Source organism: Simochromis diagramma, unplaced genomic scaffold (genome assembly GCF_900408965.1).
Source record: "Simochromis diagramma unplaced genomic scaffold, fSimDia1.1 OVJJ01000596.1, whole genome shotgun sequence".
Taxonomy (NCBI): Eukaryota; Metazoa; Chordata; class Actinopteri; order Cichliformes; family Cichlidae; genus Simochromis; species Simochromis diagramma.
In genome coordinates this window covers 21,499,606-21,643,784 of record NW_024387245.1, presented here as the reverse complement: position 1 = coordinate 21,643,784, position 144,179 = coordinate 21,499,606, and the positions used below count along the sequence as shown (strand labels likewise).

Here is a 144,179-nt window from a genome sequence, read left to right as displayed (position 1 = left end):
GAATTATGTTAGTTTTTGTTTTTTTTAAAGAACAATTGACATCCACATACACTAAAAACTACATTATACCTCTTGATTAGTCTCATACGGGCTACTATATGCACAAAGAGGAGGCACGTCATAGGAAGAGACCCGAGACGTGCGGTTTAATTCTGTTGTTTCTCATTTCACACTGTTGTATACCGAATGCTGCTTGTTTCGTAACTGATGGTGTTACGACCATGGTTCCTAGCCCAAGCGTCTGCTGCGTCACTAAGACTCTCTTTTGTTTAAAGTACTGTAATGCTTTGTTTTTCTAACAGACACAAGCAGCCAACATCTATTCAGCTGTCAGTTGGCTTCTACAATGTTTTATTGAACTGTTGGGAACTGAACGAGTATTTGCTTAATGGCTAAGGACATCAAACTTAGATAGATCGAGGAACGGATTTCTAAATGTTAGGTTTTGAGAGGTCACTTTCCCGTCCACGAAAGTACAACATGTTGTATCTAACAGGGACAGAGATCTGTGTTTTGTTTGAAAATCTGGTGATGATCATGGTGTGTGGGAATTTTGGCAGAGTTCTCGATTGCTAATGAAAGTCATCTGTTGGACTGAGATAACCCCGCCAAATGCCTGCTGTTGCTCCTACAAGAGAAAGAGAGAGAGAGAGAGGATAGAGTCCGACAAAGAAAATGATTCAGCCATGGTGAAATTGCAGCTATGAGCTGGAAACATCAAAGGTGCTGAGTAGAGGAAACATACAAAAGCATAAGTGTAAGTGGCAAATATTGATGACCTTTGATTTTGTAAAGCACGTAACTGCATCATATGAAGCGAGGTGGTGAAAAATGTCTTCCTTTTTATGGTCCAACCAAGTGTAAAAGCATGCAGCGCAAGCATGCACGATACCAAGAGCTCAAACAGATCATGCAAACAAGAGAAAAAAATACCTGGAAGTTTTATAGGTTGGGGAGTTTATACAGTGGGTTTATTCTACAGAGATAAAGTTTTTAAAAAGTACAGCGACAGCTGGGCCTAAGTAAAAACAAAAAAAAGAGAGAAAAAAAGCCCACTGCAGATTGCTTCACTAGGAGTGTTTATATGTAGGTTAATTTGAACATGATGTCGGAGTTATTGCTTAACAAGAGCTGTGCAAGACTGCGTACCTCCACTGACACTGAAAATGACCTCCACATCATGAATGAATCGAGTCCCAGCATCCACAAGTGCAGTTATGTGAAAAATAAATTAGGAATTAAGCATCAGTCAGGTGCTGCTAATCAACTGCTCTTGATTAATTGATCATCAGCAAGTGTGAGCACCTCTAAAAAAGCAGATGTTTCAGCAGTTTGCTGGTCTGGGGCATTCAGGGGTGTGTTAACAAAATACCACGATCATCCCAGGAGTGGATGTCCCAGCAAATTCACCCCGAGGTCAGAGAAACTGCAAAACGGCTACATCTCAGACTCTACAGGTCTCGGTTAGCATGTTAAATGCTAAAGTTCATGACAGTAAAACCAGAAACACACTGAACATGTATGGCTTGTTTGGAAGGGTTGCTAGGAGAAGGACTCTTCTCTCTCTGTGTAGAGTGGCAGTACAGGCAGTACCTGAACAAACAACAGGGTTTCAGGAACAATATTCTTTGGACAGGTGAGACAATATTGTACAAACACCTCATACTGACTGTCAGTGATGGAGGAGTGATGATTTGCGCTTGTTTTGACACATGGTCTGGGCACCTTGCAGTCACAGAGTTGTCTGTGAACTGCTCTGTATACCAAAGGATTCTGGAGGACAATGATACCTGATGTCAGAAAAAGAAAAGAGTCAAATGTTGCAATGATCCAGTAAAAGTCCAGACCTCAACCCAAATGAAATATTCTGGGGTGTGGATCCTAAAGGAATTCCTACAAACCTCAATACTGAAGCAACATGGTAACGAAGAGTGGGCCACAATTCCTCCACAATCTTGTGAGAGTCTGATAGAAGTTACTCCTGCTTGAGGTGGTTCTTCATCCTACTAAGTCTTGAGGTGTATTTAATATTTCCACAGTCCTATGAACATAACCTTTTTCATATGTACTAGATTGTGGTATTTCCATAAGGACATCAAGACAGTGTCTTCCGGTCTTTAGTATTTCAATCAGGTCTTTAACTCAAAATGTCCAATTATGCCCTACATTACAAAATTCTTCCAAAAGTTCCTGTATTCAGATCTAGATGGGCTCCATCACTTCTAAGCTGGGCCAGGCCACCTCTTTATTATCCCTATCAGCAGATTTTCATGAACATTTATGGGCAGATTTGCATTTATTTTTAATCAAAAACAGACAAACCAAAGCAAGCACAGAACCTCGAACATTAAGATAATACAACTGAGAAGCAAGTCAGCTCTCAAGATGCTAAAGATAAACCAAAGAGACAAAACAGCTGGATTTCTTTAATGATTAACCTAGATGTGGAACATGTCTTCAAATTTATGATATGACTGACATTTCATGTAAAGTAAGAGAGGTTTAGAAGAAGACAAAACAAAAAAACTACAACTATTACCACTACTACTACTACAGTACTTTCACTTTTTAAAAAGACTTACTTCGAAGAATAATAGCTCCAGTCACAGCTGGGACATGTTAAGCTGGAATGGGAAAGTAGGTCTTGCAGGGTATCCTAAAAAGGACAATAAGAGTATCAGAGTCCACATAAGTGATGATGCAGTAGGTGTACTTGAACTGTTTATGAAAAGGATTGTTTCCTGGATTCAAACTGTTTTTGTTTGAGCTGCTCCCTGTAAGGGATACATAGAAAGCAATTCCTTTATTCCCATCCCACAAGAATGTTTAAACCCACCAAAAATGTTTCATCATTCAAACCTTCATTGGGGAGTTTTTTTTGTTTTTGTTTTGTTTTTGTTAAACATGACTATGGCATGAGAATAAAGGAATGTTAAATGTTATATAAAGAGTGCCTTGGTGCACTTTGACATTTTAGTTCTGACTGACTGTTGATCTGTAAGTAGCACTGGGAGACAAAAGAAATGTTTCAAACAATATCTTGAATGCTTAACAGACTGTCAATAAAAGATGGAGTGAGACATCACCCATTGGTTAGTGAAGCCCTCATTTGTATCATTATGCTGTTGCCAAGGAGTTAATTCAACTAAGAAACAGAAGAAAATGTATCACTAATACGGTAGAGATCAATAAGTCACAGACTAGGGCCCATGCTAAAGCACACCTTACACTATCCTTGGGGCCATAATTTTTTCAAAATGAACACCATGCACTAAGCAAGCAACTTCCAGGGATGGAAAAAGATCTTGGGGCCTTTTTCAGCTTGATTTGACAAATCCAGTGAAGAAACAACAGGAAAGCGGGGGCAGAGAGAGAGAAGGGGGAAGACATGCAGCAAAAGGTCACAGATCAGACTCAAACCCGGGCTGGCTGCTCTCAGCCATAAGGCACGTGGGTGCCTGCTCAACGTGCAGAGCTAAACCAGCACCCCATGGATGGAAAATTTTAACCCCAAAAATGGCAGTTTCTTTAATGACCACTTGAGGCAGAATCTAACAATGACTCAGTCTCTGTCGATTCCCATTTAAAAATATAGATCAAACCACAACAACCTTGAGGCGCTTTATATTGTAAGGTAAAGACCCTACATAATAATCATAATAGAGAAAACCACAACAATCAGACAACAATATGAGCAATCACCTGGAGACTGTGGGAAGGAAAAAAAATCCCTTTTGGTAGGTAGAAACCTCAGGCAGAACTAGGCTCAGGGAGGGGCAGTCAGCAGTGACCGGTTGGGGATGAGTGGAGTGAATCACAGATCGAGTATAGCCACTCTGACTAATATTTGCAAATTTAAGGAATTTCTAAACTACACTTTTCAGGTTAATTTTGTCACTTGACGATTATCCATATATAGTAAACAATTTCTGGACATACGTAGGTGTCTGAAATCACAAATTGTTTTTCTTTTACTTCCTTTCAGTAAAGTTTGCAGATGTTGTTCTGTTCAGTGATCAATTAGTCCACTTCTACTGTCCTCCCCATCTCCCTGATATCTATATTAAACTCTGATCGTACTGTAGAGCAGTTGGTAGTTCTAATTAGGGTAACAGAAAGATAGGTAAAGAGAGAAAAGGCTGTTTAAAACAAAATGACCTTTAAAGTGCTCAAACCATAAAAACAAAAAAGCCTGCAGTAGTTAGCCGTTTTGCACGTATAGGTTTATTGCATGCCACTTTATTTTTGTCCACCACCCTCCCCCAAAAGGTATTTTTTTAACAGGAAAAAAACTATGAAGTCATAGCAAGCTGTTTCTCATGCAGTATTCAGAGATTTTCAGGTTAGAGCCGTTGGCAAATATCTGGCTTTTTACATGTACCTTCAAAGTTTAAAAGCACAGAGAGTTTATTCTTTATTTCTTGCAGTGGAGAGCCAGGGAGCAGCGTCTGTCTTTGTGCCGCAGCTGAGTCGTATTGTCATTAGAAAGCACTCTCCTGCACTCTCCTCCTCATCATGATTCGAGGACGCTGCTCCCCCGCAGCATAAGGCGACACACGGCTCCATCATTGACATTCCTGCGGATGCACCATGCCCCCTGGTTCTCGCATAAGGAACTGGGGAGAAGTGCAGGGTGACATCAGAAGGAATTACTGAAGGGAAAGAGGCAGAGAGAAGGAGAGTGTCACCTTATTATAACCTGACCCTAGGGCACTGAATTCCTACCTGCGAGAGATCTGGAGCTGGTCACTTACGTGATGTAACACACATGCACATGCACACACATCTCTGTGCCTGGCTGGAAAATCTGGGTGGCTAAAGTGAATAGTTGAGCTGCCCTTAAGCAAGGCATTGAACTTCAAGCTGCCCCGTTGGAGCTGCTCAGAGGTGCTGAGAGCTGGGGGAAGCTGTATGAATTTGAAGGAGGATATGCCTCAAAAGGAAGGTATTCATTCAGAATTGCCTGTTTCTAGGTAATCAGTATATTTCTTTCAATAATTTCTCAGCTTTTTCCTTAAAAAAGGAAAAAAAAGCTTGTATGCTGTATGAATCACTCCAGCCTGTTTTCATCCCAGGGCATCAATTAGTGGCATGTTGTCAAAGCTGGTCGGTGGCGTGGCTCATTTGTTCACAAGGTGTCCTGAAACACTGAGTTATGGCATCGGTGAGACTGGGCTCTCATTTCCAATTTCTTTTTTGCCAAACTAACGTACTTTAACCAAAACCACTTTTTTTTAGTACCAAATCTAAGTGTTTAGGGAAAGCTAGAACAAAAACACTGGTGTCCATCAGTGCTACCCCTCAGCGTCCTAGTAGATAGATAGTAGATGGTATAAATTTGAAAATCACAAGATATTTTTAGAAAAGTTGACTGCTGACAGAGTAAAAAGCCAGTGACACTAAATCAGAAAAGACTAGGAAAAGCATAAAATACAAAAGGTCCATACAGGACAGAAGCAGTGGTCTCCTTACAAATGCATAATTCAGGCGCCGCACTGCTTTGCCAAAATTCCAGCCATCAAAACATAACTGTAATTAAAGTATGAGCACCGACCAAAGCAGCATCCTCAAAGGTTCTCCGAACAAAAGGCTCTCCAGTAGGGGTGGGTTTTGATTATCGATTTATCGATTCGAGCTTGGATTACATGATATCGATTCATTAAAATCCTGAATCAATTTTTTAATATAAATTTATTTTGCCCGAAAAGCCAGAATCTCAGGTTAAACCTCACAAAATTTCAACAACCACCAAACAGCTAAAACAGTAAATGAGAGCAGGAACACGGATTCTGCACAAAGACATAAACACAAAGTGCGGACCCGCCGACGGATCAGAATCAGTGAGATGTCGCCTTTCTCACCCGACGGCACGGACACGGTCGAGGCTGAAAGCCAACAGCTCACTGATTCTGATGTTTCGGTGGGTCCGCGCTTTGTGTTTACGTCCTTTTTGCGCTGATTCTGAAGCTGCAGGTTTTATCTCTCTCCAACCAAAATTCACTGAACCAGCAGCAAAAGAAGCAGCAAACTACGCTTCACATTTGATATAATCGTCATGAATTCCCTCTTACTTTTGCTGTTTTGCTTCCACCACAATAAAATCACACTTCATGCACAGCTCTCTCTCTCTCTCTCATCTAAAAATCTGTTTTCTGCATTATTCGCTTGCTTGTTATGCACAAGTCTCAAGTGTCAGCTTTCTTTTTATAGATATAAAAATATGGAAATGTACTGATGCATGATCTGAATTATAATATTTCTGACTGTCTGAGGCAAAATTTCCCCGATTCAAATCGAATCGTGGATCGAATTGATATGGGACCTTGTGAACTGGAATCAAATCGATTCTAGAAATCAGTGACGATACTCTCTAGCCAAGAAAGAGGGAACCAACCTCCAACAAAGCTTTACGCCAATTCAAAGCACATTAGGGGTGTTTACACCGAAGCTACCAGACCAAAACTTCCAAGTTACGCACTCATTGCCATTCTTACCATTGATATATTTACCAGTTATATGGATAATGGAGGTTTATGTGCGATGTTTTTGGATGTTTTACCGTTTTCCCTTGCTCTTTTCTTTTGCATGATGTATTTAACACATGCATGCTGTGAAACGTATTTGGATGGTTTTGTGCTGCCTAAGTTTTGTTTTTACGTCAATAAATACAAATAAATTAATATTTATTGTTTAAAGCATTCATACATTAGAGGTAGCTTGCTGTTCCCAGATCTGTTATCATCAAGCAGCAACCTCTGAGGCTGAAAAATAAAGCTGATGCATAAATGCCAAAAAATCGAGTCTAGCCACATAGACCCATTATGAAAGAGCCAAGTTCACAGCAGAAATAAACATGTTTACTACACTGCCTATTTGAGCAATTTGTTGATGCTAAATTGAGTCACTGGATCCCTCTTCTTGTTTATGCTGCCGGTACCTGTGGCGCCCTCCCACAAAGAAATCGCAGCCTGTAATTGGATGATATGGGAAGGTTGTCAGCTGATGCAGCTCACCTGGGATTTCCAGGCTCACTCTCTTTTCCACTCCACCTGGCATCGACCCCCTTTGGTGTTTACGTTAATAAAATATTATTTATAACAAAAGGCAAATCTCTTGTGTCGACTCCTTCCTTGTCACACCCGTTTTAAAGCATTAAGTCTGATTTCCTCTGCTGTTTATTGTACAAACCAAACAAGAACTTTTCAAGGGAAACATTTTTTTGCCATCCATAAGTTGATATTTCTGGTTATCATCTCAAAATTTTGACTTGCTAGCTCAAATGACATAAAAATAACTTGAAGTTTCGAGTTATTTAATCAAGATTTTCATATAGTAACTTGATATTTTGTCTTATGGATGGCTATTTTTTTTTTCAGTGGTGGAAACAAGTGTCCGTAGTTCTGGCCAGTGAAGTGTCAGTACTTTATTAATGTTAACACTAATTACTAGCTACCTGTATCTATGCAATGCATTCGTACAGTCTGTGAATGCAACTTAGGCTAAGCTATAATAATTTGTGGTTCCACAACATAGATTGTGATTGTCAGCATTCCAAAACATCCAAGTGGCAGTGTTGGGGAGTAACGGAATACATGTACCGGTGTTATGTATTCTTATTGAGTAACGTAATGGAATACAAAATACATTTTGGGGCATGTATTCTGTAATCTGTAGTGGAATACATTTTAAAAGTAACCTTCCCAACACTGCAAAGTGGACACTCCATCCATCCATTTCCTTCCACAAATGTGCGTCTGGGTTGCGTGGATCACAGTCTCAGCGGACATATTCTCCCTGATTACCTCCTCCAGCTGGTCCTGGGGGACAGATGGGCTTTTCCAAGCCATTTGAGAGATATCTCTGGCTGTATCCCAATTCAGGGTCTGCAGCCTTAAAGTACGCAGCCTCAACGATCCTCAAGGGCCGCGTACTCAAAGACCGCTAAGGCCGGAAGTGCGAGGCTTGTGAAATGGGACGGTCTAGCCTCCGTTGCGCTGCCCAGGTTGCCTAGCAACCATGATACTAACAGCTGGAAACGTGTCATACAGCTTTGTTTGACAGAAATGAAGGAGAAAATCTTTTGTTCATTTGTTTGTTTCTTTCTACATGAGCTTTGATCATTCTCTGTAAGATTAAGCTCAGCTAATGAACGGCGTATATTTTAAAGTAAAGGCTTTAAAACCAAGTTAGTACAAACGTCACTAATGTCACATAACTTTGCCGACATGTGGCCAACAGTAATGTTTTAATGTTCTTCGTTATTAAACATTTGCACATAAATAAGTGACATAATATTCAGTACTTACTTAAAGTTTACTCTTCGGGCGCCCCTCATCCGCCGTTTTTTTTACAGCAAAATTATCCACACCCACCGCCGCGCTATGAATTCTGGGATATGTTGGGCCACGAAGTCTACACTGCCACAGCCTTAAAATTCAGGGAAATGAAGGACGCATTTCAGGGCCACATTTCGAGCAGCCTTTGAATTGGGACAGCCTTCGGCGCGCCGCTGTGACGTAATCGGCCTTGAAATGCGGCCTTTAAGGCTGCAGACCCTGAATTGGGATACAGCCTCTGTCTCCATCAACTCCTGGGTCTGCCCTGGGAGCTCCTGCTGGTTAGAACACACCTGAAACAAACTCAGCTAAGAGGCATCAAGAAGGCATCCTAATCAGACACCTGGACCACCTTAACTGGCTCGTTTCAATGAGGAGGAGCATCTGCTCTACTCTCCTTCCTTCCTGAATGACTGAGCTTCTCATTGTGGTCTATGGTTACCACTTACATCACCTCAAAATCAAGAAGATATTTCGATTTCTACTTTTTCTTCTACTTAGGTAAAGTTTGTGCCTGCTCTGCCCAGCTCTGCAAATGGACCCAAAAATACCTTTGACAAAAAGTGTCCTGAACCGACACAGTTTAAAAATAAGAAATAAAAAATCTGTATAGTCCAAGTAACAACAGCCTCACAAGGACTTCTGAAAGGCAAATTATCCTTGATGATATGAGTGTGGAGCTGGCTTTAAGAATCAAATGACATTCATCGGCCGGAAGAGCAACTCTGAATGAAGAATGAGAGAATTGCTTAGCGAAAGCGCCGGGTGCAAATCCCCCCCAAAATACCAGAGGACCCTCTTTTTCTCTCCTCTCTAATCTCTGCCGCTCCACCTTTAAGCAACAGTAATTTGTGACTGAAGTCCACACACAAAAACACACACGGAGCTCTACATGTGTAAACGCATGAAGAAAACACTCATACATGCACAATGTCCTGCCGTTTACCTATCTCTGTTGCCATTAAGCTTACCCTGCGTGCTTCGTTTTTCTCACTGAATCACAACCACTTTGTGTCCTGTAGCAAGACAGAGGCTTTGAGCCCCGAGGCTGCAGAGCTTTATCTCCGGCCTGAGAGAAACTCAGTCAGCAGGGCTGATAAACTCAGACCTCTGAAAGCATGCACGTGCGCACAGATTCGCACACAAACACAACTGAAAGGCGCACACACACGGCAACCTAATGGAATAAATTCACCATGGTGCTACTGAGTGAAACGACTGTGGCCAAGTGTATGGCTACAGTGGAAAGATAACATTTATTTTTCTTCTGCTCTGTTGGTGGAAAATTTTGTTGAGGACTTGCTGAGGGGTCCTGAGGGCCATGCTGTTTTATTTTCATTAGACTGTCAAAGCTGACGAGGACCGCGAACACGTGTCCAGACGCCTGGCAACAGGCGAATGTTTCTTTCTGTAAAGAAAACTGCATGTGCGCTATTTGACATGATGATGAATCGCCTATGAAATAGTCATGTTTCCAGTTCACTGGTAGCCGTCCGATGAGGTAAACTCTGGGAAGAAATCACATTATGCCCGCTCATGCAACACCAAAGTCCATATGAAATGTTGCACCAAAAAAAAGAGAAAAGGGGAAGTCGCATTTAGAAGAAATTAGCTGTTGCTCTCATTTCTTTTGCGGCCGTCACATGTCGTCAGACTGTTTCAGTGCATTTTTGTTTTTACCCAAAGCGAGCAGTCGTGAATAATTACACGCTGTCTTTTTCACTTCCACCCACCCTTAGGTGAATAAAGGTAATATCAAATCTTGCTCTTGCTTTTATATCATAACACTCTCAAGTCATTTCCGAGGCTCTCCTGCTCTCTGACACTAACGCTTTGTAATGAGGGCTACAGCAGCTCCTCGCCATTTGTCATGTAATCTGCCTGAAACTGCTGACGGAAATGGAGCAGACTCTGTGGGCTCAGAGAGGACTCGCTGGACAGCGCAATCAGCCAACAGCAGCAGGATGTGGAAACCGGTTCATGAGGTGTTGCTGGACAGGGACAACAGCCTTCTGCTCATGAGGTCACCCACCGCTATTCAGTGGACAAGGCTGGGAAATGCTGGACGTGGGTTTGTGGTTACAAGTGGTCCTGGTTTTGGAAAAAGGTTAATACATGACTTTTCCACCTTGCTGGTATTTCATGATTAAGCTAAAATGCTCCCTTGAGGAACACGTGGGAGACTGTCTTTCCTCATAAAGGAGCACTTAGCCGTTTTCTGAAAGGTTTCCTCCATCTCTTAAACATATGGAGGGTTGGATGAACAAGGACGCCTGCAGCTCTCACCCTTACTGTGGAGCTTGACTCCAGGAACTGCGAAAGTTTTCCAGCATCTAAATCTGTAAATGTGAAATAACCGTCAGCCACAAGATAATTATGAGAGCTGATGAGCTGATTAATGAAAGAGAGAGTATTTCATGGTCCCAGTCATAATGTTTCTATTTCCGTTGATGTCATTTATTATCCAGCATGTCTGTTTGTATTTGCCTTCTACTTCTGTTTCTTAGGTTATGTTTGGGTTGGGTCGCTGTGTGTCTTTGTTCTGAAGTGCATAGTTATCTCCATCTTGTGTTCCCGTTCTGTTCCTCCAGTTTTGTCTCTGTGTTTCTTGTTCTCAGTTATGTCTCTTATTATGGTGATTGTTGATCTCTGTCTCTTGTGTTTAGTTTAACTCCTCCTCTGGCCCATTTTGTTAGTTACCCTCATCTTTTTAGTTATTTATGGTCCCAGCATTTAGTGTCCGAGTCTCCCCTTGGCCTTTGTTGTGTCCTCCCCGTGCGGTGTTTCCTGGGTTTTAGATTCCCTGCTCCTTATATTAGCCTTTTTTACGCTGTTTAAGAAACTGCATTTAAGTTGTTTTTTGAGTCCAAGTCCCACCTACCACAAAGCTGTTTTTATGACAGAGAATAATCTGGAAAAAGGGCTACAACCTCAAAAACAATCACATCAAGTCAAATAGTTCTAAGTCTTAAATGTTCAGCCCTTTAAGATCAACGCCATTACTCTTTATATCTTATAATGTTTGATTATATATTAATTTTTGGGCCTATTTTTGCTGTTTTTGAGAATCTTCAAAGCATTCTTCTTTTGGGTGCTCCCTTTAGCAATTGCCACAGAGGATCATCTGCCTCCATCTCACCTTCTTCATCTTTAGCATTCCCAAACCTTCCTTCACATACATCAATGAACGTCTCCATCTTCAGGATCCTTTGTCCATCATATTCACCGTCTCTCTTCTGCACACACCCAAACCATGTCATCCTCGCCTCTCTACCCTCGCTAGCTCAAAATAAGCTCAATACCTCAAAGTAAAAATCACAGTTTCCTATAATCTGTCAAGAGTAGGTTTGTATTGATAACACAATATTGTAAGAAATTATCAATAAACATTAACTGCAGTCTGGATTTAATGGATATCACTGAAGAGATTGGTAAAGGCCACGCCCATTTGCAATGATTTTCCTTTTACAAAACATTGCTTTGACTTCCTGTTGAACATATTTTCTACTTTGACATCATGATCATAGCATATCTAAAAGGCGGGTTGGGGAGGTTACACACATACACACACGGGCAAGCGCACGTACACATGATTTTCGCCCACCCGTTTTTCTGTCTGTGAAATGTATGCTGTCATGTCAATTCATCTCAGTCAATTCAGGGTCACTGGAGTCTGGAGCCTTTCTCTGTAGTGTTAAATAATATTACAGAAAGCTGTTGGTTTAATAACAAATGGAAAAAAAATAATTTGTACCTCCCAGATTTGGCCCATTCGCTTTCCACTGCAAACTGAGACATTGTGGTTCACTTCTTCCACTCAATAAAATTAAGCATATTTACTCTACTAGCTTTGCTAATTCAATGTTAAATCTTGATAAAGTTGCAAGGCTGTGATAGTTTGGACATGTGCAGAGGAGGAATAGTGGATATGCTGAACAAAGGATGATGAAAATGGAGCAGCCAGGCAGGAGGAAAGAGGAACACCACGGAGAAGAGCCATGGATGTAGTGCTGGAGGCGGTGCAGAGGGTTGGTGTGATAGAGGAGTTTGCGCAGAGATAGAGTGAGATGGAGGCACATGATCTGCTGCGGTGACTCCTAAAAGGAGCAGCCGAAAGAAGAAATCTGTTTTAAATCTTAGCCAGAGCTGCTTTGTAAGGACATCTTTGAATAGTTACTTCATCCAATCAGCCCGATGTGCAAAAACTCTTGTCTTTGTCAGTTTCACTAAAGTCCCGTTTTCTTTCCTGGATGCTTTTTCTCGAATGCTTGCTTTTCATTACTTTCGCCCACCTCTGATGCCTGCATTTCAGTCATCACCTCAATACCCACACCTGTATTTCATCTCAGTGCAGCATTTCATACAGTTGACCACAACATATTACTCAAACGACTGGAGAACTGGGCAGGTCTTTCAGGAACTGTAATAAACTGGTTCAAAACATACTTAGAAAACAGGAAATACTTTGTATCAATAGGTAACTTCACATCTGAGCAGACAAGTATCACGTGTGGCGTTCCCCAAGGTTCCATCTTGGGACCCCTTCTGTTTAACATTTACATGCTCCCACTGGCACAGATTATAAAGAACAACAAAATAAACTATCACAGCTATGCAGATGACACACAAATATATATCACAATGTCACCGAGGCTCTGGACAGGCTCTTGGTAAATGCATCGAGGAAATTAATGACTGGTTGTGCCACAATTTTCTCCAGCTAAACAAAAACAAAACTGAGGTAATAGTCTTTGGTGCCAAAGAAAAATGATTACAGGTCACCAGAGAACTTCAATCTATACATCTAAAAACCACAAACCAGGCGAGAAATTTGGGTGTAGTGATGGACGCAGACCTAAACTTAGAAAAACACATTAAGACAATAACAAAGTCAGCTTACTGTCACCTCAAGAATATATCAAGAATTAAAGATCTGATGTCTCAACAGGACCTGGAAAAACTAGTCCATGCATTCATCTTTAGTAGGCTTGATTACTGTAACAGCATCTTTACAGGTCTACCTAAAAAATCAGTCAGACAACTACAGCTCATTCAGAACTCTGCTGCTCGAGTCCTCACTAAGACCAAAAAAGTGGACCACATCAGTCCAGCTCTGAGGTCTTTACACTGGCTGCCTGTCCGTCAGAGGATAGACTTTAAAGTTCTGATGCTGGTCTATGAAGCTCTGAATGGTTTAGGACCAAAATACATCCGTGACCTCCTGACCCAGTATGAACCTTCCAGATCCCTCAGGTCATCTGGATCCGGTCTTTTATCAGTTCCCAGAGTCAGAACCAGACACAGAGAAGCTGCATTCAGCTTTTATGCTCCTTATATCTGGAACAAACTCCCAGAAAGCCTCAGATCAGCTGAAACACTCAGTTTATTTAAATCCAGGTTGAAGACTCACCTGTTCTCAGCTGCATTTGAATAAAACACCAAATCCACACTTTTAAGCTTAAATTTCAAAACTTGCATTTAACTACTGATTTTACCTGCTGTTCTGATTTTATCTATTGTTTTTTTTAATCAATTTTAAATCATGCTTTTTATTTGTTTTTGTTTTTTAATGTCTCTGTAAAGCACTTTGAATCACCTTGTTGTTGAATTGTGCTGTATAAATAAACTTGCCTTGCCTGTATTTAATTAAAGGAAAAAACTCAAAGATATATTAAATGGAAACCAGACACCACAACAACACCTGAACTTATTTATTTATTGACACATTAACAAAGTTTTCTTTTTAAAAAGTAAAAAGATCAATATTTTCATGTCAAGTGCAGTTGGAAACGAGCAAGTATAAAAGCTAAAAGTCAAGTATAAGCATCGTGAGACAGGCTGTGCACTTTAATGAGCCTTGAATATAATTAACATCAGTGTGCTGCAGGTGGTATATTCTTATCAGCAACACTCACGGCTCATTGTTAGCGAGAACGTATTAACAAAGATTTGCTCTGCACTAATGCCTGTAAACAGCCATGTCAGTTTCAGCAGATAAACCGTTTTAGGGAACAATAATAATAATAATAAATTTTATTTATAAAGAGCCTTTAAAGACACCCAAGGACACTGTACAATAGATAAAACACATAATAGAACAATGACACAATGAAGAACAAGATAAAATGAACAAACAGTGGGTTCACAGTGAATATGCAGATTTGAACAGATGGGTTTTGAGTTGAGATTTAAACTGGGGGAGAGAACCAATGTTTCTTATATCTGGGGGTAGAGCTCCACAGCCTGGGAGCAGAGCAGCTAAAAGCTCTGCTTCCCATGGTGCTAAGGCAGAAAGAAGGCACAGAAAGATTGAAGTTAGCAGGCAGAAAAGGTAGTGCTTAACAGGTCAGAAAGGTAAGGAGGTGCGGGTTCTGGGGTTCTGGTGATAATGTGAGCAGCAGAAGGACGTAATCTGTTAATGTTGCGTAGATGGAAATAGGCAGAACAGGTGAGATTATTGATGTGAGATTTACAGGAAAGTGAATTGTTTAGGATAACGCCAAGGCGCTTAACTTGAGGAGAAGGGAAAACTGTGGAGTTATCGATGGTGAGTGAGAAATGGTTCGCCTTCAAAAGGTTGGATTTGGTGCCAATAAGGAGGATTTCAGTTTTATCCTCATTGAGCTTTAGAAAATTAGAGCTAAACCAGAATTTTAATTCGGATAGACATTCTGTAAGGGAAGAAGGTGGGAGGGAGGAATCAGGTCTGCAGGAGAGATGTAACTGGGTGTCATCAGCAAAACAGTGAAAGTGAAGATCAAATTTGCGGAAAATGGTACCTAGAGGGAGGATGTATATTATGAAGAGAAGAGGGCCTAAGACTGAACCTTGGGGTACACCAGTAGTGACGGGGAATAGACGAGAGTGGAATGATTTCAGTTGAATAAACTGGGAGCGGTCAAGGAGATATGTTTGAAACCAGGCTAGGGGTGTGTCAGAGATGCCGAGAGAGGAGAGTCTGCTTAGAAGGACAGAGAGAGAGATGGTGTCAGGTCCAAAAAGACGAGAATGGTGAGAAGACCAGAGTCAGCTCCGATTAGAAGATCGTTAGTGACTTTAAGTAAAGCAGTTTCTGTACTGTGACATGAACAAAAACCTGATTGAAATCTGTCTAATGATAGCTATCTCCTCACGCTATCATTAATTAATTCATTTGATTTTATTTTGTATCCCTGTGACAGACTGGCGATCTGTCCATGGTGTACCTCGCCTCCTCTTCCTTGCCTGTGGTTGCTGGGATAGGCTCCAGCCCCTCCTCCGCGACCCTGGCAAGGATAAGCGGGAGAAAATGGATGGATTTTATTGTGCGAATGTATCTAAATATGTAACTGTATCTTTCTAATATAAAAACAGACTAAAGGTCAGTGACAGATGGAAAAGGAGAGCATAAAGAAAGATGAAAGGAAGACTGGGAATGCTGGAATGGGAAGAGGGAAGCAGACAAGCCAACGTCTCTCTGGACCAATCAGTGCAATGATCACTCCACTAATTAATTTGGTTTACAGAAATGGGAACAATGGTTTTGGTCTCTACAGCCACTGGTCACTTAATGGCCCATTGTTTGGACTGTGTGGACACAAAAAGATCCTTTTTTCCCCTTTTGTTTTTACCAAGTTATGATAAAAATCTTGGCGTAATGACAGAAGTTATTTTTAACACTGACTGAATCTCATAATTAAGGAAGATTTTAAAATGCTTCAACAAAACCAACTCAATTGTATAAAACAACCTAAATGCAGTCGTCTTTGTGAATTTGACTTCTTTCTGGTGTATGCCTTTTAACATGGGCACATTTAATGGAGGTGGGGAGACTCCAGACTGTGATTGCACAGCGACTTGTTTCTCATTTCGCCATGAGTGATGCAACTTTTCTGAGACATAACTTTTATAAATAGGGCGAGACATTGAAGTGGCTTTGTCAGAAAGTACATAGGACTTTAAAAATTATGTCTGTTCTGTTTTGAATTATGGACTATTGTGTAATGGTCTCTTTACACCCCCCTGCTTAAATTATTTTCTTGTCTCTGGCTTTTTTTAGATGCTCTGCAGACAAATGACCCAGGCTGGCTGCAAAGTACCTTATATGCTACAGCACAATATTATGGCATAATGCATTTACAGGACTATGCAAAGGTTTTAAGAACGAGGAGGCTTTCAGCAGTAATTCCAGGAATAGGCTTTATTAATGAGTAAACTAAATAGAAAAGAACAGTAAAAGAGCAGAACAGTAAGAACAGTCTGCATTTGGTATGAGAACACTTACCAAATGCCTTTAAGACGGCACCAAGCAACTTGTGGAACTGAAAAACTGAAGCCAACACAAAACTTCTGTCAATCCTCAAACTTCCAGATTAAAATGCCCAACTTTACAGCATGCTTTGGTGTATAGTTTCCACCTTTGTAACAACTGTTCATATTACCTTCAGTTCTGAAAACTCTAAATGCATTATACCATACACCTACGCTGTGGTGCAGAATATGATCAAAATCTATTTATATAACATATGTTAGTGTGTTCTACATCATTCTATATCATACCTTTTTAAAGACCTCACAGTATGTCATTATCCTAACACTGCACTTTCCTCACATGCTTACTTGTGGTTCCCAGAGTTTCTAAAAGCAGAGCCTTCAGCATTCAGGTCCGTCTTCTGTGGAACCAGCTCCCAGCTCAGATTCAGGAGGCAGACACTTTTTGGCAAAGCATACACTTCATGCTGGATCCGTTGATCATGAACCCTCCCTTTACTATGCTACATGCTGTGGCTGCTGGGGGTCTTCATGTGATGCACTGAGCAATTCTTCTCCACTGGCCCCTTCCCCATGTCCTTACTGTATATTCCACTCCACTACTCTAGAATCCAGTGGCAACGGGCTTTACTCCACTGCATCTGATGTGTTGCATTGCGCTTGGTAATTTAAGGCTTGGATCCAGCTGCTCAGGTATGAAAACCCATTCTGTGAAGCTCTCTACACACTGTTCCTGAGCTAATTTGAAGGCCACATGAAGTTTGGAGGTCTGGAGTGACTGGCTCTGCAGAAAGAAGAAGACCTCTGGGCAGGATCCACTTCGTGCCTGAGTTGCTGTCTTCCCAAATGCTTCCACTTTATTATAAAACCACTAACAGTTGACTGTGGACTATTTAGCATTAGGGACATTTCATGACTGGACTTGTTGCACAGGTAGCATTTTATCACATTACCACACTGGAATTCACTGAGCTCCTGCGAGCAACCTATTCTTTCATAAATGTTTGTAGCAGCAGTCTGCATGCCTAGGTGCTTGATTTTATACACCCATAGAAGTGACTGGGACTCATGAAATTAAAGATTTGAATGGGTGACTGAATACTCTTGGTATTTTAGCATATAGCGATAGAAATTATCATATATAGATGTAAACGTATCCAATATGTGGTATATGTAGCTATGACAAACCCTATTTATGAATTTAACATTATGTCAGCAAACCTCCAGTGCCTTTAAACATATGCATAGTACTGTGTATATGTGTCAATCCTGTTAGATTTTGACACCACTGTTCTGCTCTTCAGTGACATTTGAGCACAAAGAAGGATGTCACCTCACTCTAAGCGCTGAACACAAAAAACCGTCAGATTCCTGTCCTGATGTCACAATCCGAGCTTTGACATTTTCTAGCTGCACAAATACGACAGACAGATACGCCTTTGTCTTCGAAATGAAAACATACAGTAGCATAAAACAAAAAGGACAGTTCCAATTTGCTCCAAAGTCAATATGAGAGGGTCTCAGATGGTGAATAAAACATACAAGTGAGTGAGGCGGGAGGGGGGGGGCATGTCAGCATATGACAGTAGTCTCTAAAAAGTAAATCAAAGGAAATGCTGTTTTGTTTTTGTTTTTTGTCAGATGACATTGTCACAAAACGTCAAAAGCAACTGCCATTCAGGCAACAATCAAATCCCTGCGCACGTGCCACAGAAACCCATTTTTCTAATTAGTTATCACCCAATAAAACAGTGGGGAGTTTGCAGAAAACATGAAGCGCCAGCGATGACGTTTGTTTTTTCTTCATAATGACTACTTTGAGAGACAATTATATGAGATGAAGAAGAACAGATCTGCAGTGTGTTCAAAGGTCCCCAGAAGTGTCCAATTAAAGAAATGAAGCTGAGCACGTTTAGAAGTAAGAGCCCGTGACACCCAGCACCTCCTGTCTTGTAAAAATGGGTGGAAAGGTGCGAAGCAAACAGCCAATTTATTTAATTGGTTCTTTTACACTTTCAGGTGCAAAGAGCCTAATTTATCACCAATGTTGTCCGAATTTACGACTGAAATGAGGAAAAATGCTAATTTGTTTCTTCTTACGTTGAACTGTAGTAGTTCGAGGCATTAAAGTCATTATCCTGAATTTTAACTGTGTTGCTGAACCACTCAAAATGAAAGTCATTTACATGAGCCTTTGCAGTGCAAGACAGGTTTGTTTGAATCCTTTCCTAAAATCAACACACTAAAACAGCAAAATGCCACTCCTGGTTCCAGAGGAAACTGTAAAGAAAGATCCAACGTGATAGTCATAACACGCAAACCTGAGAGTGACAGTAAATTTTAAATTTTATCATGAATGGGTGTCTTTTTTAAACAACCTCCCCAGGAACAACATTAAATCTAACAAAGTGTTGTAATTTGTGCCATTTCAAAACCAAATTTTCAAAGGGTCACCAAGCCTTGTCAAATATTTTGTTTCAATTAGTTTTTTTTATTCCAAGTGAAAGGTTTGAAAGACTAAATGTTACATGTAAAATAACAGATTTTTTAAACAAATTTCTAAAGCATTAATATTAGAATCTTTTTGATCTTTAAAAATTCATATTTTTAATTAAGATCTTCTGAATAAAAAAACAAGGTTCAGGGAAGCAAAAAGTCAAACACTTTAACATTTCAAACTGATTAATTGTACAACGCAAAAAGGGAAACAACATCATCCAGTGCTGTCATTGTTTTTAATGGTTCAGAGTATATCAAGTGCTGCTTTTGCTTACAATTTTCAGCTGAAAAGAAAAAAGGGAAGTGACATTAGCTTTTGCTAATATGTGTTGAAAGCAACAGGAGAAAATATCTGTGGTTGAAGAACCACTGCTGTGCTCTTGGAACTTCTCTCCTGATGCATTTAGTATTTCAGTATTTATTTTAACAATGCTGCATTTAAACAAAATGCGACGACCACGATGTATGACTCCTAACTACTGTAGCTAGGCTTTTAAATCACAACATGTCAATACAAGTCTAACCTATACAGATATAAACTAAGAACGACAGTCATATAAGAGCTCAAAAGCAACAACTAAAGCGGAATGCTGTGCCTATAAGAAGACAACACTATGGACCATATGTGAACATCTATTTTTGAATTATATTTCCTCGTTGGTTACGTTATGATTGTGTTCACTTGTGTTTATAAATGTAAACCGGCTGACTTAAGTTGCTCTTACCAGTTTCTTATTTGATATATTCTAAATATAGTTTAATTCCACTTTTTAGTTGACATGAACTTTTTTTTTATTTATTTATTTTTTCAATGAGAAACACCTTTCAGTTTCCAGTTTGAGGTCAGTGTACTGAAAAATAATAACCTCTTAAGGGTGTGAACACAAGAATCCCCCCCCCCCAAAAGATCACTATCACATGTTTGGATCAGAGTTGTTTTATTAACCTCTATGGGTCAGCTACATGAATCAATATAAAACAGAGAAACACTGCGTTGATTAAATCAAACAGCGGGATGCAGCTGTCAAGTCCTATCATTTCCTGTGGGTCTCAAAGCTAAGGGGAAATTACTGCTGGTGAAACTGCAGGAGTGTCCAGTGTGTGTGGGTGGGTGTGTCAGTGTGTGTTGTGATGGGGGAAATACAAAAAAAATACAGTCTGAAGGTTTTTGACCTTCACATGTCAAAATAACCTTTGACATGATAACAGCTTAAAACATCTTCTAGCATCCAATCACAGAAAATTTTTCTTTTTCTTATAACTTCTAAAATACAGTCGCTGATATGATTATTTTATGTCAGTGGAATGTAAAATATCTCTCCAGGCTTTCTGAAGGTCTTTCCTGGCAGCTTTTTTTTTACTCACTTTCAGTCCAGTCCATGTACCTGCCCAGTTTCAAAGCAATGTATATTTGTTAGGGTACCTGATTACTTCTCCAAAAAAGTTATCCGGTGGAGGTTTGCCCGGTGCCGCAGCGGTCATATCAGTGGAGGTCCGGGATCCGGGGGTTTCTCTGTGAACTTCACATTCCCGTGGTGGTGTGCTAGGTGCTTGCTCAGATTTGAAGTTTAATTTTTCGCTGTAGAAAGAACATTTCTTCCCACGCAGCGTGTACAGCGGACGCTAATGCTTTTGTCACTTTTCACGGAATAAAACTCAAAGTAATGTCTGTACGTCCACGCTTTAAACGCTGCACGGTCGTACTCTCTCCCACAATCCAAATTATCCATTGTTGATCTACACACGTCTATTGCTGCCACGGATGTCACACATGCTTACGTCATTGTCATGAGACACTCTCACAAACAAAATCACGACGGTTTACTAATGCAGTGATGCAGCATGCTTACGGGAAAGTAACAGAAATCTGATTACTTCTTTTGCACCAGTAATCCCTTACATTACTCGTTACTTGAAAAAAATAATCAGATTACAGTACCGTGTTACAGCCCATCTCTGCTGACCAATGAATCATTCAAGCACAAAAAAGGCACTAAACTCAATCGATGTATCAATGTTTTGTCTACACACAAAGACAAGGAAGAAATCATTTAACACACATTTTAACACATTCAAAAACGTAATTTTTTAGAATCTATTAAAACAAAAACGGTCAAAGGTAACAGTTTGACAAACATAAAACAGTATTTTTAATGTATTTATAATGTGTTTTCCACAACAGTGTAATCCTTGAAAAAGAGGAGTCCTGATGTTAAAACAGTAGTCACATGTTAGACTGTTTTCAAAAGCCTGACCAACCTATGAATCGCAGGTTCTTCTTCTATTAAAGGACAAGAGCTCCTTACAAACCAGCTGTTATAATCTCTTCTTCGTGACCAGTTCCCCTTTTGGGGCCTCATCTGTCCTCTGCTCTCCACTCCTGTTCTGTCTTTTACTCACTGAAAATAGACAATCAGCATATACCACAAAACAATAACATCCAAAACTCACTGTTTAGAGCTGAAAAACAGTCCTTGTCCTCGTCTTTCTCTTTCAGTACACAAAATGTGCTCTGCTGAATATGAAATACTTGAAACGATGAAGTAGATCTGGGCTTGAATGATGCAAGCAAGGACCAAAACAAGCCATTTTAAAACTGCACAATAGTAATTTTTGAGACTTTAATATGTAATTAGAATGACAGATCAATAGACCTTGGACCGTTTTGTATTATATTTTAAGACCCAGGGTTATTCAAAAGAAAAAGAAAAAACAGCCCTGAATGCACAAGGCTAATGAGGTCTCTTCTGTCAATCATAATTAGATTAGGAGTGCAAATAGGAAAAAGAAATTTCAGTGCCTTCCTAAAAACATGAATGAGTAATGCAAGTTTGGCTGTTGATGGCAGAGAAGCAGGATTTTTATCTGCTGGGCTTTCAGGGGGATTAAACCAGGAGGTTTGTCAAGGGGGTAGTGTTTATTTTACCTGCAAAAGTTTCAGTTTTAGTCTTTTGACTAAAGTTTCATTTAGTTTTAGCCATAACGTTGACATCTAACTTCTTTTAGATTTAGTCTAGTTTTATTTGACTAAGATTATACTAGGCTAAATCAATTCAATCAATTCAGTTGACTGAAATATAAAGTCTAAGTCTGTTGTTTTTACCAGTGACAGTTGCTCCAGACGGCTTACAAATCATCTTCTTTTTCTTGACGTCAATTCAAAATGTGTCCGTATTTCTACTGTTGTTTTCCTCCCAACCATTGATATTTTGTCACATTTCATGAGGAAACAGGAAACATGACAGCTAGTTGTACCATCGCCCCAGAAAAAAAGTGCAGTCTGTACAAGAAGAATACTTCTGATTGGATCACTGACCACTGTATTCAAGATGGCCTGGGGAACAATGCGGCTTCCACAAACTGGTTTCTTGTCCTAATTTATTTTTAATGGATTATTTCTACATTTATGAGATGCATCTGTTTGTTAAAAGATTTAATTATACAATAATCAATGTATATTTGAGTGCAATACAATTTTTTTGAAATAACTTTAAAAAACAGCTGACTGTACCTTTAACACAAGCTCACATAATATGATTATGAGTAAAGAGTTCACAGTAAAATTTGAGTTTGCCAACACGTGTTCAATTTCCTTTCCACCAGGAAATGCCGCCTCATTCACTAAACTATTGTGCTTTTGGTCGTGCAAATTCTTTCTGCAATCTTAAATCTTGTAAATTTCTTAAATCTCATAATGTGTTTGTTTTTCCCAGTCCAGAGATATGCAGGTCCAACATCTCTTACTTTGCTACAGTCCATTATAATTGTATTATTCAGCTGCAGGCTATTACTGACAAACTGTAAGAAAGAGAAGAACCAAAAGTGTTGTTGCACTCAAACTGGGAATCATAACTGTTGGGTTGGGAAAAAAGAAATCATTAAACTTTACACACTGTTTTCAGCAGATTTCATCTATTAAACTGTTGATTCTCATTGTGCAGTTTTCAGGTGAACATTGAAGTTCAAATTATTTGCTTCAAAATAACTGCACACACAAATCACCTTCCATTTGGTATTTAGCTGCAAAGGGTGAACTTACTTCTAGCACTTTGGCTGTTAGTATCCTTCACTGACATCAAATGCTTTGGTTCAAATTCCACCCAGGTTGATGAAAATATTTTGGTAGAAATTCCTGTTGTTGGCTTTGTACTCATGAGTATCTCTTGTAGAGAATCACAAAGTCTGATTATCCAGAAAAGAGGCCGTACCTCCGTAATTTAAAACAAATCATAATCTATTTACTATTTAAATCTATCCATCCAAAAAAATCTTAATTTTAAAATCTAAAATTAATTTAAAAAAATAACCAAAATACATTTAAAAGGGACAGAAGCCATTGTACTAATCAAAGTATTATACAGTTTCATCTTCTATGCACACCTACTGGTGGAAAATTCATCACCCTTCTATACCTGTCAGCAGAATTCACAGAGGAATCATCAAGCTAAAACACGTGAAAATACAGCAGATGTTGGTTCACACATCAGGTTCACACACCTTGATGTAGCCCTGTGGCTTACTGGTTTGGATACCAATTAACACTGTAATCAAACCAGTTCTTTTCCAGTTAATTAGAAATTCACATCACCTCAGTTAAGGTGGTGCCTTTAAGGCTTTCTGACAGATTTTTTTAAGGTAATAAACAGAAGCTGTATGACTTCAAATCTTGTAATTTTTTTTTTTGTTTCCATCTTCTTCCTCCATAATTATGCAGCAGGTAGAGACCTTCTTCCTTGCAAGTAGTAATTCTGCTGAGAGGATAAACAGATTCAAAAAGCTCAGTCTATTTCAGTCTCTCTGTTGTTTGTAACAGTGTTAAAATTCTGCCCCAATTGCAAATTTTAAAAATATCCCATGCTATCTTTGATTTTACGCAGTTTCTGGGGTTTTTTGCCAATATATTCACCACTTTCCTTTTTTACAGACTTTAATGGTACCAACAGAATGAATAATACTGACTTTGGTCATCCACAGAAGTCCTTAAGTCCCACTAGCTCAAAAAAAATAAAGTTGTTTCTGACATATTTTTTTTGAAAATCCATAATGCCCATAGAGACAACCCTGCAGACTTAAGTGAAGTTCTAAATTTCTTTTAATACCAACAGCTAGGCATAAGTTTTGCCTATATTGTGTAATATCCCAACATCTGCTTAATGTAATGGCACAAAATCCAGTACAGACATGCTCACCAGGGAAAGCATCCTTGTGACTACAGTGACACTTGAGTCTTTCCCTACTCTCTGGATCTGTCCCACTGGCCTTTAAGCAAGCTGTAGTCCAGCCTATTCTGAAAAAAAAGAATCTTGATTGTTATGATCTCTTGAAGTATAGACCGATCTCTAAGCTTCCGTTTCTGTCCAAGATCCTGGAGCGACTAGTTCTTTCTCAGCTTCAGGCATATTTAGACGCGAACAACATTGCAGAGAAATTTCAGTCTGCCTTTAAGCCACGGCACAGCACTGAAACGGCCTTGCTTAGAGTTCTCAATGAACTTCTTGTAAGCACTGATTCTGGATGCTCTGTGGTCCTGGTTTTATTGGACCTTTCCTCTGCTTTTGATATGGTTGATCATAACATTCTTCTATTAAGACTTGAGCATACTGTGGGTAAAAGAGGCACTGCCCTTAACTGGTTTAAATCTTATCTCGCTGACAGGTCATTCTCGGTTAATTTGGGCAACTTCTCATCTTCCTCAGTACCTGTACGCTGTGGTGTGCCTCAAGGATCTGTATTAGGCCCTATTCTCTTCTCACTATATCTGCTCCCTCTTGGAGCAATTTTTGAGAAGTATAGTATTGCCTTTCATTGCTATGCTGATGATATACAGATTTATTTTGAGATTACTGACGATCTTGCTATGTCTTTTCACTATTTTCGTGAATGCATGCGTGAGGTTAAAGGTTGGTTCAAGAGTAATTCTCTTGTCCTGAACAAAAAGAAAACGGAGATCGTGGTGTTCGATAGTAAAATCCCCCGCGACCAACTGTGCGCTGCTCTGATGCCTTTTGCTAGCTCCCCTTCTGATTATGCCAGTAATTTGGGCATATTACTGGATAGCTTGTTTAAATTTGACAAGCAAGTGTCTGCCGTAGTGAGGTCTAGTTTTGATCAGCTGCGCCTCATTTCTAAGGCTAAGCGCTATATTCCGCATAATGACCTGGAAAAACTTATTTACGCATTCGTGACTTCCAGGTTCGACTACTGTAACTCTCTTTACATTGGCCTTTCCTCCTCCCTTCTCCTTAGATTGCAGACTGTCCAGAATGCAGCGGCACGCCTTTTGACAGGTAACAGGAAATTTTCTTCCATCACTCCTGTTCTTGCTGGCTTGCACTGGCTGCCAGTTTAAAATACTACTTTTCACATACAAAATTATCAATAATTTGGCGCCGAGCTACCTCAATGAGCTTCTTAGGTTAGAGCACTTAGATCTGCTACCCAACTTCTTCTGGAGCAACCTCGTTCTCGGCTGAAGTCTCGGGGCGACCGTGTGTTTGCTGTAGCTGCCTCAGTCTTATGGAACAATCTTCCTGCTGCTATCCGGGCGTCTGACTCTATGTCATTGTTTAAATCACAGCTGAAGACTTATTTATTTAATCTCGCTTTTCCACCTAGCTAATATTTGGTGTGCGTTGATACATTTTTAATCTGTTATGCTTTGTTAACTAACTTTCCCTCCCATCTCCTTTTTCCTATTTAATTTTTTTTGTCAAGCATTTTGGTATACCCTTGGTTTTTTAGTGTGCGTTATAAATAAAGTGTATTATTATTATCATTATTATTATCATTATCATTATCATTATTATTATTATTATTTTCCTCCAGATCCACCATCAGGTGTAGATTTATAGTTTCAACATCCATTTAATTTAGGTAACATTTATATTTATGACATCAAGTACTTTGGCTTATGATAAAACAACTGCAGCAATATTAGCATTCGGGTCATCATCAGTTTGGTTTCAGTTTAAGCATTTTTAAGTTTAAACTGAAACCAACCTGATTTTTTTAAGTTTAGCCAATCAAACACCCAGATCTCAAGAGTTGCACTGTACTCCATATGAAAAAGTGGTGGCTCAAAACACTGATTTGCTTTAGTAAAAAAAGAAAAAAGGAACTTTCTTGTATGGTTGTAGAGTCAATGCATTCTCATTTCTGGCCATAATATAATGCTAGTTTTGTGTCCTTTGCTCAAGTACACAAAGTCCACATTAGGATCAAGATGAGTGGTAGCAGGTGACCACAGTTTGTATCCTGTCCGGACTGCTGTTTCACTCATTGGTTATGTTTAGTCACTGAAAAAAATTACTTGGTTGGTGTTACAAAGAGGAGGCATTTAGGTTAAAACATGCCCCCTCACAACAATAAATTTCAAAAATGACAAGTTGGAAATGAAAGATACCGTAACTCATACCTTCCCAAATTGTGGGGCCCATTGCAGGGGGGGTATGAAAAGGGGTGGGGCACAAAAGAACAACGCTTGGACACTGCTAGCACGGGGCGCCCACACAAACGCAAAGCAGGAGATGAAGCATAGCTGAATATGTTTCCAAACCAACTTCATTCTAAGCCAAAGACTAGAAAATATGGTGAAACATATCTTCCCTTTGGCTTCACCTGCACAAGTGCCAAGGTAGGTCTCCCCTGCAGAATTAGTTTTCCCTTTGTCGGAAGCACACGCTGGGCTTTTCAAATCACGGACAAACAGTATCCTAAATTCTTGATTTTTAGTTCACAAACACTTGTTGTAATGACTAACTACTCCTGACATTTCGGAGATGTTAGCTCTTTATACAGTAAAGTTACAGCGGGATACAAATAATATCAGGCTGATCCTGCCACGATTTGTTCCCCGGTTCAAATCACAGACAAACAGGATCCCACAGCTGTTTATGTTTTTGAACCTATTTTGCACAGAGAGGCATTTTTTGAAAAATATATTGATAGCAATGTTGAATATTATTACACATGAAAAAAACAACTACATGTAAAATAATCACACAGTGACGCCTCTGCCTTTCTAAACGGAGGGACAGTAACTGTGAGTTTATATGTAAGCGTGTAAAACCTGAAGATAGAGACAAAATACTGTTAATCTGACTATCTGCCATTCTACAATTCATGTCATGTAAACAATAACGTGCCGCACAGCGTGACTTGAAAAAAGGCACATACCTTTGACGTTGCCTGATGAACTCTGTATTCCTCGTCCACACATAAACACAAAAAAGGGGTTTTAAAAAAATCTCTGTTTTCAGTGATTTGAAACGCCGTTTACGTGTGGACGAAACAGCTGCGTTTTCAAAAATACCCGTGTAGGTGCGGACGTAGCATAAAAGAGTTTATTTTCTTACTACCTGTAATTTATTGCAGATTACTTGTATTTGCTTAATTGTTTACTAAATGTTTGAGGAATGGAGCAAAATATGGGTGTGTGTGGTTGGAGGATGTGTTTGTGTGCGGGGGTGGGGGGGCACGAGCATTTTTCTTGTAAAACAAAGGGGGGCCTAGCAAAAAAAGTTTGGGAACCACTGCCGTAACCCAAGACTGACTGCCAATACTATGTCTTAAATGATAGCTTGTGCATACATGACCCATGCCAGCAGTTTATACAAAAATGACCCTTTCTGACATGAGATGTCACGGTCTGGCTAGGGCAGACCGTATGTTGCAGGGAAGGACTCAAGTGCAGACCGAAATGAGGTATGAATAACAAAACAAGCCGTTTATTAAGGCAAGAAACGAGGGTACAAAATAATAGGGAATCGATGAAAACTAAACAATGACCTAAACTGGGTGAACTAAAACGAAACACACAAAACTCTAAACATAACGAACTGACAGGGATACCTGGAGCCAAGACATGGAAGAGCAGTACAACAGCCGAATACAACGGACCAGTACAACGGGTGAATACAACGGACGACCTGACAAAGAATGACTGAGAACACACAGACTAAATGGACACAGGAGGATAATGAGGGAAGTGGCAACACCTGGGGAAACAGCTGGCACACATGAACATAATGATGTCACAGTGGGAGAGTAAAACTGAACACGATGAACACAGAAACGCCAGACCTCTTCACAATAAAACAGGAAACAGAGTGAGATATAGACATGACAACCTGAACTTGACAACATAAGCCACAGACATGAAATAGACAGACTTGACACTGACCAAAGGCTACTAAATGATAATCATAATCACAACAGTATCAAATCATAAATCATAATATAGAAAAAACACCAAGATAACTGAAACATCAAGTACCAGAGAAACATAAAGGAAAATCCATGATGCAAAAGCACCAAAACATAATGAACTCAAAATACTGGGTCCAACGGACCCAGAACCGTGACATGAGACTGGGCTTCTATATCGTTTTTATCAAAGGTGTTGGATAAGATCTGTTTTTGTTCTGCATTTTATAGCCCTAAATCTTCTTCCAGAGGCAAGAGGGGGATACAAGAGTGTCAAGGGTGGGTTGGACCACTTACTTGACTTTCCTATGCACGTATCTAGTGTATATACCGGTCAGGGCTGGCAGTTTGGTTCTGATGACACAACTCCATTCATGTACACCGTATGCAGGTCGCTCAAGTCTTCTGCTCTACAACTGCTGTCCCGGCAGTGCAGCTGTAGATCAGGAGGATCTTAATGCTATCACAATAGTGTAATCAGCATCTGTTGTTATAAATGGGTTTGTTTGGGCTTTCTCTGCTTAGCTTTGTTCATCTGATATATGCATACCCCAAGGAGCTTCTAAAAGGTGAACCTAGCATAGCAATCATGATGATACCCACTGGTTGTTTCATTTTCGCTAATGTCATCTTGATTTTATGGATGTCTGACAGATTTAAACATTTTTTTAAAAAAAGCATAAACAAAGTCCATGAATTCAAACAGAAGACTGATAAGGTAAAGCTCACAGAGAGATGGCAAAAACAGTACAATGTGACAGTGAACAGAGCCAAACTGAGGCTTTAAATGTAGAAATAGACACAGCTGGGGAACTGAGCACACCTAAACTAAATCAAGGTAGCAAGGCAACAGAAGGACAGCTAAACACAATACACAACTAGCTGAACAAATAACAAAAGTCAACCTACAAAAGTAGTAAAACAAAAGTTCAGAAATGACTCATGAAAGTCACACTTAGAATCAACAGAAAATACTAGAAAGTTGGCAACTCAGAGGAAAAAAACACTGGGTCAAAAGATCCAAGAGCATGGCCCTCATGCATTGTAGTTCAGGGTACTCGGTGTGACTCCTGCTCATATGCACAGAGAAAAAGAAAAAGTATAACTGACAACTGCAGCATGATGCCTGCGCAGATCAATTTAATAGTCAACATGTGGTCCAGATACAGCTAGTGACAGACACACAAAGTTCAAGAAACTGCAAATGCAGCTATATGGTTTGCTGTAAGATAGATAATGTGCCAAAAGCAAGACTGAACCCCATCAATCAGAGCCTTTGCCCTAAAATTGCCTGCCATAGCTTGATCCAGTGAGTCCAGGTCGGTTCTTGTGCAGATATACACTGCCCAGCATCACACATGAATGTATTTCACTTCTGACCCCTGATCATTGATTTCTTTTCTTCTTCTCTTTACTGCTGTTATTCCTGTTGCACCCTGGACAGAGTCAAATGAGATCAAGTGGGATCACTAAGCAACTGTAAAGTCCGGTGATCTAAGAGGCCAGCTGCTTCAGCACAAACCCGTCACCCTTTGCCCTGACATTATGCTTTGAAATCACTACTTATTACATGTGATGAAACTTTAATGTAGCTCAGGGGGAAACTGAGGGAGTAAGAAAGTGACATGTCATTTCCTGCCGCTGTGATCAGGAGAAAACTAAGGAGATGATCGCTTTTAAAGAAACATGAATTAATATGGAGTAATACGGATTTAATGAGAAATTTTAATAATATTTCTTTATACCTGATATTGAACTAAGCTATTTGCATTCAGCTGACCAAATTCAAATTACTAAACTTGGGGAGAGGTCATATTGTTGCTGTACTGAGAGGATGTTGTTTTCAGAGTTTTGATGGCTTCATCAGTCCCATCAATAATTTTATACAATACGAAACAAGTTGACTGCTCTACACTTAATTTTATCAAAAGTACTAAAGTTTGAATTGCATGTTTGCAAAAGAAAATCAGTTGCCACTCATAACTGAGTGGCAAACTTTGGTATGTTTGATTTGTAATTTTATGGGGTTTTTTGCAAGTTTTGCGCAAGTGCTACCTCTTTTAACCTTCTGGTACTTTAATAACTTTCAATAATCTTTAACACCACTGATCAAACTGTGCAGAAACTTTTTGTTTGGTCTGTTTCTTTTGAGTTCTTCTTAAAAACGTTTCCGCAGATGTATGTTTCCCTTAAATTAACCTGAATATATCACTTTTGTGAATGTGGTGCCTCCAGAGAGAGATTCACAGTCTTCCAAACAAAAACAGCTTGACAAGGTTGCCCTTTATAGCAAACAGGCCACTCCAAAGATGCTGCAGGATGTAGCAGGCATAACTCATCACCTGTGCAAATTGTGTTGCTGAGACTTCTGTAATATGAAGAATTCCCAGGCATCACGGCAAAGGCCAAGCCTCCCATGCAGAGAATGTCTCCCTTGCTGGGTAACATCAGCAATAGCAGACTTTAACCTTCCCGACTTCACTTTAGCTTGTTTATGGAAACTCAACCGAACAACATGGCCGAAAGGCAAGTGGGACATATTAGAGGCATTGTTAGAGATGCAGCTGGCATCTGATGAGAAGCAACAACATTTAAACAACCCTTCACTTTGACCCATTAGATCCTACACAACTCTGCAAGCCTGGGCCATGAAATGAGAGCTCAAGACCTCACACCGCATTTATGGGCAGATCCGTCAAAGCAATGAGCAACAGTGCCATTAGCATTGATAGGGAGAGGCAGTGTTGCTTCACCGGCTTAATGGCAAAAGCCAATTTAGCGTTCGATTTAATAAAGAAGAGTTGTTGAAAGCATTGCCATGTGCCAATTACTTCAAGGCCTGCTGGTCAGCTCACTGTAATTGAAGGTAATTTTGCAGCCAGTAGGGACATCCAGGAAGTGAAAACTACCACTGCACCTCTCAAGATTACAGTCTACACAATTTCACAACAACGAATCATGACTTTTTCTTGTATTAACCAGCTCAATATGCCTTTTAAACCCTAAACTAATACAAAGTAGTGCACTAGCTGCACACGTGCGATCCCCATGAGAGCTCTCTGTGACGTAAAACCAGGGAATTAAGCGCCACAGTGGTCCGTGGTCCATTTCCGTCTCGCAAATTATGCTCTCTGCTTGACTCTTCCTGTTCTGGCCCCCATCCCTCCATCTCTGTAATTTCTGTCCTAATGTGTTTTCTTTGCCTCTTTTCTTTCCTTCTGCCCATTCCTCTTTCCATCCTGCCTCTTAGCGTTCCCTCCTACACAATTACAGCCTCTCATCAACACTCCGCATTGCTCTTTCAAACATTTATTATCTGTTTCTCCTCCTGTCTTTCTTGGTGCCTCTGATCACCTCATTTCTTGCTTCAACTAAGCTGCAGCTCATAAATGTGCCCATCTTTTTGTGTGTGATGCTTGATCTTGGGATGTGGTATGAGACAGTTAGAGCAGTCACACAATGAGGGCTACTGAAATAATAAATTGCCAGGGTAAGGATTGGGACGTCCACAGGTAGTTTGGTGCTAGGAATGATAGTGGCATTATCTGGTTTATTGCTGTTAAATGTGACAGAATTTAAAAAGGATCTGGTCCTAAGCTGCTGCTAGAGGAGGAAATCTGTTGATTGGATCTGATGGCTACAGGGGGAATGTGGACAAGATGAGTATTTTTTTTATTTAGGTTAACGTAAAGCTAAGGAAATACGAGACAGGATTAACACAACTTCACAATTTTAGCTATCAATTAAAACCTTAGCTGTGTCATAGGCTGGCAGTTACAGCCATCTCTCTTGTGACTGTGGTAAAGTATTCCCTCTCCAGGAATCCCAGCCTGGAGGCGTGGCTGGGCTTCTCAGCATACCTGTTCTCCAGTTCCTGATTAACTGCAGTTGAATCAAGAACAGGACCATTTCATCATTCTCAACCAGATCACCTTCCCTCCTGGTGAGCCCTGGTGAAAAGAACCTGTTGGAGTCTGGACTGGGAATTTCCCATGAAAGAAGTACTTACCTGTGAACGGCTTTTTGACTTTCTATGTCAAGAAGAATAGAACTGAAGGGCTTAAGTAGCTGCCTACTCTCCATAGCTCACACAGCATTCCTGTTCTGTGCGTTAGACTAATAAAACTTACTTTCATCCTCTAAGTTTACTTTACTTACATCCAGGTGGGTACTTCTAATCTTTTGAGCATTACAAACAGAGAATCTGAGATGATTTGTATTTTACTTGCAGTGTAAATTCTAATCTGTATGTTTTGCATGATAACTGGTGTTCCTGAACTTGTTTGAAAAGTGATCAACAATAAAGCTACCAAATTTGATATAACAAAAAGTGTTTGATGAATGTGCCGTACCTGTGCATAACCAGATAAATCCTGGTCCTCCTCCCTGGTCCTGAAAAATGAACCCACATAACAACTTTACAATGTAAAGCAATGTAAAATGCTTTACACTGACAAAGCCTCGCCTCTGTCAATGCACCCCAGGGCAGCTGTGGCTACAATGTAGCTTGCCATCACCAGTGTGTGAATGTGTGTGTGAATGGGTGGATGACTGAATTTAGTGTAAAGCGCTTTGGGGCCTTAGGGACTAAGTAAAGCGCTATACAAATACAGGCCATTTACCATGAGTGTTATTGTGGACTGACATATGAATAAAACTGAACTGCATCGGATAATGGCACGGCTGTTGCTCCATTTGGAGGAGTTAGGGTATCTCGGTAACCACAAAATGTAAGCTCAGTCGTTATGGAGGGGCTTGGAGTAGAGCTGCTGCTTCTCTACAAACTAAGTGGCGGAGTTCTTGCATCTGTCCAGGATACCTCCAAGGCCCCTGGTGAGCTGAAGTTTTATGTGCATGTCCATCCTGGAGAGATCAAGGGGCACACCTAGGACACACTGGAAAGAGTATGTCTCTGTGCCAGCTTAGGAATACCGCAGCATCCCTCACCAAGAGCTGGAGGTGGATGTATAAGAATATAGACAACTAAACTGATACAGAGAAAAGACTGGCTGTGTATATGGGCTGTTGAGACTTTTCATAAACATCTTGCATCCCTTTTTTCTGTACACCTATGTGTTTCAGATGGAAGACCCATATAAACTATCCGCTCTATCAATGTTATTGAAGAAATGGTTTCATGATGTTATCGTCTAGCCCAATTCAAAACATAAACAAACACGAGGGATCTCGGGGTCATGCGGGGCTCAGTGCATAACCTCGTCACATCAGACGGAATCAAAGTGGAAAAACATCTTTCTGCATTGCTGTTTCGGGACAAGAGGATGAGTTGAGACAGCTAAAGGAGTTTGTAAAGGTCATGAGGACATGTTAATCAGATGTCTGCCTGCAATCATTCCAGGCTCATCCAGCTGGGAGGAGACCCCAGAGCAGATCCCAGAGCACACTGTTGGTATTATTCTTTAGATGACCCAGGAGGTGCAAAAGGCGAACTGGTCTACTTTTCTAAGTCTGCTACCACTGTGACCCAGACGTGAATAAGCTGTGGAAAAGAGATGGAAGACGAGATAAATTGATGTAACTGTGGAAACCACCACAGCTGAGAGTTAAAGCCTATTACACCTGTCAATCATGCAAAAAAAAAGCTCAAGAAAATACCATATTTTTTTCTGACATTTTTCACTTTCATTAAAGTGATGGGGACAAGAAAGAAAAAGCACTGTCAAAATCCTCAATCCAGAGCTGAACAACCACAAGAAACATATTTGAATGGTTTTTGACATTATTGCAGTCGTTCATCTATTCAAAGCAATATTACTTCATTTATCTACTCGCTCATCATGATCACCAAAGGATGGAAAGAGCCTTTAGGCTCTTAACGCAGATGTTTTTGCTAATTTTTCTCGTATTTAAAGCTCTTTGCATGATTCACAGTTCAAAACAATCCTTGTTATCCTATACTGGGTCTTAGTGCTGTTCATCCTGTCTCTAAAGCAGGTTTAACCCCTCTCCTCTGAAGGCCAACTTCCCTTTAATCCACCTTTCTTGTGATTGGCTGCCTCTCGTAAACAAAAGATTTTAAATAGTTGCAATCAAACAATAACACCATCTACGTAGCACCTCCTTTGTTGCATAGTGAACTTACGTGTTTGGACGTGTTTGATTGTTTTTGTTTGTTAAAAGAATACTTTGAAACTACTACTGGACAAACTTTAGCTTTCTAAAGAGTCTAACAAGGGTGAGGTTCAAGAAGGATGTCCAGCAGGCGCTGAACTTGTGTCTTCGTCTTCTGCACAACTTTGAATTTAGAACTGTTTTTCAACCAAGACTAGACTTTGAGGAAAGGTGAGTCAACGGTTGACATCACAGCTGTGTTTTCTGGGGTCTCTATGGACAGGAATATCAAGCCAAACCAAATCTTGGACTGCGTGCAAGGCTCGTCTGTCTCTGACCTTCTGCAGACTCAATAGTTGACAGGGTTATTCCTGAAGCATTGTTCTAGTGTGTGTGTGTGTGTGTGTGTGTGTGTGTGTGTGTGAGAGAGAGAGAGAGAGAGAGAGAGAGAGAGAGAGAGAGAGAGAGAGAGAAAGAGATATTTCTGTGAAGCAATGGTTCCCCTGGTCAACCTGTTGTTGTTGTTTTTAATAATATTTTATGTCTCTTTTAAACCTCAGAGGACATGTCCTGCTAAGGTTGTGTTTTATGGTTTCTGCATGGGTTTATCACTCTGTAAATTACACTCTCTGTAATTTCACCACAAGTGTCCAAAGAAAATAAATGCTTCAGAGCTTTTAATCTCTTACAGAGGGGAAAAGAGGAAGGATGCTGAGAAGTTAATGTTGCAAAAAGGAAGTTTTGATGTATACTATTACCTGTAACACAATAATAAAATCCTGAAGACATTTGGGACGAGGAAAAAAATCTGTGACTCTGACCTGGTCTCTAAAGCGAAGCCAGACTACAGTGAACCACACTTTTTTTTACTGCTCTTGTAATCCTGAAGGTTTTAGGAAATTTGGTGGGAAATGCCATTTTAAATGTCTTGTATCCGGGTAAATATAATATGTCTTCATATAGTTTAAAAGGGAAAAGAAAGGATTTAAACCAGGGCAAGTAAAGACACACGAACAAGTGTGTTCATATGTCAGCACAGCAGGTGATGACCTACACAGGATATGAAGTCTGTAGCAGCTACCTCACTAAGCTCCCTGTGAAATCGCAGATCAGAAATATGAAGTAAAACAATATTATCCAGTGAGAAGTTGTAATGAGTTTCGCCAAAAACCCACAGTTATGCAGAAGGGCCTGGATCATGGAGGGTCTCTCTGCAAAACCTTTTGCTTCATTGCCTGTTCAGCTTGTGACAATTTTCTTTTGGCATGAGATGGGTTTTAATACATTTCAGGGGGGAGGAACATCCCATCGCCGTGACACATCAATCCCTCTGTGATCCAGACCCTTCTGCATGTTCAAATCGCAAAAGAAAAAGAAAATGACAGAGATTTTGAAAATGAGTTTTTACCAACCATCACGTGTTAGTAATCATCCACTGTAACAGGTCCGTGCAGATTGCTCTGTTAAATCTCTTAAATCTGGCTCTTTTTAAATTTTAATCATCCTTACATGAAGACATAAAGTGATGTGTCCAAAATATTACACAAAACATGTGAACACCAGCTACGTTTTGCAAGTGTTTAAAAACATTGTATAATCAACCGGTCATACCATCCAGAGTACTTTTCATTATGTTTGATGTTTATTTAATCAGTACATTGAGCAGTGTTTGTTCATTTAAAGTGTTTAAACCCCTAACTCTAGCTTTTATTTGAATTTCTAAACCTTTTTTGTCCACCTCCTAGCGTTAGTTTTTACTTTGGGCTTAGTTAGCTAAAATAACTATGGCAGCTTTAACTTTAACAGCTGATCAGTACAGGTTTCTGGGTTTGAAAAGATAAAGGTTGTATGTGTTGTTGGAGAGAAAAAGAGTACTGATTGTTTGTGAACACAAAAATAAAATAAAAATTCAAGTCTGAGTCAATTCTCTATAATCTGAGGCCTTACTGACAGCAGCGTTACGCACCTGTTGTCTGTTTCCACTCTATACTTCACGATGATAGGAGGGTTCAGGCTGGTTTTAGCCTTTATGTTACAGTGCAGTCCAACACACATTACTTCATCTCTTTATTGGACCTCAGGGTCAAACATATTTGCACTGCAAGGTCAACATGCATGTGTGCACGAAGCATTGTTAAATGTAAACTATAGATTGTGGCGAACATTACTGTTGTGTAGGCCCCAAGGACTGAATGATTTCTATTCCATATGAGTCCTTTTATGCATCAGGGAGGGTGGGTGGCATAATTTATCTTTTATTCTTGTATTTGAATGGATTCACAGAGAGATTGCAAACCTTGAAAGAGGGATTCTCCCCCTCAGAAAAAACGCTTTCACCGCCTCGTAGGGTTTGGTGTTCTGAAGAAAATGGCTGCATCGATTTTAACCAGGCCCGACTGAATTCCAGAGACGGCCTCAGTGGCCCATCCTTTTCCTGCAGCTTTCATCTGCATTTTCCCTCTCCGGCTTTATCTGCATGCTTTCTGAGTGAAATTAGCCCAATGTGACGACTGATGTGCCACTGGAACCCTGCTGATAGCTGCCAACCACCTCACCTAGAAGCAAAGTGCCGAGACGGGAAGCAGCAGGCTTCCTTCCCAGCAGATAAAAACACAAACATGAATTGTTATTATTATTATTATCCTATCTCCCGTCTCTCAAGTGTGCTCCGAATATTCAGCCACCTTGCCCCCCATGGGTTGTCAATAGAGAAGCCAAGAGCCTGCAAATCTGTCTGTTTATATACATCACATCAAGAGCAAATATTAATGCTCAATTTCCTAGCAGTGGGCCATCCTATAATGCATTTATCCTCTGCAAATAGCAATGTCACGCTAACTCTGGGGAGAGGCGTCAGCTGAAACATTATGAATAACTTGATCAAATTACACAGTGAGAGCAAGAGGGGAATAATAAGGCTGGTGGTGTGGTGCTTGGCAGCCCGTAAGGGCCCAGCCAGGTTAAGGCACCCAGCCAGACACCATGCTTGGAACTAAATGAAGCTGTTAGGAAATGCTACAGGTCGTTCAGAGGCGCACGCTGCGCTCCCTCAGGACCCGCCATCTGCTGACACATAAAATGCCAAGACCAAAAAAGCACCAAATTACTTTAATACTCTTTAAGAGAAGCTGGACTCTTTGGTTCATTTCACTTTTTCATTGGGAATTAAAACTTTAAGAGGGTGAAAATAATTCCACTAAGTTCTTGCACTAGGCTCATTCAAACTGTGCTTTTCTTATAGATCTTTTACATGAGTGATAGAGCTTCACTAGGAAGAGTGATTTATTGGTGACACTGCAAAAGTTTTCAGTGATGTAAAGATGCCTTGAGTCCAGCTTTTCACAAGAATAACATTTAAGTCAGGAGTAGGTATCAGACAAACCTTTATTCCAATGACCACATTTCTATATATCTTAAATTGTTTTTATATTAGCTTGTTTAGTTTGTTCTTGATATCTGAGTGAAAAATTTTACATCTCTAACAAATTAAAAGTTGGTGATAAAGTTATGAAGAATTGGTGGCATGGTCAGTTTAACAGCTAGGTGTCAACCATGACTGCTGCAGTTGCTAGCAGTGTCAGGTAGGCCTCACCTAGGGTTGCCAACCGTCCCTTAAAAAACGGAATCGTCCCGTATTTAGAAACAAAAGTACACGTCCCGTATTGCGCTAATAAGGGACGCACTTTGTCCCGTAATACAGTGAGAATCAAAAATAGTCTATAAATGTTAATGGAATTAACGCTTTGTTTGAAAACATAATTCCCAGCCCCTCTCCTGCTTTGTGACGAATGAGCTGACAGCACACTTATGACAATTCGAGTATGACAATTCAGATTACGCTCATCTCATTGGTCGAGGAAAGGTCGCTTACAGAGAAAATACCGGAAGACAACAGATGACCACAACAAGAAGCATGGCCAACAGGGAAACAAACGCCGACACTGCGGTGCAAGTCTCGGACGACAGTACACCTAAAGCTGGGCAGACACTGTGCGATTTTTTCAGTCACGTTATTCAGCTCCTGCTCAAACTGCACGATTGACTCGCAGGGGTTAGAAGTTGGTAGGTCACGATGCAGGTCTCACACTATACCGCCCGATGCTCTGATGCGACCTGAGTGCTCACACTGTGCCTCCATAAAATGAAGGTTATAACAGAAAATCTGTCGCTCGCTCTCTCTCTGTCTTTCACTCACACAGACACGCCACCACCATCAACTTTGCTAAATTGCTAATGAAAAACACTGATCAGGCAACTGTGATTAAGCAGCAATGTAAATCCAACTATTTTCACAGTTGTTGTGGTCGTGATAATTTTGTGATGCCACATCGAAAAGGCTCGGATGAGCTTTCCAAAGTTCTACAAGTTGTGCCTCCATCGCTTGTGTCCAGATCACACGCTGCACTGCCGTGCTGCACCGTCTTTTTCACCGACGTTTACGTGTTTGCGCGTGAGCAGTGTGAGCGGCTGTGGTGACACAGCCGCTTCTCGTTACCCCACGTATACTAAACGATGCACGATGAAGGCCAAAATCGGGCCGATCACCAAATCGGTCGCACGACTCAAAAATAGTCTCAAAATGGGCCAAAAATCGCACAGTGTAAGCCCAGCATTAGAGCAGCAATGTTTGTTCCCCTCAGAGAAAGAGAAAAAAAAGGCTGCTAAAGTACAGGGAGGAATGGGAAAAGGAAAACACCTGGCTGGGAAAATGCACGATAACACCTTTAAAGCGCACTGCACTGTGTGCCGGCGCACTTTTTCCATAGGCATGCTTCTAGTGGTGGGCTCATGAAGAACATGAGGGGCGTGAAAGCTCGGGGAACCCTTAACCAATTTTTTGTCCACCAGGCCACGGCAGAAGCAGATATGGTATGTCAACACTGGTTTGTTTTTTTTAAACCCTCTGGTTAAGGTTAATATGGGCATGTGCAGTGAATATCAGCGCTATGTGGCCAGAAGTGTGATAATATAATTTATTTTGTGTAATAAACAACTGCAAGGATAGATGATTACAACAAATAGATCACTAATACATAAAAGTAATACATATTTTAATAATGATGATGAGTTATGATGCGTAATCATGGGAACAAGCGGGTTTACAAACGGGAGCAAAAGCTGAAATAATACCTCTACTGAAGCCAATTGTACTAAATGCACTATATGTGCACTGTTACAAGAATATTTTTCGTTCTATTGTTTTCTATTAATTTATATAATTTTAAGTTAAGCAGGACAGAGTTCTTTTAAAGAAAGATTTACTTATATTCTCAAAAGTTAAGCATAACAGGCTTCTGTTTAAGAAAGAGACCTGTTTTACTGTGTTAATATTGTCATTTTGAGCTAAAAATAAATGGCTAAATGATCATTTGTTTCCCATATGGTCATATCACAAAGAATATGCATCTGCTTAAATCAAATTCAAGTCAAATGGTTAAAAAATAATTTCACACACAAAAAAAAGAGCTACAAAATTCACCACACTGGGAAGGGTGAACTGGGTTGCCACGAGGTGTCCCTTATTTATTTTTCAGGGAGTTGGCAACCCTAGCCTCACCTCTCCTAATTCAAATTACTGAACTAGATCATTATTAACGCACATTTCTAGCAAATGATAGAGTGCAGTTAATTGTACTAACAGCACTTGAAAGTCTGCACCTGTAACCAGTATAGCCATAGAAATTACACCTCTGCATTCTGCAGATTGTATCAAACTTGCTAGCATTAGCTGTTAACTTAGCACTTCAGCCTCTTGTCAACATATGGGCACTCCCAGCTCCAAAAAAAGAGATGGTGACCACATAGATGCCACATCCAGTTTTGAATATGGGGTTCTGGCCTATTCCTACATAGAATACCAAATTGTAGGGCTGCTTTATAACGTTTTGATGCAATATATATTAAAACTTAGCAACAGGGAAAAATGTTCCACATGTGCAAAGTAATTTTACAGTATTTTATTTTTATGAAAATGTTTTTTTAAAATATAATTAGTAGTCCTTCTGATGTGACTTAAATGACAAGTCTGAAACAAAATTAGTTACATATAGTTACAGTTAATGTACCTATAAAACACACAGAACTTCATAGTGTTGTTCAGATGGCTTTGTTTTTTTGCACACAGAAAAGTAAAAACTTTGAGCCAAATGACTCATCTGAAAAGACAAACATCTTTTCTACATGATGGAACAATTTTATCAGCTGAATATTTGTAAAACAAGTTTTATGATAATATTTTATGATATAAAAAAATAATCTTTTGGTATGAAAACTCATATTTGAAGTATCATTAATAGCATAGCATTTATAACAAACTAAAAAAATAAAAGAGAACTTTAACTGGTTGTAGAGTTCAGACTTCATAAGTTTTCTTATTGTAATAACAGGCCCAGTTCCCTCTGCGAAATATGTGACCATGCTGATACATTGTTCCAAAAAACAGCAGCGAACAGTTATGCATGCTGTACACTGATGACGATGACCTGAATTCACAGTGGCTGTGCCCGTCTTTTATATTCAGTCTATGGGTGAAAACTCTTTTTGCTAGTTGTCAAGGTCCTTGTGAAAAAAGCCAAGTCCATAATTTCCACTTTGATATTAAAAACTTAGATAACTGGCAGAAACCTCTGATCACAACAGCAACCAGCTTTTAGATGAAGTGTTAGCAGTGTTAGCTGCGTGCTTTTACAGATGCAGATGAACACCCGTGATTTCACAAAGATATGCAATAAATTAAAAAAAAAGGAGGACATGTACAAACGAGACTGGATAACGTGATGTTTTTTCAATCTAAAATGAAAAACGGCGTGGGAGGGGCCGCTGTGCACTAACTCATTATGTTTCAGCAAAATAGTTCCCTGAAACTTATTTTGTCCTCATACTAATTCAATTATAAATCCAATATCTTTTCTCCCTAAGCCAAATGTCAAGCTGTGCCTGAGTTATTCCTGACTACGTGCAGAATCAGTTGGTTTTGGCCAGCAAGATGTGAACTGAGGCATGCTGGGATACGACTGGCCCAGCTGTGTTTCTGCATGGAGATTGATAAAGAGATTAGCAACCCCCTATGTCTGACCTAAAACAAGGTCATGCAGGGCAGAAACTGTATTTGAAGCCACTATCATTACGATCTGCACGTCTTCTCACAGAAGAGAAAACAGAAACCATCTCAGTAGCTAAGTGTGTGGAACGACTCCCCTGGAATGAGCGCTGACAAAAACAACATTTACAGTAGAAAAATCAAAAGGCGGCTTTTAAAATGAGTTTCCGAGCTCGCTGTCTTTGTGTGGAAGGAATGCTTTGTTTTGCAGCCGCTCCAAAAGCCTGTTAATAAAGCTTTACAGGAGGGGTGGTCAGTGAGCTCAGTTGTCAGAGACCACTTTAATTTCCCCTGAGTCATCACTAGACTATTGTGCTGTGCTGCCTATCACACCATCTCATTAATCATCATAGATATTTGCAGCACATCAGAGGATTTTTGGTCATTGTCTGGATTATTTCTCACTAATCTCTGTCATATTTATGGCACAAATGGGTGACGGGAACCTGGAGTGGCTTTAGACTTTTGCAACCAGTTTGTTTTTTGACAACAGAAATAGAATAAGCAAATAAAGGGGAGTGTCCCCCCCAACTCTATGTCCTGACCAGAGATGGGCAGTAACGCGTTACTTGTAACGCGTTACTGTAATCTGATTACTTTTTTCAAGTAACGAGTAAAGTAAGGGATTACTATTGCAAAAACGGTAATTAGATTACCGTTACTTTCCCGTAGTAACGCTGCGTTACTGCGTTACTAAAACCGTGATTTTTTGCGAGAATGTCTCATGACAGTGACGTAAGCGAGTGCGCCGTTAGTGACAACAGCTGTGTGCAGATCAACAATGGATCACATATCGATTGTGGGAGAGAGTATGAGCGTGCAGCGTTTAAAGCGTGGAAGTACTGACCTTACTTTGAGTTTGATTCCATAAAAAGTGACAAAAACATTAGTGTCCATCGTGCGTGGGAAGAAAACTTCTTTTTACAGCGAAAAAAACCCCTAAACTTCCGCACAAGCACCGAGTGCGCAACGACGTAATGGGAAACTCACAGAGAAACTCGCGGATTCTTCAACTGACCGCTGCGGCACACCTGCACCAGGGTAAACCTCCGCCTACCGCAGTCCTGCTTTACAGGTGAAAATAGAGCAAAAGGACCGCTGAGTCTTTGACTTTATTTATTTTCTGCTGTGTTTTACTTCCATCTATTTGAAAGAGTGAGTGTAAACACACAAAATATTTTATTTTATGTGCTGGAATGTGTAGAAAAAAGGTTTAAATGTTAAACTAATTTATTCAAGTCAGAGAATGTTGCATATAATTAAATTTTTGCTTGATGCATAAAGTTAAAAGATTAAAACTGATAAAAACAAGTTAAAAAAAAGAGACTTTTCCATTTGATTACATTTTGTATGATGGATTATGTAGAAAAAGTAGAATTGGGCTGAAAGATCTATCGCTTTATCACCTCTTCAGGTTGTAAATCGTGTTTTTAAAAAGTAACTAAGTAACTAAGTAACCAAGTAATGAATTACTTTTGAAAATAAGTAATCAGTAAAGTAACGGGATTACTTTTTTGGGGAAGTAATCAGTAATTAGTTACTGATTACTTTTTTCAAGTAACTTGACCAACACTGGTCCTGATAGGCAGAGATTCATGTGTTCACCAATGACGAATGTCGATGTCAAAGCCACACACAAAATAAGAGCTATACACTAACTAGGTCCTTTATTAGGTACTCACTGCTAGTACCTGATTGGACCAGTTTAGCCTCCAGAACTGCCTTAATTCCTCATGTCAACAAAGTGCTGGAAACATTACTCAGAGATTTGGGGCCATATTAATAAGATGATATCATACAGTTGTGAATCTCCATCTCTTATTGGATTGAGGTCTGGTGACTCTCATTGCCATGTTCAAGAAATTAGATTATCTGAACTTTGTGACATGGTACATTATCCTGCTTGAAGCAGCCATCAGAAGATGGGTACACTGTGGTCATAAAGGGACAGACATGGTCAGAAATGGTACTCAAACAGGCTGTGATCTTTAAATGATCCTCAGTTGGTAGTAAGGGGCCAGAGGTGTGGCAAGAATACAACACAGGGCAGGATGGATTCATGCCTTCATGTTATTTACATCAAATTCTGACCCTAGGATGTGAATGTCACAGCAGAAATGGACTTGTCGGGCTGACATGATGAATAAAGAACCCAAGTTTTAACACTTAGTCTAAAAAACATAGTGCTTTACCTTATGAGAACATCATTATTGTCCCGGCACTGAGTTTGAACAATGAAAGGGGAACCACTTCAGATTGTAATGATGCTTCAGGTTTGAGATTTGAAGTATGGAGATAACCATGGAGCTGAATGTCAACACAAAGCCAAAGAAATATTAATGGAATAAGTTACCAGATTATATAAAAATACATAAAAACCCTAATAATATGTTTTTTATATCCCCCACTACTGTTTACCAGTGCTATATTTATCTAACCAGTTATGCTACCTTTGAAAGAGAGAGGATAAAAACAAACCCAGGTATTAGTCTGAGCTGCTTTATCCCAGAAGATCAAGTGCACCATCGGCTGTGATCTCTTGACCTTTACATTCAGCCAATAGTGTGCTGACTCTCTTAATTATCTGTGTACACATGTGAGGAGCTGAGAAGACAAATGAAGAAGTCGCATAATGACCTTCCTTCCCTTCCCCCTTGTTTAAGACTGTGTCACAATGATTGTGTCCTGCTCCTCATTGTTATTCATGAGCTGTCTAGACGTGTGTGTGTGTGTGTGTGTGTGTGTGTGTGTGTGTGTGTGTGTGGTGTGTGTGTGTGTGTGTGTGTGAGTGTGTGTTTGTGTGTGTGTGAGGATGTTTTATTGCTACTCTGCCATTCTGGCTGCAATGACTCTGTGATGAGGCTGTGTAGCCTGTAGTCAAGTTCAAAGAGTAATTTGCCTGAGTGTTATTTCAATGGAGTGGAATGGCTTCTCATCACGCGCATTTTCCCTCCCAATAATGCCAGCGTGGTGAGCTGTGGTGCTGCTGGGCACGTGCGTATACCTCACTGAATCGTGATGAGATGCCTGTTTAACACACATGGTTATACACACACACACACACATGCAGGGTGCAAATGGGCTGAAGCTAACACAGATGAGGCACAAGCGCCTTGTTGGCGTGTGGTATTGGCACTGGCAGCCTGCAGTCAGTGCACGGGGCAGTAACGCTGCTCATCCGAGTTCCACTCGAGCTAAGTTCACTGGTGACATTTATGAATCAGATGTGGTGTCAGACTGTCAGTGAGCAAGCTGCTAATAAGATGCAATACCTTAGTGTTGGGCCACCAGCATCTCTGTTCAATCAAAGGTCAACACTATAAACATAGCTTGCAGTCGGTCACAGGTTAACTTAAAGAAGTACAGACGCTTTTCTTTGCAAGCTCCTTTGACTACAATGACCTGGTTGACTGAGAACCTTCACAGACACGTCACAGGTTAAAGTTCAAAAAAGTTGAACTTTACAGGAAAAAAATAAATAAATATTAGATACACCTCACAAGCTAATCTTTTAAGCAAGTTGAGTCTTTTGTTTTGGAATCAGCTAATTTCACTGACTGATTTCAGCTGCGGGAGCCTGAACGCATCCTTTTCAGAGGAGCAAGTTAACATCAGTGCTTCTGTATCCTTGAAGAAACAAAAAGCAAACTTGTCTGAACTTCAGCATCCTTGATCTTGCCCCTGGAATTCACTGTGCATCTTTGTAGTCTCACAGATGAATCACTTAAGGGCCTTGAAGCACTCCTAGTTGGTGCATTTGGTTATATAATTCAACTTTATCACAGTCATAAAGACAAAATCAAACCAAAATATATTGCTTGACTATAGCAAGGACACAGAATACACACTTTCCACAACAACTGGGGTTCCCAGATGGCTGTCGTCTGGTCTTATAGGCATGTGTGTCTGGGGCTTTAGGCGATAAAATAACATGGTTAAGGTTAAAAAAGTTACTCACATTACTTGTAACATGAGCTGAAATTGTTATGCTACGTAATTATCAGTTATCAATATAAACCCTATGCTATAGTCCCATGTGCTAACACACATCCTTGTGCTAAAGAAGGCACGGATATAGCTTTCTTTTAGTGTTTAAGTAAGAACACAAAGCAAAATTGAAAAGCAGTTCAAAGAAACTTTAACGTGATTGTTACAACGCTGCAACGATCACTGCCTTTGTTTCCTGTTGAAGTTCAGGGTCTGGCTGCTTGGCTGGGTGTCGTCGTTCATGGTCTCGACAACAACACATTTGTTTCTGTTGCTGATGCAGTTTACCAGGTAAAGTGGTAAAGTTTCTCTTTACCATTGTCCACCCTTCAAAACTTGTAAACCCCTCCACCATTGTCTACAAACCAAAGTTAGCTTGTAGCACATGTGAGCATTAAAAAAGACATTTGTTTATTTCTATCTGCCTGGCATGCAGATAACTGAAGAACCTTTGTAACACAAGTAACCAAATACATTTAACTGTAATGTGATCACTGAATTTAGCACAGTAACCTGTTATATTACTGCTTACTGTGTGTCCCCTCTTAAAAGTCTGGATGACATGGATTCAGCAGCATACTTACTGATAGTGAAAAAAGTGACAATTCATGTCCATGAACAAAACTAAATGCATTTTTTATGACAAATTTTTTTGTAATTGTAAAAAATATTAGCAAAATAGTAAGTAGTAAATGAAGTCATCTCCACTCTCCTCAACTTTCTCAGTTATTCCTAGTTAAAAATTTACCTTTAAAGCATTAAACCACAAATATTCACATGAAACTATCTGGACCATTTATTCCTTTAACGTCACTGGATGCATGTGTGAAAGCGCTGACAGAGAGCAGTGTGACTACCAGCTGCAGGTTAACACACACAAACTAAAGACCTGTCACTTTGGTTATGCTGCAGAAGCACCAGGACCATGACCAGGAGAGCAATAACGGCACTTCATCCCAAACCATCCAGCCTGTCTGAGCATAAATAATGCTACAATCAGACAGAGAAACCGAGGAATAAAAGAAAATCCAGCGAGGCATTAAGTCAAAAGGAGGAGAGAAAGAAAAGGGAAAGCATGTCTATGAAATCGCATAATTGCGCCGCGGGGAATTTTAATCAATTAGGACCGCAGAGCTAATTAAAGGCGGCATTGTGTTTACTGACTCAGAGCAGCAAGCTCAGGGGGAACAAACACAGAAAACACAAACACACACATTTCCTTATGACTCAAACATCCTGGACGCTTGCAGCCGTATGTCATAGGTTTAGCTCTGACTCATCGGAGCATTTTGACGTTTCTGTTTTTCCTCTGAGAGATCCGAAATATGTTTGAAAAACACATGCACGTACACCCACACACACACGCACCTGCCACCGCCCATGGTCAGCTCCATTCATGAGCACAAAGCCCAGTCACGCTTTATCTGTCAGTGTCGAGCTAAGAGAGTTGACCCTCTCGAGCAGCCGGGCGCTGAATGTCTAATGATGTCTGACAGTGTCCAAATGGACTCCCATACAGTTCAGAGAAGGTCATTTACATCATTTAGTGCTACTGATGAGATGAATAATAAATGAATTACTGCCCTGATGGGAGCAGGGGGGGGAGAAGAGAGTTGATTGAGACAGGAAGCTCTGCTGTTGGCCATGAATTAAGGCGATGCAAACAGGTGCTGTGTTTACTGCACGCACTCGCTGAGGTGCCGCTCTCCAGCTGTAACATTTTCCTGACATCCTCCAGAGTGAAGGTAATTTCATTACCCAGCATCCAAACTCTACATGCTTGACTAGTCGAGGGGAGAAAGGAAATCAATAGACACCATTACCATGGTTCTTATTTGAGGCGTAATGGATATGCGTGTATTCAGTGTATGTGTGTGTGGCTGTTTGTCGGTGTGTGCATGCTGCAGTGTAAAACAAACCTCATTTACTGTTGACTAATGAAGATTTAAGAACCTACTGTTTGTCTTTTTCTGAGCAGCTGTCAGGGGTTGATTATATCTTCACATCATAGAGGAGTCCTCGCTGCAGTGTAATGGCATCGTCTTATGTTTCACACCTGCCCCCCCTCCCCAGCTGAGGGATGAGGGGTTCAGAGCACGACCCCGTGACCCCGCAAAATGACGGGCAGGGAGAAGGAGGAGGAGGTGTTGAGGGAGGAAGCGGAGGAGTTGAACGGGTCATTGGAGTGAATAACATCACGTCAGGCCACCAGACTCCTCCATCTGCTATCAGAAGTGTCTGTCTGCTCAGTAATTAAAATTAATTACCAAAAATTAACAGCAGGCCAGTTTTAGCTCAGTTACAAGGCCTTTCACACACATCACACACTAAACATCCAGTAGTGTCCTTTCAGCAGAGCTCAGAAAGCTCTCCAGTTATGACACCATCCTTGATAGACATCTTGTCTTCTGCCTCGGTTGCTATCTGCAGGGCTCATCATCACGTTGCCGCCGTTGTCTTGTTTAGCAGGCTTATCTTGCCCCTGCCACGGCGCCGACAATTTGTCTTTTAATTTTGAGACAACATCACTTTGCATGTGTCATTTCAGAGACAGTGGGAGATTGTCTTTGCCTCTCCTGATGCTAGCAGCCATCGTCGTGTCCCACTGTGATGTGTGGATTAGCAAAAAACCATCTTGACAGTCAGCAGCATGGCTGAGAGAGAAAACATGCTCGTATATCCGCTCATCTCATGCTGGGCTTTATGTAAAAATAAAAAAAAGACAAACTATAAATAGGGATAGATAACTCACTTATCTTCCAGAAGGTTTCAAGGAAATTACTTCACCTCTGTAGCAACAAAATCCTCTTTATTCCAGCCCCGCTTTTCTTTCTTTTTAGGGAGTTTATAATTAGTATTCTATTTCTAAGGATCTGAGGAGATACTGTAGTCTAAACAGCATGGGCACTCAGCAGTCCTCTCGTTATTTCGATCCAATTATATGGAAAACAATGTGTTTTATTGTCTTCTGTATTATAGCGTACAGTTTAGAAGATATATTTTTATTTAAAACCCATAATGCCCCATTAAAACATCTCCCATAAAAAGTATTTAAAAAGCCTCAATAATTTCCTTAAACCACTTTTCAATGTCATTTTTAACAAGTTTTACTCATGCAGGACTAATTAGCACATTGTGAAGAGGAGGAGCTATTTTTAGATTCATCTGGAAATATCATAGCTTTCCTCTTTCTTAGTATGCTTTGTCAAAACATCCGAGTCCTCCATTAAACATATCATGCAACATGTAGGAGTTTCCTGTTTACGAAGACCAGAGTTCATTTACATGCACAAATACCCACAACAAAAACACATTAGTGGTCTCCCCCAGGAAAAAAGAAATACTATCCCTACATCACTACATTATCAAAACACACACTGCTGCTTGTAGTCTTCACTCACAAGCTCAGTATCTATCAGTTGTCCCTCGTTCAAGACTGAAGACTAGGAGGGACAGAGCTTTTCAGACTTCGTCCACACTAGCCTGGATAGATTTGAAAACAGCGTTTGAAAACGCTCCACGTCCACACTAGCGTTTTCAGTCGTTTTCACAGAGTTGTGCGTCCACATTGAAACGGCCGAAAACGCTTACGTTCCAGTCCTGCGAAAAAGTGAGTGAGAGTTAAAGAATTTGAAGAAAAGCTATCTGGAGCATGTACAAACTGATATTAATTTTTTTTTTAGGGCTGTCAAAATTGAAAGCAATTAAAACAACTGCTGTATAATCCATCCATCCATCCATCTTCATCCGCTTTATCCGAGGCCGGGTCGCGGGGGCAGCAGCCTAAGCAAAGAGGCCCAGACCTCCCTCTCCCCAGCCACCTCCTCCAGCTTATCCAGGGGGAATACCAAGGCGTTCCCAGGCCAGCCGAGAGATATAATCTCTCCAGCGTGTCCTGGGTCTGCCCCGGGGCCTCCTCCCGGTGGGACATGCCTGGAACACCTCACCCAGGAGGCGCCCAGGGGGCATCCTTGTCAGATGCCCGAACCACCTCAGCTGGCTCCTTTCGATGTGGAGCAGCAGCTGCTCTACTCTGAGCCCCTCCCGGATGGCCGAACTTCTCACCCTATCTCTAAGGGAGAGGCCAGCCACCCTTCGGAGGAAGCTCATTTCTGCCGCTTGTATCCGCGATCTCGTTCTTTCGGTCAATACCCACAGCTCGTGGCCATGGGTGAGGGTAGGGACGTAGATCGACCGGTAAATTGAGAGCTTCGCTTTTACACTCAGCTCCCTCTTCACCACGACGGACCGGTGCAGCGTCTGCATTACTGCAGCTGCAGCCCCAATCCGTCTGTCGATCTCCGGCTCCCTTCTCCCATCACTCGCGAACAAGACCCCGAGATACTTGAACTCCTCCACTTGGGGCAGGAACTCATCCCCGACCCGGAGTTGGCACTCCACCCTTTTCCGGCTGAGAACCATGGCCTCAGATTTGGAGGTGCTGATCCTCATTCCCGCTGCTTCACACTCGGCTGCGAACCGTTCCAGTGCGAGCTGGAGGCCCTCACCCAATGAAGCCAACAGAACCACATCATCCGCAAAAATCAGAGATGAGATTCTGAGGCCACCAAAGCGAAAGCCCTCCGCCACTTGGCTGTGCCTAGAAATCCTGTCCATAAAAATTATGAACAGAACCGAAGACAAAGGGCAGCCCTGGCGGAGCCCATCACCCACCGGGAACGAGTCCGACTTATTGCCGGCAATGCGAACCAAGCTCTTGCAACGGTTGTATAGGGATCGAATGGCCCGTAGCAATGGGCCAGACACCCCATACTCCCGCAACACCTCCCACAGGACACCCCGAGGGACACGGTTGAATGCCTTCTCCAAGTCCACAAAACACATGTAGACTGGTTGGGCAAACTCCCATGCACCCTCAAGTATCCTCGAGAGGATAAAGAGCTGGTCCAGTGTTCCGCGACCAGGACGAAAACCGCATTGTTCCTCCTGTATCCGAGGTTCGACTAGCGGACGAACTCTCCTTTCCAGCACCCTGGCATAGACTTTCCCAGGAAGGCTGAGGAGTGTGATCCCCCTGTAGTTGGAACACACCCTCCGCTCCCCCTTCTTAAAGATGGGGACCACCACCCCGGTCTGCCAGTCCACAGGTACTGCCCCTGATTTCCACGCAACATTGCAGAGGCGTGTCAACCAGGACAGCCCTACAACGTCCAGAGCCTTCAGGAACTCGGGGCGGACCTCATCAACACCAGGGGCTCTGCCACCAAGGAGTTGTTTAACTGCCTCAGTGACCTCGCCCCCGGAAATTGGCGGGTCATTCCCCTCATCCCCAGACTCTGCTTCCTCCTCGGAAGACGTGTCAGTGGGATTAAGGAGGTCCTCGAAGTATTCCTTCCACCGCCTGACAATTTTCTCAGTCGACGTCAGCAGCGCTCCGCCAGCACTATACACAGTGCAGGTAGAGCACCGCTTTCCCCTCCTGAGACGCCTGACGGTTTGCCAGAATCTCTTCGAGGCAGTCCGAAAGTCTTTTTCCATGGCCTCTCCGAACTCCTCCCACACCCGAGTTTTTACTTCAGCCACTGCCCGAGCCGCATTCCGCTTGGCCTGTCGATACCTGTCGGCTGCCTCCGGAGTCCCACAGGCTAACCAAGCCCGATAGGACTCCTTCTTCAGCCTGGTGGCTCCCTTCACCTCTGGCGTCCACCATTTGGTTCGGGGATTACCACCACGGCAGGCACCAACCACCTTGCGGCCGCAGCTCAATGCAGCAGCTTCGGCAATGGAGACGCTGAACATGGTCCATTCGGACTCAATGTCCCCAGTCTCCCTCGGAATGCTGTTGAAGCTCTGCCGGAGGTGTGCGTTGAAGATCTCGCGGACTGGGGCCTCTGCTAGACGTTCCCAGCACACCCTCACTACGCGTTTAGGTGCACCAGGTCTGTCCAGCGTCCTCCCCCGCCACCTGATCCAACTCACCACCAGGTGGTGATCAGTTGACAGCTCAGCCCCTCTCTTTACCCGAGTGTCCAGAACATATGGTCGCAGGTCTGGTGATACGATTACAAAATCGATCATCGACCTACGGCCTAGAGCGTCCTGGTGCCACGTGCACTTATGGACACTCTTATGTTCGAATAGGGTGTTCGTTATGGCCAAACTGTGATTAGCACAGAAGTCCAATAACAAAGCACCGCTCGGGTTCAGATCAGGGAGGCCGTTCCTCCCAATCACGCCCCTCCAGGTCTTGCTGTTGTTACCCACGTGAGCATTGAAGTCTCCCAGCAGGACAACAGAGTCTCCAGGTGGAGCACCTTCCAGCACCCCCCCCCCCCCCCCCCCCCCCCCAGGGACTCTAAGAAGGCTGGGTACTCTGAACTGCCACTCGGCGCATAAGCGCAGATGACAGTCAGGACCCGTTCCCCGACCCTAAGGCACAGGGAACAAACCCTCTCGTCCACCGGGAAAAACCCCAACGTACCGGCAGCAAGCCGAGGGGATATTAGAATACCCACCCCAGCCCGCCGCCTCTCACCAGGGGCAACTCCAGACTGAGACAGAGTCCAGCCCCTCTCCAGGAGACTGGTTCCAGAGCCCAAGCCATGCGTAGAGGTGAGCCCGACTATATCTAGCCGGTACCTCTCAACCTCACGCACTAACTCAGGCTCCTTCCCCACCAGAGAGGTGACATTCCATGTCCCTATTGCCAGTCTTGGCAGCCGGGGGTCAGTCCGCCAGGGCCTCCGCTCCTGGCCGCCACCCGGCACACAATGCACCCGACCCCTATGGCGCCTCCTGCGGGTGGTGGGCCTGCGGGAGGATGGGCCCATGTCCCCTCTTCGGGCTGTGCCCGGCCGGGCCCCATGGACTAAGGCCCGGCCACCAGACGCTCGCCCTCGGGCACCCTCCCCGGGCCTGGCTCCAGGGCGGAGCCCCGGTAACCCTATCCCGGGCAGGGTAAACTGTTCCCTCGATATCCTTTTCATAAGGGTCTTCTGTATAATGCTGTATAATGCACTCCGCTATCTTGACTGCATCACATGACTAAAATGCGCCATTTTTTAGAAAGTCTGCATTTTCGAGTGTCCACACTGTGACGGGACAGCTGTTTTGAAATGTGTGCGTTTTCGAGAGCGTTTTCAAAACGCTGTGTCTTTCCTTGGGGAAAACGCAGTCTCAGTGTGGACGGGAGGCCAAAACGGAGAGAAAACGATGTGTTTTCAAACGAAAACGCATTAGTGTGGACGTAGCCTCAGTCTGTGGCACTGAGGCTCTGAAACAGTTTAGCTGACTCTGTGGAGTCTTTAAAAAAGACTGCAAAAAACCTTTCTGTTTAATCAGGCCTTCTGCTGTTTTTAACACAGGTCTTTGTTGATATTGTGTTGTAATTGTTGTTCAGTGCTTTGTGACTGTTGAATATGAATATGAATAAACTTCATTTACTTACATTCGTTGTCAAGACCTTCGAGATGTTTAAAGTCAAGCTTTTGGGGGAGCGCAAGCTGGTAAGAAAAACTGAAGCTAAGTGTCACGGCACTGGGACTGATATCCAGTGTTTTGTGGTCGTGGATTAATTTATATTCCTTCATCATTGTTATTCATGGTTTTGATTCTCATTATTATGTTTATGTTATATTCTATTCTTTATTCTTAGGCTTTAGATTAGTGTTTCTTTGCCTTCTCCTAGTTCCACATTTCTCCTCTTGTCTCCATGTTCCCTCCGTCTCCCCAGTCAGTCGCATCTCTGTGTCAAGTCAGCGTCTTTGTGGATGTCTCTTGTTTCCTGTTTTATTTTGATAGTCCTTTTCAAAATAAAACATCTACTTTTGCTTCCCCTTGTCTCGTCTGATTAGGCCCAGCTGTGTTTCCTGCTGTTTCCCATTCCCTCGTTACTGCCTCATGTATTTAAGCCCTGTGTTTTCCTTTGCCCCCTTGTTGTCTTGTATTTCTTCCCTCTGTGTTCCAAGTCAGCTCCTAGTTTTCAGTTCCTGGTTTATTTTCTAGTGTTTGAGTTTCCTGTTTGTAGTTTTGGATGTGAACTTTTCTGGCATTAAAGCTGCCGTTTTGAGCTTACTGCTCCGTTTATGAGTCCTGCCTTTGGGTCCAACATTATGCTTGCCACACAGCACACCGTGACACTAATATGCTGTCTGCTATCATGTGATCCATAATTTCTGGGATCCTGTAGCTGTTGACTGAAAGCAGATTGTTATGCTAGCCTAGACTATTTCTGAGGACCAATAAGTCCCCAGAAAACCACAATGTGTTGTTCAGAATAATAACGTGCCAATTTGGATGATTAAAGTTTTCTCCTGAGCTGTTAGTCCAAGGCAAAGTAGCTTTTCTCTGCCTAGCCTTCTGTAAGTTAGGCTTATCTGGCTCCAAGCCATAAAGCAAGTTTAAGTACTGATATATCAAACTCTTCTTGTACTGACACTGTATTTACAACACTTATCTTCCTTTTATCGAGCACTATGATTAAAGAGCCTACCTTCTCATGTACTGTTCACTGCTCAGCTTACAGTACTGTACCCAGTGCTAACATAGCTCATGTGAGGCGAAGCAGTAAATTAATTTAACAGCTAATTACTTCATTCTGCTAAACGGTGCTATTTACTCAAAGAGTTGTTATACACCAATTCAAGCAATAAAAATGTAGAACATTTAATAACCACCAGCATTTATTATTTCATCACTTAGAGTGACACTCATCAATCACTCTGATGACTTGAAGTAATTATTACAGTTATTTTCAGGATACATCATTAACAGTAGTTTACATAATGAAGTAGAAAGAAAAAAAATATTTTTAAGAGACACAGTATGTTACAGCAGATGAATGAATAAAGGTTGAGGCATACATCTGAATCATTTTATAGACTGCTTGATGAAAAATTACTGGGAGAAATTTCAGGTTCAGCTCTTGATCGCTGCAAACTGTCCCCCACATCAAACAAATCCCTTTGGACTGCAGTCTGTTTGGTGTCCTGTGTCTGAGTGATTCAGATTGTGTCTCATTTGTCAAAAAAAAAAGACAAAAAAGGTTTATTATACCTTGTGTGTACTATAATTTATTGAAATGTGCAAACATACAAAAAATAGTTTTTTCAATTCTAATTCTGACCACTTTTGTTCTTTAACACAGACTCGTATGCAAGCTTTCCGATCATTCATTTAAGTACCCTTCATTCAGGTTCTTTGGTTGTTGGTTTCTGTTCTCTGTCAAGATGATCCCTCACTGATTCACTTTTTTTGTTCCATACTTCTCCAATTTCCTCATTTCTTTAAGGACATGCTGCACACCGTACTGAGATGTATCAGATTTCTCACTAATAGCGCTTTGAGGTATCACCTAATTGGTGGAGGAAAAATCCTCATCCTTAGCTTAATGTACACAGTAAAAGTTTACTTGACCTGAAACTTTCTTTTCTTAAGTGTTCAAATGTCGTCCTGGACACAGTTGACTGTAGTTTAGAAGCTCACTGTGGCTAACAATGACAGCTGACATCTATCTTTGAGTAGAAACAATACTGTAGTCCAAGAATGCATACTTCTGCCATGGCTGAAACCTGCCTGAATTCCCACAGGACCATATATTAAATGAGTTCCTGGGTGATCAAATCAACCAAGACACAACATAAAATATCCAATTTTGCAATCAGAATCTTTCCAAAACAAAGTCCAGATCTGGATGTGGATCCAATCATTATAGCTGCTAAGATGATCCAAAACCTGTGTCTGTAGGATTATTACTTTTATGCAAATCCATCCTTCATTTTAAAAATTCTAACAGACAAACTGAACCAATCATGGAAACTCCTTTGGGAAGGTAAAAGCAAAACAAAAACAACAACAACAAAAAAACTTGTATGTAATGTAATTACACCTGAAATGTAATTCAGGTGTTCTAATACTTCACTGACATGACTTCATGAGCTTGACATCAATGTTTTGCAGATTCTAGAAAAACATGCCAACACTAATGGGAGGAACTGATAAAACTGGAGAGATCTGATAAACCAGAAACTGGTTCTTGATTTCCATCCCAGCGTCATGGCACTGGATTTTTAGTTCTTTTAATTCAGTTCTTTATATTAAGTTTTAGCTCTTCTTTTATTTTATTATTAGTGTTGTTAGTGTTTCACGGTGTTTGCGTCTCTGTCTCATTCGTGTCTTCATCCCTTTGTCTTCTTGATATGTTTTTAACTTTGTGTGTCCTACACTTCTACTTCCTATGTCATCTCCATAATTGCTGATTGTTTTCCCAGCTATTCTGTTTTGAAAATCTCTTGTTTCCTATGTTTCTGTTTTGGTTACCTATAATAATAATAATGGATTGCATTTATATAGCGCTTTTCAGGACCCCTCAAAGCGCTTTACAATACCACTATTCATTCACTCTCACATTCATACACTGGTGAAGGCAAGCTACAGTTGTAGCCACAGCTACCCTGGGGCAGAGTGACAGAGGCGAGGCTGCCATATCGCGCCATCGGCCATCACCAGTAGGCGGTAGGTGAAGTGTCTTGCCCAAGGACACAACGACCAAAACTGTCCGAGCCGGGGCTCGAACCGGCAACTTGATTACATGACGAACACCCAACTCTTGAGCCACGATCGCCCACGATTGCCTACCTTGTGTGTTACTTTTGAAGTCTCAACTCTTGTTTGTTTCCAACCTCTCTCTGTATCCTCTCATTTCCATGTCACAGGTCTGATTAATCTTGAGTTCATTTGAATGATCTCAGCTGTGGTTGTACTTGGTGTTATTGTATTGTAGGCGGTATTTCTAATGGGCCTGTAAGCAGCTACAGCAGAAGCTTGCATGGCTTCCAGTATTGAGTTGGAACAGGTGGCTGACATGAGTTAATTGGAATCAACCCTCCAGAGGTGGCTGAAGCCAATAGTTTTACTGCGTGACTGGTGACAAGTGTTGCTCGCACACTGAGCAGCCTTGAAGTAATTACTGCATGTGTGGCTAAATAATTGACTGCAAACAAGCCACACACACACATACCTGTAAAATTTATAGCATGTGAATGTGAACGGATTTTTTGTAACACTATAAAAAGAAAAATAGCTTTGATTTAAGAAAAAAAATAGAGGGGAAAAGGACAAATATATGAAGAGAAGAATAGTGTCTGTATTGGTGTGTAACTGCTGTTATTGTTATCCATGCCAGCTCCATCTCAACCACAAATGATGGCAATGGATCAGTTTGTAGTTATTTCATATTAAAAATGTGCTTTTAAATTTGGTAAAACTTTCTTTTGTTTCGTTCTGATTTCCAAGTTTTGCTTATTGTTTTATGAGGAAACAGAGGTAAGTTATTACAAAAACACCCATTTTGCACACTTTTTTTTTAAACATTAGGCTGTAACTAAAATACCATACTGGCCTTTAAGAATTTGGACTCACACCTGCAAAAGAAACCTGACTAAATACAGTGTAAACCAAGAAATCTATCCCCTTTTACTTACCTGTCCCTGTGCTGTTCTGCAGGACTCAAGGCTGCTGACAGCTTCGCCCTGCAGTTGAAATCAATACAACAACTTCTTTGAGCATTTCTCTCTCTCTCACACACTCACACACGCACACACACACACACACCTGCAGTTAAAGGATAACCTTGAGACAGATCCCACAATGGTGCAGAAGAATGAATGGATAGTGTGAGGAAAAGCAAGAAAGTGAAAGACACATGGGATGTAGAGAAAGAAATGGCTTTCACGTCTGCCCGACTGCTCTCCAGGCTACAGAGAGTTCTTTATAGCACAGCTGGTCGATCGCGACTGTGGAGAAGGCCGCAGACGCTAATGAAGCAGAGAAGGATCTGACTGCAGAAATAACATTAACAACCATGCTAACAGCTCTTTAAGGCTGCGATTAGACACAGTGGTGCTTTGAGCAAATGCTAACACCTTAATATGCTCACAAAGGAAAAATACTGCCAACATGCTGATGTTTAACAGATAAGATAAGGTTTAATAGAATCAACAAGTCATAACCAGGAGGTTTCCAGAAAGCTTATTAAACTTATAATAATAATGATGAATACCTGGTTTACATTTGGCAGATCTCCCCTTCAGGGTACTCTTCCTGTGTGCCTCTGGACTGTTTACAGTTCTTGGAAATTCAATTCTGACCTCTGACATGTTCCCTCTGTGTTTTTGTGTAAAACTGACTTGAGTTTTGTATGAAAGAGGCCACCTATGGGGTATCCTGTTATAGTCAAGGAGTTTATTCTGTGCACTGCTGAAACATTTTGTGACACAAACCTTTACTTTTGATGCTTAATGAACAACCTAAAGCCTCCTATAGTAAAGTGTTTTAATGTGGTTCCTCAAATCAGGCTATGTGCAGTCATCAGGTGGGGTTCACGCATATATTACTGTAGAGAAGCTTTTTGCCTTTATACACCTTTTCCACATTTTATGATTGGTTAACAATCAGTTGTTTAGTCCCACTCAGTGTGTATTCCTATGGGTCAAACTACCTGCCAGTCATCATTAATTGTAGCAGACATGAGTGGTTTTAATTTCAGTTCCTGCTAAGCGTGTCAAGGGAACAGTGGCTGCTGTTAGCCAGAACCGCTGCTTAGTGCAGAAAGAGAGAGCCTGTGTCCATGCTCTGAAAAGTACATTTCCTTTTTCTTTGAGGAAATAACTGCAAGTTTGTGTATGTCTATAAATGCTGTATTCAGTCTGAAGATAGCTAGATCGTATGAGTCGTTAGAACTGCATGTGTAGCAGACTCAAGCTAGTGCTGCACAGTGTGTTCACATGATAATTGAGATAGATTTATAATAATCTGCATTCGGAGGTGGGGTGCCCCCGGCCTCTCGGCCTGGGGCTCGGTCACTCAGGCACGGCTGGCTGCCGGCGGAGCTCACGGGCGCGTCACTGCAACTCCCCCTGGCTTCTGCTCCGCGGCTGCTGAGTGAGCCCTCATCTGGGACTCTCCTCAGCTCTTTCTGGGACAGTGGCGTGGCTGCCCCTCTGTTGGTCTTCCCTGGTCTCTTGTGTTCTGGGGGCCTCTGGATGTCTGGAGTTTTGATCTCCTCCATACCTGCTTCATGCCCTGGAGGACGGGGCTGTGGCCCCCCCACACCCTCTAGCAGATCATTACATGAAGGAACCTTTTTAAAAAAAAACAAGCACGTCCATGCTCACAGGTGTACACACGGGTGATCACACCCACAAACTACACCCTTTTTGGCTCCTACCTCAAAGCACACTGTTCTGTTGATCTTATGTGCTGCACAATAATGTTTAATATTTAGTATTTACTGTCATATTCCCATATATCATTGTGATGTTGTTTATTCCATTACTCTTGTTCTCTTCTGCTTGTTTTCTTTTTTCTTTCTCAGCAGGTGATCCAGGTGATCGATATATGCATTTTTTTTTTTCTGCCCATTCTGTTGGTTTTTGTCTTTTACCCTTCTCCCCCGTCCCTCTTCTCAGCTGTTTCTCTTTCCCTCTTTCTTTCTCCCCTTCTTTCCCCCAGTCAAGTCTGTCCCGTATTCAGTAAGTGAAAATAAAATAAACAATAAAAGGTGAATCAAATGGAAAAAAAATAAAAATTAAAAAAAAATTTAAAAAAAATAATCTGCATTCTTTTATTCACCTGTCCAGTGATGTAGTGTTAGGGACTATAGTATATTACACTGGTAAAAGATACTACTGTATGATATTAAGTATGTATGGAGTGTGGTAGATAGTACTGCAAATGTAATTTATGCCCTTTATTTTAAAGTTGTAGAACCACATATCAAAGGAAAAAGTCACAACTTTCTGAAAGTATTATAAGTGCGCAGTGAGTGTGACATTTAAATTAAACCCCACTGAAGATGATTCCACTCTCGAACATTTTTACTGATGCCCCACAGAGAAACTGTCTGACCAGCAATTTATTTAAGGGCTGAAGCATCCACATTACTTTATCAGTGGTTTATTTTCATTACTTTACTTTATTTGTTACATTCAGGGCTCTAGAGTGCGACCAATTTGGTCGCAAATGCGACCAAATTTTTCAGTGGTGCGACTAAAAAAAAATATTTGGTTGCACCTGTGCGACCAACTGTTCGGGTAGCAAAAAAAAAAAAAAAAAAAAATCTGCAACCTTCCCTGTGGTCAACAACAGACACACATTATGCCCCTATCGTGGACTAAACCAATCAGAGATAGTAAGGGGCGGGACCTCTCTGATTGGCCGTGGTCCAGTTGAAAGTGCAGGTGGAAGTGGGAGGTGAGTAGCTTGAATAAAGCGATATCAATTCATTAAATCCTGAATCGACTTTTATATATAACTGTGTTTTGCCAGAAACGCCAGATTCTCAGATGAAAGCTCACAAAACCATTTCAACAACAACCAAACAGCAAACGAGAGCAGGTACACGGATTCCACACAAAGATGTAAACACAGAGCGGACCCGACGCATCAGAATCAGCTTTGTCTTTCTCGGCTTTCTCACCCGACGGCCTGTAGACGGACACGCTGTCGGAGCTTAGCGATCCTGATGCGTCCGGTCTGCGCTGTGTTTACGTCTTTTTGCGCTGATTCTGAGCTGCAGGTTTTGTCTCTCTCCAACCAAAATTCACCGAGCCAGCAGCAAAAGAAGCAGCAAACTGCGCTTCACATTTGATCAATGTCGTCATGAATTTTGCTGTTTTGCTTCCACGACTATTAAAATCACATTCATGCACAGCTAGCTCTCTCTCTATCTCTCTCTGTACTTCAAGAACAGTTTCCCGTCTCCAATCTCTGTTTTCTGTATTATTCATTCGCTTATTACCCACCAGTCTACCGTTGTTTACAGCGCTGTGGCTGCTGTCTTTTTCTTTTCTTTTTTTCACTTAAATGACCTCGGACAAGAAAGCCTATTTTTTCTGTTATTCAATACTGAAGAAATTTAAACTTTATATGCAGAACATTGTAGAATATTTTTAAGGTTATCTGCTGTAAAAAGCCAGACCAGGAAAATCTCCTTCATGTTTTTCTGTGTTTTATTCTCAGTTACTTTCACACAAAGCCATCTGCTGTGATGTTCACAATTCTGATGAAGTCAGTACTGATAAATGATCAGAATTATAATATTTCTGACTATCTGAGGCTAAGTTGAATCGAATCGGGACTTTGAAAACCGGAATCGAATGGATTATAGAAATCAGTGATGATACCCAGCCCTAGTGAGCAGCCTAGGCACGACAGAAGTGGATGTAGCTGTAATAGGAAAAGAACTATTGCTAACTTTTCTGTTAAGTTAAGGCCTGATCCTTCTGAAATTCATAGCCAGTGCTCTGACACGGTGTCATCAATCTTTGAATGCTGAAAAAGCACAGTGTATCCAGAAAAACACATTATATTATATAAATTATTATAAAATTTGTGTACGCCTAACTTTTGTGCCGGTACGCCTAACTTTTTAAAGTTAGGCGTACCGGTACGCCCATGGCAAAAAGTTAGTCTAGAGCCCTGACATTACTTTTGTTTTATTCTACATAAGTCCTTAAATGTAGGACAGTGTGGCCTCAGTGTAGAAACAGACATATGTAGAAATGGAGGCTACAGTGCTGCAAACCTGACTGTGTTTCTCAGCTTTTCCTTACCTGTTGAAGATCAAGCTTGGCATGCATTACACTGAGCTTTAACACTATTCTGGTTTCATTGCTATTAGTTTTATGTTATGGTTTCTTTGCAGGGGGTTGGAAAAACTTGATGTTGTGATAGCAGACAGCATAGCTGCTTCTAGTCTGGGTGGAGTTTGCACTCTTCAGGTTGTTTCAATCAGTAAGAAACAGTCATATCTCTACTGCTCTTCTATTTCCCTCTTCTGTTCTCACTAACTGAACTCAGGTGATGTACAACAAAAAGGCATGTTTGATGTTTTTCTCTATCAAACCATCGTGCACATAATTTAACTTTTGCAGCACAGGCACTGACATATTTGTTTGATCAGTAACTGTAATGTGATAACTAAATGTAATACAATAATACCTTAGTTTACTGCATTAGAAAAGAGAACATGTGGACCACAAGATCAGCAATAATAAATCTCAAGCACATGACTGTTTGTCCACTCATTTACAAAAGATTACACCCTTAAATTAATCATGTCTAATAAACCAGTGCCCTTCAATTGGCTGTGATGGCTCACTTGTTGGTGTCAGCATGGCCCAAGGGCATAAAGTACTTGAATAACAGTGAGGAGGAGGTTAAGATTACATTAGAAGATAAGACCTGGATCAAGCATAGGTGACTTAGTATGTCAGTGCAGTGTCCCCTGAAACAAGTGTTTAGAGGTCAAAAAGAAGATATGAAATTAAATGTCAAAAAAGGAATTGCTCCACAAGAGAAAAAAATGCCTCAGGAGAACAATCCAGCTCATCAAGATCTCCAGTGGATGGAAAAAAAAAACTTCAATAACCGGTGAGAGGCATCCCTGACAGGAACCTTCCCTTAACGTGATACCTGCCATATTGAATCTCCACAAAACACAGGAAGCAGGGACATCAGGTGAGGTGATTTTTTTTGTTTTGTTTTTTAGGGGGGGTTGCATTGCACCTTTCACCCTTTCATGTGGCAAACGGTCATCACTCAAAAAAGTTGCTGCTGTCCTGATAAATATACTCTCTGCATCCTCCAGTTTGATGAAACATCTACTGTACTTCCATTTTTCCTGAGGATCCACCCAACAATAAAAATCAATTAAAGCTTAAAAAGGAGAACTAACTACTTACAGCTGCCCTTCAAATACAACACTAAACCCATGCTGTGTGTGAACAGTGGCCAAAGAGATACCAGTTACAACCACGCTGATATTGTGACTTGTTGGACTTGTTGTGACTTGTTGTAAAGGAAGGAACCTCATTAGCATTTGTACTGGCACTTTAGTTGTCAATGCAAAGGTTAGCCCATTGGCTTTGTGCACATTTTGCAAACATGAAAGGCTTGAAATGCAGAAAATTTCAGTTAATCAAACTTACAGCAGCTGTGTCATCAAGAACAACTTGAACCATAAATAAAATACATGCATTCCCACAACACTGGACACATGACTGTAAATGTGGCACAGAAAAAGTCAGACATAATATGGCATTGAGGACATTTTTAAACAGATAACAACACTTTACACTGACTGAATTGTTTACAATGCTACTGTTTTTCTCATGTACCAATGCTGCCATGTTTATTTTGGCCTTTTAAGTTTATAATAAAGATAAAGATCATTCATTCATGAAAGCATAATTTGTGTTGGTCACATAACCAGAAATCAACCATGACTTGTTTAACCTTTTTCATTTTATGCCAATTAAATTAGCCTAAAATCCAACTTTAATTTGTGAATTTTACTTAAGAGCACAAGAGGTGGTCAGATCGATCCTACTATCGGTAGTATCAATACCTGGCATTGGTTTCATTCTATCCTCTAAGTTCAGTAACATAGCCCACTGATTTAATTATTTCTGTGTGATATTAAAACCTTTTTGTGTTGACTGTCACATATGTTTTGTTTACAGACTGTAGCACATTGAAATAAGAGAAGTTGGCACAATGTCCTTTAGAGACATTTCTATTCGTGGTCTCCAAAATAAATCCAGTTTCCAAATACATGGAAAGCTAAAAGGTGTATTCTATTGTGTTTACTAGCTATTGTAGAAATTAAAAGTCATAGTGATTTAGTGGCGACTAAAATGTGTTCTGTAGAGGTGGGCGATTCGAATCAAATATCGATAGTATCATGGCAAAGCTGGTATTGGTATCAGCTTGATGCTAGTGCAATTCAGTTCAATTCAATTCAGTTCAATTCAATTTTATTTATACAGTGCCAAATATCAAACAACAACAGTCACCTCAAGGCGCTTTATATTATGAGGTAGACCCTACAATAATGCATACAGAGAAAAACCGAACAGTCATATGACCCCCTATGAGCAAGCACTTTGGCGACAGTGGGAAGGAAAAACTCCCTTTTAACAGGAAGAAACCTCCAGGAGAACCAGGCTCCGTGAGGGGCGGGGCCATCTGCCATGACCGGTGAGAGAAGGAAGACAGGATAACAGACATGCTGTGGAAGAGAGCCAGAGATTAATAACAAGTATGAATCAGTGCGGAGAGGTCTATTAACATATAGCGAGTAAGAAAGGTGACTGAAGAAGAAGAAGAAAGGTGACTCTGCAATAGGATCGATACTTCTATTTATCTACCAAGGTTAATATGTAGCCCAGTGAATTGTGACTGGAAACTGATGATGATGATTCATAACATAAAACATGACACACTGCTCTCCCGTACATAATTATGAGTTAAAAGTATTGGTATCAGTATTGGTATTGGCATTTCTTGCCCTGTATTTACTTGGTATCGGTCAGTATCACCATTTTCAGTATCGCATTGTACCACAGAGCATCTAAGATTTCATCAGGGATTGCTATGCACACTCTCACACACAAACTAACGTTGATTGTTAAAAACGATCATCTACCCTATTTGCTGCTCCACGTCATGACCACATGGCATGTGCATAATCAAGTTTTTGTTCCTCTTATTTTATTGTGTTCTGTTAGACTCAACAAACAGCGCTACAGCTTTCATTATAAAGAATTCAGAATGAGTTTACTGGGCAAAGGTAAAGTGGGAGGTTTCTCAGCAGGAACAGCACTGAAGCTTCTGCCGGAGAGGAGAAGTTAGCAGCGGCCAAGTTGCCTATGATAATATTTTGCAATAGTTGTGATCCGACTTTGAGTGCCTACTTGTTTGAAACTTGAACATGTGATCCATAGGAGCAACTGGCAGGCAAGTGGGATTCCAGAGAGTAACAGTAGAGGGTGAACAGCCAGGTGAGTTACAGGCAAGTGCTTTTCTTTGCAGGAGCAGTGACCGGCCGGATAGCAGTGTCCGTAAAACTCCACAGGGTAACAATCTGAATCTGAGGCAACAGGTTTTGGCAACAGGTTTGGCATGCTGGCTTCAAGCAGGCAACTGAAAAACAGACAAAATGACTGCAAGAATTACTGAGCAAAAAAGCAAAACAAAAAACCCACACAGGAACTAGCTAAATACATGGATGGTCTAATTACACCATAATGGCGAGAGTAGCACAGCAACGGCAAATCAGCCATTAAATACTATGAGCTGATGGGTTTACTCAGAAACAGGTGCAGGGGAGGAAACCCAGGAAAGAGGACCATAGCACGCTCACCTACTCCCTCCCCTTTCTTAACGCTTTTTAAAAAAATCAGATTGCACGTCCTCATTCCTCTCCTGCATCTCAGTCCCTCCCAACAATGAGGCAAGTGGAGGAGGCAAGAAGAGAGAGGAGCTGAGGCATAAAACAAAATGAAGCCTCATTTTAAAGCGATGACGTCTGGCGCAGCTGCAGCCTAAATTGTTTCCTTATAGCATAACTGCAGTTGTGTTTTATGATCTCAGATGTAACAACATTCATAACATGTTTTACATTTAGGGCTACTTTAAATCTAATTTAGAAATCATTCTCTTGCCTGTTAGCCACATCCTGTTTTATTTATTTTTTTAGTTTCATTCCCTGTCTCTGTCTTCCCATCTCTGCAATTCCAGAATCATTTTCCCTGCTGTCTTAAAACCCAATCAGCCTTTTTGTCTTTTGTCCTCTCTCTTTTTCCAGAACGTCAGTTTGCCCACCTGTTCACCTGCCTGTTTTCTCCCCATGTCCTTGAGTTTTCTAAGTAGTTATCCCTGTTTGCCTTTTGTTTTTCACCCTGCCTGTCCATCACAGGGACTTAAAACAAAACACCCAGCTTTAGGTGCTTCTTGTCCATATGCAAGCCAAGAATACCTTAAACTTGAGAGAAAATGAGAAAAAGAAAAAGAAGCGCAACAGGTTGTACTGATGTCAGACTCAATGAGAAGCATTCATTAACCTTCAAAATGCTTTAAAAAATAGGAATGGGTTCAGCATGAAGGTAAACTCCATGAGCAAGACACAAAAACACAAATACAATTCTCCGTTTCCTCATGTGGTGATTCTCAGAAACATCCCTAATAGATGGACAAATACAGAGAGAAGGGCAAACTAGATTGAGGGAGGCGTCCTGCGTGCTGAGGGTTATGGTTGTCCATGAAAAGAGAGTCTTAATTGTTTCCTTGGAGACAGCCAGAAACAGCCCATGAGTTCAGCCTCTGACATCCACGCTTTTCTCATTAACTCAGCACCTGACATTCAGAGCCGGAGGAAAAGGAAAACAGCAGTCTTCAGCGACTCTTTCCCCCCTCAAACTGGTCGGAGCACTGACCGTCAGGTCGAAACCACTTCTTCATTATCCTTTTTATTGTTCTGCGTTCGTTGACAGTGTCCGCGGTGTTAATAGCATGACACTGGTCTCGTTTGTGGCTGAGAGATGTGTAGTCACAGTCTGCGTGTGGACACCCACTGTTTGTGAGCCTTTTCAACATAACAATGCAATGAGTGTTACGCCAGTGGATTTCACACCTTATGTAAGACATACAGCAGAGCAATGTGCAGAAAGGCCAACATGGTTACTGCAATGAAGCATGCTTCCCATCATCCTCAGCTGCTGCTTGCAGAGAATTCTATGATTGTCGGGGATTCTCTCTCAAATACTGAAATGTTCATGCCTTACAATAAAAAGTTCCTTGAGGCAACTTGTTCTGTGAATTGGTGTTCACAGTCAAAGGGTTACTAATTACGTTTTTTAAACAACTCAAGACACTTTTGGTTTGAAGAATCTGGATGATAATGTTTGTAAAGGTGTATATACGTAAGAAGAGGCTGGCAGCGATGTGACTTCTATCTACTGTCAATAAAACCCAGCGATTTGAAGCGATAACAGATAAAACATCCATTAGTGATGCAAAGTGGCTGGGTACCTAGTTGCCCGGGAATGATGTGTGATGTGTCTCCAATTCAGTTTCCTTCTTTCCTTTGCACTGTCTAAAAACACACTGGGTGCTTTTCAGAAACCGAGTGCTTAGTCTGCACATCCCAGCAGACAGTACTGGGATACTTTGAATCGTAAGTATTGTCTTGGGTGGGTGCGATCCGCTCCAGTGACAGTGTTGCCACTAGATTCCTGTGGTTTGTTTCGTTTGTTTTTGCCTAAACTGCCTAAATCCAACCAAACTGCTTGTGAAAACCAGACACTGTATATAAAAGACTGTTTATAGACTTTATACAGACACAGACTGTATATAAATAATGCCACAGGCATCATTTTGGAAAGTATATTTTGAATCCTTTACATGTGTGTTTTAGTTCCTATCCTGTTAGTTTTTTGTAACCATAAGTTGCCACATTTGGATAAGAGGGCGGAAAATTATCAGCTAATATTTGCAAGCTGCAAAAAAATGTATTGTACTGGTGCGCCACACAGACTCATAGACACATTTTTGCTAATTATTGCTAAATAACAGAGGAACAAGAACCTGAACCACAGACTTTTTTGGCAGGTTTCTTCCTCACAGCAAAGCAGATTATTGATTATTTGTCAGAAAATGTAGATAAAAATGCTCCAAGAGGCACCACAAACTCACACGGCATAGTTGGGACATCTGTCAATCAAAGCAGGGACACCACGGAAAACAGTATCCAAATGGAGGAGTTGTAAATCCAGAATTAAATTCAAAATCCTGCTCCTCACATACAAGGTCTTAAATAATCAGGCCCAATCTTATCTTAATGACCTTGTAGTACCATATCACTCTATTAGAGCACTTCACTCTCGCACTGCAGGCCTACTTGTTGTTCCTAGAGTATTTAAAAGTAGAATGGGAGGGAGAGCCTTCAGTTTTCAGGCCCCTCTTCTGTGGAACCAGCTTCCAGTTTGGATTCGGGAGACAGACACTATCTCCACTTTTAAGATTAGACTTAAAACTTTCCTTTTTGCTAAAGCACATAGTTAGGGCTGGACCAGGTGACCCTGAATCCTCCCTTAGTTATGCTGCAGTAGGCATAGGCTGCTGGGGGACTCCCATTGAATATTTCTTCCTCAGTCACCTTTCTCACTCACTATGTGTTAATAGACCTCTCAGCACTGAATCATACTTGCTATTAGAGATGGCACGATACCACTTTTTTATGTCCGATACCGATACCGATATCATAAATTTGGATATCTGCCGATACCGATATGAATCCGATATAGTGTTTTTTAATCAACAAAACTGTTTTTTAAATATCTTGCTGCATTTTGTATAAGTTCATACTCAAGTTTAAAACAACAACTACACTAAAACTATTCTGTTATACCTGTATGCAAAAAAAAAAATTTCATAGTTCAGCAATACTGATCAATCTAATAAACTTAAACCTACACCATCCTCCCTATTCTGGTATTTTAAAGCGTACTTAGCGTAAATATTAAGCAACATAACTAATAAGGTTCCAACTCCCAGCAACAACAAAAATAAATAAATAAAAAATAGGGAACCACCCCTCACGCTCCACCTCATGATGCTTAATCGACGTAATCAACTTTAATTTGATGCAGTGTGAAAAAAAATGCACAGAAATAAATTATTTTTCAAGAAATATTAAATAAATTCAACATCTTTCTTCAACAAAATTGCAGACTGCACAGATGGTACCTTTCCAAAGGAAAAAGTACTATAGCTTACTAGGGTATATATATTAGACTTAATAGTTACTATATACAGTAATTGACTTCTATTCATTTTACATCAAATTAAAACTTTGGGTGTAAGATTCGGATAATTATTTATTAAAAGCTAGACATTTTAAATGAGAATAAGAAAGAAAAGTATGTCTTTGTGCCCCCTTTTCCCTGTTAATGCCCTATCGGCCCCCCTGGCTAAACTTTGCTAGATCCGCCCCTGCACAGTTACCAGCCGTCAGCTACGTAGAAAAAGATCCTCGAGTAGAAAGTAATATTAAATAAATTCTAACAACAACTTATCAAGCTTAAACGTGCTGCTGTTGTTCAGCCGCTGGTTTCCTCTTTCTGGTGCAAAGTGGGCCAAAAACAAACCAGAGAGATGGACTCCCGACAGAAAAGCCGATCAGCTGATCGTTAAGCAGTTTCATGATTGAAGTAGCAGCAAGAAGAGGCAGTCGCTTGTTAAGCTTAACGCAGGAATGCTTTACAAACATTCAGAGATGGACTTACACACTTGCTTTACTTCTCTCGGGGATAACTTTGTCGGAGATGAAATGCCAGGTTGCTAGCGAAGCTCCAAATGCTATCCAGACCACCGACAGGTCCCACATGCCACAGCCGCTCTATCACGTGATGCATACTGCTCCGACGTGCTAACGTTCTGAGGTGAGTTACGGCGTGTTGCAAGTTTTGTGAGGTGCTTTCGTGATATTTAATGGATCGGATTACATTTTTTATTTTTCTCCGATATCCGATCCAGTAATTTAGGTCAGTATCGGACCGATACCGATACGTAATATCGGATCGGTCCATCTCTACTTGCTATTAATCTCTTTCTCTCTACCACAGCATGTCTTCTATCCTGTCTTCTTTCTCTCTCCCCAACCAGTCGCAGCAAATGGCCGTCCTTCCCGGAGCCTGGTTCTGCTGGAGGTTTCTTCCTGTTGAAAGGGAGTTATTTCTTCCCACTGTCGCCAAAGTGCTTGCTCATAGGGGGTCATATGATTGTTGGGTTTTTCTCTGTATGTATTATTGTAGAGTCTATCTTACAATATAAAGCGCCTTGAGGCAACTGTTGTTGTGATTTGGCGCTGTATAAAACTGAATTGAACTCAATACCAAACCACCACCTAACCTAGTTCTGCTAGGGAAAGGGAAACTATCCAGAGAGGCCAAAACTATATTTTGTACTAGGTCTAAACATACTTTTTAATTCTGTAATGTTGGATATTTTAATATGACACCATTAACATTTTAAGCCTCAAGTGGCCATTAGGTGAACTGCAGTTTTAGACGCCTACACTTTATTTTTCAACCCCAGAGGCAGGCCTTTGTTTCAGCACAATTGTACTTCATCATATCAAATGTGGGAACTTGTTCAGAAACATTTGAAATACCCATAAACAATACAAGCAGTGCAGTGGTAATATTGCTTAAGAGTATAACCCAGAAAGTGATGTTTTTTAAGCCTAAACAAGTAGTTGTAGTGCCAAAACATAAATATTCCAAAACATTTTGACAAGCTCTTGTCTTCTTTAATGTTTGATTTACACTACTACCGCCACTTCTCCTTACTTTTTAATAATGACCATTTTCTCTACAAGTCAATTGTTATTATAGAACATGTGCAATTTTCTGAAACACCTTTTTTTTTAACTAAAGTATCTGAAGCCACATCATTCATGCAGTTGACTGGTGCAGCATTTCTGCAATCCAACACCTTAGGTTCAACCGCTGACTGGCACTTTAGACTGTGACTGAACTTCTGCTTGCCTTCCCTACAGTCTCTCCTTTTTCATGTTCTCAAAAAACAAAACAAAAGCCTGAGACAGATATTTTTTTTTTTTTTTTGGTCTCAAATTGAAACCGTTTTAAACTGCATCAGTTTGCACTAAATTTAACCCGAGAGGTCATCAGGCACAATAGACAGAAAGAGATGACCAGACCTGACTGATATGCTTTCAAGTAGCACTGATTTCCTCAGGATTTTCTAACACGGATAGAACACACACACAGTTCCACAGTGAAAAATTGGGTTCACGGTGACACAGAGGAGTCTAAATCATCAATATGTGATAAGCTGGGACTGAAACTATAAGATTTTCTGCTTTCGAAAGAGTCCAAATAAGAAGTGCTGAGTTTTTGTGATGTCTTGATACCAAAACCACTACGTATCTAGGCAGACATACAAGTGAAGTCCAGGCAATTGAGTGTTTAAGAAAAAACGTAAGGAAAAATGTTGGAGGCTACAGTTTCACAAGGGAAACATAGGATGATTCAATAGCATGTTTACAGTTTCATACAAGTAAAGTTCTTTGTTCTTTTTCTTTTGACAAGCCCAGATATTTATAAATTCTCTTTGCACTTTTGGGCCATTTTTCTTCTTCCATCACTGAAGATAAAACCATGCAACACTCAACCTTAATATTCCTGCTCAGGATCAGCGGCGCCTCGCCACTCTCCTCTGTGAGCTTCCTCGTGTCCATGGCAACACCTCAGTTTAATATTGATTTTACCATTTGAACACTTTGCAGATCTTGTTATGCCTTATTATCGCTGAAGCAGAATGTCTTTCTCCAGCCACTGGACTGCGATTTCGGTTTAGAGCCGCACAGGCTCCATTAAAAGCAGGCCTCAGCCTATTTGGGCCCCAATGAAACACTCTAATAGTACCATTAGAGCAGGTAGATTAGTCACACATGCAGGCACGCTACATGCGCTCACAGTGAGCTCCCAGCTCATGCTGTGAATGTAGTCAGAAAAAGCAAGAAAAGGAAAATGTAAAGTTGGATAAAGTTTGAAAGTGAGTCTTGATTCTGAGATTGTAGGACAAAAAAATTGATCTGTGTCTGTTTTCATGTCCTAATATGGCACGTATATAGTAAAACAAGTGAACCTGACAAAACCACATGATTAAGAAAAGGCTTTTCTATTAACTGAGCCTGAAGCGATCGAACAGTTGAAGTAGCGGAAACAAATAACAAGAAGAATCAAGAGGAAGAGAACACAGAGGAACTTTATTAACAACAGGGGAGATAGAAACATAATTAAATAAACGGAGACAGGTCTTACTAAGCAATTTGGAAGACAATAGTGATTCTGCAGGCCTCTGCTCCTGTGGGAACCCACTATGAGCATGCTCAGGAAGGGGCCAAAAGCCAAACGTGTTTTCATTTACTCTCTATTTTTAGAACTGATGAAATGTACAAACCTGTTTTTGTGTGAAACACCAACGAACATGAAAGGTATGATTGTAATGCTGTAACTGGAATACTTTTATGGGTCAAAGACTGGCTTCCCCTGGCCTCTGAAAACCATTTCAGGACATTATAAAGGATTATGAGAGCCATCAAATGTCTATCATGGTCATTAAGCAGATGTAAGAAAAAGTGTTTGGACATTTCTGTGGATGCCTGAATGTGGCAGCCATGGTTCTTATTTTAGCTCATATTATGGATTAAAAAAAAGATATCACAAAATGCTGCAATTTGTTGTATGTGCTGTAAGAATTCTTTTGACTAAACATTAAATTTGATGTTGTCAACAAGCATCACCGTTTAAGTATTTAAGAGCAAATATTTTATCATTCTGGATCTTGATCTGTTAAAGCAAATATGTTGTCAGTGCTCACTACATTAATTTTTATTTCTCATGGGTATTTCTTACAATTTACTCTTTAATTCACAATAAATCACTTAGTTTGTTTATTCAGACCAAAGAAACAATGCAAACCATTTGAGAGAATGAATTCAGTTTGCTGGCGTGTAAACATGGTGATAAAACGGCAATACGATGGAGACAGTCTGTTACCAGTTTGCAACTGAATGGAGCCACGTTGGGAATTGCATGCAGAATACAACCAATTGAACCAGCTGATTCAAGTCCTCTGTTGCAAAGAGGTGTGTCACAGACTGAGGAAGATTGATTGAATTAGAATAGAATTCAACTTTATTGTCATTGCACATGCACAGGTACAGGGCAACGAAATGCAGTTTGCATCCATCCAGAAGTGCTTTAGCCGATTGCAACGTGTTGCCAGTCTCTGTGTTTATAAATTAGACGGCAGTTATTTGCAAACGTTCTGTCTGAAAGTGATTATAGTGACTCTGAACTGGGATGCAACTGTTTGGAGACAGATTGCTTCCCACCAGGCAACCAGTGCAATCACTTTGTGATTGAAAAGTATCACCCAGAGGTAGAACTTGCAACACCCTTAACCTCTGGGCAACCAGTTACCATAGTTATTTGTAATTGTGAATCTGAAAAAATGTATTCCAATGACTAGGAAACCACTGATTTTTACTAGTTCAAAGAAGTTGCAGTCCTATTTTTACTCTAGTGTGACTGAGCCTTAACTATTAAAATCAAAGATAAAATAATTTGTTTTAATTCTAGAATCTATTGTAAACTGCTTTGACACAGTCCTGTTTAAAGGTTTGCGTATAGCAGTCACACAGTGTATATGTGTAAGATTTTTTTTCTTAAAGTCAAAGCAAATCAGGATTGGGCAGAGAGTAGTGTTTTTGCTTGAAATACAGATTCCTAGCATCTATGCAGCTTTGGAGAGCTTCTAGCGTGGTTGTAATCTTTTTGTATTGTTGACTCTTCCATCTCCAAATTTCATGATATTTGATGTTATAAATGAAATATCTTGTTTTTTATGTAATTTTTTTTTTTAATCAATCAGGCTTTTAATGCCATTTACTACAATTTGCATTGGCTATGTATTTGTCCATTATAAATATTTCATGAGCCAAGATTTAAAAATAACCCAGCATTATTTTTTCTGTAATGAGGCCTTTCTTCAATCATTAATAGTGTATTTGCGTGCATAGTAGATGAGATGTCTTCCACAGGTAGGAGGGAATATAAGCCAACTGGGAATTCAGCTAAATGACAGTGAGAATGTCAGATTTGATCCGGCTCTCATTTCTAAGTGAACTCCTTCTTTTTTTTTTTTTCTCCTCTTCTCCTGTCAAATGTGCAGCTGGGTCTCCGTTCCCAATAGGTTCCAGTTAGAGGCATGTTTTGATTTCTTCACATGAAATATCACTCCATCTTTAAAAGCCCATAGGGCGGTGGTGTTCCCCCACTCTGACCTTTACCTGTCAATCAATAAAAGCAACCCTCCTTTCATCCGGAGACCCGACAGGAAAAATGAATACATCATTTGCTACTGCATATTTGCCATCAAGCCAATGATTGTGGGCCACTTAAATAAAGTTACTACTAGTTACTACTAGTTATTGCTTATAAACTGTGCGCTAAACTGCTGTTTGCTTTTTTCTTTGAGGTTTCACTTTAATGTCTCCAATGTTAGCTCTGCTCTGGATTTACAGATTTTACACTCTCAACTAAACTGCTCTCCATTTTGGCCTTTTTCAGTTGTTGATGTTTGAGTATTTGCTCCACCCACATCAGCACCACCAGGTGAGCATGTTCACAGTTTACACGTTTAATGTGGAATGCTAATTTTGAAAATGTGAACAAAGGCACCCATTCAAAATGTTGTCAGCCACTTGAAAAGTTGGTGTCACCACCAACATTACTGGCACTACGTGACCTACTACAGCAACTAGGGTTGGTCAATACACAGTTATTGCATCATGTAATGGTCAAGAAATCCTCTAAAAGAATCTCACTGCTCATTTGTTCCAGCTGTCCTAAACAATCCATGTAAGTATTCCTGAAATGAAATGTACACATTTTAATTTTGAAAGCCCCCCCCCAAAAAAAACCAAACAGAACAAACAGAAAAAGTTAGAAAGCTCTAAGTTACTGGAGTGGAGAGTCCCCCCGAATGGATCATCCATTTGATGTTTATGATAGGACAAAAGGTTCCACTACTTCCTAGGGGTAGGGAAGATTTGCCCACCACAAACCACTTCGAAGTTCACGTTATTCAGCTTTCACATATAAGACTTGAAACTTGTTTTCACTGTTTTATAAATTTGTGCTTTTTCTTCCCTTTTCACATGTTGTTTGGGTAACTTTAGACACTAAAATTACTTGAACGACAGTTAGAAAAACCATCTTTTTACAACATGTACAAATTATAAAAGCTCGGGTTTCTAGGTTACCAGGGTGAAGACCCCTGAGAATTTTAAGGTATCCTACAAAATATAATTTGTTTTGGTTTGTCATTGATTAGAATGGATTTAGGAATAGGAGAGCACCTGCTGGCCTTATGGCAGTGATTACAACTGATAACATCCATTCAGTGATGATTACAGTATTTGAAGCCGGTGAGAAACATTGCAGGAAAACCCTTTGTTGCAGCTAGAAGAGGTCTTTCCTTTGTTCAGCCTTATTTCCTTCTATTTTGATCTCTGATTTGTTTATTACTAGAATTAGAATATGTCTACTCTCTGGAAGACTGCTAGTCCAGTAGAGCTGTGTTTTCCCATATAATAGTGCCTAAAGAGAAGTACTATGTGCATACCTTTTTTTTAGACTACATGCTTTATAGGTCCAACCTCCCATTTGATTGATTGTCTCACTTCCTGAAGGCTCAGCATTGATTTAAAGTGTGGGAGCAGGGAGTCCACATCATCATTGACAGCCCCGACCTCACTCTGATGTTTACAATTTAAGCCACATATGTTTGCTAATGCAGCATTACTCAGTGGTGTAAGCATGCTGAATGCTCGCATTATCCTACTCACTACTGACAACCGCTGGCTGCTTCTGACTGATGGGCCATCCACGTGAGGGGGAGCGGTGAGTGATAAAGAGCTCAACAGAGTTTTAATTAATGGTGTCTAGCCAAGGTCAGAGTCATCACGTCAGTGAGCTGTGGCCCCAGATTTGATTGATCACATTCTGCTCTAAAGCAGTCAGGTGACAAACATTGATCTGGCCCTGTGGTCTGTTCCAGTACTCCAAATACAACATCTACCCATAAATCCATCCTTTTACATATCCTTTATTCATCCATCCAATGCTTCCTCTGATCTTTTTACCTATCCTAGCATTTACCAGCCCAATCTTACATGCATCTATAGACAAACGTTGAACCATCCACCCTTTACCCATCTGACCATATACTCATCCACGAACTATCTATCTATCTATCTGGAATCATTCATCAACCACCTACCACTTTACCGTCCAACCATTTATAAATCTACAAACCTTTCATTCATTGAACTATCCACATTTCATCCATTCTTTATTGCTTTACTCATCCTACCATTTAGGTCTCAATGATCTGTACATACTTCAAACCATCCTACATTCCTTTTTCCATCTAACTGTACATCCACCCTTCCATCCTTCTATGGATCCATTAAACCAGCGGTCCCCAACCCGTGGGCCATGGACCGGTACTGGGCCATGAGTCGTTTGGTACCGGGCTGTGAGAGTTGAGGCTCAGGTGTGAAATTTATGGTTTTCAGGGTTTTTATCATTTTTTTTTTTTTTTTAAATCATTTTTATAGTCGACTCGGTTTACCTGGGCCTTTTCCCGTGTGTTATGAATAAATCTTCTTTTTTTGGTACCACTACTGGTTTTATTTTGTTGTATTTATCTGCGACACCTTAAAGGCCGGTCTGTGAAAATATTGTCAGGCATAAACCTGTCCGTGGTGCAAAAAAGGTTGAGGACCGCTGCATTAAACTATTCAAAATATGTCCAACCATCCATTGCATTACCCCATTGTTTCTTTTAACCGCCATCCTCCATTTGCCCTTAGCACAATTTTAAAATCTATGAACCTTCCATTCCTCCTTTAAATCCTTCTAAATTTTAATTGTTTTATCCAGCCAACCATTTATCTTTCAGTGACTCAGCCAAACTTTTACCCATTCTACCATATTTATATCTGTGAATCTTCATCTTTTTTTAAACCATCCAAAATTTATCAGCTTCTATTCTGTGCAGATCCTAAGACTTATCTCTCAATGACCCATCAGTCCCTTAAACTATCTTATCCTAAATTCATGCTCATCCTACTATTATCCATCCACCCTTATTAGCCATCCTACCATTTACCATTTACTTAAAACCTTTCATCAGTCCTTTATAAATTTATTCAACCCTCAATAATTCTATAACAGAGCCTACAATTTATCTCTCAGAGATCCAACCATCCTTTTGATACATCCTACATTATCCTACCTTTATCCATCTTTTCTATCTTTTATCCTAAAGTCATCCATCCACCCTTTTACCCATCATGCAGTGCATTTCTAAATGTGTAAATCCATCCATCTGTTAAACTCAAATGAATTCTTCCAACCATCTATTATTCTTTTGTCTACACTACTAAGTCTCTCAATTACCAGTTCAGTTTTTCCCCATCTTAAATTAATTTTCCATCCAACTGTCCATCTGTCACACACCCTTACATCCATCCACACACAGACTTTTTATTTACCCAGTCATTTGTTTATGTATCCAGTCAATCACTTACTCAACCCTTCATCCATGACTGAGTTTTTAAATTAAGCTCAAACGAAGAAACCACCTTTTCTCTCTTCTTATCTGTAGATGGGTCCCTCCAAAACGCTGCTCTGATAGTGAAGGTATGATAACCTGCTACTAAATCTGGACCTTGGATCAAATGATCGGGAGGAAAGCACCTCTCCCTGCATGCTGATGGCCTGTTCTGTCCCAACAGTTCATCACTCTGAAGTCAGTGACACAACCACATGGCTTCAGCTAACTGTCAGGGTAGTGACCCCTGAAACCGCCTACCATTAATCACAGTTAGACAGCACATAGGGAGCCACAGTGGGCAAGAAATGAAGGTTGCTGGAGGTCAATCTGGCAGACAGCATCATTTCAAATTATCGGTTATTGCTGTATATTGGACTGTATATAAAAGATGAACATAGACCCTGAGTCTAAACCAAGATGACAGTCTAGAAGTGCCTGAAACCTGCATTATTTCTCCTGACCAGCTGGAGCAGAAAGAAACCAAAACAAAAGATAACGTTTATAGAAAGTTAGCCTACTTATTGTTTGATTTATCTCTTAAGTAAAAATTGTGCTAATAATTTTATGGTCTTTGTCACTAGTTTTAAATCACTTGCACATTGCTACTGACAAACCTCAATCTTCAAAACAGTATTCCACAAATCAGTGTGTGAAATCACAGTGACTTTGTACTTCTTTTTCAAGGCTAAAAGATAAGGTAATTTCAGTGGTATTTACAAGTCTTACCAAATCAAATACACAGCTAGGCATGTAAGTAAACATTTTAAATTACTTTAATTAATGCAACCGCTTAAGAAAACTGCAGTTCCCCAAATGGCCACTAGAGGCAGACTACAAAGTGAATTTCCACTGACTCCCATGTTAAAATGCACAACTTTACAGTATAAATAAACAATTAATTTTCTATTCATGACAACTGGGTATATTACTATAACTTGTATGACTGTTCATGACCAAAAAGGCCCAGAACCTGGTTACTGACTGAGTAGTCGGCATGGAAGATGCTGACTTCTCTCCAAACATTTGCCATTTACTTTCTGAGTTCCAGTGAAATCTGAAGCAGTCCGATGCAAACTGGAAATGCAGCATATTTTCCTTCAAGGTAAAAGCTTTGGGTTTTTAAAAGGTTTAGGTAGTAGCTAGGTGGTTAGTTGGCGAGCGTTCAGGGAGGAGTTGGCATCTCCATGCAAACTACAGGTGACCAGACAATCTGCTAGTGACTAAAGCAATCACACATTTGTAATGTCACTTTTGTTTCACCCACTAACAGCCAGAAACAACTGGCCACACAATACAGATTTTTCCCTAGTAACTTGGTAACCAAACTACTAGCCAGTGCTAGTCTTGACTAATAACTGACCAGGTCAACCATCTCATCTAAATTGTGTTTAATGGGGAATAAATCCAATCTTGCCACTTGTCACTGTAGGTGACGCTGTTTTTGCAGTATGCTTTGAAATGTCTTAGACACAGTTACAGTTTTACATTAATACAATAAGAATAATGGCTTAATCGTTTAATCCAGGGATTTCTAACTCATTTTACATCGAGTGTAAAGAAGGAGGATTTGGACTCAAACGCAAGCATGGACAACAGCGTAGCTGTGAGAAAGTTTATTAACAATGAAAGGCAAAATATAAACCAAAGCAGAGCACTGCAGGGAACTACGCTAACAAAAACCTAAACTGGGAACAGCTACAAAATAATAATGAAAGGAACAAAAACCTGCAACGAGAAACCTGAAATATGAAAACCTGAGACGTGGAACATGGAGAAACACACAACAGAAATACAGGGGTAGACACGCAGATGAACCAGCCACTAACAGAGGGAAGGCTTAAATACACGAGGGACGAGGGAATGAGACACAGAAGGGAACGCAGCTGGGAGAAATAAGACCTAACGAGACAGGGGGAGCGAAGCTAGAAACACTGACATAACCCTTCAAGATAAAACAGGAAACAATTCACAAGGACGCAGAATAAGAAACACGGACTTTACACAGAGGGAACACACGGGCAGAGAAGACTAAGCACAGAACTAAACCTAAACTAAACATGAGGGCATAAGAACAACACCCAAGAACTAAACCCTAAAACAGAATAAACTGAAACATAGAATTCTAATAATAATCAACAAGGCACAACAGTCAGAATATACACAAAATACAAAATTAAACCAAAACACGAGAACTCAAAATACTGGGTCAAAATGACCCAGAACCGTGACAGCTGTAGTAAATAAAAGGAGATATAAATGTATAAAAGTACGAAAAAAGTTCTGGAAGCTTTTTACCAAACTGTCGTATATTATAAAGCACAAAGTTCTTGTTATTCACATTGGGGTTTGTTTTTTTCCTTTTTTAACTTTTTTTTTTTTTAAAACTGTGGATCTATTATGTGGAAAAAAAAACCACAAAAAACGAAATTTATATAGTTATAGTGGAAAAACAGAACCTTTCAGTAGTATAAGTGATATATTTTTGGTAGTCAAAGAATTTGACACATTTATTTGAAGCAATGCCACTAACCCAAAAACAAATGTGTTCATGCATTTTGTTGCCAGCATAAAAACACTGATTACAGCCACTGTTTAACACTAAATCCACCACATGAAATTTATCCTAAAAGATTAAAATGTGCGGCACAAACAGCAAAGTAATACTTTAAAATTAGTAACTATTGGATAGTTAGCTGGGCGTGTTTGAACTAAAACACTTTTTTGAGCATATGAATGAATTCCTTCACATTTAACTTTACTAAATGCACTGAATCAAAAGTACTACCGCCATAGTCACCACTGTCCAGCAGCTGTCAGACAGTAGTTGGTCTTTAGTATATATAATATCCATAACTTACATACGTATATATATTTTTTTGCATAATCAATATTCAGTTGTTCAGATAATAAACTAAATGAGGAACACTGTGTGTCTTACATTTCCTTTAAACACACGTCCTGCTAAGAGAACTTCACCTCTGAGCCAGTGGGAGTTTAATCTCTGTGAAAACACTGAATTCTTAGCCGCATTAAGCAGAGCTCTCAGAAAGGTTAGACTAAATGCAATAAACTGGTATTAGAAGCGTGTGACCCGCTTAGTGCAGGACTCACACAGGGAAATACTCAGCGCTGTTCCAGCCACGAGAAACCAGAATTCTGCACTATTTTTCATGTTTTCAAGAAATCAAGTTTCTTCTGGCAGCAACCTTTCAGACTTTGTTTAATCTTCAATTGACCTAAAAAGAGAAAGTTTTGAATTTCTGTGTTTTTGCCTTTACCTTGAAATATTTGAAAGAAAAGACATAAACAAAAGTGATAAACGTTAAAATAGCTGCAAGAAGAAAACAAAGACAATAAACAACTAGAAAGTCCCAAGTTCTTTAACTCAAACACAGATTTTACAGCTGGACAGGTTTCATAGATTTCTAATAGATCCATTGCCAAGGTAAAACTGCTAAAGGTCACTTTGTAGCACTATGTTAGAGACTATCAACAGATAATCATACAGTCTCTGAAGGAGCATCATGTTGCACCTTAGTGGAGCTGAATGTTACTGCTGTAGCTTCTTGTGTTGAGCCTCTACTTCCATCTAGTGGATGACATAACAGAGCACAGTGACTCACTTTAATAGGTCTGGATTCAGTGACACTCATTTAAATATTTCTAAACAACATAATTACTTTTCTTAGCTCCGTGTAATCAGCAATGATCACAAAAATATTAAATATGAAGATGTAAATATTAGGGAAGGTCACACATTTACATTATTTTTCAATGTATTTCTTCAAAAATGCATCTATAAATACACAAATATGTGGCTTGAGGAATTTTGTCACTGTTAGATTGTATTATATGATTTTTTTTTTTTAGCCATTATAGAGATTCACACTTGAAGATTAAACAAAAAGGGGAATATTTAAATTGTTCATAACCGAGCTAACTATACTAGTAACCTAGTGAAGTGCAGTTGATTCTCTTTTCCTATATCTTCATTAATCCTCCTTCATGGCTTTCTTTGACCTTATGACATTTTCCATTCAGATGAAGGTAAAGAGTCCACATTGTGTGGATTATCCAACAGCAGTCTGTGCATTATGAATCCAGGTTGCTGGAGTTAGCAAATAACTTCAGCACTTTGACCTCTTGTAGATAAGTATGCTCACTTCTTGCTCCAAAAACAAAAAAGTGGTTCCGATGTATCTTTTATACAGCCTGTGGCTTAAGCATCATACGTATTTAACTTCATCTCCACCAGGAAGCCATTCTCTTCATCCAAAGCTATGCTGCTCTGGACCACCTGCAGTATGTTTGCCACCTTCACAAGACCTAAAGAAGCTTCAACTCTTCTTTGAAGCCTTTCCACACAGTTTAGGAGTGTTTATGGGAATTTCTCACTGTTCTTCTAGAAGTGCATTTATGAGGTCAGACATTAATGCTGGACAGAAGACCTGGCTCGCAGTCTCCACTGTAACTCAGCCCAAAGGTGTTCAAAGGTGTCAGCTTGAGGTAGAACTCTGTGCAGGCCAGTCAAGTTCTTCCCCACCAAACTCGCTCATCTATGTCTTTATGGACCTCGCTTTGTGCATCGATCTGTAGTCATGGTAGAGGAGGAAGGGGCGATCCCCAGACTGTTCCAGAAAGTTAGGAAAATTAAATTGTCTAAAATGAGTTGGAGCTAAGGGGCCGAGCCCAACTCCTGAAAAACAGCCCCACAACATAATCACCCCTCCACCAAACTTTACACTTGGCACAATGCAGTTAGACATGTACGGTCTCCTGGCAACGACCGAACCCAGACTTGTCCATCAGATTGTCAGATGGAGAGGCGTGATTTGTTACTCCAAAGAACACATCTCCATTGCCCTACAGTCCAGTGGCAGCGTGGTTTACTCCACTGCAACCACTTTATCCAACGCTTTGCATTTGGTTTTGGTGATGTAACGCTTGGATCACTTCCACTTTGTTATAATACCACTAACAGTGGACTGTGAGGAAAATTTCACAACAGCACAAAAAACTGAAACTAAAAAACTGAAGTGTAACTATTATTGAGTTAAAAGCCACCAAATGTCAAGACTCCCCCTCAGGCTTGTGTATATTCCTGATAGTTTTTTTTATAAGGTTTCAGGCACAATGAAGAAGTGCTAATTAGCTTCAGTTATCTGCTTTCTTTATTTTCCCCATTTTCCCTATTTACTTCCTCCTTTGTTTAATGACAAAGGAAATTACCAACATGTAAGTAATTCGTGTAATTCCAGTAAAACCGATCGAGTGAAAAAAATATATTAAACTGAGAGCGAGCTCTGCTTTAAAAGGAAACTTAGAGTCAGCAGCTGCTAATGAAGACGTACCACTCGTTAAAAAATGTTTAACTTTGAAGAAGTTAATTTGAACAAAGTGGGTACTTTAATGATTCTCTGTAGGCAGACAGAAATCAAATTGCTTCATTTGTGAATATAAGCTTTCATTTAATTATACAGTAAAAGTATTTTCACCAAAATCGTCATGCCCAAGTTTAAGAGTTAACTTTAACCCCACCAACCTTTGTTAGGTTCTCTAACACAGTCCTTCTGATGAAGCATCTGTGTCGTCAATCAGTGATGAAACTTGGACTTGATCTCTCATTTACCTGCTCTCTTCTGTTTAGGTTGTTTGCCACTTCGATACCGTCAAACTCTCCTCATTCTCACTTTTATCGTTACTACTCTGATCAGGTGACCTTTGTGCCAACTGTCTCTGAGCTGGTCAGTCATTGCAATTCTTTCCTTCGTCCTTTTCGGAACATCATCTCAAGAACATGTCCTAGATTATCATCCTTTCTGACTCTAATAATGACCGTATTTAACAGAAGTAGGTTCATGCTTTATTCAGTATGACCTGAAACTATTAAACTCCTATTAAACTGGATGTCTTCCTACAACCAGAGGAGTCGCCCCCTGCTGGCCATTAGAAAGAGTTTAAACTAATAACCAGTACAAGAAGTGACCTCACAGAGTGTTTTAGATTTTCACTGCAGTTTTTCCAGTCTGCCCCTGTCCTGCCTCCTGCAGGTGAACCTTCTGATGGTTCCTGAACACGCTGTTGGTTATGAAAGTTTTCCCACAGACGACGCAGTGATATGGCCGTTCTCCCGCGTGCACCTGCCTGTGCAGCTTCAGGCTGTAGAGCTGCGTGAACTTCCTGCCACAGATGCTGCAGCTGTGCATCTTTTCCTCTGAGTGCGTCATCATGTGCATCTTCAGATTGCTCGGGTTGCTGAATCTCTTGTCGCACTGATCGCAGGCGTACGGCCTTTCCCCCGTGTGCACACTCGTGTGATACTTGAGATTGACCATGCAGCGGAATTTCTTGCCGCACACGTTGCAGACGGGCTTCTCTCCTGGTTTCTTGCCCGTGTGGATCCTCATGTGGTTCTGAAGTGCACTGGCGTGTCCACAGCGTTTGCCGCAGGTCTCGCAGACGTATGGCCTCTCGCCCGTGTGGGTCAGCATGTGATGCTTCAGGGCGCTCCTGTGACTGCATCCTTTGCCACACACCTCGCAGGTGAAAAGCTTTTCTCCGGCGTTTTTGCTCGTGTCACTGAAACCGAGGCTGAGCACCTCGCAGTTTTCCTTTTGTGTGTGGGTAACTCGGTGAGCGGCCAAAGATGCGGACGAGAAGAAGGTCTTGCTGCACATTTTGCAGACAAAATCTCTGTTTCCTGAATGAAGATTCTCATGATCGTCCAAGCTCTGCCTGCACTCGAAGGTCTCTGGGCAAAGTGAGCAAACAAATGTCTTCTTCAACGCGCAACAAATGTGTCGCTGAAACGCCTGTTTCCCCGTGAACTGCTCCTCGCACAGCGAGCACGTGTGGGTGATCGGTTTGTTTAGGTTGTGCTGACGCATGTGCCTGTGGAAGGTTGATTTGTACGCAAATTCCGTTCCGCACTTGGAGCATTTGTAAAGCTTCTCCCCGGTGTGCTTTCTCGAATGTGCAATGAGCCCACGGAGTCCGGCAAAGCGCTTGCCGCACTCAGAGCAAAGGTGAGGCTTGGAGTGAGTCAGGCAGTGTCTGTTCATCAAACACTTCAGAGCAAATGCTTTGCCACACGTAGGACATGTGAAGTCCTTGGTGGGCTGCTTCCTTCCGATTTTCACAGCAGTGCATTCATGCTCAGCGTCTTTTTGGATGCCATTTTCCTCAATGACACTGGAGGCTGGTTCAGGATCTGCTATTGTGACTTCAGGTTCAGAGAGGACTTCAGAGCTATTTTCCTCATGTGATGCTGGATCAGCTGAAACAAAAACAACACTAGAACTAACAAGAGAGTAACACCAACCTATCCATTTGAAAGACTTTAACGCCACACTGCAAACATGCTACTTTAGTAATACTGCTGTTATAAAAAGTCAAACTCCTAAACAGAGGATCCCACTGTGTTTAAATGTATAACTTGATTCATTTATCTGGACACTGCAGCTAGTTTTGCTATTACAGTTGTGTGCTACACATATGTTAGATCGCAGTTACATCATGATTATGTGCTTAAAGTTCTGATAATGCTTGCATTTTTATAACGTAAATGTTGGAAAAATAAAGCCATAATTACTGCACAGTCCTGTTTTCAGGGACTCAAATACAAAGTCATAATTCAGTCAGTTGTTTTACGGTCAAGCATGAGCAGTTCTTCATTAAAGCTTCATAAATAAATTAGGTAAAAGAAAGTATGAATATCAAAAATCATACGCCAGATTCAGCTGAGCACAGCAAAACTAACTGGATATCGCTTCACAAAGCAGATGGAAAATAGCCCAAAACATTGTGAGAACAAGACGGAACCTATTGAAATGTAAAGATGTGGAATATTTTGCAGTGGCTAAGTGATTCAACCTTCTCTGAGCCCAGTGGCTTTTTCCACTTGCTGAAAACTAAAGAGCAGAAAAAAACACAAACGACTGACACCTGAAGACTGCTCAAGTAGAGGCCTGATAAAGCCTCACAAAGGAGGAAACTCATTATCTGATGATGTCCGAGGGCTCCAGATTTCAGGACTGTCCACAAAATATTAAAAATGTGCATTTTTAAAATTATTTTATATTCTTTTAATTTTATTTGAGCCCTAAAATAGTAAAGAGTGTACAAAAACAGCTGCAGTAACTTGTAAAGAAAACATAGTTACCAGGTTCTGGCACAGGTTCTGGGTCAGCTTCATCTGTTGACTGTTCGATCTGTTCCTCCTCTGAAAACACACAAAAAATTCCAAACTGTTTTCAAAATTTAATTTAAAAAAAGTGTTTTTTTTATTGGTTACTGGCTGAATACCTCTACAGTATAAGTGATCACTCATCTGTCTTGTTGCTGGTTGCGATCCTTGCATGTTATTTCTCTTTCTGGACACAGATTCTGTTTTTACACAACAAAAGTTAAAAGCCTAGTTTAATATACAAAGAAATCCCAGAGTGAGAACATTGAAAGCCTCATAAACCATCAGCTTATTTACTTTTTCTGCCCCCAGTATCGATCTGCCCTGCTCTGGGTTTCTCTGCAGCAGGAGCATCTCTGGCGTCACTCATGGACACACTGAAAATTAAGGAGATTTTCTCCACAGCAACTTCAGCCCACTTTTTCATCAGGGAAGCAAACTGGTTCTGTACAATCACAGGAAAGACAGAATGATATTGCAAATATATAGTCAGCCAATCACATAACAGTATTGCATTAAAGTTAGGGATTTAGATATGATGAATACGATCTGCTGAAGTTCAAACAGATCAGCAGAATTAGGAAGAAAGATTTAAGCAAAGCTGCAAGGTTGTTGGTGCCACACAGGCTGGCCTGAGTACTTAAGAAAATGCTGATCTACTGGGGTTTTGCACATGACCATCTCTAGGAGGATGGGCAGGATAGGACGGTAACCGTTGCTCAAATAACCACTTTTTACAACTAATGTGTGCAGAAGAGCATCTCTGAGCATGAGTTCACTGTACTCAAATGGCCTCAACACTCACCACCTCTCAATCCAATCGAGAACCTTTGGAAGGTGGTGGAATGGGAGACATGCGAGTCTCCCATTCCACCACCTTCCAAAGGTTGTGCCATCATGATGTGCCATCATGTTACCACGGACCAAAAACTCTAAGGGATTTTTCCAGCAACTTCATGAAGCTATGAGATGAGGAATTAAGATATTTCTACAGGGAAAATGGGTTACAACCCACTATTAGTAAGCTGTAACTAATAAATTGTCCATGGAGTGAACATGAGCTTGTAGTTCGTTGTAGTTTAACAAAATGTGCAGCAAAGTTTCATTCATTCATCTGCCCTGACAGGCTGAAGAAGCTAACTCATGATTAGCTTCTAAGATGGGTTTTCTGTTGGAGTGGTCGCCATGGAAACAAACGATTGGACTTTTGGGTGACGTAGTGCTCATTTGTGCCACTTATACGGTATACGTTTTAGGACACCGTACACTTAAGCTAAGAAGGGTAAGTGGAACTAGTGGAAAGTAAATTTCCTGTCATCAGTGAGACCGCACACATTTCCCGTGCGCGCGTGACCGCGGGGTTACCGTGACATCCTCGTGAAGGAGTTGCCTGCGTAGCGTCACCTCCCTCTCCTCATCCTCGCGCTTCACGGCGACTACGGAAGCCGCATTTGAGCGCTGCTGAGCGGCCACAACCGGAGCCGAGCTCCTCTCCAGAAGTCTCCCGAGCTCTGTCACGGCCGCCTCCACCAGAGTCTTCATCACAGACGACAACTGACTCTCAAATGTTTCCAGCCTGAACATGTCTGACTGTGATTTTGTTTGTAGTACTCATAAAACCAGACATCCTCTGCTGCTGAAGTTCAGCAGCTCATATTTGTTTCCTCTCTTTACTTCTTCGACTGATTTCCCAGAGACAGTAAATGCATTTCGCTGCTGCCCTCTATTGGCCACAAATCGGTACTACTTCTTTACAGACTAGAATTTTGTGTTAAACTGGTCGAGCCTCTAAATACTAAGAAAAGGTGTTTCATTACCTCGTTTTGCAGAGGATATACTGGCTCATGCTTTATAAAACGAACAAAATAACATCATCCCAATCCAAACAGACAAACAGCAAAACTGACAAAACAAGTAGGTCATGTGTCTTTAAATTTCCCAGATTAGACCACAATCCATAAGTCTATAAACCTAACACTATGCAGTTGTGCAAAATGTGTTTATAAAGTTATATACAAAAATGAAAAACAACCTTAATTTTAAATGTGCTTACACAAGTACAAAGTGAAATTTTACATTTAATAGAATCTGGACATAAAGGGCATAAACCATAAATGACTTTGCACTGTTTAAGACACCTTCACCTGATTTAGCTGGGGACTGTTTCCAGAAAAGCCATGAAAAGATACAAGGTGTTTGTTTTTTCACCATTTGACCAAACCTTCCCACCAGACTAAGTGTGGTACACATTACAAATGTACCTCTGATGGGGAAATATTTTTTTAAATGTCATTTTCCCCTCCAAATCCAGGAAGTATAGACAAGAAATCAGATCTTCAAAAATGGAAAAAAAAAAATAGCCTTAATACTTTAAAACATGCTGTTTTATGGGGCTGCTCTGCCCCTCGACTTTGGAATTCCCTACCCCCGGACCTCAGAAATATTAGTTCATTCTCTCTTTTTAAGTCCACCCTCAAAACTCATCTGTTTAAAATTGCCTATTCTTAAATTTCTGTATGTTTTAACTTTTATCTTCTATTTTTATCATTGTGTATATTTCCAGTTTTTATCTGTTGTACAGTGTCCTTGGGTGCTTTGAAAGGCGCTATTTAAATAAAATGTATTATTATTATTATTATGTTCGTGGCTTCATTTGTTGAGGTACTTCACAGGTCTTCCAACTGAAAATTTCCGCTGCCGTGAAGCAATCGGCAGGTCCTCCATCGCTCCATCATGACCTTCCAGCAGTTTTTAAAATTGTCATTTTGTGACTTGCACAGGAAAAATGTCTTGTTTGTGACCCAAAATGCAGACAGAGGGCTGGCAGGTAGAAGAATAAAGATATTTGTTGGCACTTACTGATGACCAAAAGTTGCTGTACTCACAGACCCCCCCTCCCGCACACACACACACACACACAAACAACCCCCCCCCCCCACACACACACACACACACACACAATGTATGAGGGCATTAGAGGGACAGGCCAGACTTCGGGTGGGAACAAGGCACAGGTAGAGAAAATCTGGCAAATTGCAGACATGGGAAAAGAAAAGTCGTTAAAAGGAAATTGACTCCTTTCAGGAAAAGGGTAAACACCAAAATGTCAAACTGAAGATTTGGAAAAACAAACACTTCCAATTCTTTGTGGACAAATTTGCTCATCTGGCATTAAGATGATGCCCGCTGACTAAACTCTCGTTCCTGCTGAACTGAGCCAGTGTATTTGATCAAACTGCTGTCAGCTCAGAAAGCACGAGGGGGAGGCCAGATGTTTTCTCAGGGGATCGTGAAGATGGTAAAGAGACTCCACATGTGACCCCTGATAGTCACAGGGTGAAATTCTGCATAATGAACAAAACATGGCAGGAGTGTAATGTCCTCATAAAACAGTCTTCAATAGAGCCAGTCGCCAAGTTAAAAAAAAAATCCCGATCGTTTCTGTATGAGTGACGAACTTAGCCACTGTGAACAAATATTCAAGACTCCCTGTTCAGCAGTCAACTAAGCTCTGCACCCAATCAGACACTGTACACATGACACAGCTAGCACCAATCCACTGACCGTGCCTCGGATGAGCTCTTTCAGACTGGTTGCTTGAAGAACCTCCAGTACACAGGTATATGCATGCCCTCCAGGAACAGTCGGAGACTCCGTAGCAGTGCAGTAATCTCTGGCAATGTGATTTCAACTTTGTGGCCCAAATCATCTTGCCAGAGACACACACAGCCACAGAAAATCAGTCATTTCTCTGGAGAAATCCCCCACTGCTCTGCCTCCCTGTGTGGTTAATAGTCTTTCTCCTGATACTCCAGTCCACCTTCCCCTGACAGGCTTCCATGCTCTATTTAACTTGGGGCATTTCCCTGATTAACAGTGACTCCAGAGGCCTGAGGAATTCCTAACATGACAGTGTGTTCCTCTGACAGTAACCGATCGCCCCTTTGTGTCTTAAGGTGAGCAGGTGTGAGGGCTTTGGTGGCACATTAATCCGATGGTTTGGGTATCCTCCCCCAGGAAAAGACAAGTGTCAGCCTCAATTTTTCCTGGTGGATTTAGTGGGTTTTCTGCAACATTCATGATGGAAATTCCTGCCTTCAAGTAAAGAAATCAGTCTCTAGTGACCGATTTGCTCCTTTTATATATTACTAGAGGGACAAAGGCACAGTCTAAATATTAGGGATAGCATGTCCCCTGCATTCAACCTGAAGTCAGGAGGTGCAACTCTTTTGTTCACCATGTCTACACAGCAAGACTTTTTCTGTATTTTTCCGATCATAAGGCGCACCGTCGATGAATGGGTCTGTTTTCATACACAAGGTGTCACGGTTCTGGGTCATTTTGAACCAGCTTTTTCAGTTTCTTGTATTTTGGTGTTTTTCTAGATTATGTTCATTATATTTATGTTCTGATTCTTTAGCTATCCTGTGTTGATTATTATAATTATTCTGGTTTAAGTTTTGTTCTCTTGCCCTCATGTTTAGTATAGGTTTAGTTCTGTGCTTAGTCTTCTCTGCTCGTGTGTCCCTCTGTGTAAAGTCCATGTTTCTCAGTCCGCATCTTTGTGAATTGTTTCTGGTTTCCTGTTTTACTTTGAAAGTTCATGTCTCATGTCAGCGTGTTTTACTTCTCCCTTGTCTCGTTAGCCTAATTTCTCCCAGCTGTGTCTTCCTCCTGTTTCTCATTCCCTGATTACTTCCCTGTGTATATAAGCCCTGTGTTTTTTTTGTGTGTGCTGTTGCGTTGTACCCTCAACATGCTGTGTGTTTGTTATGGCCAGTTTTCCTGCACCTCAGTTCTAAGTCTTGTTTTGCTTTTGTGAGTTTTATTTTATGAGAAAGTTTTGCCAGCATTAAAGCTGCATTTTGAGTTCCAGTCCCGTTTTGAGAGTCCTGCATTTTGGGTTCTTTTTTCTGCCTGCCTGCTTGCCACACAGCCAACCATGACACAAGGCACACTGGATTATAAGGCGCATGAAGCGAAACAAAACAGTCAGATAGGTCAAACTTTACTCAACTAATTCTTCTTGCTTCCTCCACTTCCGTACTATTGATTCATTAAGGCTGAATTCTCTCACAGCTGCTCTATTACTATGTTGTTGCAGTATATTAATGACTAACCTCGTATTGTAGATGAATTATCTCAGTTGTTCTCCTGACTGAAGTTTGGTCCATTTACAGCATCCTGTCATATGGGGCGCCGTTTGTAAAGTGAAACATGCTGAAATTAACGGCAACATTTTTCCACATTTAGCTCAAAACCTTACAAAAACATTTTTTGAGTCATTTTTTACAACATTTAGTAAACTATTTGTAACTTTTCAAATTTAAAAAACAATTTTAAATGTTAAATCTAAATATTATATTTAAATCTAAATGTCCAGCTAAATCGCTGGACATGTGCTGCAGCGATTGTGGAGACTGCAGCTGCTGAGAGTGCACTACTGCTGAACCTTTGGATGGCCAACAAAACGGATCTTCCGATGTTTTTAGCTAAATTGCTGGACGTGCTGGTAGGCAAGAAGTGAAGCCGCTTATGGCGTTGAGAAGTGACCATCAGGGGAGAGCAGACACAATCTGACCACTACCGGCACACTTTTGCACCGGAGGTTTTCGTAAAGCTTTTATTTGGGTATTTCCATTGAGCCATACAATTAATTTGCATGTTAGCTAAATATTTAGTTTCCTGTAGCATTTAGATTTAACATTTAACATTTAGATTTAAATATAATATTTAGATTTAACATTTAGATTTAAATATAATATTTAGATTTAACATTTAGATTTAATATTTAACATTTAAAATTGTGTTTTAAATACATTGGAAAGGACTACTACAAATAAACCTAATACCTAACAATGACAAGTGTAAAATAAGAACAATAATAAAGATAAAAGAAGTAACAAGTTTTTAGTTTTTTGTTTATTCCAAATGATCATCCAGATGTCTGTGACATGTGATGACAAACACCATAATGGAAGGCCTTAGTCATCACATGCTTAAACTCATCATATATTTTTGCATATGCTGAACAGGCAGTCAGACATGCTGTAACTGTGGGGTAGAAAACAGCATGAACACCATACGGCAGGGGTCTCAAACTCCAGTCCTCGAGGGCATGGAAAAGTTGCATGACACTGGCCCTCGAGGACTGGAGTTTGAGACCCCTGTCATATGGAATATGACAGGTGTGGTTGAACTGCATGAAGACTCTGAAGTTTCTCTTCTCTTCTGGCAGGACAGGAATGTGGCCTTGTCCTGTGAGCCACTGTAAGGATGTACTTAGAGTAGAACTGGACTGTCACCGGCCTCAGGCTCTTCACCCTTTTCAAAGACAAAGCAGTCCTTTAGATAAAATATTAGATATTGTTTACCTGTAAATGCACAAAGTAAATTTAGAAATGTAATTATTGTCAAGAGTGAACAAGCACTGATAGTGTAAACTACAGCTGTGGCCAAACGTTTAGAGAATGAGAAGTGTTGTTTGCTTATTTACAAAGTTTGCTGTTTCAGTGATAGTTGTATATCACATTATATCACTTCAAACAGAGGTGATCCAGTAATGCTGCACTAATGAATTAGACTAACTATTCACTTTAGCTAAAGTTATTAAGTTAGCTAAAGAGTTGGGATGCTGTGTAAGACATAAATAAAGCTAAAATACAAAGGTTTGGACACTGTTTTGCATGTTTCCCTACTGTAGGGGTCTCTGCAAGCATACAGAGGGGGTACTCTGAGAGGGTCCAAGATGACAACTTTGGAATTCTACTAGAAACAGTCGATCATATTTGTTTGTCAAAGCTGAATTCGGGGCAAACTACGCTAAATTAGCGTTTTTAGCTAACAGCTACAATAAGCATAAAAGTTACCTTACGGCTATCATTTGTTAACATGACGCTTGTTCTTATACATGTAATACATTTATTACCAACCTGAGAGTTTATCCGCTGGTCATTCGACATGACGAATGACTTCTGAAGTCTTAATTCAGCTCAAGACGCTGTAGATTCCCATCAGCAACACTTTCGGTCCGCTAGTAAAACGTAGCTCTATTAATCTGCGCTTGAACCGGAACCGGATGTAAGTTCCAAAAAACTGAATTTTGGAACTGAAATTGAATTGTAGAGCTGAAACTGAATGGTGAGAAGTGAAACTGAAATTATTCGAGAGCTGAATTTTTAAAGGATAAAATGCAGTTTCAAAGCAAATCAATTCATTTTCAAACTATAAATTCAATTTCAATTTAGTGATGATCATTTTCAAACCATAAATTCAATTTCAAATTAGACTAATTCAAATTCAGTTTTCAAAAGCATTTATTCAAGTTACAATTCAGATTCAATCTGAGCAATTCAAATTCAAATTGAACTTATTCAAATTCAGTTTCTGATGGCACAGATTTCTGCCCATAGTTTTGGACACAGATTACTCCGCGAAGCTCCTGACTACGGTGGCCATAATGCTCCAACAATCCATCAAGCAGTGCAGCTTCGTAGCTTACCAAAGTCGTACTACAACATTTTTTGACAGATAAAATCGGTTCGAGGTCAGTAAGCACAACTGGAATTCATACATAAGGCACACAGGATTATAAGATGCACTGTCGATGTTGAGAAAATTAAAAGGATTTATAGTGCGCCTTATAGCCCAAAAAATACGGTAGACCCAAAACAGTCTTAACTTTTTTCCTTTTTTTCTTTAAAGTACTCATTTCTGTTAAATTCTGTACACATTAATCTGGTCATGATGAGATGTCTTGCAGAAAATGGGCTCTTGCAAATAAGCAAAAAAACTCCACATGGAGACAAATCCAGCGATGTGTCTTCCTGGAGATTGACCAGTTTGCAAGGCCAAGTGAATGAGTTATAGCAGATCTTTAATATACACTTGAGTATTACAGGCTTTGATTTTATTGCAATTTTCCACTTACAAAAAAGTTGTACATTTAGTGCTTTGCACTGCACCAGACCAGCAGGATTTCTTCCTGCAGAAACCCCCTAGGCCAGGGGTCAGCAACCTTTAACACCGAAAGAGCCATTTGGACCCGGTTTCCACACAAAAGAAAACACTGGGAGCCGCAAATACTTTTTGACATCTAAAATAACACTGTATATATTGTTTTCTACCTTTATGCTTTGTGTGAACAACTAAGGTGTGTTGCTTAAATCCATGAAGTGCTACAGAGAAAATTACATTTTATTTATGTAATTAACACATTTTGAACTCTTAAAGAAATATAACATAAGGAAAGACACCCAGCTGAATTAAAATGATCCATGTAGCAAACAAAAACTGTTGTGAGCCGCCACCCTTATATCTCCTTTGGGCTTTTGAAGCCTGACTTTTAAAAAATAATTGGGGAAAAAAAGCACTATGCTGCCACAAAATGAAAAATAGATATTTGCAAAATTCTGCCTAAATATGTATTTTACCTGGTTAATGTGTGTGGCAGGGTGTGGTCTGCAACGCTGCTGCATTGGAGGCGGACGCACCAGAGCAGCACCTGAAATCACGCCTCGCCGCCTTTACGTCTGTGCTATCTCTGCTGTTGTGTTGGTATGTGTCGGGCTGTGAGCTGAAAAGCTACAGCCGTCTGTATACGTACAGCAACCGTGTGTGAAAAGTGGTCAATAAAGAGATGCTGAAAAGCGTGTTCATGCAAACATCGTCGGGTCTGCCCTGATATGTTTACAATGGGACTTCTGCTCCTGAACCTCTGCGCACAGCGTCTGCAAATCGGGGCTGTACGAAGTCACTTTCATCTTTACGCAGGACTGTAAGCTGTCATCTGTGAGGCGTGAGCGGTGTTTGTTTTTAACATAGTTCACGGTGGAGAACAGCTGCTGACATAATGTGGATCCAAAGATCCATAATTGGGTTGAAAGTCTCGATAAATGCACGGCGTTTCGGCGGGTATACCGGCTTATTTTGAGCGATGAAAAAAATAATAGAATATAATTTTATTTTTAGATTTCAATATAACAATAATCTTCCAATTTAGAACTACAAGTTAAAAAAGAACTAACATAAATAAAATACACTTCAGCTAAATACTTCTAATTTATTTTCAAAAACCACGCGGAGCCGCACTATAAGGACTAAAGAGACGCATGCGGCTCCGGAGCCGCAGGTTGCCGACCCCTGTCCTAGGCAGACACTAAACACCTAACCTGACAGAAATAATTCAGATTAACTCTTTCTGGCATTAAAATGATTAGAAAACCACAGTTATTATAGAGCAAGTCAAAAGAACAGACTCTTAATGTTTTTTAAAAAAAACTAAATAAAACACACTTGACAATAAAAACTGTAGATTTAAAATTAAAATAGACATTCTGTATTCAGAATTCATAAAACTAACAAGTTTACAAAAAATTAATTACAAGGAAACAAAAGGAAAAGAAAATCGTGCAAGCATAAATCTGCCCAGCATACCTGTTACACAATAAATGTGTCTTTTGCAGTTGAAAGCCTGTAAAACTTTCTTTCAGTCCCGTGTGACTCCCTGACTCTTCCCACTTCCAAGAAAGGCCACTCGCACAGCACGAAAACTTGAAAAAAAGCCACCTAATCAACCATCCACATTCACAGCAATAAGGCAAAAATGTTCACTCACCAGTTAAAGTGTAATTTTCACTAAGGATAAACTAAACTGCAAACTGAGGTTTTGTCTACCTACAGACCAAGCAGCCTAATTGTTGAAGGAGAAGGTGCAATTGTTGAAGGAAGGGGAAAGGAGAGGTTGGTGTTGAGTTTGAAGAAGTTGCTGTCATCTTTTTATCCAATAAACAGGCAGCAATTCTTTGAATGGACCAATCACAGGGCCCCACCTGTTTCAGTATGACACCCACACCTGCAGGATTCAAGTAAGGTGTAGTGAAGAGGTTTAGTCGCCCAGTCCCCTCAGGGTGATTATTTTTTTCCAACTGTTTGAATTTTTAAGACTTAAATTTCGGGGTGTGGTCAGTTTGATAGACAGGTGTGTCTCCACAGGCAGCTGCAGCTGATTGCTGTTTGAAAGGCAAGTCTCACCTCAGCCTCTTCAAAGTTGCTGCTTAGGAACTGCTTGAGGTCCCACATGAGCTCCAGGGCCCCTGAGGGGTACCCGGGAATACCCAGAAATGGGCACACCCAACAGTAGACCGAGAACCTGTTGGAGAGATTATACCCGTGGGAAGTGTGGCATCTAAAATATAGTGGTGGTGCTGCCATGACCCAGCTGATAATTTTTGTTCTCAAACTGTTCTCCCATTAGGAGCTCAGTCTGAGTGGAGTTTTTTTTTCTGCTCCTCTCACCTCATGTTATGTATTTTCGTTGTTCTTTTTTCCTATCAGCCTATCTCTCTGACATGTCTCCCCAATGTAATGTTTGTGTAAAGTATGTTTGGTCAGAGGGTTCCTTTGTAAGTGCGCATGGGCCATTTAGCGTGCTGCCTGCTGTAACCTATAATTTCCTTCGGGATTAATAAAGTATTCTGATTCTGATGATTCTGATAACAGATGAGCAAAGATGATGGGTGGACAGATCAATCGAAACTTTTTCTGTGCAGGAAAAATTCATACAAAGGTCTCCTATAGGGTAGAGTTATTTGATTTAACCAGCTGTAAAAGCTGAATATACAAAGGGCATTTCCTTTACACTGAAAATGTTTGAAACCAAAGAATATCTGAACAACTTGTAAGGAATTTAATTGTATTTAATTTAATTACTACAAATAATACACTGGATTACAGCATTTCAAGCAGTTTTATACATTTTGACATTTTAAAGTCATGCTAGCATTATGCTGCCTGTTTTTTTTTTGTGTGTTTTGTTTGTTTGTTTTTCTATTCTAATAATTAAATGACTCATACAGAGACCAATAAGTAGAAACATATGCACTGTGTTCACAGGTTACGTGAACACAACTTCCTGCAGGTAAGTTAATAAATTCATTGACTTTAATATTGGTCTGAGCCTCAAGGTAAACATCAAACACTACATGCATATCACATGAACAGGCTTGTGCTCAGAATCTTGTTAAGCCTTCTCTTCTTTCTTTGAAGACAAAGTAAAACTGCGTATGTATGACTGTTAGGATGCTTGACACGCAGTGCCAACAGTGACTAAATAATCTCCTCAGCCATTTAGCAATGATTTGTGGCCGCACTCCACAGCTGCCTCTTAAACCCGTCACTCATCCCACTTTCTCATGTCACGTAAACCATTTTTGCTATAAATTCTCCGCTCTTACTCAATTGCACTCATTCACTTTCAAAAGTGAACACAATGTGCTCCGGTTCATGCCAAACTTTAACAGTATGCTGGAATAAGTTGAGCAGTTAGCAGTGTGAATAACAATTTCAGTAACTACAATAAGTCGTTTGAGCCTCCCTGCTGGATTTAGTTTTTTACATATTTGATGATCTTGGGATGTGGTCCTGCCAGCTATTCAGGCACCCTTTCTTTGAAATCCAGTAACATTAAGAGCCACTTGGGGGTAGTTCTTAAGTTGAGGGGGGCGGGGATTATAAAGCTGCATCATAAAAATAATGCATTAAAAGTACTGTCCTGGAAATGTTTCAATATTTTGCACTGTAGCTTTTACATATGGCAACGTTTGAACAGCTACACTTCACAGGCATTTCGTACTGAACAACTGTTGTCCACAATAGAGGGAAAAATATTACATACCTACTAAAAGGTTATTTGCATAACAACAACAACACTTCAGTAGGTCACATGTAGCAGGGAAAAGTATCACAGTGGTTTCACCCAAAACCTTGGGTGGTAATGACCCACGCCTTTTTCACACAGATGATGATGCATGATGATAGTGGGTCACTGATCACCCCCTAAGTGACAACACCCACTAGGTTTTAAATACCTGGGAATCTCCACCTTTTTGTTTGAGAACTAAAGAAACCTTTGGGATAAGAGTTGAAATGTCTTTTAAAAGGTTAAAGGTGTTTTGCCTTCTGTAACACGCATGTTAGTCTACCACGTTGCACCTTCTTTTCAAGCTCTTAAGACCTACCAAAAACACAGATGCTATTCTGAGAACTGGGGTTACACAAATAACCAAAAGTTACTGGCAGTTAACAAGTAGCCCCCTTATCCCAGTAAGGATCTAACTGTTCCTTTCTTAAACAGCAGGGATAGTCTCTTCTGCAGTAGATTACACTAGCAGCTTTGTGCTGTGAAATACCTTTGTGCACACACCCTGTTGTCACTCTGTCAGTCACTAGTGTCTTATGTAATTTCACAACTTGCCAAAGGCTTTTTGTTTAACAAGAGGTTAAATGTGGTTTGATGTGCCTCAGTGGGAAAAGTGCAGGTGTAATGACTTCATTATGCCTGAAATGTATTTTTCTGTTCTCTCTCTCTTTCTTTCTCACAAGTCTTGATACAACACAGTTATAAGTGGTGGCTGTGCTTGGACAAGTCAAAAGGGCTGTTCCTTTTCTTGTACTGCAACAGTTCTTAACATTTACAGCTTCTTGCCTGCCCGTTTCTCCTTTCAGTTATGTTTGCCAAAGCCTGTTTGACAGGCTTATCTGTACAGTCTTCTCAGTCCCCCCATCGCACATAACATTCCTTTTTTTAGTGTGAAAGTCTCAGGGGAAACACAGTCTGCCCAGCAGCCCAAAAAGTTGTGAAACTTGCGTTTGTAGATACTAAAATAGATGTGTTTTAGCTCTCATATGCACGGACCTATTTTGCAGACAGAGGTTAATTTAAGCATAGATTATTTTAGATTGTAGCTGAAGCAGATGGAACAAGAACTGAAACCTATAACATGATCAAATATTGTATAGAGCTGCAGACTATATGATCATTTCATCATGTAAATCCAAAAATAAAACATGCAGAAACAAAGGGGGGGGAAAGAGAATCTATTTTTCTCAAAAAATCTTTTTCACTTACTGCAAAGTGTCAGTCACAGATGCTCCAGATGCACGTCTTCATACTCTTCATAGCTTCTTTCTTACAGACTCTCTGACAAGCTATGGAGTTATAGTCCAGCCTCCTCAGACAAACACAGACACACACACCCCTGACACATGCTCTTGGCTCCTCACCCTTACACTTCTAATGGTGTTTAAGTCAAAAGCCACTATAGAAGAGTTTATATCAGGAATGTCAAACTCATTTGACAGCTCACTTTGATCTTAAATGGAGCAGTGAATGACATTTCCTAAACATTTAGCCCCTGAGATTTCTTAATATAAGAAAAAGAAGTGCATGTTAAACACTGTCTTAGTTACATGATGAATGTGTGAAATTACAGAGAATGTTCTGGTAGCTCATTGCTTGCACTGTCCTGTATTTATAAAACATAAAGTTTTTCTTAATTCACAGATTTTTAAAAAAACATAGCAATAGTAGTAGTAGTGGTGACGGGGAGTGAAAAACTTTTCTGTCATTTAGTTGTTTATCTATTACTTAACTACTTTGTTGTAGTAGGATAGCATGAATGGGAATTGAGGGAGGGCTTTATCAGTAGGAAAACCTGTACACATTATAAAAACACAGCTTAAAGTTCAAAATCTGTGCATTTCTTGGCATTTTCCAAAGCCTTCAAGTGGGCCGGATTGGAGTCTTTGCCGGGCTGATTCTGGCCCACAGGCTTTATGTTTGATCTGGTATTATATGATTAATAATTAATTCCATTTAAAAGTGCCAGTCCAACTGAACACAGGTGAACACATCATACGTTTTGAATCAAGTAATTAGTGCACTTAACAGTTAAATGCTGCTGACCCACCCAAAACAAATGAGATAAACTAAATATTAATATTTTATTAATGCATTTATTTATCAATAAACACCAGTTAAATGTTGTTTCTGACTCCCTATGAAGGAAGGATATGTAACCACACTCTGGACAGGAGGGTAGACTACAGTAGCTTCTGGGTCCGAGAACAACAAGCTAATGAGGCTACAAAAGCATTCTGAGAGTTAATGGGCTCAATGCAACTTAAGATTTACAGCTTAAAAACACTTCTGATCTCCATGTCACTTTTCATAATTTTATTTTAAAGAGCCCTCAGTTAAGTCTTTCATTAGGTTGACAAGGCAATACAAGATATAATAATTTTCTATGAAGCTTTGGTTTACTAAAATCTCTCCTATAAGACAACCTCACCTTTTAAATATCGACATACAGAGCTTTATTATCATTAAGGATCAAAGCATTATTTATTGTATATTATTCACAGAAGTCATTCATACATATTAATAACAAAGACACGCTGCCTTACTTTGTAGCCTGTCCTCTTGCTCATGTAGTGACCCGGTGACTCTGCTGCCCTGCAGCTTTTTTCTGCACAATGCCAGGAGGAAGCAGTGGGCTAAGGCTGACTCTTTTCTCTCCTTTTATAAATCGGGCTTTATGAGCTTACATAGTGCCATTTGTGCATGAGGCCTGTCCCTGCTCCAAAACAATTCAAAGAGTTTGTTGGTCTGCCTCTTTTTGACAAAGCCACTCTTTCAGCCTGCGTCTGAGTGCAGGAAGTCTTATTCTCTTAATTCAGTTCACTGCAGAAAACCTTAACTGGCACAAAGAGGCCAAACAAGAAAGTTTCAAAATAATATTTTCATCAGCTTTCTGGCATTAACAACCCACATCGGAGTAAATCAGTTTCATTCTTTTTCCTGTCTCTTTTTATCCAATAAAATAAAACATTTTAGTGCAGGTTTCATCTTTTGTGTTTTATAACATGAAATCAAAACAAGCCTGTCTGAGTGTACTTGATCACATCACTAGCACCCACGTCCAGCACGAGGAAACATTATCATTCAGCTGTGTGTTATATTTCTGTCCAGCTGAACACTGTATCTCCAATATTTGCTCTGTTTTCGGTCTTTACCCCCACATGGAGGATATCTGGCTGTTTAGCAGGTAAATGCTCCAGTATGTTCTTTATGTCCATACTTGGTCTGTATGTAACTGAGGTAGGTAGTATACGCTTTCTTTCTTTCTTTGTTTTTGTAGAAAGTCAATGTTTTAAAAGTGTCATGCTGTAAGTGTAAGTTGTTATTAAATGCAGATAAATCAAAAATCATGTTATTTTTTAGAATGGCAATATACTCTTATACTCTAAGTAAATTTAAGTAATGCATAAGTAATTTTAGTAATTTTAAGAATCAGATAACTTCAGGTATTTTGCAGAAAAGGAGACACAAATTATTCTGTAAGTAATTTTAAGTACTGCATAATTTCTTGGTAATTTTACAGAAAAAACAAACAATATTTCTTCATCTCACACTGTACATACACTGTACTTTTCAGGGTGTGGACCATATTACATAGTTTAACCTTACCTAACTTCCTGGTATTTTACAGGAAAGTGCTTTCTGTACACTCCTTTTGACAGTTGTTTGAACAGTCATTGTGACAGAAAAAAAAAGTTAGACGTTAGACTTGGCTCCATTATTATAAGGACACAATGGCCTGCAGATTTTAATGGTATTTATCTTTTTCTTATAAGTTATTATAATTATCTTGATAAAATAAAAGGACAGTTGAATAAAAGAACATCCTTCATGTACATGAACATAGTGACTATTAAAGATGTAAAAACATAAAGGTGTAAAGACAAAATATTCAAATATAAACCCTGAATCCTGAAAAGTACAGCATATTTACAATGTACGTTATTCTAGTGTGCCTTTAAGCATTTGTATATAAAATATAATTACACTGTAATTTAAAATAAAATACCTTGAAAGTCCAATTAAATACAGGAGAATTACACCCTTATTTACATGCTGTATTATAAAGCATTACCCTGACCCGAACCCAAAAGCGTTAGATAGTGCATGCAGTTGATTTTTTTGTCTTATTACTGGCTGAGGGGATCATGAACACCTGTTAAGTAGATATCCCTGTACATCTGTAGAGTTTCGCATTAGATGTATTTTTTTGTTTTTAAATAAAAATCTCTCCTTAAGCTCATTCTGATCTCTGCACATACATATGCGAAAACCATAATCGCTATGGCCTTGGGTCAGTATTTTACCATCGTTTGTCCCCAGAGCCAGAAGAGAATATGGGCAACAATTAAATATGGTGCCTATGTTTCCCCAACACGAGGATCTGAAACTGTTAGAGCTGGAACTGTGTGAGAGTCAGAAAATATTACTCCTGATCAGTGTGGCTGCTCTTGGAGTTGCACTTTACTTCATTAGTAACAATATTGTTGTCGTTGATGTTATTTTTGCGTATGATTTAAACAGTGTTCCCTCTAACCAACCACAGACTTGGCTTGGAGGAAGAAATAAATATCCTGTATATCCAGTTCACTTTGTAGAAGTACAGAGTACTTCATCGCAGCTCCTGAAACAACCAGCAGGTGTCTCTCTTTCTCTCTTTCTTTCATGTATAAATGCAACACTGGCTCTTTCACATAGGGAAAAATGTGTTCAAAGTTCAGCAAAGTGTTGGCTTTAGTTTAAATTATTAAACATTGCAAACGTTTGTTATTGTTCGTCTTTCTTTAAGGAGTTATTAAATAATTTTCCGTGTGCAAACAATGTGTGATGTGCACATGTGAAAGAAAGGTATTAGTGTATTGATCACTTAAAATTCATACAGTGAATATATATTACAAGCCAGCCTGTGATGTTAAATATAATATTCAAACTTGTGGTTAAATTCTCCTATTTTATAATTCATACGTCAGACTGGGAACACCCCTTCTTGCCTCCATGTGGCTCTCCACCCTCTCCTCATCCCTCTATCCTTCACCATACAGAGCTCCAGACCTCCTCTGGGAACATCCGAGACATATCAGTACACTACAGACTCTGCAGACGTTTAGTCACCTCTCAACAGCTCAACAGCTGCTGGTACTCTGGTATTTAATCAGATGTGCTTCTGAGTTGTCAGTAGACTTGAATAGAGGGATTTAAAGCCGCTAACTGATGAAGTTTTGGAGCATGAGGGTGAGCCAAGTGTTGCAGTTGTCCACTTTACTGGTAGGACTTCACCATGTCTGGTGTTCACCTGCACTAGGTCAGGTCCCTGTGTCTCAGGTGAAGATGCTCTCGCTGGGTCTGGCTCACCTGCTGGAAGAGGTGACTGAGAACGTGGAGCGACTGGAGCAGCACGGAGAAATGATGGGAAGAGAGATGGACGGGGCAACAAAGCGTTTGGAGAGCCTTCGTAAGAAAAATATACAAGTGGGACGGACTCACAAACAGGTGAGTGAGAGCTCTGTAAATTACTTTTCACAGCAAATCAGACAACCTAGTGTGCAATCTTTGCCCCAAAATCTCCAGCATATGCTTCAGATTATATATTTTGGATGTTTTTTAAAGCTACAACTAGAGCTGGGCGATAGAACGATAACGATATGTATCGCGATATAACTTTTTCTCGATAGAAAAATTAAACTATTGCGATAGACCTCGCCGCTCTTGTCCTCTTAAAAAAAATAAATAAAAAAAAAGAACAGCCAATCCAAATTACGTAGCGCAGAGCCGAACCAATCACAGCCGCAGTGTCACGTCACGTGACTTGTTACATACAGCACAAGTGCCAAGCCGCACATGTGTATTTGTTTGGGAAGCAGCCAGCCACCGTACCGCCCGGGTAATGGAGGAAATGAGTGTGCCGACTAGAAAAATCAACCGAGCGTGACCGAAGGTTACCGAAGAGAAAACAGCTGATGGTTCCAATGCCGGAGAGATTGTCGAACGGAAGACCCATAGAAGTTCCGTAGTGTGAAGGTATTTCGGCTATTTCAAGTCTGACAAAAAACAGAGTAGCGCGCACTGTAAATTGTGCCGAAAGCAAGTCTGGAAATACAATAAACTGGTGCATGCGGTATGTCCACACGTACCCGGGCATTCTTGAAAACGCAGATTTTTCTATGCGTTTGCACCTTTCGTCCACACGTAAACGGCGTTTTTGGTCACTGAAAATGAAGATTTTTAAAAACTCCGGCCAGGGTGGATGTTTTTGAAAACTCAGTTTTTGCATTTACGTGTGGACTAGAAAAACGGAGAAAACGCAGCGTCAAAGGTGTGCGCATTTTTTGACGTCACACTGTGCACCACGTTATTGTTTCGGTGAAATGAATTTCTACAATACTGTTACTGTTAATTCTACTCTCTGCAGTGTTTAAATGCTTACATATACACACAGTTACTGTCCCTCCACACATACGACTCGGTTCTGCTTCTATGCCCCAGCTTTGTTTACTTTTTCCCACCGAGGCTTCTAGACTTCTGATTGGCCAACATTTCTGCACGGTTAGGAATCTAGCTCCACCTGCTGCTTTGGCATGTTCATAGCGGCGTTTTCCTTCATTTCTCCCTTTATGTGTGGACGGGATTATTTTTAAAACGAAAACGGAAAATCTCCGTTTTCAAAAACACCCGTGTACGTGTGGACGTAGCCTCAGTCTCTGACTGGAAGCGCTAATTCGTCATTCGGCTTTTGTCAGACTAAAGTAACTGTTAAAACTGTTTGAAAAGCTAAGCTATACAACAAGGAGAGATTGAGAATTTCCTTTTAGTTCTCAGTTTATTTGATATTGACAAAAGTTAATCAATTTGTCTGTTCTTCTGTAAAACAAACTAAGATTTATTTTTAGAATTAATATTTTGTTTCTAAGTGGAATTGACAATTTAGTAGTCTGTTTCGTTTGTTCTATTTTGAAACTTAAACGCTTTAGCGGCTGCCTTTTGTGTAGTTTGCAATATTTGCCTTTATTTATCTGAAAAAGTCTCATGTTCCTTAAGTACATCTACCCTGTTGAACTTATTATGGGAAATAAATATTTAAATAAAAACAAGCTGCTGATTATTTCACATTTTACTTGTGAGCAACGGCACATTTAAATCTTACAAATATAGTTATTTGGCTTATATCGTGATAAATATCGTTATCGCCTGAAATGAAAAAAACATATCGTGATATGAAAAAATCTTATATCGCCCAGCTCTAGCTACAACTAACAACTTTGAAGAAAACAGTTCATTTTGGAGTCTAAAATTTTGGAGTCTACACTAGTGTGTCAGTGTAGTGTTATTTGATTAAAAATAACACTACTCTAACACACTAGCTACTAATTTATTGTCATTTAAATCCAGTAATTGCTTAATTACCTAATAACTGATTGTTATATTATTATTATATTATATATTTGTGCTGTCCTTTGTAAGATGGGTAAAATATAACACTGAATATGGCAGCTTTGTTAAGATGAAAGTATTGATAAAATTACAGGTAACCATCTTCTACTTTTTATTAATCAAAATCACCTAAAATGGCATAAAATATTAGATTTCAAGCCCATAGCTCTGCATCTTCCTTGGTGGTTTGGCTGATTTAAATGTGTTTCTCTCCAGGTGAGGAAGGTCCTGCAGACATCGTCTGCCAGGAGGGACAGACAATGGAGGACAGTCAGAGACCTGCAGAAGGAGTCGGAGGATCTGGAGACTGAACAGGCAGCCATGCAACACCGCATGAACCGGATCCTCCAGAGTATGAGGAGCCTGACTGAGGCAAGGTCAGGGGGTGGGGCTTGCACTGGCATCAGCTCCATGAAGGTGAGCAAAAACCAGGAAGTTAACCAATAAATTATCAGGAATCATGAAGAGACCAAGTCATCAGTCACACTCACGTTTGCTGCAAAAAAATGTTTTGCAAAGTATATTGATGACTCACACATGAGGGGGTGGTAAATAAATTAGCACATTACTTAAGCAACTGGAGCTGGAAATGGCCACTACCAAGCGATCTCTTTATATGTGGGCAGGTTTCAGCCAACATTACCTTACCAACATTAACAGAGCTACTGAGGCAAGGAAGTCAATTGTGAGGGTGTTAAAAACATGACAAACTTTCCAAATGCTGCATAAATATCAACAGCTGCTGTACCATTAGCACTGGAGCTGTCCTGGATCAGGAGCATGCTGATTGAACCTTACAAAGAAGAAAGCTTCAGCAGTTGCTTCGATGCATTTATCAGTGAAGTTCAGAGATCTTCTTCTTACTTTAACATCGTTGCTGTGTTGCAGGTTGTTGTTGATAAACAGGCCCGACGACTTGCCAACCTGACCTCTGAGGTCTCTGCGTGGGAGAGAATGATTGACAGACGCCAGCAGTACATCGAACATCTGGAGAAACAGCTGTCTTCAGGTTTAATGCTAACATTTTATACTTTTTTCATATCATGATTTTGATTCTGTCTTTTCTACCTTTATAACTAAATATTTTACCTGTCTTGTGTATGTCACAAGGGAGGGCAAAGTCAGGCCTGCTGGTTGACCCAGTATGAAACTTCTCATTAGTTTCTTTTTAAAAACACAGTTTTTACCCATTATCTAATTTGCCAAAAATTACATTAAATATCTCTAAATATACTTGACAAATAGCCTCAAAATTTTGTACAGACTTTTGATCACCAAACTACTGAATATTTCCACAACCACTGCATCGATTGCTGAATAATGTGACACAGATGATGTTTGTTTTTTTAACTTTTGGCTGCAGATGTACTTTATGATTGGTGCTTACTGGATAATTTGAGCTCAGCAGTGTAGCATGGCTGACTATCTTGTCTGTCACTCTAAATGTGTCTCTGTATTTTCTTTTCTCTGTTAATTACTTGGGTTTTGCTTGGGTTTGCTTTCTACCTGCTCTTGTCCTCTCTGTCTAGTGCAAAAAGCTGTGAAAGCCCTGCACTGGCTGTGCTGTGTTGTTCATTAAAAATGCTCAGGAGTTTGTCTTCATCTCCGGTGTGTCTTTGTGTGTTTGTTTTAGATGCCTAAAAGCCTCCCAGCAGCGCAGAGGGTAGAGGTTCACCCAGCCTGTGACCGATGAGCACAGCTGCATCAACACTGTGACTCTGACCAACTTACAGGCTGAGACTGATGCTGCAAAACGGACAAGGCAAACAGCTCTGACAGTCAGCCATGTGAGACATCAGTGCCTTTTTAAACGTGTGTGCCATCTGCATCTCACAAGGACGTTTTGTTTTTTTTTTACAGCATAAAGCAAATATTTTTACCCAAAACATAATAAAACATCTCAATTTCAATAAACCTAATGCAAAAAGCTGTTTGGATTCCTCATCTAGTATTTATAAATCAAAATCATCTCACCACTCCTCAGATTTATATGGTGGCCTCTTAGATAGGCCGGACTCTCAAGCTGGGCACCAGTGAGGAAACTAGCTAACTATAGTTCATGTAATTAAAACAATAACACCGTGTCTGTTTTGTGAAACTTCTTTTACTTTACGGGAGTTTCTTGTGTTATTCAGAGTGCTTTAAGGCAGGGCTTTTACTTCTAATAGAGCATTTTTCTATGTTATTTAGAGTTCGTCTGTGTCAAATATGTTGTGGAAGTGTTCTGTCCTCAGTAAGAGCTGCCTGTTTCTAAAGGTTTGAAAACACTACTTGACTTGTTCCTGAGTCATCACGTTTTGGCTCTGGCTTTCACATTGTTGTTGTGGTGATGATGAAACGACTCACGAAGATAGTTTGTCACACTCACTGAAATAAACATGAGCGTAGTGAGACGGTTGTTCAGCACACCCACCGATAAAACAAATCATCCAGTTGAGTCACACTGAAATTTTTAAGAACTAAAAACTGAAAAGGCAAAGTTAGACTTGGTCATGCTTTTAGACATTATTTAACTAACAAGTTACACGAAAGAACACAGAAATTAAACGACTGTGCTAGAATATTGAACTAAGACTATATTCTGAGATCCAGCAACTATCGCACAGCTCCTTTACGAGTAACAGAGAAAACAGTGTTTGTCATTTTGATGTCACTGGCCAGAAATTTGTTAGTAATTGTTCGTGTTTTGACCTTGATCCTACATTACAGATGATCTGGATGTTGGTTTTATGTGTTTGTGTTGTGGCTTGGTCATTCTTGAAAATGAGATTTTTGATCTCAGTTATACTTTTACCTGGATACGTAATGCACATATACTGTCTGGCTTAAAGAAGAAGAAGAAGAAGAAAAAGAAAAAGAAGAAGCCTCCAGCTGGATTTAACTAAGCAAACAGGTAAACCAAGAAAACAGTTGAGATTACTGAAGCTGCTGAAACTAGGTTAAGAACTGTCCGATGCATTATTAAAACCTGTGATAGTGGTCAACCATCAAACTGCAGTTATAAACTCAGAGTTTTAAATTTTGTGGGTTCATGATTTTTTGTTTTAGTTTCATATTGTTTATGGTCTTCAGTTATTTTGCTATTTTTGTGTCTTTTTGTCATTTGTGCCTTTAGTTTGTTGCTTAGGATGGCTATAGATGTGTGAGCTCCCTTTGATGATGCCATTCTGTTCCTTCAGTCCTGTCTCTATGGTTGTCTTGCTGCATCAAATTTGTATGTATAAGTCTTTAAGGGTGTCCAAATTCATGGGCTGCATCCTCCTGCACAGCAAATTCAAAAGTGTTAAATGTTTTGGTGTTAGTAGTCTTCTTGCAAAAGTAGAGTTAATTTTTCTCTAAGCAGAGTCACATTCTTTTAATGTAACTCTGAGGTGTAAAATGATAGTAGTTAAAATCGAGTGTTAAAAATGAGTGTTTCTATTTCAAATCTGGAGGTGTTACAATGGAAACATTAACTCTTGACCTCTTAACTCTGAACTCCTACGGGGGCTATGACACCAACAGAGTAAATTCACAGACTCCGCCCCCAGCACCACAGGCTCCAATCAAAGCTGAAGTGAAGCTGTTTCATAATAGTGATGGGATTTCCGGCTCTTTTTAGAGATCTGGCTCTTTCGGTTCGGCTCACTAAAAAGAGCCGGCTCTTTCGGCTCCGAACCGGCTCTTCAGGTTGTTTTGTTGCTTTAATTAATTTATTATTAACAATAATATAAAATTATGCACAAAAGGAATTACTAACATAAAAAAGTGGTTTTATTTATATATGTTTATACATAAATATATGCGGTGGCCCCTAGAGACAAAACACGTACAAACTCCAAAACACATTTCTAGCATGAACTGAACTTCCAAAGCAGAGCTACTAGATCACTTAAATTACACAATTGAAAGCATGCGTGTATTGTTTGTGTATTTATACACAGGCACTCATATATATCCAAATAATTTAAAAAAAAAAGTTCATTTACCTGTTACTATCACACACCAAATCCGGTCGTTGGTACTTGCTGGCTTTTGTAGCCACAAGATAACAAAAGCTCAACACTGCGCCCAGCATCCTGGAGCACTTCTGTTGTCTTTTGTACGTGTTTTGAGTTTTTATGTGCTTCGGAGTTTTTACGTGCTTCGGAGTTTGTACGTGTTTGTACTGTGTTTTGGAGTTTTTACGTGTTTTGGAGTTTGTACGTGTTTTTACGTGTTTTGGAGTTCGTACGTGATTTGAAGTTTGTATGTGCTTTGTCTCTAGGGACCACCGTAAATGTACTTTTATTTATTCACTCCACATAAAATGTAATAAATAAATCATATAATACAAAAATCAACTATTCACATTTCAACTTTTAACTATTTAAATTTTCAGCTGTTTCCTTTTACAAATTTAAAGTGAAAACAACACAAAACACTGCAAACCACAACACAATTAAATATAAATTAAAATATGAAAACAAAAAGAACATGCATATTCTCTGTCATATGGACCTGCATAAATAAACTTTATGAATCCTTTATCATCTGCAACCGAAAATAGTTGTGGATGATTACTATACCTTTCTAATGTGACGTTGTTGTCCCTGGCTCTCTTTCTCTCTCTCTCCCTCTGGCTCCGTTCCTGTGCTACTGAGTGTAACTACCGCCCCTCCCCCCTCTGCCCAGCATAAAGCACAAGGCTCGCGTGCAGAGTGAAGTGGAAAAAAAGGTGCGAGAGAGAGAGGGTGAGAGAAAGGAAAGAAAAAAAACCCACGTGACGGCTCGCGATAAGGAGCCGGCTCGCGTCGTTCACGTCAAAGAGCCGGCTCTAAGAGCCATTTCGTTCGCGAACGACCCATCACTATTTCATAACATTTTGCTCTACATATTTGAGTTGTTTGCCATGCTTGGTAAGTCATTTTTTCAAAGATTGTTTCAATTATTATTATTATCTTTTACTTCTGTGGCTCTTTGGAGTTGAGACAAAGCTGTGTGAAAGGCATTAGCCATGTTGCTCGGTGATAGCATAATATTCTGTTTTAGCTAGCTGAAAGGTATTGTCTGCGGGCAAATACCACAGCCTTGAAAAAAAGCTTGCATGTGAATTTTCAGTCAAACCTTTGGTCAAATACACCTAAAACAATGTCTAGAATGTGAAATGTTGGTATAATGGTGCTACTTGAAGCCTGAAAATGATCTCCCATTAAAAAAACGAGCAAACAGCAGATGTCCTGACTGGGTTCTACGTTAGCATTTAGATCCCTCCAGAGTTTTGTGCACACGGTTTAGGTAAAAATGAAAAAGGTTGAGGTTTTACATTTAGTTCAGTATTACCTGTTGCCTGTGTCCTTGTCTTTTGGGAAAATACTTTACACAAGTAATGGCTCAAAAAGGATTCCTTTTTTTTTTTTACTGTGCTGCAATTGATTACTGGATTATTTGTGCCATTAATTAGTGTCAACTAATTTTTATTCAATCTCCGCACAGGATATGCTTGTGAAGATGGAATATGGGGGAGAGCAGAAGTGTGTTGAAGTTCCACAAAGTGATGAATGAAAGACATGCATATTGTATTTATTGAAATAAGTGATGAGAATGCTGTTATTTGCATTTACCAGCTCACCTATGTCAGACCTTTTGATAAACAAAATTCTAATGAAAGTGAGAACATGTATACTGTTACATCTTTCAGAAAATGCTTTGAAATTGTGGTGCACAGTTCAGAATAAATGTTTTTCAAAAACCATTGCGTCTTTTTAGTAAATGTTTATTTCCAAAAGAAATTTCTAGAAGTTCAGAACAGTAAAATTGACGCTTTTTTAGGATGAATTAGAAGATAACTCTTACGTAGTTAAACTAAAATACTCTTTTGAGAGTTAATATATAAACTCTTAACACCAAGTGTTAAATTATCAACTCCAGACAGATTTGGTGTTTAACACTAAATCAGAGTTAACGTACCAACTCTCTAAAAAGAGTTAAATTAACACTCTCTGGTGTGGACCCATATAAACACTTTAATAGTGTTGAAATCAAATCCGACAGTGTTAATTTGGACATGCTGGATTTGCTGTGTATGGAGGGAATCTACACAGTGACATCCATTCAATTTTAAATTCAATTCAATTTTTTTTTTATAGAGTGCCAAATCACAGTAACAGTCACCTCAAGGTGCTTTATATTGTAAGGTATACTTACAAAGAAAAACCCAACAATCAAATGATCCCCTATGAGCAAGCACTTTGGCGACAGTGGGAAGGAAAAACTCCCTTTTAACAGGAAGAAACCTCCAGCAGAACCAGGCTCAGGGAGGGGTGGCCATCTGCTGCGACCGGTTGGGGAGGGGGAAGGAAAACAGGATAAAGACATTCTGTGGAAGAGAGCCAGAGGTTAACAACAAGTACAATTCAGTGCAGAGAGGTCTATTAACACATAGTGGGTGAAGAAGAAACACCCAGTGCATCATGGGAATCCCCCAGCAGCCTACGCCTAATGCTGGACATACACTGTGCGATTTTTGGCCCATTTTGAGCCGATTTTTCAGTCGTGCGACCGTTTTGGGGATCGACCCGAGTTTGGCCTTAATCGTGTGTCGTACATCGTATACGTGGGGTAACGAGAAGTGATTAACACCTCACGACCAGCTCCCGATCATCAGTCGTTTGGTCGTAAGAAAATCAAACCTGTTTGAAATCCTGTCGGCCGTCGTGAGGGTGTCAACGCAGCGTCTCACACTGCGCACGCGCAAACACAGAGATGAAAGCGAAAAGACAGAACAGCACGGCAGTGCAGCGTGTGATCCAGACACAAGCGATGGAGGCACAACTTGTAGAACTGCCAAGCTCATCCGAGCCTTTTCGATGTGGCCTCACAAAATTATCGCGACCACAACAACCGTGAAAATAGTGTAAAATTTTGTGTTATAACCTTCATGCTATGGACACACAGTGTGAGCACTCAGGTTGCACAGAGCAGCGGGCCGTATAGTATGAGACCCTGCATCGTGACCTACGAACTTCTAACCCCTACGAGTCAATCGGACAGTTTGAACAGGATCTGAATAACACGACTGAAAAAATTGCACAGTGTATGCCCAGCTTATTGCAGCAAAACCAAGGGAGGATTCAGGGTCACCTGAGTAGGCCATCAGCCTACTAAAAGGATACAGAAAAATCCCGTTGAAATAGTGTTAGTTGTCATCACTGGTGCTGGTGGACTCATTTGAACACCTCCGAAATTTGCAAACGCGCAAGTATTCCTCTTCTTCCTCCAAATCCTCTCGGGACCTTTTCCTCGAGCCTCCAGTTTCATGGTTGTCAGGCTCTTCATGGGCATCTTCAAAAAGTTCATCACTACTGCTCTCAGAGTGATCATACACAATTGAGCTGGTCCCCGAATCAGAGTTTGCGAGCCTGGATTTTTTGCCATTAGGCTTTTCTTCATCTCCATCTTCCTTTCTGGACCTTTTCGTGGATCCAACAGGCAGCGGTACCTCATCAGCAATATTACCAAGATGAGGACAGCCCTCGCTATCAGTGTCACAGGCAGAGATGGAGTCAGAGTCATCATCAGAAAACTCCTTGCTCCATCTGATTCTTTTGTTTGGTTCCACATCTTCCACATCCATCTCTCTAGACCTCTTCCTGGATACACCTGGCTGAGGATCCTCTTCTGGGATGTACGGGTGAACATCCTCACAGTCTTCAAATGCCTCATCAGAATCGTCATTTTCAATGCCGACAACAACAACAGCGTTATGATCATCATGCAGTTCATTGTTGTCAACATTGGCATTATTGTCTCTCACATTAATATTGTGATTGTTTACATTGTTGACATTGCCGTCATTGACATTGTGAAAGTCAATATATAAGACATCATATCGATCCTCTAATTCATCTAGTAGCTCAGTCAGCCTCCAAAAAAAGATATCATAGAGAGTAACATAAAGTCTTTCCAGTAAACTCCAGAATCCACCAACAGGTTCATAAGCTGGCTCCTGATCTCCTCTTGGAAACATTTCTGGGTTAACCTGTTGGCCTGCAAGATCATTTTATCTTTTAATTAGCATTCATAAATATCTGCTGAAAATCAGTTTTTCATCAATTTTACGACTGAGTACATGTGCTTACCATTACGGTTATTTTGTGATCCATCTCCGCTTCCATTCATTTTGACTACAAGGAAAAGAAAACAACAATGATCACTAAACAACTCAGAATGTTCAGCGAATTTGCTTTTTTTGTTTTAACTTTAGGCTACGTCCACACGTACACGGGCATTTTTGTAAACGGAAATTTTCCTTTTTCGTTTAAAAAAAATCCCGTCCACATGTGCAGTTTTGAAAAAATATCTCCTTCCACATGTAAACCCTAAAAACAAAGTCAGGAACATGCGAAATCCTAACCGTGTAGAAATGTTGGCCAATCAGAAGTCTAGAAGCCTGGGAGGAAAACCTCACAAAACCTTACGTACTTCTGAAAGGTTTTTGTCTTTTTCTGGAAAGGCAGCTAATGTTGTGTTACTTTCAAGTGCCTTCATCATTTCAAATGTTAATAACTAAAGACAGCATTTTAGCTGGTATAGACTCACAACTTTGGAATGGACAAAATGCATATAGCATACATGAATGTAAATTTTTTAAATTACATTTATTGCAAACCGACGTCAGGATTTGTGTTGTGAGAGCGTCTGTGTTGAATGATGCTCACTCTGATGCCTCTGTCTTTCTAAATGGAGGGACAGTAACTGCGTGTGTTTATGTAAGCATGTAAAAACTGCAGATACTAAGATTAACAGCAGAGCTTCTGTCACTCTAAGATATGATTAAGAACATTTTCTAATTTATGTATAATTTGTCAAATATTACAACAGCTGACAAATAGTTAAGTCTTCATTTGTTTTCCTGAATAATAGATCCACATCATCCTCTCTATGATGTAAAATATAGTCTAGACTTGCACAATGTAAAGTACATAAATACTGTCCTGGCAGGCAGGAAAATCAGGCTTTATATTTAAGTAAATTATCTTAAGTCTATAAAATGAAATTTGAGCTTACTATAGTTCTTGGTAAATGACAGAGCAGTTAATCCTCAGGGAAATGTAGAAATTTCACTAAATAGTCGTCTTCCTTCATACTGTTGCAGTGTCTCTTCAGTTTTGTTTTCATATGCTGATGTTTTCATTCAAAACATGTTCAAATGCTGTGATGCCATTCTAGCATCATAGACTGCAGAATGTACATAGATTCTTTTTACATCAAGTTGTATGCACAGATTTTAATATCTTTTATATGGAGACAAAAAATACTTAAGACAGAAGTGAATCTTAAAAACTAAAGCAGTCAATGTGTGTGTGTGTTTTTTTTTATTCTAATAGTTACTGTAAAGTTCTACTCTAAGAGATTCATCTTGGCCTTTATGCAGGATTAAAGCTCAATAATGAGGACACACACAAAATATAATACATTTCTTTATGATTGTTAGGCAAAAACAAAGAGAACCCAAAGCTATCAAAACATATATCCACAGTCTTATTCTTGCTCTGCTCCCTAATTTTCCCCTGGAGGCATCACTATGGCAACAAAACAACATGCATTAAATGACGTTCCAAACAACAACAACCAAACTGTTTTCAGTGCTTAATATTTAACAGGTCTTCATTATAAACTGTATTTGTGCAAATCAGTGATGTTGATGTGCACAAGCTGGGATTCAGACTTCGGAGGGTTAATCCAAAAATTAGGTTTTATGGCAGCTTTATGGCAGCTTTGATGGATGAATTGATGGATGGACGGTGCATAGCAGTCAGTTTTACAAATGTAACAAAGGAAAATACGACATTTAAAATGACAACAAAAATCCACATTATATCTAAATGACCATAAAGTTTATTGTGATAAACTGTGTAATACAAGCATGTAGTTGATGTAGTAACTGAGGACACAATGTTACTAAAACAGTATAATCTCACACATTGTCTGTGACATACAGTTTGTTAATACTGAGTGGTTGTTGGAGCAGGAATCCTCAGAACCGCAAACTCCACAGATACCGGGGTTGCAATACTTTGCAAAACTCCTTATTTTCCTGTGCTATGAAATTCTGGGAATGGGAAATTCCTGAGGAACGAGAAAATCTGTACTTTTCTCAGTCGGCATGAACTTTGACCTTTTCTTCGGATATATGGGTTTTCCCTGTCCTATTGATGCAAGCCTGTTCCCGACAGTAGTTTCTGTACTCTAAGTGACGAGGCAGCAGTGGAGCAAATGAGTATAAATACCAGCACCTTTTCCCTCAGTCAACCATCACAAAGGAGCTGACAAGAGTCAACGAGAGAGTCAAAGGATCTGACCACCTTAAACCACTCAAACCTCCTGAAGATGAAGACGTTCAGCGTTGCAGTTGCAGTGGCCGTTGCACTCATGTGTATTTGCATTCAGCAGAGCTCTGCCACATTTGCTGAGGTTACAGACTGTGTTAAATTCATGTAATGTGCTTCTTCTGCATGAATTTGTTGTGAAGATGCTAAGATCTGTTTTCTTTCTCTACAGATACGAGAACTGCAAGAGCTACAAGAGGCTGTGAGCAATGACAGTCCAGCTGCTGAACATCAGGAGGTATCAGCTGACTCATGGGTGGTGAGTTTAATTCAATAAATGAATGAAGACAGTAATTGTGAGATCTCTCAATTGCAGGAAGATGTTTAAAATAGACTGTGCACTCACAGCTTTACATAAAATTAGAAACAATGAAGTGACTTGCAGCTGAAGATAAACTCTCTGCTCTTCTCCTCTTTCACACAGATGCCGTACCACAGACAGAAGCGTGGCATGAAGTGTCACTTTTGCTGCGGCTGCTGCAATGCTGGTGTCTGTGGATTGTGCTGCAGATTCTGAGAATATCTACCTGCGATTATCACATCAACCACTAAATATTGACTCTTATACATGAAATGATTTGACTGCTTAGCATTTGTTAAAGTCTGACAGTGTTTCTTCATCTGGTCGTCCTGCTGTATCAGTGAACAGTGTACCAAGCATTTGGAACAACAGTATGTTATTATATTAAAAAGTTCAGAGTCACTATACTATAACATGTGCTGTTTTTTTTTTCTGTTTCTGTCTGACAAGAATTAAACATTAATGGAAACCAGTGACATGAAGCTCCTGATGTACAGTTTTTGTGCTGATGTCAGTTAAGAGTTGTTGCCTCATACTCTTGCCCATGTCGTATGTGGTACAACCTGTTAATAGAGCCAAGCCATTGATAGCAAAAGTAAAGTGAGCATATTTTCCCATATTTGTAATTATATGAGTGGGGAGCATCTCATCATCATTCAATTTTACCACTAATTATGACAAAAATGCAGTAATGTACAATAGCTTTGAGCTGATGGACTGGTTCATTGGTTATTTGAAAGTTAAACCAAGCATACTTTTTTTTAAAGAATGTAGAAGTGTTAGATAATGTTTCCTAGAAACACTTTCTATACAAGTTCATTCATAAATGTTTTAGACAACCTTATCTTGACAACCTTTCACTGAATTTATTTGGAGGTGTTTTCACGGTGTGCATATGAAGTTTCTAAGCTGCATGATTAATGCAGGAATCCCTCACACAGAAGAAAAAGAGAGAATAGAAAGATTTGCATACAGCAGAAATTTGATACTGGACATAATAATAGAAAACATCTCAACAATACTGAGAGACGTTGCACTGTGGTGAAACTGTAAAGTAGGTGTAACACTGTGTAATGCTGTTTCAGATAATATCTGTACTGTATGTGCGCTGCATCCGTTCTGCAGAACATTTAAGCAAAAATATTTCACAACACTTCAAAAAAAGCTAGAGTAGCTGTATCATGTGGATGTAGCGTATCACAAACAGGCTCAAAGCCAGTACAACCAAACGTGATCAAACCTCAGGCCAAGGTGGAACTGATTCCTATCTTCTGTAACTTCTACAACACTGTCCAATAGAGACACATGAATGAAATGCAGTGTCATTAAAAACACTGATGATTTTTTTTCATATTCTTCATTTTAAAAATTTTATATATTTACATCTGAATAAACTTTTAGGCATTACGCTGACTGATTGATGCAGAATTCCCGTTGGACTGTTCCCATCACGACCCAGGTGATCAGTCTCTCGATAGCTTTTCCTCTGGTTCCTGCTCTCTGCTGACACTCCTAGCTCTAGCCACGTTCTCCATTCCATCTCTTTAAACAAATTCTTATAAATAGTTTAACCATGTGCATTGAATTGAATTTTGTGACCCAGAAAGAGTAATAAGAGTAATATTAAAACTTAGTAGTGGCCGTCGTTGTTGGAAACTGGAATTGGCTGGGCTGTGCTATGAATTCTGGGATATGGTTGGCCATGAAGGATACACCCGACCCATCCTTCAAATTCGGGGAAAAGGAGGACGCATTTGTTGGCTGCGTTTGGAGTCTACGAATTTGGACAGCCTTTGGTGCGTCGCTGTGACGTAATCGGCCTACAAATGCTGCCTCCGGAGGATGCAGCCTGTCACTACCCGATCCATACCAGAAACCCGATCGGTACCACGCATGCGCAAATCTTACGTCACTTCCTCTCTTTGCCAACATTGCGACAGTTAATGTATTTGAGTGACACGGTTAGCGCCCAGTTAGCTCATAGCATTTCTCAACAGCTCTGCCTCCTTTTCGACTGCCCGGGACATTTAAACAATGGATAATCCGTTTACAAACAAATTCATGCTTTTCTCCTCAACAGAGAGCGTCCCCTAATCGAACAACAGCTCCGTAAAATAAGAAGAATGGCACCGAATTACAGACTTAATAATACTGACTTAGTAATATGTCACATGAAGATTCATCAGCCAGATGAAGTGTTTACTGACAATTGACAGCGATAGCGGACATCATCATTACTATTCCAACAATCCTCTCCACACAGACAACCATAAACACACTCGACTATCACTAAATCAAATTTAACACGCATTTGTAATGACGCTCGTTCATTTTACAATAGGGCTCATTCGCTCAGTCAGCAGGTGGCGCTATCCTCGTACACTGGGGAGTAAACTGCCATTAAACGAAACAGAAGAAGAAGAATACTTCTGCACATGCGCGGTACGGATGACGTAGACCCGATTTGTACGGTCCGACTTTGCACATGCGCAGTAAGGATCGGGGAGTCCTGATCCGTAACTATCGTTTTATCTATCTACATTATATTGAAATGTTTCATTACTCCAAACAATTTAGGCGATACTTATTATTCTTAACATCTTAACATATATTCTGACCCGTAACTATTGTAAAATGCTTCGGCCGGAAGTAGACACCTTTCGCACATGCATGTGTAACCGGTTTCTGCGTCACCCCGCTGCAACAGTTCGGCCCAAACAGATTCCTCGACTCTGCGTTGTGTTGTGTTTTTAAGAAGACAAGGAGTCTCTGATCGATCGTTGCCACATTATTTGCTGAATGGAAACAGCGGTGTTTTATCAGTGCAAAGGCTCGCCACACACCACTCCAAACAGCACACTATGGCAGAACATCCCATTAGCATTCCGCTTTAGCATACAGTTTTACACAATAATAAACAAATGAAAAGTACATAAAACTGGTGTTGTGGACATGTGTCCACTACGCCCTTATTACACTCGGTGCCCATCAGTTAATCAAACATATTTTATGTGTCTGTACTACTTAACTACATTGTGTGTGGAACAATACAACTCACCTCTCGTACAGCTACAGCAGACTGGCAGCGATTACTGCAGCCAGCCTCACCTAACCAGCCACACCAAGAGGGGGCGCTGTTTCTCCATTACACTGACATTTGTGGCAAGTGGAATAATACCACATAAACACTGTTACACATGGTACCAATCGGGTTTCCGGTACGGATCGGGTAGTGACCATTGACTACAGTCAATGGTAGTGACACAGCCCATGAATGTGGACACCCCCTTTGTCTCACCTTAATTTATTTCCTGTTTTATTTTGATAGTCTATCATCTCATGTGCCTTCTATTGAGTTTAACTTCCCTTGTCTTGTTATTCTTGATTTGTTCCTGCTGTGTTTCCCACCTTACCTTTTGTATGCATTGCATCTCCTCTTGCCCTTTGTCGTGTCCTCTCCTCCTTTCCCTGTGTTTCATGACAGTTTGTTTTATATTTGGATGTTCTATATTCCTCTGAGTTATGGTGTTAAAAAACGCCACAGGGATAGCAGGCTGTAATCAAAGCTAAAGGTGGTATAATGCGGTCTTCTTATTTGTTGTTGTTTTTTAAAGTGTATTGTGCATAGTATTACACAACACTGCATAACCATTACATAACTGTGACATTTTCTGGACATGTTTGATCAAACCCACGATGCAGACTTGGAATTGGGGTTTTTTGCCAACATGTTCTCAAAACTGACTTAAAATGCAATTTCAACTGCAAACAAAGGGCCTCAGCAGATTTCTGTGGTTATACTTACACCACATAAAAAACAGCAAGACTTCCTGTATTTTGTTTTATGTTTACTTGTTTTCACCTCAGGCTTAAGACTTCCTTTTTAGATAAGACCAAATTTTTTTTACATGAATATTTAAAACATTTTTCATAAAAGAGGGACCATAAAAACAATGGTAATAGAGAGAGGACACAACAGTTTCCTGTATTCAGCATTGAATGAATCTCTCTCAAACTTAAAGCCAGCAGCAAACCAGCAGCTGTGAAGCCTCATGACTGACCTACAGGCAAATGTGACAAAAGTTGTGTGTTCAATCTTGGTGGACTGAGCTGATATACGATCGCCTCTAGTCACCGTTTTGATGTTTAAGGAGTGGGCAATCTGTCCCCTATGGTGTTCCCAAACAAACTTCAGACAAGCAGACCTCTGGCCCACTTAGAGGACAAAAGGGAGACGGAGGAAGGGCTGGAGAGAGAAAAGAGGAAGACAAACAGAAAGGGAGAGTAAGCGATGGAGAACTGCTTTTAGGCGTAAACAATAACAATATAAAATCAGCATAAAAAAGAGGAAGGAGCAAGATTAAAGGAAACAAAAGAAAGGGAGGAGACAAGTATAAATATGACAAACAGCAGGAAAAGCTTCGATAAATAACTATCAATACTGGCAATGGGAGGGTATGTGCCAGAGCTGCCACTACTCCCCCTAGAGGATACATAGAAGCTCCTAAAGAAAGAAACACTGACATCAGTGCCTTAAAGTGTATCTGAGAAGGCACACACAAGGCAGGGTGTAGAAAACTTCCCCTTCCCGTTCTGTGCTCAGTTAGAGGAAATGCTTTGTGGTGGAAATTTACTCGTTTTCTTGGTACTATTCCACCAAAGACCTTTAATTAAAATGAATTTAAACTTTAACCCTCATCCAATAAGGAGACTACTGACTCAGAGCCAAATTTTATTTTAGGAAACATGAATTCATACATGATCTTTTCATGCATGAAAAAGCTTCAGTAATTTCATGTAGCAACTCGTAAGCCATCTGGAACTTACCGGGACCATATGATATCGCGCAAACATGAGCAATGCATACATTTATGCAAAACTAAGGCTATTTAAACGTCATAGTCAGTTCTACGTTTATGGCAGGGGAAGGGCTAAAAAACTGACAGGAAGTGAGTGTTTATTCTGCAGAATGATACTGATGCAATCGCGATTAACCAAGAATAACGTCTTCATGACTGCATCATGTTTGTGGCCTCTTAGATGCGGTGCCTCTTGAACACCAAAGATTAAATGATTAATGGTGGAAGGTTATTAAACATATACAGAAATAAAGAACTGTCAATAGACTTCAAACTGGTTGGTGAAAATGGACAAACAAACAGGCTAATAATAAATAAAATAAAAATAAATAAACCAACTTTCTTCCAGTTTGTACATAATACAAAATGATGGTGTTTACGTCGTAGTACTGTATGAATGCTGCACTTTACAGGAAGTTAACGCACCTCATTTGGTTCATGCTGTGATCAGGTTAACTGTGTCTGCCCAGCTGACAGTGTGTGATACGTTAAATTAGGAACCATGGCAAACAAAAAGCCAACAAATACTTCCATCAAATATAAAAGTCAATGTGGATGTAGGTGCCTTTCACTACATGTTCCATGAGGCCCGTCCACTGAATTAATGATAGACGTAGCATCCGTGAAGTCCATCTATTGGTTTTGGGCTCTGCATTTTGAAGTCTCAAAGTCTGGCTCTTTAAAGCCTCTATCTTGGGTTTTCACAGCTCTAAGGCATAGTGTGAAAATACACCCCATGATTCAGCATCTTGTAGAGTCACTTAAAGCAGCACTTACTTCAGATCATGATTTATCAGCTTTCTCAGTCTCTGATGTTGTTATAGGGAGATTTTAGCCCACTCTTCTTTACATTGCTTCAGTTTATTGCAGTTTGCAGACATTAGTTTACCCACAGCTCTCTTTATGCCCCCCACACCATTTCACTCCCGTTTAGGTCTGGATTCTGACCAGGCCATTGCAACACTAGGATTTTTCTATTTTTCAGTCATTCTGTTGTAGATTTGATAGTGTGCTTGAGATCATGGTCCTGTTACCAGGCTTTACTTGTCGAGCAGCCGACCTTATGTTTGAGACAGGAATACATCAGCGTTCATGTGTTCAGTGTTACTCATGAGTAACTCATGAGTTCATGCTTAACTTAATGACCACAAGGTGCTCAGGTCCTGTGGCCGCAAAACAAGCCCAAATTATAACCCCTCCACCACCGTGTTTGACACTTGGTATAAGGTGTTTTTATATGCTGTTTTTGGTTTTCACCAAGTGTATCACTGTGCATTATGACCACACATGTCCACTTTGGTCTTGTCCGGCTAAATGACATTGTTCCAGAAGTCTTGCAATTTGTTTAGTCCTAAGATGTCCTGCCATGTGGTTTGTAAAGGGAAGAGGCTCTCTCCTGACAATCCTTCCAAACAGGCAATATTTGTGCAGACCAACAAACTGCCCAAATTTCTGTTGGTCACACTTCCTAATGATAATTTGTTTGTTTTGTTCGTTTGTTTTGTTAATTTATTTCAAACATGTAAACAATATACAGGTACATTTAGTGAAAAATATTTAATCAAGTGCATTTGCTAAGTGGAACCGGGCTGCCACTTACCTTCTTCAATCCTGTTGAAGCTGTAAGGGTGCACTTAGTTTAGGGCTGCACAGAGTCCTGTGAACTTCATTTTCACATGAAAGCATGTGAAAATGAATGCTTACACTTTGACCTTTTAATACATTTATAATAATGTGTTGAATCTACCTCTAAGACATTCCAACTGTGTGTGTGGTGGTGTTGATCAAGTGGGACAAAGGTAAAGGTGCTGCTAAGACCGTCCGTCCTGCTGTTTCTTTTTGCAAAGATAAAACCACTACCACATAACAACCCCTGACTTCATAAAAAAAAAAAGACTTGCATTTGCACTTTTGAATCAATGATTGGGTCGCTCAGTAGGTTATAATGAACTTGTGTTGAAATTAGGTGGAATTCAAAATGGTATCAGTCTGAAAAGGCCACTTGAGTTCATTAATTTTATCAATTTAATTTAGACATCAAGGGACACTTTTTAAAGGCCACTGGATGACCAGATTTAAACAAAAACAAAGTGCATTTATATTTGATGTCCGGTGCTGTGGTAACAGTTACTCTGTGACAAGTGACTTGGCTTCTTCTCAAAAGCCCAAAAGGTTTTTTAATGTGTTTGAAGTTATTGAGGAAGACGGGGGATGGCTTTACCGACAACAGGAAGGAAACAAAGGCAGAGAGACTGGGTCACCTAGATGGAAATGAGACCGTGGACACAGTTGTTTCAGATGCTGCAATAGCAGAACATACGCCGTCGCCTCACAGTAACAAGGTTTTGGGTTCAGATCTGCTGGTCGGTGTCTTTCTGTGTGACGTTTATGTTCTTCGTGTTCCGGCTGAAGTCCAAAGACATCCCTGTTAGGTAGCCTGGGGATTCTAAACTGGCCGGGCAGGTGAGGTAAATAAGGTGCTGTACCTTTTAATACATTTATAATAATGTGTAATAATATAGGTTTTGAGTGGTCAACCCTATTTTTAAAAAACCTTTATAAAATGTAAAATCTTATTCCAGAAAGAAACCAGGAAATATGAATTTCAAATCAAGGTAGAGTATCTCAAATTTGTGACTCTTAAGGAGTTCTTGATCCTTGCACCATGTCATTTCCTGTGTCTTTCCCCTCATTTCCTGTCAACCAACTTTTGTGCTTTTTCCAATTTCATATCTTAATAAAAAATCTCCTTCTGAGCTCATATATTAATATTACAACATAACTCTATGAGCTAGCTTTATACCATTACTGTAAACAATATTTATGTGACCAAATTTGTGGTAGAAAGCTTTTAAAAGCTGTCGTGCATGATATTTATTTTCAAGACTTTTTCCTACATTGACACTTTAACACCTTGCACTTTTAAACCTTTCTACAACTCAGAGTGAGTCATGTATGTGCTGGGAAATAATACAACAGGTAGGCGGGGGGACAAACAGACAGAGCGAGAGAGAGAGAGAGAGAGGGAGAGAGGAAGTGGTGAGGATGCTCTACAGTCGCTGCAGCACTTGGCTCCTCATTTCACCACAGTCAGCCTAAGAGCTGATATCACACAGTATTTCTCTGTCACTGCCTTTTCCCAGACACGCATTGGCCAGTTTCTTCACAGCACCATGCCGATCAAGGTGAGTGAGAATCTCTTCTTTTTTCCGCCTCTCCACTTTGTGTTAAGGGGGGCAAGCGGTCAACTTTTCCATCTTAATCTGTGCCATCTTAGCTGTGAATGTGTCATTGTTTTAGCATGTGTGGGCCATTCGTGTGCCTCTTTAGAGGGAAGATATGCTGGCGATGGTATCACAAGAGGAAATCAGCTCCACTTCCTTTTCGTCAGAGAAAAATAAAATAAAATGTGCCATAGCCAGCTGGCGAGGAGTTGCCATCATTTGCATGCATGCAAAACAGCTGCCGTGTGTGTGCTGTGTGAGGAGGGTTCAGGTTTAAACATTCACATGAACTGACTGAGTTAAATATAGGCCTTCAGTGAAAGCACCCAGCTAAAATTGGACATCAATTCAGAGGTCTTTTATAAAAAGCAGTGTAAAGGACCGGCGTTGAGTTCCTGTTCGAAATTACAGAGTTGTAAAGAAGTGATCACTCAGATGTGTGTGAGTTTGGAGGATGTTAGCAATACTGCTGACGTTTGTTGCATCATAATGAAATGTGTTTCTAGTCTAGACTATATTGAGATGAGGGCCTGTGGGCTCCACTCAGGGTGGATTGTTTAATATTTTCTCAACTTTTATGGACAATATATGACAATACCAAAAGATCCATCTGTGCATGTTCAAGCAAGAATGTCATACTTAGTTATACAGTATAGTGTCAGAAAGTGCTTTATAACCCAGTACATGGTATATAAATGAAGGACATAACAGCAGCACAACGTTTCAAGAAAGGAAAGAAACAACACTAAAATGTGGGATAGAATATTCCAGCTCAGAAGTAACAAATGCATCATCAGCATCAACAGTAGTAAGTTAGTGTAAAGTAGCTTGACTTATGCTAAATAATATTGTCATTTACAAAATGAGCCTCAAATTCCATAAAAAAAGAGACTGGAAACATGCTTATATTAATGGATCTTCTTTATATAAGCAGAGAAGTCGCCACCTTTGACTGTTAGAAAAAGAATCAGGTTTAAGACGTGATCACATTAGCTTTGACTTTCAGCACTTTAAGGAACATCCAGCTTTTATATACAGTAAATGCGTCACTATTGGCCCCTTTTAAGCCATCCAGGCATGAATATAGAGATAACTCCTAAATGTAAATAAATACTTTTTTTGATGGACTGAATTGTCTTAACACTCCTTCAGTGGCTGTTTGGGTTGGCGATGACTTCCTGTACCAAAGCTGAGGAATTCAAATATCTTGGGCTCTCAATTGGCTCAATTTTGGCTCTCCCTTAGATATAGAGTTAGTAGCTGGGTCATTTCTGACAAGCTAAGAGTGGAGCAACTAATCCTCCACATCAAAAAGAGCCAGCTCATTTGGTTCAGGTATCTGACTAGAATGACTCCTAGGTGAGGGGTTTTATGTCTTATCGGGAGCAAACCCAGTTGAGTTTGCATTGCATTACTAGCTTGCCAAAGCCTCAATGTCCCCTCTGAAGAGTTGGAGTAAAGTTGGAGTCAGTATGTAAAGTGTTGCAAAGCCAAACCAAAAATAATCTACCAAAGAGTTTATGTCCATACAATTAACCTCATTCACTGATCGGATCCACTGATCCACTAGGTCAGTGTTTAATAATCTTTAGCAAGGTTTTTATATCTATTCGGCTTCTAATTTAAACATGCAAAGGAGAGCTGCATGTGAGATCCTTGAAAAAACAAGTTTTGCTGTCACGACCCCCTGAAAAGACAGTTGCATTCTCTTAGAGACAGACCGCAAAACCACATCCTGAAACAGTGCTTAAATTAGACAGGGGCTTGTCTGCCAGGATAGAGTTTTCAAATTTGCTCATTACACAAGATGATGTTACTAGAACAAAAGTAACTTGTGTTTCCTAATGTTGGTTAAAATGCTGGTGCAGTTGTAAACTGAATCACAGAATACCTCCAGCTGATGCCTTTATGTACACACGTAAGTCAACTGTGTTAGTGTTAGTGCATCTGCCCATTTGCTGGCACAAATATAAGGCAGCTGTAACCTATATGGATTTGTTGCCAAGTTTCCAATTATAGATTTTGCTGATTAAAGGTGTATAATTTATTTGTTACACTTACGTATGCTTGAATCTCCAATACTGCTTATGTGCAGATTAATTTTTTCAATTGTTTCCATATTTGTTTGTTTGAAGTTTAAGTGCTTGTGTATGTTTTGAATGCACATTTGCATGAAAATACGAGGTACTGAATATGTTGTAATTTAATTATAAACCTTCCTGGAGTTTCATCCATGATAAAGAATGATATAAAAATGTGGTTATGGAGAATTGCTGAAGTTAATTTTCACAGTTTTAAAACTGCATATATTTTCACGAGGTTGAAAGTAACACCTGACAATACAGCCCTCAACTTTCCACATCATAGTCCTACAGTTATTTTCAGCATCTAAAATTAGAACTTATGCAGAGTACAAGAAGGGAGTTTTTTCAGGATATTTGAAAGAAAGGCAGGGTTCAATATATCCAGTGGCACAATGGCTCAGGGCCAGAAAAAAAGTATGCAGGCAAATCGGTTGGACTTCTGTTCAAGCCAAAGAAGGTCACCTGTGAATTGTTTCAGATTAAAATACCAATACATGTCCTTTATCAAGCCACCTGTTTGGATAGTTTGAAACAGTCTTTTTAGTTATTCAAATCCACCAGTGGTTTGTTGTACTCAGTTATAGCGCAACTAAATTAAACAGAAAGCAAAGTGAAATCTGTCTGTGTTAAAATAAGCTTTTAGATCTTTAGATTTTGCACAGATGTCTATGCTGCAAGCTGACAGCAACCACCCAGTCTCTTTCTTCAGATTTATGAAATTAAATTAGCAAATATATTTGATGGTATATGAGGGGAAGGGAAAACTTGATTTTAAAGTTTCTTACACTGGTAATTACACATGGGTGCAGGCTGTATTATAGAGTATCCCCTCTTGCCTTTTCACATTAATTACCCTTAGCTGGGGTGGTCTGTATTTTTTGTAATTTCAGGAGAATTACATTGGAAATAAACCATAATCTAAAGCCCATGCAAATGAAATGAACAGATCTTGGTATATGAATCAGAAAGGGGTTTATTGCCAAATGTTGAGCAGGTTTACAACATTAGATATGGCTTCATTTCGCTAATCACTGTGTCCTTTTTTGGAAGCTGATGATCACATAATCAAGAAAACACTGTGCACTGTTATAATACAGGGGGATTGAACATGTAATAGTTCCCAATCCTTCTTAATTGGGATCAAGGGTTGTTGTGAAGTATTCTGGAGTTAAAAGACTAACACATTCACCAAAAGGTCCTCAGAGTCCAGAAGTACCCCAGACAGAAAGATTATTGAAAGCCCAGGATATACTGTAAGTCACAGGAACAACTAGACAAGACTGATAGGGAAGCTTTTCACTAGCGTGTGTGCGCTTTGCATTGACATTCATGCAAATGCAATAACATTGTGTAACTCCTTTTTTCTTTACCTCATCCACAGGAGCAGCCTACCTGGAAAATGCACTTTCTGTAAATTGTTGTGTTTGTGCATTTACCACTGAGGGGAAAAAAGGAACTCGGGCAGAATCAAAGTTGGAGGAAGGACAGCCGAGCTTCCCTCTAGTCCAGTTCTCTCTGTCCAAAAGATGTCAGCATCCCCTGCCAGCACCCTAGGAAGGGGAACCAAAACCTCTAAAGCGTCAAAGGATCATAAAAAGGTGAGTGGATCATTTCAAGCAAGCAATGGAAAAATCTTCAGGTAGGAACAAAGTTACTCCCACCCCAAGTCATTGCTGATGTCAAAACAGAAAATATCTGCGGTCAAACAGAACACTGAAACCAAAGGTTGTTTTTTTTTATTTGAGAGTCTAAATGTGAAACTTATTATTTTCTTTCCTGAGCTGTTTATTTTAATTATTGACTACACCATGATCTTGGGAAAAATAATTAGTAGCTTAAAGGGGTCATAAAAATTCAAAAAGTCATACAGAAAGTCATGTGCAATATTACTTTAAGTCAAATGAAGTGCAATAACGTGACTGCAGCTACTCTTTCATCAGCTGTGTTATGTAACAGAGCTGCTCTGTGAGGTAGGGAACAAGTGGTGGGAAAATGGTGTGATTAGGCTGATCGGCTTCACACTCTGGCTCGCAGGAAAAAGCTCTAAATAAGTTCTAAAGTAAAATGTCTGCTTTTCTTTTAATTGGAAAAATTAATTTACAGGTATTAAGGCTTCGTTTAGTATTTGAGCTTGTCCTGAAGTGCCGGGAGCCTGTTCCAGACTTGCAATATAATCAAAGCAGTTTATTTTAAATGATTTGTTTATTTTAATTATTTTCTGATATAAATGAAGACAATTGTTTTAGTCACACTATGTCGTTACATTTGGTCCACAATGAAATGCTGTGACTTACTGTAACACACTATGGCGTTTAACTGTGCCCATAATACAGCCTCACAGAGCACCAGGTGTCACTTTGAAAAAAATCCAGAATGAGCCCCTGTTAAAAACAACAGACATGTTTTGTATCTGTTTGGTATCTTTGTATCCATACACAGCATCTTACCAAAACAAAAACAAAAAGAAATCCTGACCATTAAAATCTGTAGGGATGATTATAATTTTGCATTTAGCACAATTTTATCATTGAAGACTGTACTTTATCACAGGCAGTATAAAACTTGGCCATAACACCCATGGCATCACCCATTGTTTTAGGTTTCTGCAGTTTTGAAGTCCCCAGTGTTAGAATTTTTGGCCATATGTTTTGTTTTTCAGCATTAAGTGACCATAAGTGACAATGGGAATGCTAACTTTTCGGCTAATGCTAGCAAGGTACATTCATTAACTGCATGTTACAACCACAGGCAGTATAAAACATGGATACAGCTTCTATGTCTAAAAAATACAGTTGCTTAAACCCTTATTCTTTGGAGGTAACCACGCAGTTGCAAAAGACTTCTGGACATAGGACCAATGCACTTGTAAGCATGTTTCAGCGATACAGGATTAGTCCTCTGCCCTGACCTAAATATACATTTTATCAGATTACTGTCTCATTTGGGTCATATTGAATAACTAATTAAATCTATTTTGCTAATTTTGGGCATTTTAAATATCAGAAGGCTGGAGTACCAATTGTATTCTCATTGGCTAATCACTTGTTAGCTACATCCATGTTTTATGCTCTCTATGCATGCAACACACAGATACACATGCAGGCTAATAACAGGGATACGTAACAGAGTAATAAAATACTGGAATGTTTCTTATCAAAATTAAAGCAATAGATTCTTGGAAAGTTCAAAGAGGAGATAATAACAGTGAGCTCCATGTTAGCAGAGGAGAGGCCTAGCTACCTGAATCAGGAGATCTGTCAGGGAGATCAGAGAATAAAAATAACTCCCTCATAAAGGACAAAATATTTTTTGTGGTACCAGGTGATAAATCTGTCTTTTATTGCTGTAAACTTGTACATTTTGAGAAGAGAGCCAGCCTGAAGTGATCACTAGAGAAACTACAGTTTCTGGTTCTTCAGTGTTAGCTAAATTTTGTAGTTTGCTGTTTGTGTTTCACATGCTTCCTACATCAAAAAGCTTCAGCTTACTATCCTCTTTGTATATTAACACGATATCTAAAAATGATATAAATAAGACCATTAATCTAGCTAATGCTGTCACTCACTGTGAGGCAACTGTAAGCACAGTTTTACTTTGAATTAAATGCTAACATGCCCATAGTTACAAAACAAACTAAAGGAGCCATTATTGGTGATGTCAGCATGCTAACAAATACTGGAGATTAAAATTCCTTCTGAGAGAAGCTTGCCAATGCTATAGCTAATCCAGTGTTGAGGTATTTTTGCACCGGACCAAAGTGTTGAACAACGATAAACTATGTTACAAAGAAAGCAAGAAAATGTGCAACTAAGTGCCACAAAAAAAATTCCTAATTCTAGGATGTCTAATTTGTTTGTTAGCCTACACCAGCTGCACTCAAAGGCGCCATCCAGCTGGGCATCGGTTATGCTGTAGGAAACCTCAGCTCGAAACCAGACAGAGATGTTCTCATGCAGGACTTTTCTGTGGTGGAGAGCGTCTTCCTGCCAAGGTACACTCACATTTGCACTGCAATCGTTTCAGAGAATGACCAATGCACATGCACATGCACAGGGATTCCCCCCCCCATATATCTAGGATGTTTTCTATGCATGTTAGGTTTACTCTGAAATGTCAGGGAGTTTAATTTTATCACTACCTACCAAGGAACTGAATGCATTTTTGGGAGATTTGAGTAAGCTTTAAATCCCAGATTGGCCTCATTACATAGCACATCAAGTCACAATCCAAGTACTAAGCCTAAACCCCAAAATGAACCAAAACTATGTAAGTCAGCTAAGTGTGGACATCGTCACTCTCTCCCAGCCTACAAAAAAAATAAGTTGACTACATATTACCAACGAAAGAAAGAAATGCAAATTATTATTATGAGAAATCTTACTCTAAGTTATTTAAACAAACACAGTGGCAGCCAACCTGTATTGCTGTTAAGAAAAGAGGGAAGTTACCTTTAGAAGTGTGCAAATAATCACTTGTGGGTTGACAGAAACCACATGTTTCAGCAACCACGTTATTTCTCAGTAGGCATTTGGCACTTGGTCACTAGAGGAAGATAATACTGCAGCTGTTTCTTTCCAGTAGTTCATTTCATGGATATCAGCTATCAGTAATTTTCAATAGTTACACCTGTGCATTTCTAACCATGACCTGTTACATGCTCATGTCACAGTGCTCCTAAAAGTTGCAAATAGCTAGACTAATGAATATTTTGTATGTGTTCCAGTGAGGGTAGCAACCTGACCCCGGCACATCACTTCCCAGATTTCCGTCTGAAAACATACGCCCCACTGGCTTTTCGCTACTTCAGAGAGCTCTTTGGCATCAAACCGGACGACTATCTGGTGAGGGTGGAGACCCAAATTCACATTCTGGCTCAGGACAATGTGGTGTAAATTTCCCCTGAGTTGATTGCAAAACATTGTTCGGCTTAAACTGTTGCCTCACTTTGAATTTCAGTACTCCATATGCAATGAGCCGCTGATAGAGCTGTCCAACCCCGGTGCTAGCAGTTCCTGGTTTTACCTCACCAGCGATGATGAGTTCATCATCAAGACAGTGCAGCCTAAAGAGGCAGAGTTCCTGCAGAAGCTGCTTCCTGGTTACTACATGGTGAGCTACTAAATAAACAAGTCTTAGCACATTTGCATTAAAGCCATACAGCAACATATGTCTGCATTACTCAAAGCAAGGTAAGGGGGGGGGGGGGGGGGGGGAGTTTATTCTGGCCACACATGAAGTATTGTGTAAGTGCAACATACAGTTCCATACTACTAGCAATTACTTAAGTTTTAACAGTTCGCTCAAGCTGCTTTATATGCTAATGAAAAACACTCAACATTATTAGCGAGAACCCCACCTATTAAAATTAATTGGTGAAAGTGGTGAGAAAGAACACCTATTTGACAGGAAGAAACACCCAGCAGAACCAAGTTCAGGGAGGTGCAGGAGTTAACAGATGGTCAGGATCACACAATCCATCCCTAATTATAATCTTTATTAGAAAAGAAGATTTCTGTCGGCTGAACCTGAAATGGAACTGCTGTGCACATGCATCAGCACATGGACATGACTAGCTAAAATGTTACTTTTGGGGAAAGGGAACTGATTACTATATCACCTTTTAATATGCCACTGATATAATCTACAGTTCCCAAAATGACCTGTTTACATGTGTATGTTCACATTTCTTCTCCGACCACTTATTATGGACTAATTCCTATTTGAAAGTTGCAGTTTCAGTCTTTCTCTTCTTAAATGGACTTAAAATGGACAATAAAATGATTCATTTAGACCAATATTATCAGGGACATTTACTCCTTCTCTGTTTATCACTTAAAAAAAACCATCATCTTTGTTATTGTAGAATCTCAATCAGAACCCGAGGACGTTACTGCCCAAGTTCTACGGCCTCTACTGCATCCAGTGTGGCGGCATCACCGTTCGAGTGGTGGTCATGAACAATGTGCTGCCGCGAGCCATGAAGATGCACTACAAGTACGACCTGAAGGGATCCTCGTACAAACGCCGCGCCTCACGCAAAGAGCGTTCCAAGCCCTCACCCACATTCAAAGACCTGGACTTCCAGGACATGCACGAGGGCCTGGTCTTTGACCCGGACACATATAGTGCCTTGATGAAAACCTTGCAGAGGGACTGTCGGGTATGTTCACATAAGGATGTTACATCCATTAGCAAGTATGTGTTGCATTCAATAGATAAATATTGAATGCAACACCTTTAAGATGTGCATTTTTACTTGTCGGATATATCAACCGCTAACATTTTTAAAGAACACAAGTCAAAAATGTACTTTTTTCATGGTACTTGAAACAACATAGTCTAATAACTGCAAACTTAGATCCATTTATTTTAATTAAAAAAAAGATTGCCTTAAGAGGGTTGCTAGCTCATCATTTGGGGACCATTAAAACGGTAACCCTTGTGTTGTCCTCGGGCCAAAAATGGTCCCTAGGTGAATGGCAAACAAGTATATGGGAATCCCGAGGACACCAAATCCAGCTAAACTACCATTTTTATGTTGTAAGAAACATCCACTAAACTGCTGGCTAGTGAAGTAGATTTAGTGTTTAGTGTAGCATGCCTTCAGCAATACATTCTCATCCTGAGGGCTCACATAATGCAGGGTTATCCGATGCTGCTTGCATCTCACTTTTATGAACATCGTGTGTGTCAGGATGGCAAAGTTGGGAGCTGAGTTGTAATGCTCCCATTTTAGAGACACTGGAAGTTTTTTAGTCAGGAGGCTATGCTTAACAGTCCGTTTATACCTTTTTATTTTGCTTTGGTTTTTTTGCACACTCGCTAATTAATTTTCTTTTGACGCGGTTTTTTTTTCTTAGTTGTAGGAGTGTCCTGCTATTTAGGCATGGCAGCAGGTTATTGTCTGTTGTAGGCGCTGCACTTTGCGGTTGTGCATTGTTGCAAGGGTATAACATCAAAGTTATGTGGGCTACAACTGCTGGTGTCTTTGCTCTTTTTAATCAAGTGAAACTGAGTCATTAAAAGCAGCCATTGTTTGTGTTTCTCGCGCCCTCTTTAATCTTTAATCTTTTTGTTTTTGCTTCTCACTCGTCCTCCCCTGTTGTTCACAATAACTTTTGAACTAATCATCATCCTACCTACATTTATCGCCCTTTTAACCTCACTGTTCACTGTCCAGTCAGACCTCTCATGTCATCAGTTGCAGATATTTTAACTGTTCCCAGAATTAGATCTAAGGGTGCCCAAGGTGTTTTCAGGTATTTGGAAAAACCTTTTTATGTACACAGGCCTGCATTCAGTATGTTTTTGTTATTGGTTTTTGTTCTAATTTGTCTTGCTTTATTATAGTTTGCTGTTTTCACTGAGTTTGGCATTGTAAACCTACACTGGTTTTCATGTTCTCCTGTGCTGAGCACATTGAGTTTGCTTGTAATGAAATGTGCCATATAAATGAAATTGCCATTGCCATCATCATAGGGCGATGCACTGCTGGAGTTTCATGGGATTGCACAAACATGGGACCATAAATCCTACAATAGGCACTTAAAGGTGCTTGGTTGGGTTAATTATAACTACTTGGTTTGAGTTAGGATGATATCAGTGTTTGATTTACATTGCATGCACCTTGCTTGCAGCTCAGACATGCTAATAACTTTGACACAGTAAGAACATCCTGTTTTCATACATGAGCTTTCGACAGTGTTCAGAGATTCTGGTCGGTTGACCTTTTCCACATGTCGTGCAACAATAAGAGATGGTTTGTCTGACATGCTCAGAACTGATTTAGGCGATATGACACAAGACACCTGATGCTCACTAGCTGTGAATTATCTCGCGGGTTTAATAGGATCTTCCACAAAGCTTGTTCTTAAGAATTTGGAAGGTAAGTGTTGCCCAAATTTCGAATGCTTAGCTATACTCTCCAAAAGGAAAGGTCCCAGAAAATCCCAGTTATTCCAGAGCTCCAAACTAAATGGTCATGAGGATAAAACTTTTATCAGAAAAACATCACTCACTTGGTTTTTATGCCAAAATAAACCCAAAATCCAGAGTTTGTATTCAGCCAATGATAACTGCGCAATTCCCCTACTTTGATAACATCACACAGGCCAGCACCTGGAACTGTGTCCCTGTTTGTTATTCCCTGAGCTGTTTTGATGACTGCATTAGTACATGCCTGTTGTTTCATTAGCGAGAAACAATAGTGGTCACTTGATGAAGGATTAGCGTGCAGCAGAGCGAAATACCTGACTAATGGTCAGGCGGAGCAGCTGGACGCTAAAGCGCAAACTGGATGTAATACGCTCATACTGGGCTGCTGTATATGACCTCAGTTAGTGCATTAGGTAACGCAGCACATTTTAAGGCCCTCTTTATGGTCAGAGGGATTGAGGCTTATGCTTTACTGTATTTTTGCTTATAGATCCAGGGTTGATCTCTGGGAGTGGGGCTTCCTTCAAAATAAAACTTTTTATTCATTTATTTTTATAAAGAAAATTGAACTGTAGGTGATTTTTGTTTTATTTTATTACTCAAATTATTATATTGTTAAAACCACTGAGTAAAAAATGTGGACATATATCAAAAAGGTGATATAATAAACAAAATAATGATGGGAAATTCTCTATTGCCTTTGTTTGGTGATCTGAAACATTTAAGTGTGACAAACATATAGAAAAAATAGGAAATCAGGAAGGTGATTGCGGCTGATTGCTTGACAGATAAGCAAGCATTCATGCAGCTCTGTCGGGGTCCATGTCCATATCAAGTAACTTTCTTTAGCAGGCATGTCATTTGTAACCTCCACGTGGCTAACCTGTTAGCTGATAAATGCCAATAATGGAAGGGTTTAGGTATGAGGTCTAAGTAGGGAACAAATTAAAGTATTGACCTCTTTCTTTTTGGTAGATTAAACGTCAGAGGATCACCAGATCATTCTGAGGGATAAATAAATGTTTATTTGCTCAGACAAAATCTCATTAACAGTTGGCAAAATTTCCTGTTCAGCTCAGCTGTGGGATTCAAATGAAATATCTCTTTATTTGGGAATATAGAGAGATACTAGGCCTATGTAAGCAACAAAAAACTTGGACACACATAACCACAAAATGTCTAATACCGCAGGCTCTGCTCTGTAGGCTCGATTGACCCTTTTAGTGGTTCATGTCTGTATTTCGTTACACGAGTTGCCTAAACAATGCCTGATGTGAACTTTATCTCATTTTAATGTTTTGATGATTTGATTTCAGCATGTCATAGCCACCATTACTTCATTCATTTTCCTCTAGTGAAAATACAACACTAATTCAGATTTATTTAAATGAAGGGTAATGGATTATTTTAATCCCACAGCTGTTCTGTTAGCTTTGTTTATTTTTTTAATGTAAATCTTTAATGTCCACCAGAAGGTCTGTAGTGTGCAGGTCACACTGTGACATGCTTTTTGATGCTCTAAAGGTGGGCATCTCAGAATGGGAGTTTCTTTTAAACAATGTCACTGAAGTAGTTGCAGGTTTTTTGTTTGGCCAGAACCTTATAGTGTCCCTGTAAATCAGTGGGCTCTGGGGAACTTAGTGTCATGGTTTCAGACCTGGTAGCCACTAGCATGTGTAGTATTTAAACAGTTAAAAGAATAGAAGGTTAAAAGTTAGAAGGTTAAACTAATTAAAGAATCTGGAGTCTAACATTAAAGAAATTTTTTTAATTTTCAAAGGGGGTTCTTAAAATTTGATTCCCTGAGTTCAATTTTGGTCTGTTATCAGGTCCTGGAAAGCTTTAAGATCATGGACTACAGTCTCCTGCTGGGGATTCATGTTCTGGATAGGAAGCCGCTGAGCAGAGGAAGCAGATGTGACAGCAGGAGAGGACAGAAAGTCCTCTACTCCACCGCCCTCGAGTCCATCCGGGGGAATGTCAAGGACCCAGAACCAGTGGCAGATGATGACACGTAAGTGGACACTTTGGACTATGCAGCACATATGATAGAGGAAACATTTTTTAACATCTCACATCACAAGTTATTTTTATCTTAAAATAAGTATTACCATATACTTTATACATACTAGTTTGCACACAGTCAAATCTAATAAGAACGGTTTGCTTCATTATAAAACGCCTGTTTTCAGGTCTTGTTTCCCTTATTTTTCTAGTGGCTTTTTTTTAAAACCTCACTGCTCGCTGATCTGGTCAAAAATGTAGAAAAGCTGGACATTCAAAAGCATAATTTCATTTAAAAAACTGTAAAATTATCATAATTTTTTTCCAGATTGGGTGGAATTCCTGCCAAACATAAAGACGAGAGTCTGCTCATCTTTTTAGGAATTATCGACATTCTTCAGTCTTACAGGTGAGCTCACAGCATTAACATGCACAAAAATAACATGCAGAAGACAAACTGTCTCATCATCCTTACTCAGCTGCACCTGGATCAACCATCCCCATGCAGCATTACAGAAACATTTGTAGACTTTTTTTTTTTTTCAAATTCATTAAAATAGGCAAAGACATGCGACTCTTTTTTGTTTGTGACTCTTGTTTCCTTGGCATTATTATTAGTTTATATTTTATGATTCTCAGGTTTTCATCCTGTTTTCCTGCTTCAGAAACATTTAAATTAGTTTAAACACTCATTACTGGCTCAGTAAACACAGGCTATATTATTTGTTATTTATTATTTAAACCTGGAAAATCTACCAAAATGGGATCTGTCCCCATCTCTCATGGCAAGATTGACACAGCCATAGCTGAGAGGCACGGCTGCAGCTCAGGCTCAACTTGGCTGAGGTGGCCTTCCAAGTCCAAAACCCACAACTACATTAAAGAGATGCATTGCAGCAAAGCCATCAGAAGCATAGAAGGCATGTAAAAGCTGGATTTGCGACAAAAAATGGATGGACGAATACCAACAGCTGTGACAGTAAATTGTGTTGAAAAGATATAATTTCATGTAATACCACTTTGTACCACAAGATGGTGCAGTCAGGACAACCGTTATTCAACCAGGCAAGTCCTTAATAAGAGCACATTCTTATTTATAACTGCAGCCCCTAGAGCAGGGGTGTCGAACTCCAGGCCTCGAGAGCTGGTGTCCTGCTGGTTTTAGATATCACCCTGGGTCAACACACCTCAATCAAATGATTAGTTCATTGACAAGCCTCTGGAGAACTTCAAGACATGTTGAGGAGGTAATTTAGCCATTTAAATCAGCTGTGTTGGATCAAGGACACGTCTAAAACCTGCAGGACACCGGCCCTCAAGGCCTGGAGTTCGACACCTGTCCTCTAGGGGAAATAGAGGTATTTAAAAGGAAATCTAAAAAGCTAAACAGCTCACGTATATGTGAACATATACGGTTAACCACTGCCCCCTGGTGGTGAAAACTAAGAACAAAAAAAACAAAAACTTAAAGGCTGTGCAGCACAACCTTGCTAACCACAGTGGCTACCTCCACTTTATTATATACAGTCTATGGTCGAGAGCAAGCATAAATATTTACACAAGTAAAAATGTTACATAATGAACTCATTTGATTTTCAATTTTTAATCATTTTCAGGTTCGTTAAGAAGGTGGAACACTCCTGGAAGGCTCTTGTACATGACGGGGTCTGTAATACTTCTTACTTCTCCTTAACTCCAGGCTGTTTTATCCCTTATGTATGCAGCTGCTCACACGTGTGCCCTGTTTTCATTTCAGGACACAGTGTCAGTGCACAGGCCCAGTTTTTATGCAGACAGATTTCTGAAATTCATGGGCACGACTGTTTTCAAGAAGAGCCATCGTAAGTCATGCTAACCTGCCACCATTCTGTTTCCTGCATAAACGCAGCTTTTGTTTTATATTCTTTCTCTGTGTGTTTAAGCTTTAAGAGGAGCATCTTCAAAGAGGAAGAAGAACTCTCTTTATGCAAAGTCAGTCTCCCAGGAGATTCTGTCCCCGCTGAAGGAGATGAAGGAGGAGAAGAAAGCCCAAAGCATGGACAACCTGGATGGAAACTGTAAGCTGTTTCTTTTGTTTATGTTTGTTTTATTAGAAGCTTTGCTTGACTTGTTCGCTGACGGTGTGTTTGTTTTTAACAGTTTACAGTTCCTCCAAACAGCCGGATCTTCTACCTGAGTCTGCCGTTTCTTTAAAACTGAGCGGAAAAGAGGAAGAAGACTATGAAAACAGGTACTTCACATGTACTGCTTTCAGATCAAAGCCCAGTTTTCAGAAGAGAAGTTGAAAAGTTGATATTTTGATCTGATTCACACTGACACAGACATGAAAGTGTGTAACCAAAATCCATCCATCAGTTCTTGAGATTATTTTTGTGGACATTGTTTAGCTTGCACATATTTGAAGCCTTGAAATTTGGCCGTTGCCATGTTGTTGGAGCCATAAAGGACCATATTTGGATGACAGGGTGGCGAACTATGTTATCAGGAAGCTGCTGAAAAAGGCTTTAGTGTATGGGGATCAACTTCCTTATGGAGCCAGCAATGAAGTGGCCATTTGAGGAATTGTGTGTTTTTAGGAGTTGCAGTTCATTTTCAGCTCTAAAGTTTGCTTCTTGTGGCTTGTGAGCTGCAGTTTTTTTCCCTGCCACTGATGAAATGTTCCAAATAACTGTGTTTTTACTGTTTTCTAAAGAGCTAAAGCTACATCTTTCTTTTGATATTCAACAATATATTCTGAGAGGATGCTGAACGATGAATGATGATGTAGACATTAACTCGGCTCATAAACATCAGTAAATTGTATTTCTATGTTACAGTGAAGACCGACGAGCCTCCAGTTCAACGATTGCTCTGGACGATCCACTGCCGTCCATCAGCAGAAGCCAATCTGACTCTGACCTGGATGTCTACTTGGTAAGCCATGTAATTTCAATTGCAGAGTCTTAATGGGTTCTGTAATGCTATATTTAGCTTATCGTTAGAATACAAGCAACCCAGGCCCAGCACCGAAGACCAGTAAGCATTTAACAAGTAATCCAGTCGGAGCCCTGCTGAATGAGGCTCAGACTGGCTCCTGAAAAGAAAGTGAACAAGATTATTTTTCAAGCTGAAGCTTTAACATCCATCTGTGGTTGTACACCCCTCACTCAGTACAGCATCAAACTGAATTATTTAGCTAGAGAACAGATCTCAGGCTACATTCACTTGTCACACAAGGGGGAGGAGGGGAAAAATATTCAGGGAGGTCAAGCTCAGATGTTTCTATGTCCAGAAACGACAGTTTAAAGGTTATCAGCCCATTGAATTGCTTGAATAGTTCCATTCGTGTCACCTCATCTGTTTCATTCAGTCTTAGAAACAGAAAGTATACATCTGGTGGTCATGCCAAGAAGTGACTGTAAAATCTCCAATTGCAGATACCGTAGCAATTAAGTTATGCTTTTGGTGCCTAAAATAAACTACCTGCTTAGGTTTATTTTATTTTGGGGTTTACATCCAACCAAACAGCTCATAAAAATCAGTTTGTGCATAAAAGCTCCAAACTTTTCGATATATTCTCACATCCATATGGGGTCACTTGCAACATTGTTTGTTTGGCACACGTCTTTCAAGACATTGCTTTACCAAAGACCATGAAAGATAAAGCCACCAACACCCACAAACCCACCCATATTTTAACCATGCATTTTGAAGCTTTCATACTAGTGTTTTGTTTGCAACCATGTAGAGCCATTTTGGAGTCAGGTGGTTGGAGCGCTACATAATCAGGTGCCAAGTATGGCTGGCAAGCCGATAAACTGTATATTCAGTTCAGTACAGTGCAATTGAGTTTTATTATTTAAATAAAGCAACAAATCGCACCAACAGTCACCTAAAGGCGCTTTATTAAACACCAACAATCAAACAACCCAATTTGATCCAGCACGTGGAGAAAGTGGGAAGCAAAAACTCCATCTGAACTACAAGAAATCTCCAACAGAACCAGGCTCAGGGAGGGGCGGCCACCTGCTGCAACCGGTTGGGGATGAGTGGAGGAAGAGAGGACAAAAGACACTGTGGATGTATAGGTCTAAAGCACAGTCTCATATCTCCTCCAAGAGACAGAATAATATAAAACTCATATAAAACCTTCTTGGATGACCCTTCCTTCACAGGAAGTTCCATTATTTGTCACATAATATCATTTTAAAAAGTATCCAAAAGTTCATATATGTTCTAGAGGTGTGTGCTTTAAACATGAAAGTCTTTGGGGACTTGCTCACTTTTAGAGCCAACCTCTACTGGCCATGTTTGTGAAAAATCCCAATTAAATGAGGTGATCTCTGAGTAGACTTTGTAGGATGCCACCTTTTGGCCGTTTAGTGGGCTCATAATGTTTGAATGGATGCCTGAAACTATAGGCTTCAACTAGGGCTCATTAAGGGGCTCATTAAGACCCATTAAGACTACCTTATAAGACAAATGTCATGACAACAAGATCAACTCTGTTGTTGAGATATTATATTTAGTCCTCATAAAATTACATAAAAGAAGCCATAGTTAGTTGTTCTGCTGTATTTAGGAACACTGTGCACAATGAACTCAGGGGTCACTGGGTATCTCTGCATTTTCAGCCTCACACAGTCTCACCCAGGCGACCCAGCTGGAGCTGATCAGTCGTCAATAAAGTGTAAGCAGCAAATTACACCGATAATACTTTCTTTTAATTTGTACTGATCCTGTGATTGTGGCAAGAAGATGTGGAGGCTCTCATGATGTCGTATTTTAGCCCCAATAAAGGTGCTCCATGAACAGAATAGAATCACGTAGTGATTCATGACCATAACAAACTGACCTTTATTCATAAGATGTTACTACCTAATACATACTAACATCTTCTTGCTCAACACTCACATGCAATTTATCTCATCTTCTTGGAACTCTCTTCTTTGATGGTGGTAGCCCTGGGGTGCTGAAGCCCCCTCTGACGTCCACTCTGTGTGACTCAGCTGAGTCCAGTTCCCTCCTCCCTGCCCCTCGGTCCTTGTGTCAGCCTAAGAAACCTTCATATATTCTTTTTTTTCTACAGCACTTCTCTTACATAACCACAAAATCCTCATTCTGGCTTATATGAAGCCGTTCTTCAGTCTACATTAAGCGGTCCTGCTCAGGCTCTGCAGGAAGCCCGCAGACGTCCGAGTTAATCTGATCTCAAAGCCTCTGACATTAAGAGTGGGACTCAGAAACACTGAAAATACTGTAGGTTAAAAAAAAGGAAATCTGAGCCATGAACCTATCTGTCTCCTCAAGTAAAATTAAGTAAAATAAATGTTTTGGCTTGGGTGGATGAAAAGCATGCTCCCAGCTGTTACCCTTAACCTCCTAAAGAAAAAAAAAAAAAAAAAGGCCTGACTTCAAAGACAATGGGTTTTTTACTGTGGGAATGCAGTAAAGAGTCTGCACTCAACACATCAGTTCAAGCATGACAGAAATAAATGCAGCCTGACAGCTTCACTTTGATGGACAACCTCATCCTCTGTGGCAAAAATCCTGCTCACTGGAGGGTTGAATAAAATATACTGTACAGCCAAAAGTATTCACTCATCCATCCAAATCATTGAATTCAGATGTTCCATTCACTTCCATAACCCCATGGTGTAATAAAATTAAGCACCTGACTTCAGACTGCTTCTACAAACACTTGTGAAAGAATGGGTCGCTCTCAGGAGCTCAGTGAATTCCAGCATAGTACTGTGATAGGATGCCACCTGTGCAACAAGTCCAGTCAGGAAATTTCCCTCGCTACTAAATACTCCACAATCAACTGTTAGCAAAAGCATTTGGGAATGACAACAACTCAGCCACAAAGTGGTACGTCAGGTAAAATCACAGAGCGGGTCAGTGGACGCTGAGGTGCATAGTGCACAGGGGTCAACAGTTTTCTGCAGAGTTAATCACCACAGACCTCCAAACGTCATGTGGCCTTCAGATTAGCTTAGGAACACGCCACAGAGAGCTTCATGGAATGGGTGTCAATGGCTGAGCAGCTGCATGCAAGCCTTACATGACCAAGTGTAATGCAAAACGTCGGTATAAAGCACGCCCCTACTGGACACTAGAGCAGTGGAGACTTCTCTGGAGTGACAAACTACTTCTCCATCTGGCAATTCAATAGATAAGTCTGGGTTTGGTGGTTGCCAGGAGAACAGTACTTGTCTGACTGCACTGTGCCACGTGTAAAGTTTGGTGGAGGGGGGATTATAATGTGGGGTTGTTTTCCAGAAGTTGGGTTTTACCCCTTTGCTCCAGTGTAAGGAACTTTTAATGCTTCGGCATACTGAGACACTTTGGAAAATTTCATCTCCCAACTTTGTGGGAGCAGTTTGGGGACGCCCCCTTCTTGTTCCAACATGACTGCACACCAGTGCAGGTCCATAAAGACAGACGGGTGAGTCTGGTGTTGAAAAACTTGACTGGCCTGCACAGAGTCCTGACCTCAACCTGAAGCAAGACCTTTGGGATGAATTAGTACAGAGACTGATTGGGATGTCACCCAAATTCATATCCGTGTGATGGCAGATGAGCAAATACTTTTGGCAATAGAGCGTACATAAGAAAATATAAAAGATGCCAGGATGTTTTTGAAAACTGCTTTTTTTTTTTTACTTAACACACCCAAGACTGCACAGATGTGTCTGTTGTCACCTGAAGGCAATTAAAATCTTCTCTTCTTGATTTCTAGTGAGGAGAAACAGGGTTATTGCTCCTTTCCAACCACCTGCACTTGTGAACTTTGAAACACCAACCGCAGTCCAACAACATGAAGGCATCAGGACTTCAGCAAACATGGCACAAACTACAAGAAGTAGCCTGTTCTTCTCATTTTCTCCACTATGAGCATCACTATGATCCTTGTAGAAGCGTAATGCAGTCACTCGAGAAAAAAAGTCCCATGTTTCAATCTCAGAAAAAATCTGCTCTGTTTTTCCAAAATAATGAGATGCCTCCTCCATGAATGTGGGAATGTTCTTCCTGCTTGCACCGAGTAGGGCTTGTTACTTCTGCTGCCAGTTTTTAATCCATCTGTACTTCCATTGACTCCCAAATCTTCTAACAACTTTTTACTTTTACTCTCTACACTTTAACCACTTTCTATACTTTACATTTAATAATCGTACTTTAGTTTTAAAACATTTGAGGTGTGTTATTATTTCACTGTGCACCTTCCAGACATCATAGCAATATGAATGTATATGTAGGGAATGATAACACATAAAAGACAGTCCCACTGGTGTATCTGCCAACTGATATGCAAGGTGTAGAGTTGAAAGATGCAAAAACACACAAAAAAAACCCCACACATGCAGGGAAGATGAGTGTGAAGCAAAGACAGAGAAAAGTACAGCTCGTGATGTCATCACATGAAATCAAGACACTGCTCTGTTAGCGTTGCACAAAAATAGCTAGTGAAAAAAGAAATACTTTTTATTTTCGAGTACATGTCCAAACTTTTGACTGGTTCTATAAAAAATTAAACTGGACTAATCTAATTCAGGAAAACAGAGCAGTTTTTTTATTACATGTTTTTGGAATTTCTAAGATAAGTATCCAAATTAATAATTCAGAAAAATATTTTTAATTTCAAGAAAAGTTATATAAGAATTATTGCATGTACATCTTGTTCATTTAAAAAAAAATGGCTGCATTTGTTCTTGAAAAAAAGTGCATTAGGCTCTGTTGTTCCTCTTTCTTTTAATGTTAAGTGAAACTCGACTTTCCAAATCAATGGAAACACCTCTACAATTAGCAGATATGTTAATGTGTTAATGTGTATTAGTAGCACTGAACTACTGTGCTGACGTGCAGTAAAACACTACAAAGCTGCTTCTTTGCCTGTTATCATTTACACTGCTGCTAGTAAATCCTTGTGTTTCTTTACTAATATTTCTGATTTTCTGTAAATGTTTAAATTTCTCAGTGGCTGGTTCCATGAGGAAGTAAACATCAGCTCATCAGCTTCAGAAATAGATCAGTGCTCGTTTGTCTTGTATTTACGTAGAGCTATGTTCAAAGATCATTCAGGTTTTTCAGATGTATGTGTGAAAATCCACATTAGTTGTTCAGTTCAGTTCTGTTCGTTTTTTGTTTCAAACATATACTTTCACCAACATATCACAACACCAGTGTACAACAACAACAGCTGTTGTACATTCACTCACATTTGCATGAGTAACGCCCTGTGTTAACCCCGAAGAACATTACAAAATTACATGATTAAAAAATGAATAAAAAGACAAATTCATTAGATGAACTGAATTTTCAGACAAACTTCCCATTCATACTGACTACTTTGCAACGTACCACAATAGCTTACTAAAATTAGCACTCACGGAGCTGCTGGCATGGCTCTTACACCTGTTTAAACATGCAGAAGATTTTCTGCTACGTAAGACTACGTAAGATTTTCTTCTACGTCATTTCACAAAGGTCAACTTTCATGCTCTAATGATGTTTGAACACGTGACAATTTAAAGGAAAGAACTGGACCCTTGCCCTCTGCAGTAAAGCAACACGGTCGGTGTTGTGGTTTCACTCCATTTGTCACGATGCTGTGGCTCTGGGTTATCACCTCTGTCCTCTGATGAAATGTTTCTTTGCTAATAAGAGTTCAAAGAATGATAAAAAGAGTGAACATTTTGTGAAATGTATGACATTGCCTTTCAAACCCAACTGAACACCTACTGTAGAAGATTTTGTGTTTTAGTTTTATCCCCTGTTGATGGACTGGGGCTCTAATGCTTTGTGAACCTAAGTGCTTAAGAAGATAAATGGATGGTGGATCCCTTCCACCAAAGTTTCTGAGACTACACACCTTTTCTTTTTCTTCGAACATTTCTTAAAATCTAAATCAATACAAGATGATATAATAATAATAATAATAATAATAATAATAATGTTGGTAAAACTAGACAAGGTGATATTCTGTTTATAGTGTGTCATACCTCATTACACCCATTTTATCTGCACTGGCGTTTCATAAAACTATATCCTGTTACAAACTGTGTAGTACTCTGTAGTAAAAAGACACCATAGTGTGTACCATGTATATACTGTCTTCTTATCTTCCACATGCCTTAAAAACTTTAAAAATCAGTGCTTTAAGATGCTTTGTAGGCCTATAATTGTACTATAGCAATACTTTACACTTGTATCAGGGAAATAAATTATTTCAATATCTTTACTTTGATCTGTGTTCGTTTTTTGCTTCAAAATTATGTTGCTTTAATATAAAATAGAGGGCGGTATCCATGGCTTCTGTTGATTAACCCATATTTTTATGTGTTGTTTAGTGGTGAGGGTGTGGTGTTTATTTCCCCTTTTCACTGAGTCAAGTTTCAGTCTTCTGATGATGTCTAACTGCTGATTGTCAACAGCTTGTTCATTGTTTTTCTGTTTACATAGAGACTCTATTCAGGGCAGAGGGTCTGACCAGAGCAGGTTAAACCGGTCACACGAGTTTTATATCACCACACATTCACCGCACGAGTAGTAACAATAGGAGTGTGTACCGGTGGCAGCAACAGCCTGAATCACTAACAGATTTTAGATCAGTGCTCACTGTGGCTCCATACTCGGAGGAAGACGGTGAAAGGTAAAGTGAAAAGTGAT

General features: G+C 40.0%; 5 protein-coding genes and 1 long non-coding RNA gene across 14 annotated transcripts; 4 read left to right on the top strand and 2 right to left on the bottom strand.

Moving 5' to 3' along the window:
• Positions 1–24,057: 24,057 nt before the first annotated feature.
• Positions 24,058–28,109, top strand: LOC120747415. Its single transcript, XR_005699111.1, has 3 exons — positions 24,058–24,069; positions 27,033–27,036; positions 27,723–28,109. It is a non-coding gene; the product is annotated as an uncharacterized LOC120747415 (long non-coding RNA).
• Positions 28,110–75,443: 47,334 nt separating this feature from the next.
• LOC120714228 (oocyte zinc finger protein XlCOF6-like) lies at positions 75,444–98,034 on the bottom strand. 6 transcript variants are annotated; one of them, XR_005691377.1, is made up of 6 exons: positions 86,015–87,038; positions 84,947–85,094; positions 84,769–84,849; positions 84,626–84,685; positions 82,007–83,740; positions 75,444–80,053 (listed from the first exon to the last, which is right to left on the bottom strand). XR_005691377.1 is itself a non-coding variant. In XM_040000337.1 (6 exons), exons 1-5 carry the CDS (start codon positions 86,231–86,233, stop codon positions 82,464–82,466), a joined length of 1,785 nt encoding a protein of 594 aa, XP_039856271.1. In that variant the 5' UTR covers positions 86,234–87,038; the 3' UTR covers positions 75,444–80,053; positions 82,456–82,463. The 6 variants fall into 6 exon arrangements, 5 of the variants coding, with proteins under 5 accessions (XP_039856271.1, XP_039856272.1, XP_039856270.1 ...); XM_040000337.1 differs by having other exon boundaries at positions 82,456–83,740; XM_040000339.1 differs by lacking the exon at positions 86,015–87,038 and adding exons at positions 94,682–94,799; positions 97,557–98,034 and having other exon boundaries at positions 78,062–83,740.
• Positions 98,035–98,786: 752 nt separating this feature from the next.
• On the top strand, positions 98,787–107,070 carry LOC120714231. 2 transcript variants are annotated; one of them, XM_040000344.1, is made up of 5 exons: positions 98,787–99,534; positions 101,650–101,837; positions 103,992–104,192; positions 104,664–104,784; positions 105,409–107,070. In XM_040000344.1, the coding sequence occupies exons 2-5, from the start codon at positions 101,676–101,678 to the stop codon at positions 105,414–105,416; spliced, it is 492 nt and encodes a 163-aa protein (XP_039856278.1). In that variant the 5' UTR covers positions 98,787–99,534; positions 101,650–101,675; the 3' UTR covers positions 105,417–107,070. The 2 variants fall into 2 exon arrangements, with proteins under 2 accessions (XP_039856278.1, XP_039856277.1); XM_040000343.1 differs by having other exon boundaries at positions 98,787–101,837.
• Positions 107,071–110,548: 3,478 nt separating this feature from the next.
• LOC120714229 lies at positions 110,549–112,949 on the bottom strand. Of its 2 annotated transcripts, XM_040000341.1 has the most exons (3): positions 112,803–112,949; positions 111,875–111,919; positions 110,549–111,782 (listed from the first exon to the last, which is right to left on the bottom strand). In XM_040000341.1, the coding sequence occupies exons 2-3, from the start codon at positions 111,912–111,914 to the stop codon at positions 110,932–110,934; spliced, it is 891 nt and encodes a 296-aa protein (XP_039856275.1). In that variant the 5' UTR covers positions 111,915–111,919; positions 112,803–112,949; the 3' UTR covers positions 110,549–110,931. The 2 variants fall into 2 exon arrangements, with proteins under 2 accessions (XP_039856275.1, XP_039856276.1); XM_040000342.1 differs by lacking the exon at positions 112,803–112,949 and having other exon boundaries at positions 111,875–112,779.
• A 281-nt stretch (positions 112,950–113,230) lies between these two features.
• Positions 113,231–115,157, top strand: LOC120714232 (hepcidin-like). The gene is made up of 3 exons (XM_040000345.1): positions 113,231–114,209; positions 114,297–114,383; positions 114,549–115,157. The coding sequence occupies exons 1-3, from the start codon at positions 114,126–114,128 to the stop codon at positions 114,639–114,641; spliced, it is 264 nt and encodes an 87-aa protein (XP_039856279.1). The 5' UTR covers positions 113,231–114,125; the 3' UTR covers positions 114,642–115,157.
• A 7,146-nt stretch (positions 115,158–122,303) lies between these two features.
• On the top strand, positions 122,304–143,757 carry pip5k1ba (phosphatidylinositol-4-phosphate 5-kinase, type I, beta a). Of its 2 annotated transcripts, XM_040053218.1 has the most exons (15): positions 122,304–122,469; positions 125,974–126,190; positions 128,453–128,583; positions 129,316–129,433; positions 129,549–129,701; positions 130,456–130,752; positions 134,357–134,541; positions 134,860–134,940; positions 136,148–136,196; positions 136,288–136,372; positions 136,454–136,588; positions 136,671–136,761; positions 137,348–137,444; positions 139,145–139,200; positions 141,253–143,757. In XM_040053218.1, exons 2-14 carry the CDS (start codon positions 126,119–126,121, stop codon positions 139,181–139,183), a joined length of 1,533 nt encoding a protein of 510 aa, XP_039909152.1. In that variant the 5' UTR covers positions 122,304–122,469; positions 125,974–126,118; the 3' UTR covers positions 139,184–139,200; positions 141,253–143,757. The 2 variants fall into 2 exon arrangements, with proteins under 2 accessions (XP_039909152.1, XP_039909153.1); XM_040053219.1 differs by lacking the exon at positions 139,145–139,200 and having other exon boundaries at positions 122,306–122,469.
• Positions 143,758–144,179: the final 422 nt, after the last annotated feature.

Excerpts from the sequence above, each read along its gene's own strand:
- LOC120714228 (XM_040000337.1), bottom strand. The coding sequence starts at position 86,233 with ATGTTCAGGCTGGAAACATTTGAGAGTCAGTTGTCGTCTGTGATGAAG. Across the intron at positions 85,095-86,014 it reads TCCTTCACGAGGATGTCACG|AACCAGTTTGCTTCCCTGAT; the intron begins GTAACCCCGCGG and ends GTGATTGTACAG. Across the intron at positions 84,850-84,946 it reads CGATACTGGGGGCAGAAAAA|AATCTGTGTCCAGAAAGAGA; the intron begins GTAAATAAGCTG and ends GTGTAAAAACAG.
- LOC120714231 (XM_040000343.1), top strand. The coding sequence starts at position 101,559 with ATGAAGTTTTGGAGCATGAGGGTGAGCCAAGTGTTGCAGTTGTCCACT. Across the intron at positions 101,838-103,991 it reads TGGGACGGACTCACAAACAG|GTGAGGAAGGTCCTGCAGAC; the intron begins GTGAGTGAGAGC and ends GTTTCTCTCCAG. Across the intron at positions 104,193-104,663 it reads CTGGCATCAGCTCCATGAAG|GTTGTTGTTGATAAACAGGC; the intron begins GTGAGCAAAAAC and ends GCTGTGTTGCAG.
- LOC120714229 (XM_040000341.1), bottom strand. The coding sequence starts at position 111,914 with ATGAATGGAAGCGGAGATGGATCACAAAATAACCGTAATG. Across the intron at positions 111,783-111,874 it reads ATCACAAAATAACCGTAATG|GCCAACAGGTTAACCCAGAA; the intron begins GTAAGCACATGT and ends ATGATCTTGCAG.
- LOC120714232 (XM_040000345.1), top strand. The coding sequence starts at position 114,126 with ATGAAGACGTTCAGCGTTGCAGTTGCAGTGGCCGTTGCACTCATGTGT. Across the intron at positions 114,210-114,296 it reads GCTCTGCCACATTTGCTGAG|ATACGAGAACTGCAAGAGCT; the intron begins GTTACAGACTGT and ends CTTTCTCTACAG. Across the intron at positions 114,384-114,548 it reads TATCAGCTGACTCATGGGTG|ATGCCGTACCACAGACAGAA; the intron begins GTGAGTTTAATT and ends TCTTTCACACAG.
- pip5k1ba (XM_040053218.1), top strand. The coding sequence starts at position 126,119 with ATGTCAGCATCCCCTGCCAGCACCCTAGGAAGGGGAACCAAAACCTCT. Across the intron at positions 129,702-130,455 it reads TGCTTCCTGGTTACTACATG|AATCTCAATCAGAACCCGAG; the intron begins GTGAGCTACTAA and ends TTGTTATTGTAG. Across the intron at positions 136,373-136,453 it reads TGTTTTCAAGAAGAGCCATC|CTTTAAGAGGAGCATCTTCA; the intron begins GTAAGTCATGCT and ends TGTGTGTTTAAG.